Source organism: Rhopalosiphum padi, chromosome 2, assembly GCF_020882245.1.
Source record: "Rhopalosiphum padi isolate XX-2018 chromosome 2, ASM2088224v1, whole genome shotgun sequence".
NCBI classification, from domain to species: domain Eukaryota; kingdom Metazoa; phylum Arthropoda; class Insecta; order Hemiptera; family Aphididae; genus Rhopalosiphum; species Rhopalosiphum padi.
The window spans coordinates 80124856-80269034 of NC_083598.1; the positions used below are offsets into that span (position 1 = coordinate 80124856).

General features: G+C 26.6%; 20 protein-coding genes across 29 annotated transcripts in view; 9 read left to right on the plus strand and 11 right to left on the minus strand.

The window, feature by feature from the left end:
• Nucleotides 1-1197: 1197 nt before the first annotated feature.
• LOC132920559 (gamma-tubulin complex component 6-like) lies at nt 1198-10659 on the minus strand. Of its 3 annotated transcripts, XM_060983040.1 has the most exons (18): nt 10375-10659; nt 9722-9870; nt 8238-8300; nt 8104-8181; nt 7942-8025; nt 7808-7885; nt 7651-7731; nt 6970-7044; nt 6844-6901; nt 6464-6709; nt 5603-5767; nt 5229-5530; nt 4946-5171; nt 4686-4869; nt 3129-3679; nt 2875-3066; nt 2454-2626; nt 1198-1791 (listed from the first exon to the last, which is right to left on the minus strand). In XM_060983040.1, the coding sequence occupies exons 3-18, from the start codon at nt 8285-8287 to the stop codon at nt 1500-1502; spliced, it is 2835 nt and encodes a 944-aa protein (XP_060839023.1). In that variant the 5' UTR covers nt 8288-8300; nt 9722-9870; nt 10375-10659; the 3' UTR covers nt 1198-1499. The 3 variants fall into 3 exon arrangements, with proteins under 3 accessions (XP_060839023.1, XP_060839024.1, XP_060839025.1); XM_060983041.1 differs by lacking the exon at nt 9722-9870; XM_060983042.1 differs by lacking the exon at nt 6970-7044.
• A 137-nt stretch (nt 10660-10796) lies between these two features.
• Nucleotides 10797-11952, plus strand: LOC132920561 (replication protein A 14 kDa subunit-like). Its single transcript, XM_060983044.1, has 3 exons — nt 10797-11050; nt 11124-11310; nt 11584-11952. The coding sequence occupies exons 1-3, from the start codon at nt 10952-10954 to the stop codon at nt 11643-11645; spliced, it is 348 nt and encodes a 115-aa protein (XP_060839027.1). The 5' UTR covers nt 10797-10951; the 3' UTR covers nt 11646-11952.
• Nucleotides 11953-12384: 432 nt separating this feature from the next.
• Nucleotides 12385-14552, minus strand: LOC132920560 (vesicle transport protein SEC20). Its single transcript, XM_060983043.1, has 5 exons — nt 14149-14552; nt 13896-14080; nt 13168-13275; nt 12860-12981; nt 12385-12789 (listed from the first exon to the last, which is right to left on the minus strand). Exons 1-5 carry the CDS (start codon nt 14218-14220, stop codon nt 12602-12604), a joined length of 675 nt encoding a protein of 224 aa, XP_060839026.1. The 5' UTR covers nt 14221-14552; the 3' UTR covers nt 12385-12601.
• Nucleotides 14553-16692: 2140 nt separating this feature from the next.
• On the minus strand, nt 16693-32394 carry LOC132920724 (casein kinase I-like). 2 transcript variants are annotated; one of them, XM_060983357.1, is made up of 8 exons: nt 31978-32394; nt 28965-29071; nt 19542-19767; nt 19338-19477; nt 19183-19261; nt 19008-19082; nt 18235-18511; nt 16693-17689 (listed from the first exon to the last, which is right to left on the minus strand). In XM_060983357.1, exons 1-8 carry the CDS (start codon nt 32101-32103, stop codon nt 17679-17681), a joined length of 1041 nt encoding a protein of 346 aa, XP_060839340.1. In that variant the 5' UTR covers nt 32104-32394; the 3' UTR covers nt 16693-17678. The 2 variants fall into 2 exon arrangements, with proteins under 2 accessions (XP_060839340.1, XP_060839339.1); XM_060983356.1 differs by lacking the exon at nt 16693-17689 and adding an exon at nt 17825-17946.
• A 4027-nt stretch (nt 32395-36421) lies between these two features.
• LOC132920663 (NADPH-dependent diflavin oxidoreductase 1) lies at nt 36422-44871 on the minus strand. Of its 3 annotated transcripts, XM_060983221.1 has the most exons (10): nt 44738-44871; nt 44530-44663; nt 44163-44345; nt 39671-39922; nt 39460-39598; nt 38304-38561; nt 37990-38244; nt 37460-37624; nt 37137-37363; nt 36422-37072 (listed from the first exon to the last, which is right to left on the minus strand). In XM_060983221.1, exons 2-10 carry the CDS (start codon nt 44619-44621, stop codon nt 36862-36864), a joined length of 1782 nt encoding a protein of 593 aa, XP_060839204.1. In that variant the 5' UTR covers nt 44622-44663; nt 44738-44871; the 3' UTR covers nt 36422-36861. The 3 variants fall into 3 exon arrangements, with proteins under 3 accessions (XP_060839204.1, XP_060839203.1, XP_060839206.1); XM_060983220.1 differs by having other exon boundaries at nt 44530-44857; XM_060983223.1 differs by lacking the exons at nt 44530-44663; nt 44738-44871 and having other exon boundaries at nt 39671-39836; nt 44163-44294.
• A 101-nt stretch (nt 44872-44972) lies between these two features.
• LOC132920664 (isocitrate dehydrogenase [NAD] subunit beta, mitochondrial-like) lies at nt 44973-47709 on the plus strand. The gene is made up of 9 exons (XM_060983224.1): nt 44973-45162; nt 45316-45366; nt 45433-45501; nt 45562-45780; nt 45863-46069; nt 46130-46294; nt 46405-46614; nt 46673-46828; nt 46954-47709. Exons 1-9 carry the CDS (start codon nt 45121-45123, stop codon nt 47026-47028), a joined length of 1194 nt encoding a protein of 397 aa, XP_060839207.1. The 5' UTR covers nt 44973-45120; the 3' UTR covers nt 47029-47709.
• A 1302-nt stretch (nt 47710-49011) lies between these two features.
• On the plus strand, nt 49012-52877 carry LOC132923108 (WD repeat-containing protein 91). Its single transcript, XM_060986931.1, has 13 exons — nt 49012-49326; nt 49519-49642; nt 49700-49840; nt 49912-50027; nt 50431-50618; nt 50689-50855; nt 50921-51020; nt 51160-51301; nt 51378-51499; nt 51566-51845; nt 51929-52150; nt 52215-52388; nt 52543-52877. Exons 1-13 carry the CDS (start codon nt 49207-49209, stop codon nt 52693-52695), a joined length of 2049 nt encoding a protein of 682 aa, XP_060842914.1. The 5' UTR covers nt 49012-49206; the 3' UTR covers nt 52696-52877.
• LOC132923109 (kanadaptin) lies at nt 52794-57314 on the minus strand. Its single transcript, XM_060986933.1, has 10 exons — nt 56751-57314; nt 56419-56673; nt 56098-56314; nt 55689-55866; nt 55485-55627; nt 55260-55420; nt 54986-55165; nt 54591-54918; nt 53653-53720; nt 52794-52985 (listed from the first exon to the last, which is right to left on the minus strand). The coding sequence occupies exons 1-10, from the start codon at nt 57015-57017 to the stop codon at nt 52866-52868; spliced, it is 1917 nt and encodes a 638-aa protein (XP_060842916.1). The 5' UTR covers nt 57018-57314; the 3' UTR covers nt 52794-52865.
• Nucleotides 57315-57458: 144 nt separating this feature from the next.
• LOC132923112 (E3 ubiquitin-protein ligase RNF113A) lies at nt 57459-60913 on the plus strand. Its single transcript, XM_060986938.1, has 2 exons — nt 57459-58502; nt 58687-60913. The coding sequence occupies exon 1, from the start codon at nt 57542-57544 to the stop codon at nt 58475-58477; it is 936 nt and encodes a 311-aa protein (XP_060842921.1). The 5' UTR covers nt 57459-57541; the 3' UTR covers nt 58478-58502; nt 58687-60913.
• On the plus strand, nt 60778-61400 carry LOC132923113 (small integral membrane protein 8). Its single transcript, XM_060986939.1, has 2 exons — nt 60778-60913; nt 61242-61400. The coding sequence occupies exons 1-2, from the start codon at nt 60818-60820 to the stop codon at nt 61398-61400; spliced, it is 255 nt and encodes an 84-aa protein (XP_060842922.1). The 5' UTR covers nt 60778-60817.
• Nucleotides 61401-61468: 68 nt separating this feature from the next.
• Nucleotides 61469-63314, plus strand: LOC132923111 (E3 ubiquitin-protein ligase RMND5A-like). The gene has a single exon (XM_060986937.1). The coding sequence runs from the start codon at nt 61469-61471 to the stop codon at nt 62567-62569; it is 1101 nt and encodes a 366-aa protein (XP_060842920.1). The 3' UTR covers nt 62570-63314.
• A 206-nt stretch (nt 63315-63520) lies between these two features.
• Nucleotides 63521-68231, minus strand: LOC132923110 (aspartate aminotransferase, cytoplasmic-like). Of its 3 annotated transcripts, none has more exons than XM_060986934.1 (9): nt 67868-68087; nt 67676-67802; nt 66692-66870; nt 66395-66503; nt 64644-64861; nt 64400-64550; nt 64127-64292; nt 63917-64059; nt 63521-63813 (listed from the first exon to the last, which is right to left on the minus strand). In XM_060986934.1, exons 2-9 carry the CDS (start codon nt 67782-67784, stop codon nt 63674-63676), a joined length of 1215 nt encoding a protein of 404 aa, XP_060842917.1. In that variant the 5' UTR covers nt 67785-67802; nt 67868-68087; the 3' UTR covers nt 63521-63673. The 3 variants fall into 3 exon arrangements, with proteins under 3 accessions (XP_060842917.1, XP_060842918.1, XP_060842919.1); XM_060986935.1 differs by having other exon boundaries at nt 67676-67786; nt 67868-68086; XM_060986936.1 differs by lacking the exons at nt 67676-67802; nt 67868-68087 and adding an exon at nt 68213-68231.
• Nucleotides 68232-70376: 2145 nt separating this feature from the next.
• LOC132920870 (aspartate aminotransferase, cytoplasmic-like) lies at nt 70377-74356 on the minus strand. Its single transcript, XM_060983592.1, has 8 exons — nt 74233-74356; nt 73233-73411; nt 72923-73031; nt 71501-71718; nt 71257-71407; nt 70982-71147; nt 70772-70914; nt 70377-70684 (listed from the first exon to the last, which is right to left on the minus strand). The coding sequence occupies exons 1-8, from the start codon at nt 74339-74341 to the stop codon at nt 70545-70547; spliced, it is 1215 nt and encodes a 404-aa protein (XP_060839575.1). The 5' UTR covers nt 74342-74356; the 3' UTR covers nt 70377-70544.
• A 21358-nt stretch (nt 74357-95714) lies between these two features.
• On the plus strand, nt 95715-104133 carry LOC132919196 (uncharacterized). The gene is made up of 3 exons (XM_060980579.1): nt 95715-95997; nt 100122-102900; nt 102993-104133. The coding sequence occupies exons 2-3, from the start codon at nt 100128-100130 to the stop codon at nt 103973-103975; spliced, it is 3756 nt and encodes a 1251-aa protein (XP_060836562.1). The 5' UTR covers nt 95715-95997; nt 100122-100127; the 3' UTR covers nt 103976-104133.
• A 1877-nt stretch (nt 104134-106010) lies between these two features.
• Nucleotides 106011-110068, minus strand: LOC132919197 (protein TRC8 homolog). Its single transcript, XM_060980580.1, has 9 exons — nt 109518-110068; nt 109172-109433; nt 108777-109105; nt 108520-108710; nt 108107-108362; nt 107816-108045; nt 107512-107758; nt 107123-107446; nt 106011-106320 (listed from the first exon to the last, which is right to left on the minus strand). Exons 2-9 carry the CDS (start codon nt 109383-109385, stop codon nt 106201-106203), a joined length of 1911 nt encoding a protein of 636 aa, XP_060836563.1. The 5' UTR covers nt 109386-109433; nt 109518-110068; the 3' UTR covers nt 106011-106200.
• A 4207-nt stretch (nt 110069-114275) lies between these two features.
• Nucleotides 114276-116727, minus strand: LOC132922730 (uncharacterized). Its single transcript, XM_060986393.1, has 5 exons — nt 116618-116727; nt 115883-116523; nt 115252-115346; nt 115111-115184; nt 114276-114706 (listed from the first exon to the last, which is right to left on the minus strand). Exons 1-5 carry the CDS (start codon nt 116632-116634, stop codon nt 114634-114636), a joined length of 900 nt encoding a protein of 299 aa, XP_060842376.1. The 5' UTR covers nt 116635-116727; the 3' UTR covers nt 114276-114633.
• A 1142-nt stretch (nt 116728-117869) lies between these two features.
• Nucleotides 117870-120749, minus strand: LOC132922154 (beta-1,4-galactosyltransferase 7). Of its 2 annotated transcripts, none has more exons than XM_060985508.1 (6): nt 120530-120749; nt 120289-120394; nt 119977-120161; nt 119671-119906; nt 119455-119601; nt 117870-119376 (listed from the first exon to the last, which is right to left on the minus strand). In XM_060985508.1, exons 1-6 carry the CDS (start codon nt 120530-120532, stop codon nt 119118-119120), a joined length of 936 nt encoding a protein of 311 aa, XP_060841491.1. In that variant the 5' UTR covers nt 120533-120749; the 3' UTR covers nt 117870-119117. The 2 variants fall into 2 exon arrangements, with proteins under 2 accessions (XP_060841491.1, XP_060841492.1); XM_060985509.1 differs by having other exon boundaries at nt 117871-119376; nt 120289-120458; nt 120530-120748.
• Nucleotides 120750-120873: 124 nt separating this feature from the next.
• Nucleotides 120874-122730, plus strand: LOC132922155 (uncharacterized). Of its 2 annotated transcripts, none has more exons than XM_060985511.1 (5): nt 120874-121138; nt 121369-121437; nt 121691-121766; nt 122083-122194; nt 122258-122730. In XM_060985511.1, the coding sequence occupies exons 1-5, from the start codon at nt 121124-121126 to the stop codon at nt 122439-122441; spliced, it is 456 nt and encodes a 151-aa protein (XP_060841494.1). In that variant the 5' UTR covers nt 120874-121123; the 3' UTR covers nt 122442-122730. The 2 variants fall into 2 exon arrangements, with proteins under 2 accessions (XP_060841494.1, XP_060841495.1); XM_060985512.1 differs by having other exon boundaries at nt 120874-121045.
• Nucleotides 122731-131971: 9241 nt separating this feature from the next.
• On the plus strand, nt 131972-141801 carry LOC132921046 (uncharacterized). The gene is made up of 3 exons (XM_060983865.1): nt 131972-133242; nt 139781-140174; nt 141430-141801. Exons 1-3 carry the CDS (start codon nt 133074-133076, stop codon nt 141626-141628), a joined length of 762 nt encoding a protein of 253 aa, XP_060839848.1. The 5' UTR covers nt 131972-133073; the 3' UTR covers nt 141629-141801.
• A 954-nt stretch (nt 141802-142755) lies between these two features.
• The window catches only part of LOC132921045 (drebrin-like protein B), a 2702-nt gene continuing 1278 nt past the window's right edge, over nt 142756-144179 (minus strand). Inside the window, exons 6-7 of the mRNA XM_060983863.1 lie at nt 143899-144121; nt 142756-143839 (exon numbers count right to left, since the gene is read on the minus strand). Of these exons, the coding sequence (XP_060839846.1) occupies nt 143700-143839; nt 143899-144121 (363 nt within the window). The 3' untranslated portion in view covers nt 142756-143699. The remainder of the gene's footprint in view (nt 143840-143898; nt 144122-144179) is intronic.

Consider the following 144179-nt stretch of genomic DNA (forward strand, 5'->3'; position numbering starts at 1 on the left):
TCATTGCTGAGTTTGTAGACTACTTAGTTCTTATTGTCCTTTTAAATCTAACTATTAATCTTGATAACAAACCAATTTATATTTTGTTTCAATATATTAAAAAATACAGCAAAATATTTAATATGATTCATACAAATTGCTGTAAATAGTAAAAACGTATAAAATGAGATGTTTTCAAAATATAATTTATAAACCAATAGGTATTAGCCGGTATAGGTATTATTATTGTTTTACATCCTTCATGCAAACATTAAGTGTTGGCCGGCGTATTGTATAGGCAAAATAGGTACATTACTGCAGTGTTATAAACCACGAATTAAGGTATATCAGTCGGTTTTACTATCCAGTAATTTACCACCCAAACTTATGCAATAAAAATTGATTGATCACCCGTACACTTTAGTTGTTAATCTTGTCATGTTATTGCTGACTTATTAAGTACACAATATTACTATGATACATATATATTTAAAACAGAAATACCTATAGAATATTAATTTTAAATTGAATATTATGAGAATAAATTTGGAGATGTGTGGATTTTAAGATCACAGAGTTATACAACTAGCACTTAGATATACACTTTTTTTAGAATAGTTCTATTGTTAAATAATATTGATACGTAAATAAAATGACCTTTTAAACAGCCGATGCAACATACGATGTGTAACCCAAAAATTAAATGATGCACAACTGTCTTACAAAAAACTTCAAAATTAACAAGTGATAAGCAAACGAAAACCAGCATACCCTATTGTTATGTTTTTTAATAATAGGGGAAGTACCAAGTTTCAATATAGCTTAGTAGTTAATAGTAAATAGTACTAAAGTTATTTTATTTACTATCACATACAAAAAAAGATAAAAAACATAAAAAGGACATCATACCCATGTGCTGTCTCCGTCTTACTAACATACATCATAGCAAATTTGTGTAGAGCAGAACCCATTTTGTGTTGTTAACTTAATATTGGAGTGAATTTATCAAACTTAAAGATAATAATATTATCTAGGGAATCACATAGGCTTTTAATAATATTTTTATTTTAAAATGAGTTATGAGTATAATTTTAATATTTTTATATAGACTATATAGCTATAATTCACTTTAAAATGAAAACATCAATAAATTCCTACGTGAAATAGATAGAATACGACTCTAATACTCTAAATTACAATAAATAAATTAAAATAACATAATCAATACATTGATATTTAATCATATAAGTTAATAATTAATATATTTCTTTTAAATCTATTACACAGTATAAAACAAAAAAACTAGTACTAAAAGAACAATAAAATATAACATAGTAGTAGTGATAATCTTTAGTATAACATTTGTGCATGCAGTAACATAATATGTTAACTGCAGTTATAGGAATTCTTTGCCAAAAAACCATGGGTACATTAACTGTATCAAGAAAATAACAACATAACATTTAATATGGGTAATAATTTAAAAATATACTAAAATATTGTATATTAACAAATATTTCTCATGTAAAATTATTAGATAATGGCCCAAGTATAGTTACTAAACTTTCCAACTGTACTGCATGATGATTTCCCTGGGTTTGCACAGTTTTCAATATACTTGTGTAAAACATTTCTCTTAGCTTTAAAAACCGAGAAAAAGATTGTTCCATACTGATAAACTCTGAATGTAACCTTTCAGAATTTTTCATATAAAATTGACCACTCGCTAATGCTTGATAATAAGCTAATATTTCTATGTATATTTTATTCAACAGAATAAGTTTATCTTTAAAACCAACAACCATCAAACACCTTTAAACAAACAAATTCATTACAAATTAAAAATATAGTAGTGATAATGAATAATGATAAAAAAATGTCAAAATAATAACAATTGATTATTTATAGGGCTGGGATTTTAATGACCTTAAAAAAAGGTTGAAATGACTTAAAAAACTATAAAAATGCATTTAAATTTATAAAAATTGGAAAAAAATTAAAAAATGATTCTTTTGCATCAAAATCCCAGCCCTAATTATTCATATATATATATATATATATATATATATATATATATACATAAAATTTAAGTATGGTATTTTTGGTGGGGTATTTGTTTTCCTTAAAATAAAACTGACATATTATTTCAGTAACTGCATAAATTAATATCGAGAGACTAGAGGTCTCTAGATACTACAAATCTAGTAGATTCTACTCAAAATATTGACAATAGTATTTTGCATTATTAATCAATTTAAATAAAATAGGCATTTTCTAAGATTTTTAGTATACAATTGATAAACCATTTATTATATATTCTAAATTTGTAAATTTTAAATTCTCTAACAGTTTGCCATGATGTGACTTGTGTTAACACAATATACTTACTAGTTAATATTAACAATAAAATATTTTTATTTTAATAGACTATTTAATCAAAAATTGTTATTCAAATCACAGTTTATTATACTAACCGTTTTAACATTGTATGCATGTATTGTTTGTGACACGCAAATAAATCATCATAATTTTTTACATTTTCAAAGTTTTCGTTTAATTCGGACCAACATGTGCTGATTACCACTTGCTTATAATACTGCTGAATAGATGAAACAAACTGATTCATCCAATGTTTAAAAAGATTAATCTATAAACATAATTTGCCAAATAACATAAAATTATGTATGAATATTGTTAAAGCAACAGATATAATAATTAGCTAATGAGTCTTATAATATAGTATTGATAAAAACCATGATTTATATTCAATAATACTATTTTAATACATTTAAAAATGCATACTATTCACTGGAAAGCACTTATTAATAAATTATAAATGAAAAATGAAAATGTCTACATACATAATATGTTAGATAATACAATGTCTAAAATTACCTTTCTAAATTGTAATCCTGTATCATTTTTATACACATTTAATATTTCTCTGGCTTTTAATAAACTCCATGAAACAAATTCTAATTTATTTGCAAACAAGAACATTCTTCTATATTTCAATAATATTTTGTTTGACAAAATCATATTCATTGGCCACTTTGGTGAATAATTTAATTCAATACATTCTACGTCCTTAATAAAATTTAAAAAAATTAATTTGGAAAAAAAATAAGATTATTGATTATTTTACTTACTGAAATGTCAATAATTCCATTTGAACTTGGGATAAAAGTCATCTCCAATGTCAAATCATGTAGTTCATAGTTTGTAAAACTATCTTGAATAGCATCATCTACAATTGATTTTAACTTGACTGGATTGAAAATGTTTGAAGGTTGTCGTCTGTTCGTCACAATACCATCAAATAATGTTGTACATAGTTTAGATGAAAACGACCAATTCATCAAAAAGAAGCACTGGGATAAGTAATATAGGTGTCCCATTAAATTTTCTTGAACAAAATACATGTCCAATATTTGCTTATCACAAACACTCTTTTGTATACGAGCAGGTATTAGTATTGAATGTGGTATATAGTCTATCATGTTAACAACATCAAAACAATTGCCATTATATGTTAATGGATCGTTATTATCCGAAAAAAATCCATAAGGCTTATTAAATTCATAAATATTATTAACTGAAGTCCAATCAGGCATTTGAAACAATTCATAATTCTCACTGTCTGAATATATTTTATCGTCTGTAACATTGGTTATGATTACATTCTCATTAAAATGACTATCTGTAATAAAAAATATATATTACTTACATTAATTAATAGGTATTTCATATTATATAGATTAAAATAGTCTTAATAAGTAAATTACAGGGAAATTATTCTACTGTATATTAGGTTACGAGTGTACCTCTTTATTAAGTATACCACTTACACTATTAATGGAAGTGTTAAACATAATTAAATAAATTCAATGATAAATCATTATATAAAAAAAATTATTCTGAGCAGAAACAATGTTTCAGCTTCTATTTTGAAGAATGTTTTATAATTTTTGTATATTATTATAAGTACTTTATTTTTCTACTTGTAATATAGTATTTTGGCCAAAAACATTGAATATATAATACTATAATTTTATTTTAATTTCACATTATATTATTGTTTTCTTGTTTTGTTTTTCCAAAACATTTTGGTAAGTATTGGGAATTTTTTTAACAACCCCCCCCCCCTAAAATATCAACAAGATCCAATTTTTACTATGAAAACCACCTTCATAGTTGAACATTAAAGCAATTTTACTGATCCAAAAGATTAAATCCAAAAAAAAAAAAATATATATTTTAATATTTAAAAAAACACTCATTATTAAACCAATATATTTATAGTAGTATAGTATCACTCAACATCTAAAACTTTAAATATTTTATTATTAGGAGTAAAAATAATAATTAATAATTATTAAACAAGAATAATAAAAACAAAATTAAATAATTGTACAATATTTATACATTAATTATACATTTATATGGAATTAAAATAAAATAATACCTAATACAAACTGATTATTTTAGATATACCTCATCTATTTAAATACTAAGTTTGTTTAATAATTATATTTCTTTTTATTTAACACAAATATCATTAAATACTATAATAAGAGTTAAATTAATAATATATTCACTATTCATATATACTAAATACTTATATACCTATATAAAGTACAATAAATAATGATATTGAATTATTTATTTATTCACTATAATGGTCAAAGACAAATTCTATTAATTACCAGTATTTTCTTTCAAATAATTAGGCCCAACAGTTGATTCATATAAATAACAGTTTGACATTCTTTTTACACAATTTAGAACTTTTAAACCAGGGTCATATTTGAAATAAGTAGAAAATTTTTCATATGCCTTCTGGGTATCAATAGCATCGAAGCAACAAATTAAATTTGGTAAAAACACATTCTAGAAAAAAAGAAATATTATTATTTACTATAAATATTAACAAATTAAGATAATTTCAATTTTTTTTTTTACTTACTAAATCGTTAAAATTTTTGAAGAAATTAATAGTTTTTCCACAATTCAAAATATCGCTTTTGTATTTATTTAAAAATATTGGAACTTCTATACTCTCATCTATAGTAAAACGATCCCAATTTCTTCGGCTACTGGTATCTTCATCCTCAATATCTGGTTTTACTTGAATGAACATGCCAGTTACTTCATTATTTAACACTCCTTTTAATGCCCAATTTGATAAAAATCTAATAACATTTTTTATTAAAAAAAAAACAAAAACAAACAAATTCAAAGCAATTTACTTGAAATAAGCTAAACAGCATGATTCAAAAATGTATATTAACATCTTCAGAAATAAATCATTCGAGAATCGATATTCAAACAAATAACTATGAATTTTATTCAACAGTTTTATACCACATGGTATATTCTCTGGAATGACAATACAATCCTGTGTTTTTAAACAACATATATTTGCTAACAATTGTAAGCGAGGAGTTATAAGAGATATACGATCAACAAGTGATAACAAAGATTCATTTGATACAGCATAAATTGATCGTTCATAATCATCCAATATATTAGATGCAGAAAATATGAATGCCTGAAAATAATAAATAATTTATTGAAACTTATAAAACCACTAATAATTTTAAAATTGTATTTATATTTATACTTTAATTATACTATTGTCACACATGTCCTTCCATTTGTTTATTGTGTTACTAATAATTTTGTATAAATTAGAACATTTCAAAATTGGATCTGTAGCAGACTCAAACATTTCTGGTGTTAAACCACTAATACTAATGTTTCCATTCCGTTTGTACATAAGTGTTTCCTATAAATATGTCATATAGTTATAAACCTTGAAGTCTTGACCAAATTATAATTTTCATATAACTTATAAAAAAAAATTAATAGTAGTTAGGTAATTAGATTATAATTATATTATTTGGTACAATAGTGACTGAGAAAATGCTTAAGTAAAATAATGGGATAATGGTCTAAATATATTAATAAAAAAAAACTATTTTATACTCTAGCTATACTCTATTCAAAAAAAAAGAAAGACAGTCGACAATGATCAGTTTTCATCAGGCAGAGTTCAAGCAATACTTCTTTGTCCTCCCTACAGAGTCAATCATTCATATGCTTGCCGTGTAGTTTAGCCCCCACAAACTAGCCAGCTGCCATATGTTTTTTTTATTTTGAATAGAATATATAAAAGAGTACCTCGTAGCAGTAAGTTTCTACATCAGAAGGCGATATTGGATTTGAATTCACATGTCAAATGCAGCGCGTTCAGGAGCTTAAATTTATTATTCCAATAACTGCTAAGCTTAAATTTTGCTCAGATTAACATGGTAAAGTATTATTAAGGTTGCAACCGGTAGTCAGAAACAAAAACTAATAATGAAAAGTGAAAACCGACTTAATGGGGATTTGATCTAATCGAACCGGAAATAAATCAGTCACTGTTTGAGGTTACTTTTATATGAAACAAAGTATAGATATACAAAAATATGATACTAACTTGATCTACAAGAAAATAAGTTGTGCCCATATTGATCAACATTAGTTTGATATCTTGCATGATACATAAACTACTAATTTCTCTTTGAGGGAAATATGTTTTTATGTTATGATCCCTGACATTTATGCCCGTGGAAATATACCAAAAACATAGAGCAGAACTTATCTTTTCTTCTTCTTCAATAGAATGTTTATCAGTTTTATTTGATTCATTTTTTTCCAAATTATTGGTTTCAACATAAATCTCCTAAAAAAATGAACTGTGTGTATTATACATAAAAACATTTTATTTCTTTTAAAAGTTATATTATTGTTTATTGTTTTCAGTATTTTGTGGACAAAATTTATTTAATCAAGACATTTAAAATGCATTTTTATTACCTTGGATTCATGTGAAAATTTATCATCTGAAATTAGTTGTTCTTTTTTTGCATCATCACTACAACATACCATAAACAACTTCAATAAAATAATGCGCAATGCATAACAGAAACATGAGTTAATTACCTATTATTTATCTCTAAATGTTGTGCACAATCAGTGTGCTGAAAATCTGATAGACTAAATACACTTGTATAATTACTATAAAACAAAATCATAAAATATAAAAACAAATAAAAATAAAAATCATACATAAAACTAGTGCATTAATAATAAAATTATAAATTTAAATAATATAGATGACTAATGAGATAAAATGAGTGCATAAAACTTTTCCCAACATTCTTAAAAGTTACAATGATAGTGCCCCAAACTATCTTTTAATGACCTACAAATCTAAGCATAATCTTTGAAAACTTCCTGATTTGAGTTTCCATATTAAAATATACTTACTTCACAATCTATTATTCAAGTCTTCAAAACTCAGTATTTATACAAAATTAAATATTTACAAATATAATTTTAAAAAAAAATCATAAACACAAGAAAAATTAAACTTATCAAAAATTCAAATTTTTCTATCCAAAACTCACATATTATACTAATGCTCTTTACTTGTATATAATTTATGAATAATAATGATTTACACAAAAACACAAACATGCACTTTAGTTATATAACACGGTAAAACAAAATAAATATCTAATATAAAATAATAAATTAATGTTCTAAATTTTAAGATAATAATATGACTGAAAATAATCTAAAGATGATGCATTTTTTTCAGAGTACAAATTAAATATTTACCAATATTTTTCCCAGATATCACTTTTGCAACCATGTGGTTTGGGACATGTCTTGTATAAGGTAAATAAGTTAGGATAATCACTATAATAAAAAATAAAAACATGCATATTAAAATAAATATAAAAATGTAAGGTTAGTATAATATTAAGTGAATTACAAAAAATTATCTGTATAGTTGAAAGTATTTGTAGAGTCAGCTTGAAACGAATTAAAGTTGAAAATATTTGGAATGTCTCTGTAAAAAAATTAAATAAATAACAAATTTAAACAAACTTAATTAAAGCTTAATACCTTTCTCTTTTTATTATGCTTGATGGATACAAAACATCATCCAAACAATTAAAGCCTGGTGTATCAAATATGTTTGGAATATTTCTAAAAACAAAATTGCATTTAGTTAACTAAAATTATTTGATACATTCAAATATTTAAACATTTTCAACAATACATTACTTTTCTCTGTCCACGACATCTGATCGGTTATAAACATTATCCACAGAGTTTCTTTTTTCAAATAAACTTGGATTGTCTCTATAATTATAATTATGTTAAAATCATTTATTATAAATAGAATAAACTTATATTACTTGTCTTCATTTGAAATATTTTGAACTCTAAAACTGCATATAGTAGACATTGTTTGATTTTTTCTAGATGTATAAAAAAATATATAAATTTTAACTATTTATCTTAATCACATTACTCATAAGAATTTACACATATCAAACAAAATAATTACTGTCTCCAAAACGCTTTTAATAACCTAATGATCCTTATATTACCCTAATTATACAAATAAACAAAGCCAGATAATGATACCAGTGAGATAGAAATTAAATTCAAGTGTTTAAAAAAACGGAACTCGCGTCGTATGCTATCTACCTGAACTTTGATCACGTTATATGTTATCTACCTTTCGGTTGATATCTACTTAATACTTTGTACGGAGACTAATATTGCAGGTGTAACCGTATAATTATAAACATCAATAATACACTCTACAGTCTACACTTTACACATATCATAGCTAGTAGACATATGACTTTTGTAAAAGTGGTGTATGCTTAAATTATTTTCAAATTAAATTATTTATGTAATTATTTTTTGTTAAATCAAAATGGAACATTTTATTGACTTTTATAGACATGTTATTTACAATGATGAATCTTGCACCAATTTTTAAAACAATGTGGTGTCTTACCCACTGCTAAAGTATGCCAAAAAGTTAATTCAAAATAAAATATGGCATAAAAACACGTGGTGCCACTAACTTATTGGAACGGCAGTTGATGGAAGAGTGGTGACGTTCACTCAATGCATCAAAGAATCTTTTTGACCAGTTTTTTGAAGACATGAAAAAGAGTTCTTTAATGTAATTACTAATTAATGTCTAGATGCACAGACGACACCAACAATCTACAAATTGCGGGGTGGAAAATTGTAGATAACATACAACGCCAACACACAATTTTGGTAGATACATTTTTCATGTAGATAGCATACGACGCGAGTTCCAAAAAAACTAAATTTTCATTATCAATTATGTTTAAATAATATTTATACAATATTAATTTTGATTAAAAGTAAAATAAAATTGTTTATTTTTTATACTTCTTGCTTTCTATTTATTAATGAGGGCTCATTCTAATCGATTATATACCATAATAACCATATATGAACTACATTTTACAATTAGAAAACCCTGCTGACTCCTGAAACTTGTTGTAGCCAATTTTCACTTTATTTAAAAATGATTTTTTCAATATCGATCTTTAGGTAATGTATGCCCTTAAATTTAAACTGTAATAGATTACTGTTGAAAAAATTGCATTTAAGTATGTTAATGTTATAGAGATAATGAGGTTAATACAAGGCTTTTGGGAAGTACTGAAGAGAAAAAATAAAAAATTACATAAAATTTACTGATCAACAATAATCAATAATTAAATGGAAATCTATAGAAAATAAATACATCATATTATTAGAAAAAGATATTTTCACTATTTTAATATAAGTATGAAATATATATATTTAAAAACTTTTAGATCATATTTTAGTTTTTTACTCTTACATTTTATTTTTGACGATTAATTATTTTTGAATAATTCCCAGCCTAACCATGCCCAAAGTTGAAAAAAATAATAGACTGGAACAATTAAGATACACAAAATAATATAATATTCAACAGTAGAGAAATCCATAAGACAGCTTGCTTTAAATCTGCAAAAATCAAAATTGAATATTATGAAAACATTTGACTCATTATTAAAATTTAATAATTTCAAACTTTAAGTTATTAGTAGGTATAATATACCTAAAAAAAATATGAAATAATATTTTTTTATTCATAGAAAATTTATCTTAATATGTAAGTATATGAAATACATAAATTAATTTTAACTAAAGTAAATGCATCTATTTCCTTTCCTTTTTTTTTTTTATAATATTCAGAAATTTCAAAAGTTGTATTCATAAGCAAAACAAATGTCTTTAATATGATATGGGAATTAAATAAATATACTATAAATAATCCATTCAACTTTTCCATAAATTATAATTAAGTCATAGGACTTGGGTTGATTTGATACAACTTGATAAATTTGTCAATGTAAAATAATTGTAAAATGTTCTAAAATATTATTGAGAAATATGTCTCGATAAGTTTAAATTGTCATACCTGAGATTATACTAGTTGCACTAGTAAAATTAAAGACAAATACTCACCTTGATATACAAATTCAGTTAATATCTACACTTGGTGCATTAGAATCTAGGAGAAATTAAATTAAACAATGTACTTTATGCAGCAACTAAATACTACAGTAAAGAAAAGTAAATCACTTATAACTCGTTTAGTTATTACTGAGTTTTTACACTTTAACTAGGGCACTATAAAATGTATAATACCTTACTTTAATTATTATGCGCCATTATCTATACGCATATTCAAAATTTCAAAAGTTTTGTTTGACTACTGTCTACTTTACATGACGTCCATAACAGACGCTTTTGTACGTTATCAATTGTGGTCGGTTTCGTATCACAGAATATTCCGTGTTCCTATCACAGAGCCGTGAATCGTGATAAGAAGGTAAAAAACCGGGAAAACATTGTAAACATAAAGCAAATAGCAAATAGCAATAACGCTTTAACGCCAGTCGCCAAAAGCGTTGTTATTTGTTTCACTTCATCACTTGTCAGTTGTCTGTCGTCACGTACTCACGTGTCAATAGTCTTTCGCAGTCCACCATCACTATTAAACATTTTTAAATTTAATAGCCACAGCCAACAACATAATAATATGGAATCCGTAACCATACCCACACGAGCGTTTGTTAACGGTTCATTCTTGCAGAAATTCGCAAACAAGCCTGTAACATTGATCGGTAACGTGTTGAAGGTATAATATTTATCTACATATATATATACACGCCAATAAAACGACTGTTGATTGCAAATGTTTGTTTTCGTAGGTGAATCCCGACGGTAAATCTATAACTATGCAAACAACAGACGACCAAGTGGTGACTGTTAATTTTCATGAACCAGTTGAAAGCTCTCTAGACGGTTGGGTCGAAGTGCATGGTTTGGCCAAAGATAAAGGAACTGTAGCTGGAGAAAGTTATTACAATTTACCATCATCAATAACTGATGATTTTGGTAAGTACATGAACATTGAACGGGTTTCTATTCGTTTGCTTGATAGAAATATTTTTCTTGGTAATCTTATTAATTTCTAATCAATATTATAACCTTAAAACAAAATCTATGTACAACTTATAAAAGTTATTCTGATTTCAAGTTACTATTTTATTTTTGACTAATTTAAATTATATTAGCAGTTATTGAACATCAAAAATAAACTTTTGAAATCAACTATTGGCTATTATTAATGATAAATTAATATGGTTTTTTTTATTTCTGTTTGTTTAGAGAAACCACAATTTAATGAAACAGTTTCACTAATATACAGTCTATCAAACCCCTTGAAGTAATGAAGATAAGTGAATTGTTGATTCAAATTTTAATTTAATTATCTTATTTTATTTTTTTGTATTTTTTTTTTTTTTTTTATAATAACACTTAATTATCTTATTAAATATTTTCTAAATAATTAAACTTTGGTATTAAAATAATTATTTTTACACTTAAAAATATGTTATGTCATCTATATTTTGTTTTGTAAAATGACATGGTACAAAACAACACAATTTTAGTTATGTTAAGTATAAAATTGTTTCAACTGTTACTATTCTTTCATTCATTTAATTAAAAACCTCATACAATCGTTTACAAAAGATACCATAGTCTTGTTTTATAATGTACAAATCGTTAACCTATCCAAGGACACATACATATAAAAATGGTTTTTTTTATAAGATATGTACATATTATATCAAATAGTTTAGTGTCTACTAGTAGACTTAGTTCTCAATTGAGACAAAATAAATATATTAAAAAAATTCCCAACGCCATTACTCGATTAAGAGAGACAGTCCCTTTATAAAAATATATTTACATCCCCTTTCTAAGTATGTCCTAATGAATGAAAACAAATTTAATATTCAGAAATACATTTTTTTTTTATTGCATTCTCCTAATTTGTTCCCAATTGCAATGCCAATATTTCATATAAATTTCTTATCTATAGTGGTAAAACACGTGGTACATATAAGTGTATACTTTTTTTCTACATTACTACATTAGTATTTAGTACTTAAAAACAATAAAACCTTGGGTATAACCATTATAATTTTATTAAACATAATAATTATAAAACCAAAATCTTGTAATTTAACTTAATATTATACAATTTTTAGATTTAATCATTACAGAAAAATAAATATATAACATTTTGGTAAATTATAAAACAAATACACCATATCCATTTAAATATATATACATATTTTACATAACCAAATTTCATTACAGTTTTTTAACCAATGTAACATTAAAAAAGACGTTTTTGAACGATATAAGCAATAACACATAAAAAAAATGCAAAAGCAAACATAATAAGAATTTTGTCAGTAGTTTCACGTTGTCCATATTTGTTTAAAAGTTTTTCAGACTGAGTTAATGCTCCTTTGGCATTTTTAATCTCACTGCTTATATTAGATACAGTTGAAGAGGACTTTACTGAAAATTAATAATTAAAATAAATTAAAATTCTAATTAATAAATAAAATATAAGATTTTATGATCTAACAAAGAGTTTCAAGAGTATCCAAGCTTTGTTGAGATGTGCTTGCAAGTTGTCTACTGACTGATAAAAGTTGATTGGTAACAGTTGATGACTGTTTTAATAAATTTTCTTTATCCATTTTCAACCTTAAACAAAAAATTATTTAGCAACAGACAATATTGTTAATGAGTAATAACATAAAACTGAATTCTAACCATAATAATAGTAGGTAAGTATTAAAATATGATATGTATTAAATTATCTAAAAATAAGTAGGATACTAATAATAAAATTAATAGTTTCATTTATTCTAATCTAAAAGAACTACTTACTTATGTCGAACTTGTTCTTCTTTGCTTGTACCCAACAACTGTTCACTAGATTTTTTGTGAATCCTCGCCATACATTCCACATTGGCCTTTCTGAACGAAGCAATGTTACTATACAATTTCAATAATCAGTAATGAATAATAAATATTAATTATAAAATTATGTTTTTAAAAATAAAACTTTACATTTTATATTAAGTACAATACAATCAATATTTATGGAAATCTTTCAATAACAGAAGCAGAATAATACAATTCCAGTCATTTATCATTTAAATATATTTATTAAGGTAACCTCAGGCTAAGTTGCTAATAGGCAATACTACTCTTAATATTCTTGTAGAATTAATTAATAACCATAATTATTTTAACTTTATTCATAAGTAAAAAACAAAATTTTGTTTTCATTACTTTTCAATTTTAAAACTAATATTCCATTAAATATTTAGTCAAAGAAAAAATATCACTATATCCGTAATCTCTGTATGTCCTAAGAAAAAAACTTTATACTTTTAAAATGTCAAGTATGAATAATTATGAAATATATATAAAATTATAAATAAATTACTCGTACTAGAATTAATTATAATAGAAATATAAGACCTAATGAATTATACATAATAAATAACTTAAAAAAGTTGAAATTCTATGTAATTTTATGATTTTACTCATATTGGTAGTTTTTATATTTAAAATACTTAGTCAAGTTTTTAAGCTTCATTATGAATTACCTAGTTAAATATTCTCTCTGATTGCGGGCTTCTTCTACAACTTCTGACCGTTCTTGTTGACTTTCTGCTTCTCGTGCATACAACTCTAAATTTTCTATTAAATTTCTAAATACATTAATTTGATTTCTACCGTCTGCATTTAACTGTGTTAAAGATTCAATAGGTCCATCACACGAATATATGTCCTATATTTTAAATCATATAAACGGGTAAGAATATATTTTAAAATTATTGAGTAACATTGACAATTTACCTGTATTATAGACTTTAATGTCACATTTGTGTTTACAATGCATTCTCTGACTGTGCTTAATTCTTTTATCATTTTGAAATATAAGTAGAATATCTAACACACTAATTACAATCAACACAAGGATTAAATAAATAAATGTACAGATAAACCAATAAAATTTACTAAAATAACAATATATTTCTATAAATCTAAATTTATATTAAACTACCTATCAAGATTATCACTAAATAATAAATTCTCTTTAATGTTTTAAAAAACTATAATATTCCATTTCAAATTAAGACATATCAACATAATATAATCTCTAATAATCATGTAGAAATGTATATAGAATATGAAATACTAAAAACTGAACTTAGTTTTGAATTTTTGATGTCATCATAAAACATGATATTTTGATTTGTTGTATTATTATATATAATCAACAGAATTATCACAGAACAATTATTATCATCAGTGTTTAAAACATAGACCACGATTAAAGATAGTACTATCTTAAATCGTGAATAGAATATATATATATGTCTATGGTTTAAAATCGTATTTAGATAATAATAGATAAGACATATTTTGGCTCCAAATCACGATTTCTATGCTTGACTAATAATGACCACGGATATAGATACTATGGTTGCACGACAGCCTATATTGGATCACGGCGTTGAGCGGCGCAGAATGTTCTTATCAAATCCGACAAAAAGTCGCGTACTACTAGTGCTCTCTACAGTCATTATTATAGAAATCTTGTACCATGTTACCACAGACTACATTTAGTTTGTGATGTTACCATAACTAATAACAATAATAGAGGCTATAGAGAGCGCTAGTATGACGCGACTTTCTATTCATTCTTGATAGGAACATTCTGAGCCGTCATATCCGTGCTCGTTGTGCAACCATAGTATCTATATCCGTGATAATGACTAGAGACCACGATTAAAGATAATTAGATAATATATTACATTTTTATGAATTTTGTTAAAATTCCAACTTTATACGCTTATAGAAATTAACTACGTATAAACCCTGTATTAAATTTCAAGCTTTTCATTAATTTCAAATAATTTTTAATCGACATTTATGAAAAAAATTGAAAATTTCATCATAAATAAAAATAATAATTTAAACATTTGATGAATTTGCATCGAAAAAACGAAACCAATGTTATCGAAAATTGGATTTGCGTAAAAATTCATATTTAATTTTTTATAAAAATAAGTTAGTACTGAGAATTTTTGAGTTTGAAGTTAGGTCTAATTTGATATCCAACGCCACCTCCAAGGTGAAAAATGTTATCAACTACTATTACAGTATCACGTAAAATAAATTCATTGCCGATTTCAGAATTCAAAATTTAAAATAATAGAAAAACAGAAATGTTTAAACAAAATCAATTTTTGACAAAAATATATTTTTTTTTTGTTAAAATTCAAAAACGAATAATCAAAAAATTTTTACTAATTATTTAAGTTATAATTTTCCATATACAAATAAATAAATAAATAACGTATAATTTAAAAACTTTATATACAAATAAAATTTAATTACCAATAAGAACAATTTTAAAGCTTTAGTTCACAAAAAAATTTAAAGTGTTTGAAGTTTGAATTTTAACAAATTTTGTAAAAATTAAGAAAATTAGCATATCATTTTGTGGTTAGAAGTTTATAACATTTTTAATAATCAAACTTAAAATTTTAAAATTTAAAACAACTTTAGTTTTGCAACTTTAATGTACTTCTAAGCAAAAACTAATCTAACACTTAAAAAAATTCTATTAATTTATATTTTTTAATAAACATCATCGATCATTGCCACAAATGACTGTATTGTTTATTTATCTTTAACCATATTTTCATTTAATTTATGCTTTATGTTATTTTATTAATAGCATAATTTGAATTTAAATATACAAAACAGTAAAACAGTACAGTACTTACTTATTTCATAATTTTTTCATGTTATGAAAGTATCATTTAAAATTTAAATAATTGTTAACATTTTTTGTATACTGTGTTAACTTGGTCAAATAGTAACTTTTAATACAAGGTAAAAATATTTTTAAAAAATATGCTAAATTGGGTATTAAGTACTATTATAGTGACATCATGCTATAACTAAATACTACCATAGTCCATAGATACAACTTGGCATTAGAAAAAGGGTTTGGTGCTAGTGATATGCTTTTGTAACCTTACCTTTAGATATTATCACAATTGAAGAAGCTTTTGACTATCTTAAACTACGGGTATAAGTTAATATTAACAGTCTTAACATAAACTATGGACTTAATATAAACAATTTTTTGTCTGCGCCTAAAAACTTATACTAAAATAATTGAATGATGAAGCTTCCAGTACACTTCAAAATATTTTCTTAAAACAGAAGTATAAATTAGTATTGTGATATATCTCAACTTTTGAATAAATGCGACACAACAGATGATAATATAGTTATGAAACCAAATATAATTCAGCAATATATTCAGGTTTATTTAAATTGAGATACTAAATTCAGACGATGGTGAGGTTTGAAGAAAATGTCAATTAGTCAATTTCGAGTATATTTCAATTATTTAAATCTCCAATTTGTTATTAATATTCTTAATATTTCACCAGATATTTTCATACATTGGAGCCCCTTTCAAATATAATATAGGATCTAGAAAACATTTTGGTAATCGTACAATAACGTACATACATATATATATATACAGGTAAGACACTAAAATACAAACAAAATTAAATCCTTAAACATTTACACGGAAGAAAACAATATTACTCAAGAATAAAATAAATATATATCGCCCTAGTAAATGCAATTAAATAAAGCAATAAAAACATTATTCATTAATACTTATTAAGTTTTATGAACATAATAATTGGCATAAATTAGTTCAATAATGCTGAACATAATATCTCTTACAAAATTCTGAAATTATTTTACTTTTTTATTTTATTATGCATCTATGTATGAATAATTCAAAAACAATAAAGTAGGAAACAAAGTAAAAAAATAACATTAAATGCAACTTAAAGTAATAATAAAAATGAGTTATAGTTTTTTATTTTATTTAATACATAAACGACATTTATTTATATATAATTATTTTAATTTAAAAGTAAGTTTCTGTATCACCTAATACTTAACTTTGAAAAAAACATATATATATATTTATATTTATATGTATGCATATAATAAAATATAAATACATATATATTATATGAAGTACGACTTATTTGAATTGACAATACATACAAGAGCGTGTATTTTCAAAATAGTTGGTTTCCATTATAATAAAAGTCAATGAGAGGAATTAATAATAATAATAATAATAATAAAAAAGAGAGATGGGAGTATATCAGTTTTGGCCACTCCACTCCACAAAATAGAGGAAGGCGCGATTTATATAATTTTTTTTTTTTATAATGCTATATAATGATGGCAAATAAAAAATAATACAAAATCGCATTTTAGATAGAGGGGCCAGGAGGGTTAAAGGATAAGGGATCCATTGTTTAGTTTTAATTTTAGCGATTACCTGAAACAAAAATTGTTGTACATTATGATGTAATACACTAAAAAAAAAATATATAAAATTATACACTTCGTGTGAGAGATTTTCTTTTAAATATTTGTGCACAATTTTGAAAATTGAAAAATAAAAAGATTTGAATTTCAGATTTGACATTGCTTTAATTAGTTGCTGAATTTCAAAATATTTATATCAATATATAAATTCAAAGCTAAAATTAAAGTACATGAAGGCTCAGTTCTTGCTCGCCTGGTTCGCAGTAGCTAGAAAAATATTAATACACATTTGTTTTTTGTTTTTCAAGTTTTTTGTTATTCTTATATTATGTTAGAATTATAAAAATAAAAAAAAATTACGATTGAAAAATTGAACAAACTGTGAAAGAGTTACTATATCAATAACCATTAAAAAGGACAACACATCTGGAAATACTGTCAGGTGTTTTTTTTTTGTTTTTTTAAATACAATTATTTTAAGAAATTTCAGTTTGTTTATTAAACAAAGATCATAATTTTTTTCCATTAACATTTAATTGGTTCATCATGGATTACCTAGGGTAGCTGACGTCTGGGGGGGAAATGGTTGTGGTCCTCCAGCTGCAGCCGCGCCGGACACAGGTGAGCCGCCTTGTGGTACAGCAGCATTTTGTCCATCATTATTGTATTCCTTTTGTTTCAACATAGTCCAATCAAATATGTAATCATATTGGTGATTTAACGTTCTAAATAGAATGCGGAATAATTGTCTCAAGTACATATAGTCTGGTGATTCTTCAAATCTTAAACCTCGGCTGTAGTTTAGGAACATGGCGAATTCTGCTGGCAATCCCTAAATTAAAAGTAATCCATTAAATATTTTTTTCTAGAGTTGTATGTAAGTCAATTATTAAACAGAAATGTTTAATATTAAAATATAACTTTATTACTAAGGAAATTAATTAAAATATTTTTATCTATTATTATGTAATATTTGAATATTAATATATCAAAACAAAATACAATGAGTAATAATACACAGTATGATTATTTTGAAAGTGAACATTCAAAAAGTATAACAATTTCAGAACAGGTAATTTTAATTTTCTAAAAATATTAAATTTTAATACTTTTAAAAGTTGTTAATTTTTAATGTTAAAAGAATCATCACCTAAAAAATAAAAGAAAGACTTCTGTATAAACATTTAATCTTTACTATTTACTAAGCTAAATATAATGCATAATGCATAATAATTAATAAACTAAATTTATACAATAACATTGCTAATAAATCATACATTTTATTATTCAACCTTATATTAACAAGTTTAATAGTTTTTTAATATTACCTTGCATAGGAATTCGACAGGTGTTGACATTTTTTTCTCACTAATTTTTTCATATTTTTGCCTTTTTGTTGCTGCCTAAAATAAGTAAATAATTATTTATAAACTAATTTAGAACACTATTATTATATAATTTATTTTTAAGTAAACATGCCCAATTCAAAAATTATTATTATACCTTTAATCCTTGCCATGGCAAACATCCTTTATTAAAATACATAAGTACATATCCCAAGGATTCAATATCATCCCGACGGCTAAAATAGAAAAAAAAAGTATTGAACATTTAAGGAGTATAAAATAAATATTTAATTATCAATGTGTAATAATAACCTCTGTTCAATTCCTAAATGAGCATTGATAGAAGCATAACGGGCTGTTCCTGTAAGATTTTTATCCTCACGGTATGAAATATGCGTTCTTGTACGCATATCTCTATATTTTTTAGCCAATCCAAAATCAATAAGAAACAACTAAAAATAAAGAATTGTATTTATTTATGTTTAATTTAATTCAAAACAAAATAATATGATTTACTTTATTGCAATGACGTCCAATTCCCATAAGAAAGTTGTCTGGTTTAATATCACGGTGAATAAAGCTTTTACAGTGTACATACTCAATACGACTGATCATTTGATCGGCAAGCATAAGAACTGTTTTAAGTGTAAACCGCCGTGAACAAAAATTGAATAGATCTTCCAATGATGGACCCAGTAAGTCCATCACTAAGATGTTGTAGTTTCTTTCTAATCCAAACCATCTATAACCAAAATATTAATTATAATTTTTTAACATTCAAGCTACATTATACAAAATATATATTTTTGAATTAAATTTTTTATTTTTCTATCTCTATTAGCAATCGTGTAATTGTATTCTTAAATTACTACATATCTTTCTTATCATTTAACTCCCTTATTAAAATTATTATTATGTTTTTCATTGTTCATCATTTTGTATGTTAAATTGTTCTTTTATTTTGAGCCCATTTTACTATAAAAATAAAATGAAGAAATAATGTATGTATTAGGACATCATATTTTCCATTTCCCTGGATTAGTATCAATAAATGGTCAAGAATTTGTTAAATACGGATGATACTTCTTAACATTTCATAAAAACTACTAAACAATTTTGAAAAATCACTTAAAGTAAACTAGACTTTCAATTTCTAATCTATTCAAGTGCTACATGAAGGTTTTTAAGATTTTTTAAGCTAATAACTGGTAAATACAATTTATAAGAATCTCATTAAATTATAAAGATTTTTATCAAGCATAACATTTTTTATTAAATTTATAGAAAAAAAAACCTAAAACAATATAAATATTTAAAATTCTATAGCACAAGGGTTAAAATATTTCAACAATTATATCATGTCTAGAAAATTCTAACATGAATTTCTAATGGAAAATTCCAAGTTTCTACTAATGCAGTAATTCATTTTTTAATTACAATAAAAAATTATATATATATGATCAATAACTGGTTTGTCGTAAAAATTATTGTTTTTCATATTATTATTTTTCGTACTGCAAATGTTTTATCCTCAAAGCACCAACTAGATCCAATTTGTACCAAAAAGTAGAAACCATAATTAAAGTTTATGATTGAATTATTTTACCTAAAGGTAGTCAGATATAAGAAAAAAATATATCTATAAAACCTGAATTAAATACATTTACATATAATATTTGGGTTATTCATTTATTAATTATAGATGATAATTATTTCTATATCTATATTTTATTTGCATGCAAATATACAAATTTTAATACGAAGGATACTTAATCAAACTCTATTATGGATAAGTACACCAATATTTTATATAATAAAATATTAAAATGAATTTGATAAATTCGAAAAATGATTTGGCGGAATATTTAAATCAATAGAGGTCATAGATGTTTTTTATAATGATAAAAGTCGAAAAAAGTAAAACCCGCCTGAAAATAGAAAACGAAACCAGCATTATAGGCGTGGTATGTTTTTCACGAGTCTCTTTATACGCAACTCCGCCCGGTGACCTATAAACCTAATTTCCTACTTGCATCATCAAAAAATAAGATGGACCCAAATAATCGTTCACCCTTAAAAATCTCTCGTGCCGATTAATTAAAAATCATATTTTACCAAGATACTATAATAATTAGACATAAGAATATGTTATTATATTATATTACACCGATAGTTGATGAAAATTATATAATTTAGATGACTAAAAATTAAACGAATTAATAATTATGATTATTACATTTTGACTATATATTTTTTATCCATTTCACTAATAGTAATTAGATATTGTGACAATTTATAATGTAAGGTTTTTTAAACATAATATATTTCTTTGTATATAAAAATGAAATAATTAATACTAATTAAACAACAATTACAACTTAAACTAAAAAAAATGATGATATCGAAAAGTAAAATGCAGAATTAAATTGCATACAAATAAAGAGCCAACGAAGAACATTTATACGTTTAACAACAACGTAGGCAAGGTTAATTATTACTCGTAAATATATTTATCTCGATTTTTTAACTTTAGGAATATCTTTTGTCTAAATAAGCCACAAAGAAAGGATTTATAGTTGGGGACTTATTTATATAACATAAATACCATTCGATATCATTTACCTTGTCTGGTTTATACATGTGAATATACTGTACATATACTATTGAATAAATAATATTTATTAGTTTTAAACATTTTACATTTACTTTTGAGGTTTCCATTATTTGGATCAAATATTACTATAGAAACACCGCAGTGCAACCGAAACGGATGACTGATTCGGCATGAAGGAGACGCCTACGATTTTAAATTATTTATACCCATAAGTATAACAAAATAAATACGTGTATCAAATTTGAGGAAAATCGGATCTTTTCAAAATCGTTATTAAAATAAAAATGAAAACTACTTTCGAAATGTATAGGTATAATGTATAATAAAGTAAACTACTTTAATAATCGACAAAAATGAATTGAATTTGATAAACTTATTAACTGACCAGTAATTAAATATATTATCCAGAATATCTCTAAAAATAGATTTATAGACAATTTATAATGAAATCTATATTAAAATAATCAATAAAACCTAATAACAATACATTTACTAACTAAAATGTAAATAATTTACATATAATTTATAAAGTTTATCAATTATAAAAAAACCCTGGGGAAGTTGCTCTTCTATTAGAAATAAATTTCAGATGCACCTTTTAATTAAGTAAATCGCTTTAATGGAAATGTTAAATTTAAATTCGATGATAAATCATTGCATAGGAACAAATAGCGGTATACGATTTTAAGAGAAGACGATGAGTTGCCCTCTATTTCTAGAGATATTTTATATAATTTATTTATATTACTACCCAATGGTAATTTATTTCTCTGTCAGTGGTCAGATATGTCAAACTAAATCGTGCTAAGAACATTAGATATATTATATTAATACATTATTAATTAAAAGTTCTAAGATTTATATGCATATGCATATTTTTACTGGTTGATTATATTATTTGCTAAATAAACATAAAATATGATGCATGAATAAAGCGTGATTTCTCGTTGAATTATTTTACTCTAAAATTTAGAACATATTTCAACATTTCGCCGATTTTAAAACATAGGTTACAATTTTAAGGTCATATTAAGACTTTTTATTCGACAAAAATACAATGTAAAATTAATCAAATCTAAAAATGCTAATATTTGGTGATAATTTCAAATCTCTACAATTATACGATTTTGAATTAGAATATAATTGGATTTTAAACGAAAACTGGGTTTTCGTAAATATTTCTGTTTTTTGATTTAACATTGAGTTAAACAATGTACCTACCTATTTAATTACAAGAGCGTTTTTTTTAAGTTTGATGGTCCTCAAAATCAGTAAAAATACATTAGATTTAAACTTTAAGGGATGAAAGGTAGTCGAAATTAAAACTAACAGTATTTTTTTCTAAAAATACAAATAAAACAACAAAAAAAATAGAAAAATGTAAATTGTTTTTTGTAGGTAATTAATTTCAATTTTTTTTTTTAAACATTTAATTAATATAATGATATAATTTTTTTAATATCTTGCTCTTTTTGTACTATTTATAGACATTTTAAAATTTCTACTTTTTTTCGATTTGTTTTATACAATTTTTATTTTTGAATAAAAAAAAATTGAAAATTGAATTAAAAGATAATTTATCAAAATCATAAAAATTTACTAAATATTTGTACATTTGTAAATTCATAACAAGTTTAATAACAGATTTTCTAATGAGTATACTTTAAAGCTATATAATTTTTTTATAGACGATTTAAGTTCAAACGTATAATTACGATTTATCCTATAACAATTTTATTTGTTTTCTTATTGTTCAAAAAATATTAATTAATACAATTTAAATTGCTTAAATTATCATTATATTTTCATTATTTATACCACATACCTATTTATATTGGTCTGGTGTGCGTCGATATTGACTTATACGTTTATAACAGCTGGTAATATTATCATATGAAATAACATTATACTAATAACTTTATTACTATATATAATATTATGATTTGATATTAATTATAGAAAAATAAACTAGTAGTAGTAAATTAAATAAATAATATCCTTAGGTGACGACCATTTCTGCCCAGAATCGTTTTTCGTATGCAACTCAATTTATTTTTATTATTTAATTTAATTATTATTTTTAATTTTTTTATCATTTAATTTAAATTAAACAAATCTACTACAGTAATCAACTAAATGACGAAGTACACTTGATCTTAACTATACATCTTTTACAAATGAATTTCCAAATTATTTTAAAATTACTGAAACGACCAAAGTACCAACTAAATCCAATTAACTACCCAGAAACTATCATTAAAATTAAAAAAGTATATATTTTTACTACAAATGGTGATGACAGATGACAAAAAAAAAAAATACATTCATTATTTGGCTAAGAATCTAATAACCTTTTTAGATTTTTTTTATTTTTGTTTATCCTCTGATAAAGGTATTATCAAAACAATTGTCTTGTAAGTTATAAAGAATTATATTAGAGTGCTAACCATTATATGTGTAGAGAGTATAGACAGTATAGTACTATAATGTAAACACATTAGTCAACATAGGTAAATGTAAAACAAAAACGAAAATACTAAATGTCACGTTCATAGACAAATAACATTAAAATCAAAACTGTTCGTAATTATTTGATAGCATAAAAATACCATATAATGCACATGAATCAACATCTTCAAGAAATTTAACGTTAAACAAATATTGTATGAATTATAATAAAAAAGAAAGGTAGTCAAGTGGGTATCGATCTGCTGCATATTAGGTGTCGAGCGGGTCACTATAATGGGTGTTGAATTTGAATTTGATAATATATCATTGTGAAAAAAAAATGTCGTCAAAATTCTAACTACAAATCCATAAAAAAAAAATTGTACCTATATAATTTAAATATTTTTATACGGGTATAAGAATAACTTATATGGGTTCTTACATTAAATTTTCAAGAATTTTGACCCAGTAAATATTTTTTTACTAACATTTTGAAAACTATACCATAAATATAAAATGATAATATCGTATACCTATACACTATATACCTATACACTTGATGAAAGTTTAAAATTGTTGTGGTTATTCGTTTTTCAAATTACGAGTATAACAAAATAAAATTATCATTTTTTTCAAAATCTAGATAGCGTAAAAATTCCTGTTTTCCTAAATTTTTGTTTTACCAAATTATAAAAAAATACTGTGCATTTTTAAAATAACCTCTCTAAAATACCAATTTTCTATCTAAAACTATCCTTGAAGTTGAAAATCAAAACATTTTATTGACATATGACAACTTATCTCATATAAACACACACATCATCGTAAAATCAATACATTTATTGCTACACTCAGAATCTAAAATATTATTTGTATTTTTAATTAATATCGTACTATAATAAACTAAAATTACAATATAAACAATAATACAAAATATAGCCCGAACCTTAACCCTAATGTGTATAATATAAAATTAAATATATTTTTTTCATAAAGAATATTTTATCTTAAAATATTGTTTGTAAATTGTATGGTTAAAGATAACATTTCAACCTTGCAGTGCAAAATAGACAAATATAACGACTGAGAATATAAATATAATATGGGCTTAATAGATCAATTATTTAGGGAATTAATTATAATGTTAAACTAACAGAATTCATGGTCATCGAAATTCTAATATAAATGTATATAGCCATATAGGTCATATTTTAAAACTAAAAATACAACCTTGACATTACAATAATTCGGAAATACGGAATATCTAGATGTCCGGGATAACTATTATCATATGAAGTCAAATCTAACCTAACCATAATAGGCAGTGCTTGCATTGAAGGGGAACATGGGGGGCGGAGTCCCTCTTATGTATTAAAAATGTGAATGAGTAACCCCCCCTTCTAGTTGTATCCTAATCAATAATACATTTAAATATTAAGACACGCGCATATTTTTTACACTTTATAATCTCCCTCCTAATTTTTTCCAATTCAAGTACTAGAATAAGGTTTTTGAAAGGATTAATAAGTCGACTTATTGTTACATAGAAAAATTATGTCAACATAATATATTTAAAAAAATTCTAAACAATTAGTAGGCTAAAAAAGAGTTGAATACATTTTCTCATGAAATTCGAAATGTGTGTAATAATTTACTTCCAAACGATAATAAACAAAACCACTTAATAACTTTTAACAAAATTAATAATTTTACAGCAGTAAATTTAATTATAAATACATAATATACACCACAATTTTTATCGGAAATGTCGGTCAATATTTAAAAATTATTAGCCAAGTTAACCTTACACTGGGATGCCTTGCGATTCTCAGCAATCCTATGGAGTTCAAATATTTTATGTAATTTTTTTTTACCTATAACAGTTATAGTCTTAATTGTGAAAACTTATATAGATATCCTAACACATTAGTACAAAGATAGGTAAAATATAAAAAGATCATTGATCTGATGATTGATTATTACTGAACCATGCGTAAAATGTCAATAAAACTATTTTTTAGTCATAATGTATAAACGGTAATATGAAGTACACTTATAGTACTATTAATTAACATTTTTTTTCACAGTACAGTATTCTGTTTTATTATCGTCTATAATTGCCCATTAGACGGTACAGATTTCGCACGTGTTACTGTTATTTGGAGGGGAGTAGGGATTAGAACGTTCCGACTAAAATTAAATTCGTTTCGATATACAGTTCGATACTTTTATTTTCTTGTTGATGACCAAATGCGATTATTAACAAAAATAAATAAATGTTTAAAGAAAAACACGGCCGTTGGTTTCACAGCAATACTACGCTGGAACTGTTGTATATTAGACACGGCTCGCGTTATGCGTACCGCATACGGCGGAGTGCGAGTGCCGGACTGGCAAGTGACGACTGCAGCTGACGGGCCCCAGACGAAGACAATGATGAGGTTTAATGGCCCTAGAGCGACGTTGCCAGCTGTTGACCAGAGACCCGGCGTAGTACACTAGTACCGTAGTACGAGCAACGTTGCCGTATCGTTCGTACGGAATAGAAAAGTTTCGTGATAGGTAATATTCCGTGGCAGTGGTACATAATAATGTTATATTGTATATTTGTGTGTATAGTTACATATTATATTACTTATTTTATAGTGACGTCGGTGTGCTCCAGGAGAAAGAGCCGCCGGGAAAACATTGTTACATAACGTCATATAACGATAATAACATAACTACGTAGGCACGACGACGTCTATGTTGCGAATTCAATCAAAACAAACGTCTAAGTAATAAACTATTTAATAATAGTCTGTATTATTGGGCGATGGGATGGATATTTTATAATATTATTTATCGACCAACATTATTTTGGACGGTGACAAAAACAAAAACGATTTTTTAAAATTTTATTATAGAACACGGACACCGTGATTAATATATTAGATAACCGTAGGTAATGCACATTAATATTAATTATCAAAAAAACCTGAATACGCAAACATCATAATATATTCAATTAATTATATACTACACATCTTAAAATAATAATTTGCATATTTTACATATAATTTTAAGTATTACTTGTAATAAACAAAAATCATAAAACGAGAACAATGAAGAAACAATATTCAAGATTGTACAATCTAGTACTCAGAAACTTAATACATATGATTGTTTGTAAACTTAAAACACGTTTACTTTTGTTTAATATAATGATGCCAGTTCTACCTACACTTTATTTTAAGGGAGGCTTGTTGCTTTATGTATATACATTTAGTAGGACTACCCTCCTCCCATTCACCAACTAACAAAAAGTGAAATACAATATATACACTAAAATATATTTTTTTTAAACATTATGCATATTATTAGTATTATAGATAGACGAAAGGTAGAAAATAGAAATAATCATTTAGTTTAACAAAGAAATTCATTGGGCAAACCAACAGTAAGGTCAATATTGTTACAACCAAAAATACGTTAAATATTTTAAAATGAGAATAATATGTACAAACTAAAATTAAAACAAAGGTTGTATGTATATTGTATGACGTCTTAATAATTAAGACAATGATTGTATAACAATACCAATACGCGTTTATAATAATGTTTCAATCAAAAAATAAAAATATTATTGTTTTATATTTATGGATAAAAAAACATGAAGCCATATTTTAAATTTTAATGCTATGTTTTTTTTCCAATATATAATCCAATAAATGTGTATATTGGGCACAGTATGGCACAATACACACAAAATTTATATAATATAAATAAAAACCCAATATTTTGTAGCATTTATACCATAAAAATAGCTTTTAAAATAAATTATTAGTTATAACATATACCAGCATATGTTGTAGCTTTGTCTCCAGTTATAAACATATAATATACCAAATTCAAACAAAACCAATTTTATCCATTAGCTTTAATATTAGAGTAAATTAAAGGGAACAACATTATCTGTACATGGTTTTTTACGATATTTCAATTTAAAAGTGAGAACCGAGTACTTACAATACTGCAATTTAAATATACTCATAATTTGCCTAAAAATTAATGAAAAAAAAAAATATTGTAATTCATATTATGTTCTGGTTGGTCTAATAATATGTTAACTCACTCTAATATTAAACCAAACAATACAAAATTGGTTTAGCTAAATGCAAATCAACTATTGTTCGTACATAAGACTGATACAAATCATGAGGGTTTTGTGATCTTTTGGTAAATTGTCTTTAAAGATTATAACAATGTTTAGCCAAACACAAATTAACATTTATGAAAAAATGTTTCACTCAAATGGTAAAAAATATATTATATATTATAATATACATAAGACTATAATTTAAACCTATATGATTTTACAAAATGATTGCAAGAAATTTTATAATCAGATTTAAACTAATAAATGACAATTATAGTAAAATAATAATCATTTTCATGGGATTAAAATTAAAGTAAATAAAAAAAAAACCATAATTTTCTTTTCTTAAAAGACACAAAACATTTTGAAATTAATTTTTTAATGTTTAAGAACATTATACTATTTCTACTTATATTTTACACTTAAGGTATAGTACTTAAAAATAAGTTAATTCCTTTATATTTCATAAATATTAATATCGGATTCACAATTAATAATCATCTCGTAAAGACATTGAATTAATAATTAATAACTATAAGTTTCTATAATTTTATATCTCATCATTTTTATTAAAATAACTGGTTGTTTTTCAAATTTGTTAATCCCTAGACAATTCTATACATGTCCCATGGTTTAATTTTAATATAATATATAAGTATATAAGTACCTTTGTGGTACAAATATATTAAGTTTTGAGTCTACAGATAATATTTTATAAAATAATGATAAATTAACTTACCTCATATGTGGTATTCCAACTCCTCCTTGTAATACTTTATACAGTCTGCTTTCATATTGCAGCTGGGGATGGCGAGCTTTTGCACTTTCAAATTTTATTGCCACCTCCTAAAAAAAAAAAATGATCTTTTATAATTGAATGTATTTACAAAAAAATCAATTGTATGTAAGTAAATACATTTTTAAAACATATTATCTAAAAAATGTACAAATTTTATAGTATTAAATTAAACACTTACACCATTTTATTTTAACCACCAATATAAAATTCTAGACTTTATACTTAATACAATATAAATAAATATGATGTTATAATATGTTTGGTAAATATTACCTTCACAGTTCTATAATTTTAAAATATTTTTATAGTTCATACAAATGGTAAAGAGAAATATTTAATGTTAAAAGTCTGTGAAATTAAGCAAAGTAGAATCTTTAGATATTTCATGTACTAAATTGGTTTTATGCATTAGACTGATACTAAGATCACCCCCAGTTCATGCATTAAAAAAAATGTATAATGTATAATTAAATAAAAATAGGTGCAATAGGCAATTTATTTTTAAATCTACAAAAGAAATTTACATATTTTATAGGTACTTATAAACGAATAGTAAATCATACATAAATAAGCATAGCATATTAGGAAATTATCACATAGATAGAATATATTTTAATTATTATATATTTGAGAAAGGATATGTTTTTTGTTGTATATTTAACACCTTGGACCTGAATACTATAACCAAGGCTTAAATTTCAAGGTTTGATATCAGAACTATAGGAAGGTGTATTAAAATCTATTGATATATCAAATTATTTTTTTTAAGTAGAACAGTGGGCAAAATTAAATTTATAATTACCTACAAGATGTTTTTTAATAAAATCATTAAAAACTCTAAAGTTAAATTAATCTTTTTTTTTTTTTTATTGATTTTAAAAAGGTATTAAAAATGTAATAAATATTTTAAATATGGTTTAAGCTCAGATTTAAGTAAATAGTAATTTAATTAATTACAGATAAATATTAGTTTTAAAACTAGGTACATTCAGTTTATTATTATAACTTTATAAAAAAAATGACTTTAACACCTGTTTGTGAATTTTTCTTGGATACAGTATCAACTTAAACATGTTGATCCAGTTAATGGTGAAATCGAACAGAATTCTTATTCAGGCTTGGATTTATAGCATTTGCTAATTATTATAGGATTCAGATAAAAATAGCATAGTAAGCTATAAATTTGTTTCAGGGACTCCAAATATAAAATTTTATAATGCTATTTTTTGCATATTTGAAGTATTTTAGGTTTTTAGCTATTTTTCAAGTTTTGGTGCTATTTTTTGCTAACGTTTTATTTTGAATTTTAAAATTTGACAAAACATTTAATCATACAGTATAACTCAGGTAAAATAATTTAATATATTATTTAATTTATAAATAATAATTGAATTTATTTTATTCTTATTTCCAGATAATTTTGAATAGTTCTATGCTTAATTCAAGTAATTTTAGTAATTAAAAAATGTAAACAAACATTAGTTTTTAATTAATTATAAATGTACCAATGAATTCATAAATAATCTTTAGTTGTGAACTGAATACATTTTTATTTTTGCTATTTTTCATGTTTTTAGGGCATATTATAGCTCATATTTAATTTATTTTTAATGCTATAAAATAGCCCTGGTAATAAGTAAATTTTAAAAAAAATAAAAAAAAATAATGTATATACATTCTTGAATAAAACATGAATTAGTTTTTTGTTTTAAAAGAAATATTTACAGATTACTATTTAATGTAGTTTTATTTTTTTCTAAAACTTTAAATATTATTTTATTTGTTTATGAACTAATTAATACCTACTTCATGACGTCAAACATTTTAAAAAGAAATGTGTTGATGGATTATCAAAAATAGTATCCAATTTATAAAATAATAATTTATATGAAAATTATTGAAGTAAGTAGTTTTTTGATACTCTTCTGCTTCAAAATTTATGATTCCATCCAATCAGGCAGTGATGGAAATAATAAAATTAAAATTATGATAAGGACAAAGTTGCGAGTGTTCCAATCCGAGATGATAGAATTTCCTATAATAAATTTATTTAAAAATGCAATATATGAAACATATAAATTTAGACCAGATACAATTAACTTACTTATCATATTAATTATTCTATTCACTGTAGACAACTACCAGATAGTAAAATATCCTAATATTTTTTTCACATTTAAAAAATGTCACAACATATTTCATAAACAACCAGTGATCTTCTTATGCATTTAATAATTTAATTTCATCTACAATAGTGATTTAAACTTTATTTTTAATTTTAGTTAAACCATACAATCTAAAAAATGTTCTTCATGATGTTCTTAATAAGTTGATTTCTACTTTTTAATAATATTAACTAACACAGAATTAATTTCTAATTTGTATTATTAATGCTACTTAATGATAACAGTATAGTAATAATATAATATAGGTAATATACATTTAACAAAATGATACAAACTATGATGCTTCAATATAAAAATTGTTATTACATTTATCTCATCTCAATGAGAACAAACGCTGTATATAGTACTAATGGACGTATGGTTTACCAGGTGTTGCCAAGTAAATTCTATATCTCGTACAATGCCCATTTACAGAGGAACAAATAAGTTGATAAATAATTTCAATAAAGTACCTTAAAGTACCTATGGAATAATCATAAGTAGCCCACAAAATCGAGAGTGGAAAGTTGCGTACGACGTCCCCAAGCCCTAAGTACTCGCTACATTTACGAGAGGGCCACATAACACGTTATATAAATACATACACGCATAAATATATATATATAAATTATAAATATCATATTTAATGTTAATTTTACATACAGACATTCAAGTATACACGCGCGCATATACACAAACACGGTGTCATGCCCACACGCAAGAATGGTACAGGAGTAAACGGGGCGAGAAAATGAGGATAACAAAAATTAAGCTTGACATATTCTTACCTCGCCGTTGATAACGTTGAGCCCCAGAAATATCTCGCCGAAAGACCCGCTGCCGAGCCTCCGGACGACACGGTACTTTCCACCGCCTATATAATCGTGTTTGAAGGTACTGGCGACACTCGACATTTTGCGTACGACTTCCCGGACGGTTCACAGCTCCCAAATTTGGTTATCGACGGACGCGTCGGATGTGCCTGGGGGGCGGGCGCGCGCGCAGCTCGTTACTTATATTGTGTCGAAGATAATATTATACAAACTAACAAACTATTCGGTTTGCCGATGACTTATTCTAATGTTCACATAACGATCGACGAGACTGGAGAAAATCGACGAAAACAAAAAAAAAACAAAAAAAATTATTCCGATTACGTCCGATCGCTTTGTTGTTGTTGGCTCGTCTGACATTAATTTCGCCGCGACTCTAGCGACACTGGCGGTGAATAAGGATGTCTGGGACGACAGATTTCAAAGAGATCGCGGAAAAAACGGTCCTGCGCCACACTGTGGCCACCAGTGACCACCACCACACTTCGGCGCGCCAATGTTTCAAAGAAAAAACTACGGTACTCGCCGAAAACTGAGAAGTAGTCAATCTGTTTATTGTTTAGCTAGTAGCTATCCTATAATTACCATTGGTAATCGTTAATAATATCAAATATTATGTACTTATAAATCATAATGTTATAACATAATTATACACGTATATATTTATAGATTATACATATACTCTTTCCAGAAATCGATAATCGTCACTGTATAACATTATTTATATACATATATATATAAATAAATTAAGGTATAAAACTACAAAAAAATGCGATAAACGATGTTATAATAATTGGTGCAACTAAGGAATACTATAAGACCCATAACCTATAGTGGCTAGTCGAGTATAACTGTTAAATCTGTTTTTAAGATGGTAAAAATTTAATTCATAAACTCAGCTTAAGCTTTTTTTAAATTATAGGTATTAATGTATTATTATACTTCTATGTTGTACAGTATACATATAATAAATGATTCCAAATCATTTTATTTTAAAGAATCCTTTAACATTATCCGTAGGGCGGTAAACATCACGATGAGTGAAGGTTCCCATTGATCATAACTCATTACATTCCAAAAATGTGTTTTTTTTTTTAATTGTATTAAATAATTTATAAAAATTCTTAGTTAGCTATAGGTGCCTACAGCCTACAAATTGCATGACCCTTTTTTACAATATGCACTGTGCAGTAGGCGTGACACACATAATGGTAGCAATATAAATTTAAACAATGTGTAACTTATCGTATTATACCTACTCTGGCTACTCTTATATAATTTATAAATGGGTTCAACTTCATATTTAAAGCTTTGCCCTTTCCACACCATAAGACATCGTATGTATAGACATACGATACTTCGTACATGCCTATTAAATATACACGAAAATGTATACACTACAATTAAAAAAATAATAATAATGGTTGATCCTGGACTCGCTGGACTACCTATAGGCTATAATGGCTATTAATATTATAGTAAATTATATGTAGGTACCTAGTAATATAGTACATAATATATCATCATTACAAAATATAATACTTAGTAAAAATTATTTTTTAAATAGTAATAAGCCGAGTTTTTTGCTGGTTTTTTCATTAATTTATATTTTTCTATTTCATTAACATAGACAACTTTTGTAAATTATTAATACTGGCTGTGTTTAACATTGATAGATTAGGTACCTTTGGAATTTTATACCTACGGATTGACATTTTGTATTACCCTACTATTATACCTAACCAAGTTTACATATTATTCTAGATCGAATTTCTATCAATTATCAAATGGTAAATTCTTACAAAATATTTATATATTTAATTATTAAAAATTTAAAAATTTAAATTTAAATCTCCTTATATTTTCAGAAATATTGCTCAAATCACTGTACCTATAGTATACGCGTATACAGTGATTCACCCAAATATGATTACCCCCATTTTTTTTATTCAAATTCTGATTCTTTGAAGTTTTAAATAAAGTAAAAATCTTATTTTCAAATCCTTGAACTTTTTGGTGACGGAAACTTCTGTTTTTCAAATGAAAACCGCCTTTTTATTGTATATTATTTAATTGATATATTTTATTATTTAATATTGATTAACCCAATTCGAAAATTCAAACAGCTGTTTTTTAATTTTTGAAACAATGATCTTAAGGATAAAAGTCCTTAAAAATAGTTTTACAAAAACATAAAATAGATACAATATCAAATCTTAAATTGATTATACGAATAAGAAAAAAAGCCCCTTGCCAACATAATTATACTCTATATTATTGATTTTGTTTATTATTTATTTTAACATAATGTATTGTCGTGCTTTAAATAAATTTAATATAATTATATTTTTGTACTTTTACATCATATTTATTTATTTATTGGAATCCGAATAATAATAACACGTAGGTTATAGGTACCTAGATCATATAAATCATAAAACAAAATATTCTATGAATATTGAATATATAAAAAGTCACTTAATAAAATAAGTAATATTTGAATAAATTTGATCAAATATCTAGATTTGTTGGAAAGTGAAATTTTTTTGGGAATATATCACGTTGTAGCGTTCAAAAAATATACATATTTAATTAGAATTGACTTACAAATTACTGTAGAGAAAAACAGCATGATTTGCTATGGTAGTAACTAGTATGGTTATAATAACAAGGGTCAAGGGAGATACCGGGGTTTTGGGATACACAGATTTTTTCCGAGGATTTTATTTTGGGGCTTTTTTTCTAAATAACGGTTTTACTCGGGCCATTTTTATAAATTATTAATATTGATAGAGTAATATAAATTATTCAAATGTTCAGATAACCATATCCCCTATATATCTTTCAAATTAATTATTAATTATTATGGACCTAAATACCAAATAGACTTATTATTCTTAGTTATAAATTATAATGCAATAACTACCATTCGTTTAAATTTTAATTTAGGCACCTACATTTAATAAACATCTACATTTTCAGAAAAAGTATCGGCAAAATAATTTACTGTTTAAAAAAGGAGGAGGTTTGTCATTTAAAAAATAGAAGTTTATTTCTTCACGTGATACTCCTTAAGTAGTAAAAAATTTCAAGAATTTTAAAATATGGTCTTCAAGTAAAGATATTTTAAAGAAGAAAAAGCCCAAAAGGGGCGGGGTGAGCATGTTTAACGGTGCTTTTGTATGAAGCCGTAAATATAATTTTTATATAGGTATTATAAAGTAACTAACTAACAACCCTATAGTGATCGTTATGCCACGATTTAATTATATAACCATAGATAATTTGATAAGGACACACGAGTTTAGGAAATGACTAACAACTATAACAAGTACGTATGATGCTTATATCTAAATACAATTGAGTTATAATCAAATAACTGTTCACTGTACTTATTTAATGTAAACACGTGAACATTGAATAAACATGCACCTCGAGTATTGACGTATTGTCTTATTGTTGTTTTTTATAATATAAATTATTATAATACATAATATACTGATATACTTATATATTATATTTATATAACCATATAGGTAATATAATATAACTATACTATTAATCTATTAATATTATAGCCAGTTTTTACAATATGGTGTTATAATTTATTATACTAAATCATTAAGTTTCAATTATATCTTTAGTAAAATATACTAAAAGATATTTAGAATTCCACATTTTTAAATCAATTGATTCAACTAAATATTTACACAATTTTAACAGTGTATGTAAATATAATACATACTAGCCATATGCCAATGTGGAACATTAAACTTTATCAATGTGTTAATTATTAATAGGTATCACTAATGACATTACTCATCAATTTAAAGTATTTTATATGTCTTAAAGGTATTCTCAGGCATGATATTAGCAAATATTGAAAGTAGGCTATGTATTTGTAGTAAACGGGTAAAACTTTAAGCACTTGATTTATTAATAAACTTCTTCTATTATCAAATAATTTAATTTATATATTCTTTATAATATGTCTATATATTTTTTCATTAAATTATTTGATAATGCTAATTTAGTAATTTCCCAATTTAGTATTAGTTTTAAAATATTTAATATGATTCAGTGTAATTATATAGATACCTGAAAACATAAATGAAACCAAATTAAACCACTTATATCAAACATTCAAAATAAAATGTATTAAACAACGTTCTCAAAGGGGAGGTTAGGGTCCAAAAATTCAATTGAAATTTGATCGTTAAAAAATATTTATACCATTAAAATTAAATTTAGTCTAATAAATAATAATAGAAATTTAAAATTATATTGAAATGATTACATAAGTAACTAGTTTTACAAAACTTAAAAAATAAATAGTAGATCCTAGATAATATTCTTATCTAAATGTTATGTTATGCATTAGTAAGTTGATCACAATACACACAGGTATCTTTATAATATATTTTTTTTAAATATACAATATCATATATCATGGATATACACGAAAAAAACAGCTACCTAAAAGTAACTCTTTATAAAATGTTTAAATTGGATAGATTTTTGTTTTTTTAACAATACAATCTAAACATTAGTCTTAACATAAAATAAAAAAATACATAACCACAAAAATATGATTATTTAGATTAATATTTAAAGTTTACATTGTCATATGATCAGTATTCATTATTCGACAATAATTAGTAATTAATAATAAATTAACCATCTAGTCCAATAAAATATTGTATTCAGTAAATTAATGAATCTTTATTAAATTGTATATTATTGTATACAATATATATTATTTATTTTAATTAATATAATAATAAATAATACATTGTACTTATATTATGTTTGATATATGTATGGTGTAAAATAAAAATATCAACTCCAGGTTTCAGTTTGATAAAATCCTTTAGTTTCCATCATATCTATAGTATTTAAATGTTTGTTTTTTGTAAGTATATTTATAAATACATTTTTAACTGCAGTTGGCATGTCTTTTGCATTTCCAGCAACAAATACATAACATTCTTTACTAGAAAGTAATTTAAATAATTCTGCTTCATTTTGTTCTAAAATGTGCTGTACATAACTGCAAAAACAAATAAATGTATTTATTTGATAATATAAAAATAAAAAAATATTTGAAAAATTACATTTTATGATCTTGATCTCTTGAAAATGCAGTATACAATGACAGTTTTTCATCTGACACTAATTTTTCCCAATCATTAACACAATGGAAATCACCCAATCTATTTCTAGCACCAAAATATAAATGTAACGTTTTTGCATCGCCACATTTCTTAGCTACTGCTTCATGCACAAAACTTCGAAACGGTGCTACACCAGTACCAGGTCCAATCATTATAACATTACATGACTAAAAATAAAAAATTTAGAAATAACAAGATATTACTTAATTTTTTCTAAAGTATATATTATAAAATAATTTATATTTTATTAGTTAAATATTTACTTGACTATATGGAAACTGAAAAGTTCCTTTCTGAATCCAAACTGGGATTTTATCACCAATGTTCAAACTAGCAAGCCATGTAGAACACAAGCCAATTCGTTTAGCCAGCAATTTTGTCTTATATTTAACAACAGCAACAAGTAAATGTATTTCATTTATATGTACCTAAAAGAAAAACAATTAGTAAATAATTAAAACTAAATAATTTTATAAAATGTATATTTAAAATCAACTAAATATTATAATAAATTGAACCATGGTTTTAGAATATAAAGGAATGCAACTAATAGTTTAATTACAAATTATATTGTTGTCTACTGTATGTCTGTATTATATATAGTATATTTTAATATGTATGTTTTCTTTTGGAATGGAGCATAATCTGTATTTTTAAATAAAACAAAACTATTTCATAGTAAAAATAATATCAGGAAGCATATAGTTGAGTTGATCATAAATTCAATCTTATTTATATTTAAGTTTATCATAATGCTATGTATTTACTAATTTATTAGTAAATAAAAACTCACAGATGGTGCTGATGCAATTGAAAAGGCTCTTGGGCGTATTGGAGAAAAAATTTCAAAAAGGTATTCTAAAGTTAAATTAGCTGTTGCATGAGGAAAATCAGCCAATACTTCTAGGATAGTTCTTCTTGGGCGATTACAATAACTATATAGTTCTTCTTGTCCTTCAGGGGTGGTGAATTCCTTCAGCTTTTCTTTTTCTAATTCACTGTCCGTGAAGTATGACAACAATTGAAATGTATACCTATTTGGTATAATCTACATAATTGTATTTATCATCAAAAATATATAAATCATAAGAACTGAATAATATTTACATTTAAATCCCAATAGTATTTAGCACATTGATATAACGTAAATTGTTTGCTCAAATTATAAGGTATAGGCATATCATCACTGCATTGTGTTATATTCAGTATTGTGGCAGGATTTAGTTTTATATTCTTGTTATCATTAAGCAATTGAAAAAACCTGTTCACCGATGTTTCGAAGTTAACTGGACGAACCATTAAAACATCTCCAGGCGAATAGTTAATGCTGTTTTCTGAATACTCAAATTTTAACAGTCGTACATCCTAAAAAAATGATTAAATAAATTTAATAATTATTATTTGTTTTTGTTGAAAAATTAATTATAATTAGTAAGCCTGTGTTGAGAAGAGTGATACATATTGATTTACCTAAATATATAATTTTGGTCAGATATCAATTAAGATGTACTGTAAAACTACAATTGATTATAAATTTAATAGTATTTATAATCAATGGTACTATACTACTATATAGAATAAATAAGTAGTAAGCTACAGCCTAAAAGGCTGACACCAGAAAACACGAATAATTTAGTTTGAACTTTAAACTTTAAATAACTATTATAATTTATAAAGTATCAATAAAAATCAAGTAAATATATTATAATTGTCACATTGATATTTTATAATAAGGGTTAATATTTATGGTAGTGTTTCTCATTCAGCGTGTTGGCGATAAATTCAAATGTGTTATAAAGTATAATATATAAATGACACAAAATGTATAAAAATGTTGAAATAATTAACAAAAATTAATAGGTATTTGATATAATTTCTATGATGATAAAAAATAAGTTATCTGTATCAACATTTATCATTATTTTTATGTTTTATTTTTTAATTTTACACTACCAACTAAAATTAAATATTACGCATTTACTCTAATTTTTTATTGTGTTTAGTAAAATATAAAATATGTTAATAGTGTGTTGCAATAATACAAAGGTTGAGAAACACTAATCTATAGGGCTACTCATATATTTAAAAAGGCACAAATAATATTTTTAAATAAAAATAATTTACGATTATGACAAAATGTATCTTAATTTATAGAAATATTCAAAAATCAATTATTTTTAATTAAAATGTCAAATACTCCCAATAAATATTATTTTCAAGTATACTACTTATTTTTATGTATAATGCATAAAAAACAAATTACTTGAAAATGATTCTCAGCTGTTGTTTTTGTGTTTGATAAACAAGTGACTATTGTTGAATTTGGTTTTAACTGGTCGTTATTGGGCAACTTGTCATTTGTATGGATAGAAGTATTTGAATTTAAACATTGTACATTCCACCTAAATATAATTGTTTGTTAGTTGCAAACGTTGAAAGTTTAAAATATGCTATTGACTCATTTTATAATTTACTTTGGTGGTGGTAATGAATTGCGGTCAATAGGTGTTAATCCATCTGTAAGCGGATGTTTTTCAATTAATACATTCCACAAATTATCTATCCATGGATCAATAACAGCAAATGCTCCAATATCATGTTGGTCATCAGCTAACCCAATATCACATAATGGTCTTCCTCCTAATTGTAAAAGCCTTCTATATAGTTTTTTAGCAACATGATTGAATTTTATATATGAGCTATCTCCCAAACCCAAAACAGCAAACCTACAGTATTTGTAAAATGATAATCAATAAAATATAATAGTAAATTGTTTATAAAGTAATACTTTTATTTAACACATTAACTGCACCCAAACGCCAGTGGCCAGTTGGTATTTTATATACAATATACATTACAGTAGGCCAAAATAATATTCTCTTAAGAGGATGCTGACACAGGCACTGTATTGTGATAAGTCAGGTCATGATCCATTTCTGATGTTCATGGTTTAAATGTTATGTTATTATGTTAAATCCCAACACAAGTTAATTTACGGTCTTTTTATAAAGTTGGTTGTGATTTTGAAGTTCTGCCAAGCTAACAAAAAACACTTGATATAAGCGGTAAAAGAATATGGAGCAGCACTTGGACTTCTGGATGGTGATTAAAATACAGCGTCAGACGGTGTAGGTATTTGTATTATAATTTTAAAGCTAGTTACAATAATTTAAAATTAAAAAAAAAAAATTTTAAAATTTTCATAACTTGTTTCATAATTAAAATATCTATGAAATTTAAAAAATAATAAGCCTACGAGATGCCTTCTTGGCGTTGGGAAAGTGGCGCGCCCATCGCCCAGCACACCAAAAAGTGTGCTGCAATAGCCCCACGCTGACTTTAATTAGTTGGTGTGGTCTGGCCCTCCAGGTTGGGGGTTGAGCGTAGGGCTGACAACCCTACCTCATAAAAAAAATAGATGTTAAGAATCAACAACATAATAAGCCTCGGAACAAAGATTTAACGGACATCAACATTGGAACCTGGAACGTGCGATCTCTGTATAGGGCTGGAGCTTTGACAACATCCCTATCGTGTCTTGAGCGATATGAGATGGATATAACTGCGATTCAAGAAGTGAGATGGACAAACTCAGGTACCTTGAAATCTCAAGGAAATACAATATTATACAGTGGTGGAGATAAACATGAACACGGAGTAGGTTTCGTAATAAGTGATAACGTTGCGACAAATATAGTGAGGTTCCAACCAATAAGCGATCGGATATGCTACATAGAACTCAAATGTAAATGGTACAACATGTTCCTAATAAACTGTTATGCACCGACAGAAGATAAGAGTGACGACATAAAAAACAAATTTTATGAAGACTTAGACCTGGTGTGTGACACCCTACCGATTGATAAACCGAAAATAATACTAGGGGACTTCAATGCGAAGATTGGAAAAGAAAACATATACAAACCTACAATTGGATCCGAAAGCCTTCACGAAATTACGAACGACAATGGAAACAAACTAATCACTTTTGCCACAGCCAAAAATATGATAATAAGTAACACGTACTTCCCTCATAAGAATATACACAAACAAACATGGATCTCCCCATGTGGGTTAGTAAGAAATCAAATAGATCACATGTTAGTGGACAACCGGATAAAATCATGTGTCAAAGATATAAGAAGTATGCGAGGGAGTAGTGCAATGTCGGACCATTTCCTTGTGAAAGCGAAAATCAAACTCAGAATATCAACAAAATGGAAAATAAAGAATAAGCACAAAGAAAAAATTAATAAGGATATACTGAAGACAATAACAGCTAAAGTGTACCAAGAAAAAATATCGATAGAATTACGAGACATACAAGAAATGGTGAACCTGAATGAAGCCTGGGGAAAGGTAGAGCAAGCAATCAAAATAACAGCAAAGGAAGTACTTGGATATGTATCAAAAAAGACAAAGAAAAGATGGTTTAACGAGGAATGTAAAGCAGCTCAAGAGGAAAAAGACAAAGCAAGAACAAAAGTTTTGCAGAACCCTAGTGAAGACAATAAAAGGCTACTAGCACAAAAACAAAAGGATGCAAAAAAGGTCATCAGAAGGAATAAGAGATTATGGGAAAAAGAACGGATACACACCATAGAAAACAACAGGAATAACAACTCCAGAATATTTTTCGAAAAAGTAAATGAAGTTAAACGTGGATATCAAACTAGGCCAACAGCTATGAAGAAGCATGATGGATCCTTACTAACAGAGAGTAAAGAAATTGCGTGTGAATTTAAAGATATGTTCGAAAAATTGCTAAACCAACCAAATGAAAATAACACAATAATTCAATACTCTACTGTAGAACAGCAGCTTGAAAAACCATCAGAAGACGAAGTGAAGATGGGACTAGATATGCTAAAAACGGGAAAGCACCGGGAGATGATGAAATAGTAGCTGAATGCCTAAAAAAGGGAGGCCAAGGTTTACTGAACCAGCTACACAAACTTATGAACACAATCTGGGAACAAGAGGAGATACCCGAAGCATGGCGTATATCCATCATATGCCCTATACACAAAAAAGGAGACATCATGGAGTGTGAAAACTATAGAGGGATCTCACTACTCAATACTTCATATAAACTATTGTCCAACATACTACTGACTAGAATTAACCCATATATCAAGGAAATAATTGGAGAATACCAAGCTGGTTTTATGCTAGGAAAATCAACAACAGATCAAATACACATCGTAAAACAAGTTGTTGAAAAGAGTCACGAATACAATAAAGACACATATTTGCTATTTGTTGACTTCAAAGCAGCGTATGACTCAATCAACAGAGACAAACTATGGGAAGTCATGGAATCGTTAGGAATACCAGCCAAGTTAACCAGATTAATAAAATCGTGTACATATAACTCAAAAAGTAAAATTAGTTTTGGAGGAGAATTATCAGAGGAGTTTCAGGTAACGACTGGCCTTAGACAAGGTGACGCTTTATCACCTGCACTGTTCAACATCGCCCTAGAATCAGTTATGAGGACAGTTATATCCCAATCTAAGGGCATAGAAATAAAAGACAATCGACATCTAACGGCAGTCGCTTACGCGGATGATATAGTACTATTAGCCGAAACAGTTGACGACCTAAAGTACACAACAGATATATTGCTGAAGGAGGGGAAAAAAATTGGCCTGAAAATTAATGAGACAAAGACAAAATACATGATAGTATCTAGACAAAACCACAGATCGGATTCCTTGAAAGTAAATGAGTACACATTTGAAAGGGTAGGAAATTTTAAATACTTAGGTGCAGATATTAATGAGGATGCTAATAGCCACGAAGAAGTGAAAAGACGGCTCATTGCAGCAAACAGATGCTACTATGGACTATTACCATTGTTCAAATCAAAACTATTATCAAGGAAATCCAAAGTAACATTATATAAAGTTCTAGTCAGACCAATAGCTTTGTATGCAAGCAGTACTTGGGCGACGACAAAGTCAGATGAAAAAAAGTTAGAAGTATTTGAGAGAAAGATATTGAGAAAGATATTTGGCCCAAACAAAAACAGTGAAGGAGAATATGAAATACGTAGCAATAAAAATTTAGAGGAATTATATAACGAACCCAATATTACTGGGATCTTGAAAAGCGCACGAATAGGATGGGCTGGGCATGTATGGAGATCAAAAGGACTAATCGGACAAATAACCGCATGGAAACCAAACGCAAAGAGGCCCAGAGGACGTCCTAGACAGAGATGGGTTGATAGAATAAAAGAAGACCTAAAGATGTTGGGAGTAAGGAATGCTGAAGAAACGGCACAAAACAGAGAAGAATGGAGACAGTATGTTGTTGCGGCAATGGACCTAAAAGGCCTGTAAAAAGCCAAAGAAGAAGAAGAAGAAGACGAGATGCCTTAGAAAATAATCTTATTTTTAAGTTTTATAATGGGTAAATTTATTTTAATTTTAAAAATAATAAGAGTAAAATCGAATATTGTGAACAAAAAATTGTCATGCACATTTACAAAACAAAGAAAACAAACGTGTGTGGCATCCTCTAAAGTTCTTAGATCTATAATGTTATTATGTCATTAAAAATAAGTAATTCATTTTCTTAAAACATAAGATATATTAAGTAAGAAACAACTTTATTCTAAAAATTTGTATTTTTATACACCTAAAATATTTACTCTTGAATTAAATATAATATGAATCATAATCATCTTACTGCCGAATAGTAAGTAAATACTTTTATGGAATCATAAAAATATATGTGAAATCACAAAAATTCCTATCTCTATATATTATCAGTAAATTAGCCCTTATTTGATATACATTGCTTGCTTACTGAAATTCAATTTCTAACTATATAAACTCATTAGGTACTATTTTAAAATACATAAAATTAACATGATCATTAGGACTGCAGTATACCTTAAAAACAGGAGTGCATTTAACGTGTTAACTTTAATCTTCAGTAACGGGAAAGTTTACTTACTCAACATTAGTTAAAGAATTAGAAGGTAAATTTTTTCTTAATAGGAATTTCCAAGTAGTTTTCATATTATCTGGTTGATCACCTTGTCCAGTAGTTGAACAAACAAAAATGATTTTTTTTTCAAAAATTAATTTATCAATGGGATAGTCATCAATTGCAATAACAGGTCCACTATAATGCAACCTAAACACAAAATAAAATATATAATTAAATTTTAAAACATATATTATTTTGATAGATGGATATCAAAAGTACAAATAAAGTAAGAATATAGTTCGTTTTATTAATTTATTTTCTATATTAATTTAATTATTAAAGGCTTATTTTTTTTTTCTGAATTATTTGAATTAGTATAAAGTTTAGATACCATTTTGATTCTCTCCAGATCCTTTCAGCAACTTCCTGGGCACATCCAGTTTGACTACCATACAATATGAGAATTCGACGACCGTTGTCCATTATGTGTAATTTTTATAGTCACAATACTGCGTCTTTTTCTTACTGCGAAATCACTGAACTATTTAAGTATCGAATAGTACTATAGTATAAATGTAAAATAGTCAAAAATTATGTACCTACTAACTACCGAACTAAAGTCAAAATAAATGTTAAATATTGACTACGTTCACAGATTCATGGTACATGCCTTATAAATGTTTAATGTTTTCATACTTTCCTGTAAGTATAACAGTAATTGTACAGTATTATTATTCTGTGATAATACAAATCTTATCTACAGCTGTTACCCTCTAAAGGGCTGTACATACGGTACAATTACAGCGGACACCAATATGATGATTATTAAAATCCGTGATTTCATTGGACGCAGCGATCACCGATTCTTTTTCTTTGATACTGCGAACTATAAATCCTAGGTCCGAAGGTGTACGTTTTTTACTCTTCGAAATTGTAGAAATAAATTTTTTTGTGTAAACTGTAAGTAATTGACTTTATCAAAATGTCAATTCTTAAAAATGGAATGAAACTACTGATGAACAGAGTAAGTACGATAATACGTAAATTATAATAGGTAGTAATGGTAATGTATATTTATATTTTTGTTTTGTACTGTAACTTATTCGTAGTACTTTTCCAACACATATTATTATATGAAGTATTATATTTTATTAATGTATGTATATTTGTTGTACAGTCAGCTCAAAATGCATTGGGAAATAAATGTCTCCACACTCCGTCATCATTGGTACAATTAATCCCTTATATTTGAATAACTACAGCTTTTATTAAATCATTTTGCACTCATTTCTAGGATGCCGCTAAAACTGTTGGTATCAAGTCACCGATTGCTAGGGCATTTGCTTCTGGTGAACCAAATGAAGTAAATAAATAAATTGTTTATCTGTATTTTGTTTTTTTACATAAATTATTTATTTTACAGGATAAGTTTTCTAACATCCCAGCTGAACGAATTACATGCACATTAATTCCTGGTGATGGAGTCTATCCTGAATTGATGAATTCTGTTCAAACTGTACTGAAAGCAATTGGAGCCCCTATTGATTTTGAAACCATATTATTTTCAGAAGTACAACATTCTAGCAGTGCTCAAGTTGAAGACGTTATCAAATCAATCAATCGCAATAGAATTTGTTTGATGGTAATTAATATGTTGTCATTTTTGTTTTGATTGTTTTTTTTTTTAAATAGTCAATGTTATACAAGTTAAATTTATTATATAGGGTGCATTAATGAGTCCTGATGTTAGTTATTCTGGAGAACTTCAAAATTTACATATGAAACTCAGGAAAGGTTTAGATTTATATTCTAATGTTGTTCATGTAGTTTCGTGGCCAGGAGTTGCTTCTAGACATAAAAATATAGACATGGTAATTATTCGTGAACTTACGGAAGGAGAATATTCAGCCCTTGAACATGAATCAGTTGATGTAAGTAATACATTTTTTGTTCATTTATTATTTATATATTAAATATTTTATTATTTCTAGGGTGTAGTTGAGTGTTTAAAAATTGTTACTGCTTCAAAATCTCAAAGAATAGCAAAATTTGCTTTTGATTATGCCATTAGAAATAATCGTGAACGTGTTACATGTGTTCATAAAGCTAACATAATGAAACTTGGAGATGGTTTGTTTTTAAAAAGTTGTTCAGAGGTGAGTTGATAACCAATTAAGTGTAAAAATTATTTAAATACTAAAAAGTAAAAAATAATACATTTTTTAAATTAAGTATTGTTTAGTTAACTGTGTTTTCTTGTTTTAAGATCAAACGACTATATCCCAGTGTCAACTTTGAAGCTATGATTGTTGATAACTGTACTATGCAGATGGTATCCAATCCTCAACAGTTTGATATTCTAGTCATGCCCAATTTATATGGAAACATATTAGATAACTTGGCGGCTGGTTTAGTTGGTGGAGCAGGTGTTGTTGCTAGCTCATCTTTCAGTCCTGAATGTGCTGTGTTTGAACCAGTAAATATCATGTTTAATTAGTAAATGCATTTTTATTAACTTTTAATAATGCTCTTAGGGTGCAAGACACGTATTCCAAACTGCTGTTGGTAAAAATATTGCTAATCCGACCGCAATGCTGATGTGTGCATCTAAGATGTTAAGACATGTTAATCTACAACATTATAGTGAATCTATACGAACTGCCATTAGAGAAGTACTTGCTGCTGGAAAAGTGAGTAACGTTAAATACTCTATTCGTAGTTTTAATTTAAAATGCAATTATTGTATTAATTATATAAATTTTAATTTTAATCACATTTTAATTAAAAGTTTAAAAACAATTTTAACAATTTTTAGGTAAGAACGAGAGATTTAGGTGGTTCAAGCAGTACTCATGAATTTACTGATGCAGTTATAAAAGCTATTGTTTAAATTATTATTATTACCTTATTTTTGCGAGTTCAACATTAAATTTTCTTGTAATAATAATTTGATTTCTCATTTTAGCTTAATTTGATCAGTTATACACAGTATTATTGATATAGATTACATACTTTAAAAAATGTATTGTAAATCTAGATAACAATTTTATCGAAAACTTAAATACTTCCTTTAATGTTGTAATTTCATTAACTATTATTTATTAAAGTTAATATTTAAAAACATATTTATATAAAATGTTGTAATTAGACTAACGCATATTAAAATACTATTTGAAATGTTTTTTATGAACCATTAAAAGTACCTACATTTAAAAGTTACACTACAATTTTGTGTTTTTAATACTTTTAAGACAATTTTATAAAATATATTTTAGATATATGAAAAATTTCAGTTAATAATTGTACTTAAAATAATATTAAATTATTATATTATTGTATTGAAACCTAATTGCTTAACTTTAAGAATACTGAATAGTTTCATTTAAATAAATAAATAATAAATCACAATTTATTACACTGTAATTATTAGTTTTAGTTAATCTGTTTTTATTATAAGAATTGATCAGCAAAATACCAATTATACTTTATTATCATAAATTATTTAACATATTGTTATAATGTATACAGAATGATGTATTTTAGTATTAAATAAAATCTTATTTAACTATCACTTTTAAATGTTTTCATTATTTAATTACTATTATAGGTCTTTGAAAATGAATAAGTACACTACAGATTCTATACCTCTTCTCCACAAAAAAATAAAATATAAGTTAAATAAATTGTTTATATTTTTGGATAATTTACAATACTTTAGCTAGTTTTAATAAATGTTTTTAAAGGTTGTCTTATGTTATTTTTGAGACAATTTTTTATAATTATATTGGTCGAATAATTATTTTAGATAGTTTCATTACAAAAATGTAATCATACAGTGAAAATGATAATATTAATATATAGTGAACATTGCAAGTATCTAAGGTAATTTGTTTAGACTGTTTAGAGTTAAACTAAAAATAACAAAATCAATTTTGTCAAATATTGGAGTGACGTAAAAATTCTTATTTATCTAAATTATAAAAAAAGGTGCAGCAACTTTTAATTTCGACCTAAAAGTTCTAAATCCAATTTTCTATCCAAAACCACCCTCAAAGTTGATAATTAAGGCAATTTAAGGACTACTTTTGTGTACATATACACTAAAAAACATACATAATTGTAAAATCAATATTTTGATTACACCGCTCAGAATCTAAAAAACTTAAAATTCATAATATTACATTGGACTATTGAAATAGGGTAATATCAAAAATTAGGGTTCTTACGGTTCTAGATAAAATTCTCCTCCAAATGTTTATAATATGTGTAAGGTGTTTTTACTGTTAACAATAAACCCCATCCAGTAGAGTAATCTGTATTACTAGAAATACGAAAGCTTAAAAATACACAATCACGTTCCAAATTTATTTTTATTTATTAGTAGTCGTCAGTCGACACGTATTTTGTATAATATTATACAAAACATCTTAAATTTTTATCGAAGAATTTGTTGCTTACCCTATTAATTTTAAATTAAATCTAAATTTTGTTGAAAAACCTATTAATAGTTTATTGTTTCAACGCTTTCAACTGGGGTTAAACTAAAACAAAAGTATTCATACGTCTTTGCACTTTGGTACAATGTTTTGTAATTTATTGAGAAAAATACAATGTTTATATCATTGACCTATTATAATAAATTATTATAGGTCAATGGTATATTAACAATTAAAATTATAAACATATATTTGAAAATTATTCATTCCAAAACTATTCCTTGGATTGAGTAACCCAAACCCAAGGCGGCAAGGCACCTCATTAAAGATTGACCCTGTTTTTTTTTTTTATTACGTACATTTATTATATACCTACTCTGCACAATGTTATCAATGATTTTTTTTTTTTTTGCAATAACTAGTGAATAGTGATAACATTTAAGATAATATTAAACAAATTCAAAAACATAACATTTTGGCAATGCATTTTAATTTTTTTGCAAAAAATATCAATTAGCAAATATTTTTATTAACCTTTTACAGTTTATATTCCTTCTGTTCCTGTTTAAATAATGATTGACACGAAACTAACAATTCGATAGATACTAAGTAGTTTTACAAGTCACACAACAATGCCTCACATGCAACACATTGATGAATTGATCAGAGAATACTTTTTATTTCGAGGATTTACAAACGCATTAAAATGGTTTGATTTCGATGTGAAATTTGATAAAGATAAAGGATTTCGAGTAAGTGATACACCGATGTATTTGTGTATACACCAATTTTTATATTTGTCAATAGTAATTAATAATTATTAATTATGCTGCTCATAAGATAATGTATTTAGTATAATGATACATCAATACATCATAAGCATTCTAAAGATGTTATTCTATCTTAAACATTAATAATTAAAACAATTATTAATTTTTTTTAAGGTGGATAAACTAGTTGAACAAATATTGCAGTTAGTATATTCCTATGATTTGTCTACAATTAAAGAACTCTGGACACATTTTGAAAATAAATTATTTTCGAAACTAGATCAAGACATATCTTATGGTTTGTATTTTTTTCAACTTTTATTGAGATTTTTAATAAGAATATCTTTGTTTTCAGCTGTAAAAAAGTTGGAAAATAGTTTGCTCAAATTTTACCTTATTCATGCATTAACTAATAACCGTTCAGACAAAGTAAACGAGTTCCTTACAAAAATGACCAACGATCTACAGTTACAAAGTGAATGGAAAGATTGGTTTAGTGAGTTAATTTTTTTTATTTAGTTATGTAATTAATGATTTTAAAATAATGATTTATATTGTATATGTTAGTGTTGCCATACTTGAAAAATATTGAAGATAATCCATTGTTTGCTATTTACTTCACCAAGCAGTGGCAAGATTCATTTTTTATCTCTTTACATAATTTTCTCTCCATTGTCTATCAAGTAAGTAAATACACTACTCAGTATATTATTTATGTAAGAAAAAACTATCGCTATAATGTATTAACTTTTTGAATAATTACATTGAATATATTGTATAATGCAGTAGATAATGTCAAATTGAATATTCTATTAATTTATTGATTCACTTAAATTCTTCTTGTTTACTATAGTGCTATCCTAATTAAAAAAATGTATAATATTTTTATTGTTCAATGAATATTTAGTATATTATATGAACTACTTGTATTGTTTAATTTATTTGTTTATACTTAATTGTAAATTTTAAAATTTTGAATTACTAAATTTAGAACGCTGGATTAGAACTTTATTGTATTATTACTTAAAATCAACCAATTTATTATTTATCCAAAAATAACAAATAATTAATTTTTTTTTTATTTAGATAATTCCTCGGCCTAGTTTATGTAATTATGAAGATGATGCAAACAAAATTCGCAGACTTCAAGATGAAATTGATACCCTTAAACAAAAACTTACTGATGGAGTTACTCAACCTAAATACAACACAGTCAGTGGATCACTTCATACTCAACCGCTAGATATAATTGATGATTTCTACACAGTGTCTCAGTAATAAAATATTAAAATTTTATTACACTTGGTTAGTTATATTATATATTAAAATACTATTCTTTTCTAGGGAAACATTGAAGAATACTAATACTGATACATCCATGAAATCTTTGAGATCTCTTATCAGAACTATCGGTGGATTGCCTACAAGCCCAATTCTTGGTAAACAAGTAAACATGAAGCGTATATCTCAACCAATTCCTACTGCTACTGCTACTGCTACTATTTCTACTGGTGATTGAATTAAAGCATATTAAGTTAACAATCTAGATGTTACATTAATTATAAATTAATTTTAGATATGAGTTATAAGAAACACGTAGGAACTAATTCAAAACTCAGTACAAGCTTATCAACATCTCCCTCATCTTACATAATGATTAAGCCTGGAAATACTAGGTGAGGATATTTATTTGTGAACAGTCATTTGGATAATAATCAATTTTAAATATAATACTTATATTTGATCAAATCTTGAAAACCATGATTAATATGTTTTTTAAAAGTAATTATAAAAATTGAATTATTTATTATGCAGTGAAAGTAGCCGTAGAACTGTATCAAAGCGATCAATATCTTTAGAACGTGATTCTACTAGAAGTAGAGGTCCTCGGGATGCCAGCTTAGATAATTTAGACAAAAGACAACACAAAGTCCCACCATTCCTTTTGCTTAGCCAGGTAAGTTAAAATTTAAAAAAAATAATATTTTTAGTTATATTATGTACATATTAAACAGTTTTTTTATTATTGACAGGAATCTTTTAATGAACATAAAACAAAGATTACTCAATGTTGGTTTAACATGTCTGGTTCACTTATATCTAGCACAGATGCTGATGGTTTTTTGAAGATTTGGTCAGCTGCCCCATCACCAAAGTAATTCAACTTATTCAATATATTATCCAATTTTAATATAATAATCTTAATTATATTAATTTATAGAGTAATCGGATCAACTAACTTGAAAAAAGTTGTATACAGCTTGGATTGGTTCAAAACTAATGATCGTTATACATTGCTAGGGTGTGACGATTGTTCAATAATTTTATACGATGCTAAAGAAATGAAAAGCTCTTGGGAACTAAATCCATTTAAACAATCGACAAATTTGAAAATACAATGTGTTAAATGTGGTCCTTCAGATTCTACATTTGTTTGTTCACTTATTTCTAAAGACAACAATAAATTACTTTTATATGACGTCAAAACCAAAAAAATTGAAGTACGGCCTTGTGTATTCAATATTTTTATTCATTATTTTGAGATATATTTATGATAAGTATGGTCTAATGACTATTTCTATAGAGACAACTTATACTGGGAAACGATGATGTAGCTGTTACATGTTGTGCCTATAATCATAATGGTCAATTGTTGTATGCGGGATGTGCCGATGGATCAGTACGTACAGTTGATCTCAGACATAGCGAAATTGTTGATCGTTGGACCCCACATACCGATCGTTTGATGCGTCTTCAATTATCACCTGATCATAATGATTGTTACACATTAGGAGCTGATAACAAAGTAATTTATATTTGTAATATTAACATTACTTTATTATTACAATAAATTGTATTTTGCCCTTTAGATTTGTCGCACTAGTATGAATGGTAATAAGCAGTCATGTGTATGGGAAGTGAATATTAAGAAAGACAATCCACTCCAGCCCAATGCATTTATGAGTCAAGCATTTACATTAGATCAGTCTGGTGGTTATATGCTACTATGCCATAGTCAAAATAATGGCGGAAATATATATAAAGTAATAATATACTTACATTTTACATAACATATTGAAACATTTTTAATTTCTTTCTAGTCTTTCAGCTATATAATGTGTTTTTGTGTGATTGTGTATATAATATTTTAGGAAAGTCAGTGTATAATGTTACTTATAATTGTAATTTATTTAATAGATAACAAGTACTGGATTAAATGTTGTCTTGTCTCTGAAAGAGCATCAAAGCATTCCGGTTGTTTGTGACTGGTCATCTCTAAATCAATGCGGTACTTGTGTAACTGGTTCAGATGATGGAACCTTATGTATATCTACACTTCTGACTCCATAATTAAAATTTGGACGCGTGCATTATTATCATTATAATATTTATGATGTAAAAACTATCTCAATATAATTTATTATAAAATTATTTATATACATAAGAAATAATTTTAAATTTGTATTTATTCATAAGCAATATTTACATGTAATTAATCTTTGAACAATTAAAATATAATATCAATAACCATATTTTTCATTTAGACTAGTTCGTCCATCTCCAGTTTGATCAGCTGGTGGTTTCCAAATCATGTTTCCAAAATCTTCCAATTTGTCTTTCTCCAAAGTTTTAGCTATTATCTAAATATATAAAAGTATGATTAATAATAGATTAAATATTTTAATGGTTATAACTTATAAGCGACCAAATTATTAAGCAGGCCAAATTTGTCCACCATCAGAACACAGTAAAAATAGTGAAATTTATTTTTTTTGCTTTCAAATTACCAACCAATGACAATATTTAAAACAATTGTGATATTCTGGTGATATACTAATAAGCTATTTGTTATATTCTTATTTGTGCGCTATCATTTGTTTAATTAACTAATGGGCAATAACTATTAAAAATTAACTTTATCAGTATGCTGTAAGCCCATAATTTAAAATAATAATAATTTATATATAAATTTAGAATATCCCTTGCCATTTTCTCAGAATCAACATTGAGAATTTGAACATTAATTATTATTATTATTATTATTTCATATTTAATATTAATTATCAACAAAATGTGACTAATTATAACAGACTTGTGTTTTTTCTGCATAATAAAAATATCCATCTACTTGTATGAATAAATATTTTCTTGGAGAGCAAAAAAATATTTAAAATAAAGGAAATTCCTATATCCCCTCTTGGTAAAAAAAATATGTCAGCAAATTTTTGTGAATATTTTGATAACAAAGCATAACATATTTTAAATTTAGAAATTAATAACATTTTTAAGTAATTAAATCTTACATACTTTTTTATCTTTTTTCTCTAACTGTTTTTGTCTCTTCTCTGCTTCTTTCAATTCTTTCAACACTTTTTCTAAAAAAAAGGATTATCAAATATATTTTACTAGAGACTGAAAAGTGTGTAAACAATTTATATAGTTAATACATAGAGAAAAATACCATTCTATCTGAATACTAATTACACAGGAGAATGTTCATAAATATGATGAAATTCATTCATTTCTATTTACAAATTATTACAATTCTTTAACATGATTATGAGTAGGGCCCAGATTTCAATGCAAAGTACATATTTTTTGGATTGATCTACACAATGCTTTCTAAGTACATAACTCATTTCATGTAATGAGGGTTTTAAAGCTACAAATTGTATTCTGCATTTTTTTGCATATTTCGACGTTTTTTCATTTTTAGCATTATTGGGTCATTTTATTGGTTTTTAATGTATATTTGATCAATATACAATAAAATTTAGCCTATTCAAAATATTATCTAAAAATTAATTATTTTCTTGATATTTAAGTAGGTTTATTGGGTTTTTCCGTACATGCATTTTGTACAATATTATTAATGTTGAAAGCAATGCTCAAAATTTAGTAAGTACAATAGGCTTACTTATAATTTTAATTTTACATACATTTTAATATATATTTTGGTATGTTTAGAATGAATAATATTTCTCCAAAACGGCCAAAATATGTGTCAACATAAAGTCATCATTATTCATTTCAAATTTCCAGTTTTTTTGTTTTAATAAAATAATAAATAATAATTATAGCTTATTAATAAATTACAAATTAAATTTTAAAAAAATAAGCGGCATTTTAAGGTCATTTTTGGCTATTTTTTAGAGCATATTTGTATGGTTTTAAGTGCATTTAAATCCAGGCCCTAATTATGAGTATTTATGACTGGTTATTATTTTTTAATTCAATAATAATACCTTCTGCTTCATTTAAGTCACTTTTTTCTTTATTTATGCCTTCTACTTTTTCTTTATTAATGACTTCTACTTTTTCTTTATTAATGACTTCTACTTTTTCTTCAACATTGGGTTTTATTTTTGTATCAATTTTTTTTACTTCTTTTGGTATTGTTGAAGTTATAGGCGATGGACCATTATTAAGTTTTGGATTTACTTTAACCGCTTCTTCTACTTTGGGTGTATATTCTATCTGAGGTTTTGTTAGTTCTGGTAAAGTAGTTGGTCGTACAATATTAATAATTTTTCTTAATTTCTCTTCTTCTATTTGTAGTTCGGTAATTTTAATCTGTAAGTACACAAAAAACAAAATAAAATATAAATTATTAAACAACAAATAACTATGAATACTGTACTTTCAATCTTTTGATCTCAATTTTATCAACAGTTTTATAATTTCTGAGATCAGACATATAAGACTCTAAAGAGTCTTCGTCATTAGTTTCACCATACTCTTTAGTAACATTTTTATTTAATCTGTTTAATTTATTTTTGTTGTGTTTAAGATCAGCAATTAGAAGTTTATGTTTCTCCATCTAAAAAAAAGTAGTAATACAATCTAAATTAAATATTAATTTTATAATATCACAATTGTCAACTTAAATTCATTTAATTATACAATTTACTTACCAATGTTTCATAAGTATCGACGGTTTCAGCAGTTTTACCAAATTTTTTCATTCTTTTTTTGCGCTTTGCATCAATATCTCCTGTACGATCTAAGAAATTATCATCATCGCTGTCGTAAAAGTCTTCCTCTTCCCAATTTTTTTCTTTGCGCTTTCTACTTTCTATAATACAAAAAGGTAGTTGTAAAATTAAAAAAATATATATTTTTAAAGCAAATATATTTACCATGTGTAGATTGTCTTAAAAGTCCATACATATCTAAAATTTTACATGCTTCCAATGCACAATGTGCAATTGCTTCTTTTTTTTTACCACTTATTGTAGCTTCAGCAATTTGTGGCCTTCCTGTAATGTTTGCTATTGGTAATCTAAAATAGATTTATTACAAAATATTTAAAAAAAAAAATTATTATTAATATTATTACTTACTCTATACGACATGTAAATGTTCCAAATCCTTTTTCTGATACATCATACTCCAATTCTTGCCCTTCTCGTTCAAACCAACCTTTCAATGTTTTTTTAGGATCATCCAAATATAATTGCTCATTTTCTTTAGGAGCAAAAGGATTTTCTTTGGTATCTTCTTCTTCATTTGCATCTTCTCCTAAAATATAAATAAAATATTACATTAAAATAGGTAATTAGATCATTCTAATTTCAAGATTTTTAACCTAAGTAAAATAAAAATAAAAACTAGAACAAAGTAATAAAAATAATAATTGTTGATGAAAAATTATTTATATTTTGTATAATGAAAACGTGTAACCTTTGAAAGAAAAAAATATGTTTCATTTATAACCAAATGGAATAATCAATATATTTATAATATACAAACCCATTCCCCAATCAACACCCTGTTCCATTTTTTTTCTCTCTTCTTCTTCCCTTTTTAGTCTTTGCAACTCTTGTTCTCTTTCTCTTTGTTCAAGTTCTGCTTGTCGTTTAGCTTTTAATTCAGTAACAGTTAATTCAGATTCTTTTTCTTCGTCGTCTGTGGGGCCTTGCAACAAATACATTCTAGTACTACCACCAAAACTAATCAAATGACCGACCTAAAAATAACATAATTGAAAATAAATATATATTGTATAATAAACAGTTAATCTGTATAGTATTAATAAACATAACATATGTATAAATACATTTTAAAACTTACATGAACTTTTACATAAGTTTTAGGCTTAATTCTTAAACGATTTAAGAATGTTCCATGTGTACTGTCCAAGTCATATAAATAAAATCCTCTATTTTCATCGCTGGTAGAAAAAGTTGAACGATACTGTAGGACTGCATGAAAACGTGAGATTGTTGGATGTGCCATTGTGACATGGCAATTATTTAAACGTCCAAAGCAATGAAATGATCGGCTTTCTAGTTGTATTGTACTTAACATTACACCAGATTTTAACTCCTAAATTAAAACTAAATATTAAACAACAATAAAAGTTTTAAATAAAATCCTAAATGCTAAACTATCAATTTTCAAACCTCTAAAAAATATTTATCTCCAGGTTTTCCACCCCATGATGGTTCTTCATACGGAATAGGAATTTGAGAAGTTGCCTTGGGTACTTTTTTTGGTTGTTCTATTTTTTGTTCAACACTAACTTGAGTATTTATCGCCACATTTGTTGTCGAAGCCACATCACTGTCGTTGCTTATGTTGTCCTCACATATTACTGGTTTTTTGGTGCCAGGTCTGGGACCAAATAATTTTGGCACTTTGAACACAGGTCCTTCTTTTTCGTTGTCCATGGTACTACACAAGTTTACTTGAGGTATATGTGTGTTAGTCTGAGGAGTTATGTTTATTAAAACGTAAATAGCGTATAAAAAAATCTAATAGCTACTGGTTACAAATATATATGATTCTTCAGTTAATGAGATCCACAAATCAAACAGAATGAGTTAAAGAGAGCAATGAATGGATGATTATTATGGAATATGAATTAAGATATATCAACACTATTAACTATTATTCAGCATTAAGTATTTAATATTTCAATTCATGTAGTGTACTGTGTAGTAAACTGAACGTTTTCGAATATTTTTATTATCTATTATTATCAGTTTTCATGAATCAACAATACTGTGTAAGATTTAGATATTATGCTTAAACCATGGTCACGGACTATATGATATATCTTTCATTAATTCATGATAGGTAATATCAATTGACAATTTGTTATCATTAGACAAAATAGTTCTATGAATGCTTAGGTCTATATAACAGGTCTATTGTATATTGCTAGTGAAAACAGTTAAGAAAAAAGGTAAATATGTCAATAGAATTTAAAAAACGTAAAGTTATTCAAAACCGACGTAGACGAACTGCATCTGATAGTGAAAATAGTGATGATGAAAGTGCTGTTGTTCAAAATGAAAAACGTCATAGAAAATCAAATCCATTTATCCAAAGTACCTCAAACAAAAAGCTTAAAGCAGCTGAATTAATACATGATTCTTCAGAGAGTGATAATGAAGCTGTTGGTGTTTCATATCGTTCCAAAATGGACACTGACATGAGTGGGCCTAAAGATATGGGTGCTACAGCAACAATTGAAATTGATACTGAACTTGACAAAGATGCTCAAGCTATTTATGAACGTTCTTTACAAGTAAATAAAGAACTTAAAGGTAAAGAAGATGACAAGGTTTATAGAGGTTTAGCGAATTATACTCAATATTATGAGAAAAAAGATACAGCTTTAGGTAATGCATCTAGTGGAATGGTACGCAAAGGACCTATTAGAGCACCAGCAAATTTACGTTCCACTGTTCGTTGGGATTATCAACCTGACATTTGTAAAGATTACAAAGAAACTGGTTTTTGTGGTTTTGGTGACAGTTGTAAATTTTTACATGATCGTTCAGACTATAAATTTGGGTGGCAATTAGAAATGGAATCTTCTCAGCAATGTGATTCAGATGATGATGATCCCTCAAAGTATGAAATCAAAGAAAATGATGATGATTTCCTGCCCTTTAAATGTTTGATTTGTCGAGGATCTTATGTCAATCCTGTAATGACAAAATGTAAACATTATTTCTGTGAAAAATGTGCTTTAGCTCATTTCAAAAAGAGCACTAAATGTTTTGTTTGTGAGAAACAAACTGGAGGATTTTTTGATCCAGCTACAGCTATTATTGAAAGACTTAATGCTGCTAATACAGACATAATACATCAATGTAATTCAGATGAAGAATCGGATTAATCATGTAATCGGATTATATTATAATGTATGTAAAATGAACTAATAATATTATAAATATTAAATGCTTAAAAAAAAATGTATTTAGTTGAGTAATTTTAATTTAAGATTTATTTTTCAAACCTTTAAAAGTGAATAATTTTTAATGAAAAAAAGTTCTTAGAGCTCTAATTTTTATAACACAAAAGTATAAAATAATTTTTTTATTTTAGATTTGTAAATTATCTGGAGTTCAATATGAAAACTGTGGTTGATCCATGTCAATCCTTACAAATTGAGACAATTGCTGTATTTAAACATATATATATTAATTTGATAAATCGATGTACAAAATAATTATAATTAAATTTTAGAACTTTATAAAAAATGTCTATGTAATTATTTTAATAATTAAATAAACTATTATTTATTTTTATTTTTTTTAAATCAATAATCAACATTAATTATTCTTAAAATAATTTGTTTTTTTTCCATTTAATTCCGTAATAAATGTTATTGACAGAATATTTAAAAGATTAGTCTTTCATTATTGTAATTGTATTATGTATCTACAGCGTCGATGTAAGAAAAATCCTCTCTTGCAATTATATATACAAAATATTTAAGTTATTGCGCTCAAAATGTTTCCCTTAGAAAGTAATTTGGTATATTTAAGTGAATATTTTAATTATTATTTTTAATATAATTTAAGATCAACATTTCTAAAATCAATACATATATACATACATTTGTTAGATTATAACTGATAATTATCCAACCTATCTGCCTATCCCTAGCTACTGGGAATTTATCTTTATCACGGTAAGCTAGGACATATCTGAATAGACCATAATATTATGTTATAAATTTATTTTTATATTTTTTTTTTTATTATTTCAAAATACTAATAAATTATAAATATCAAAATTAAATATTTCAAATAATTTTACATTTATCTGTGATTGGTAAAAAAAAAGTGTACAAGTTATCTATAACTTGTAATTTATTAGTTGTAAAAGTAAAGTAAATGAAATATAATTGTATATTTATATATATGCATGTTCATTAGTTATTACTTATTAATAATAACTAAACTATATATTGTAAAATCTTGATTAGTTATTCATGTGCATTGTACAATGAAACCAAAAAATGAAAACTAAATTAGACAAGTAAAAATAACTTATACATAGACACTGTAGGGGGTGCACTTGCACTCCCCTGGTATTTCAAAAAAAAAAAATTTTTAAAAAATTTAGTGGTATTGAAAATATTTTATTTTACATTAAAATAAAATAAAAACCTATTTTTTTAATTGTAGACGCCTGGGTTTTTTTCAAAATTACTCAATTGCATTTTCAATAAATTTGGTATCTTCTCGTCAAAAAATATTCCGATGTATTTAACTTAAATAATTTAATTATTTAGAAATCAGTGTATACTATGCACGATACATCCCCTAACAAAATCCCTATCGGCGCCTATGCTTTTATATATTTTCATTGATTATAAATACAATATTGTATTTATAATCAATGATATTTTACAATTAATAATGAACCTAAAATGTTGGGTGATATATAACAGAAGTTGACAAATAATCAAGGTTTTACTGATTTTTAATAACATACAAAATACTTAGTATCTACCTAATTTAAAAAAAAATCAAAATATTTTATATTAATACTAAACCAATATCATCATTTTAGTTTTTACTTTAAACAGTTTAAAAATTGATAGTTGCATATTATACACTATACAGTACGGTCAGTACGACTTAGGGACAACTAAAAAAATTAACATTTTTTAAATAACGTCCTGTAATTTTATTTCTGAATTATTAGAACAAAATTTGTATTAAATAATTAAAAAAATTAATCTTGGCAGCCAGTGATATATTTAATACGTTGGTCGTTGGTCGTTGTTACTTGTTAGCATAACAATTTTGACATTTAGTGAGCATCGATCGAGCTGCATCACAGACCACTTATTTTACACTTTTACAGATATACATATAGATATAGACTGTATGATTTTACAAGTATAATATTTCTATTCCATGATATTGATAAAAACCATTTGTTATCTTAAATGATTTTTTTTAATTGTTCCACAGTCCATACTCCGTAGCTCATTGGCCTCCTGCCCTCATTGTCCATTGTCTGTCTTGGCGGCAGGCGCTGATAAAAAATTGTTTTTACTACGACGTCGTTTTGTATTCTGTTGTTGTTCGACGATCAACGAAAAGTCAAAAACTGAACAAGAACCTCACAACGCCAAGCGATTACCGGACAATTTTACTTCTGGACCTATTGTGAATACGTACGATTCCATCTCGAGGTGGTGAACAATCCGTTCCAAGTAATGAAAGATCGGCAAACCGCACCAGGAGATGGTATTAGATCTCTAAAAACTTCCAGAGTGTTTCGGATCATCAACTTTGAACTCTATTCAAAACCGGTAATATAATATGACATAATATATGATTAAGTTATTCCTAGCATTTGGTGGATAAATCTTTTTAATAGAATTAATTTCATAGGTATTAAAAAAAAATGTTTTAAGTGTCTATATACTATTATTCTTACCATAAAACTATTATATTATAATTAAAAGTTAGATAGATTCTATATAGAGTTTTTGGTAGGTCATTACTCATTTTCTCAAATATATGTCTACACCTACCTATTATTTAATTTAATATATGTATTAGAAGTTGCATGAAAAATTGAATAAAAATTTATATTACTATTAAGATTTAGTATAATATGATAGTAATTTTTTTCAGAATAAAGTGATCATGGCATTAGGACTTGTATCAATATCATTCACTTTTGGATATCTGGTATATATGAGACACCAATATGAAAAAATGGGATATTACCCAGCTGTTGCTGAAGATGGCCGTCATGAAGTATATAAACAAAGACAATCCAAATGGGATTGAAATTGTATTGTTTTAGTATTACAACCTTTTAGTGCTTTTTCATTCACCCGTTATCAATCTACTAAAAAATGGAATCTTGCCAAGCCGTTGAGGCTGATATTGACAAATTAATTGCTAAATATAATAAATATGGCCCAAAATGGCAATTCCAGTTACACAGATTTATTTCAACATTAGAACGGTACAAACGAGAAATTGAAAGTCAAAGTTCTGAAATAGATAAATGTGGACTTTCTTCAACAATTTTACAAATGAAGCTCGCCATTAAGGATATTTCAAATGAACATAGAAGATGGCATAGTGATGTCTCAAGAGTAGGCAAAACTATAGACAAAAATTTTATTTCCGACTATACAGAAGCCAGTAATAAAAAAGCGTTTAAAACCGATCACGAAAAAGAAATCCTAAACAAAATAATTTGTATGCATTTGTACAGGGATTCAAAATGGGAAGTTGCTGAAGAATTTTTAAAAGAAGCTGGTATCACAGTTGACGACAAACAAAAACAACGTTATTTAAATTTAAATCATATTGTTGATAGTTTGAGACAAAAAGATCCTATGCCGGCATTTGAATGGGTACATCAAAATAAAATTGAATTAGATTCCAAAAAATCAGATCTAGAATTTAAACTGCACCAAATTGTGTTTTTGGATATTCTTAATCGTGGTGATCAGTATGAAGCAGTAGTTTATGCTCGCACAAACTTTAGTCGTTTTATTGATAAACAAAAGGAAATCCAATCCACAATGGGTATGTTATTATATCCTCCTAATGTTGCACAAATGCGTACTGAAGTTATTGACTTGTTTATAAAAGATTCTTGTCTTAGTGATGACGATATGTTGAGTGTTTGTGTGAACGTGGGTTGCTCAGCTTTACCAGCTTTGTTGGATATTAAACAAGCAATTTGTCGAGATGTTGGAGGTGTTTGGAATGAAAATGACGAATTACCAATTAAAATTGACACTGGTTTTGCTTATCATTCAGTATTTGCTTGTCCAATATTAAGAACGAGAAGTGGAACATCTAATCCACCTATGATGTTAGTATGTGGTCATGTAATATCCAAAGATGCGCTTAATAAATTAGAACGTTCAGGTAGATTAAAGTGTCCATATTGTCCTAAAGAACAACTTCCATCAGAAGCTAGAACTATACATTTCTAAATGGTTTAGTAATGTTTTAAATTTTCTCATCATATACAATGTAAATAATTTGTGTTTAAAAATGTTTAATTAATTCATATACCTAAGTAATATGTACCTATACATTGGTTGTAATGTATGCACATTTTTAAATTCTAACAGTTACATCATGTATTGTATTGTATCAATTGAAGGTTAAATAATTGTATTGTAAGAAATCAATTTGGCAAATCTTCATGTTAACTATAAGTAATTTTGACGGTGACTATTCTGTTTATGTAACTAGATTTCTTATTTAAAATTAAAACTGGCAATTTTCCAAGTTTATATAAATCCATAATCTATTGCGACAAATTTTAATTCAAAAAGTTAAAATAACATACTTTTAATTTTGTTGTAAAAATAATTTGATTAAATTTTTTTTTGTAAATGGTGGTAATTTTTTAATTAAACATTATTTATGTTTAAATATGGTATGTTTATATTTTAGTCAAATTATTAGTTAAAATGTGAAAAAGAAATGTTAAATTATATACATTAAGTTATATAAATATATTTTAAATAATACTTATGTTTATGAATTTGTGTATATATTATGTGTTTAATTGATAGAAATGAGGTTTAAATTTCAAAACAGTAAGAAATGTATAAGTTTAATTTCAATGAGTAATTCTTATTCTTTTTTATGAATTTAAGTATGTTTTTATTTTATGAATCATGATTTAATTGCATCTAAATTAAAGAAATAAATTATATTATTGTTTTATTTCTCTTTGAGTTAAATATTATTAAAAAGGAAAATTGTATGTGGTTCATAGACTATAAGTATAGATACATTATACAATCCAGTGGCAGATTTAAGGGGTGGGTTCCGGGGGCTGGATACAAGGTATGTCTAAAGCATCTATGTAACATTTATCCATTAGAACTTCATAATATATAGATTCAAAAAATAAAAAAACAGAATACACATATAATGAGATTTCTGTATAATCCGAGTCATAAATATTCTACATGTATATTATATAAAATATTAAGATTTTATCAATCAAAAGAAGTTAAAAGACAGGTAGATTATAGTAGTAGCTTGTGAATTAGGTGAATGGCATACTACATAGTGGAAGATTATATGTTTTTCCTTAATGTATCATTAATTGCTTTAGCAACATAACTAATGTTTGTGAAATTCAGTCCAGTAACATTTATCCGCCCATAATCTATCAGATAAATGTGATGAAAATGTCTTAAATATTCCACTTGACTATCTGAAATTGAACACTTAAATTAGTATGCACTGTGAGATTGTTTATGATAAAAATTATCTTAGATTTCATTATTTAATTTATAAATTATATTCAAAATATATACTTGTCAAATGTAACATTATAAACATGCCCTTTTGATCTGTTACATGGTTCCATTTTCTAGGAGCGCATTCTTCCTCGAGAGCTTTTCGGAAAGCTTTTCTTATTTCTATACTTCGATTAACCATAGCTTTGAAACTGCTTGACCTTTTTAAACAATAGTATTTACATTTTTAATCAACTAATTTATATAGAATGATGTACAATAATTTACCATTCGTCGTATAGTTCAGGATCGGATAATATTTTTAAAACGGTCCTGGCACCATGGTTTGGAGGATTTGAATAGATACTTCTAACGATTTTTTCGAAGTGGACTTTAAGACTATCAATGTTATGACCAGATTTTAGTACAACCATCAAATTACCAACTCGTTCGTCTAATACAAAATTATTATTAATACTAGACAGATGCAGATAATATAATATATTATACACACATCTATGTTTAAAGTTGTAGTAATTTAATTAATAGTTTGTAACTTACTGTACATAGTAAACATCTTGGAAAATGATTGTGCGCAGAGAAATTCAAACCCTTCTTTATGGAAATGACGAATAGCCCAGGTGTCTTCTTCAATATCTCCAGACGCCATTCCTTGATACGCGATGTCAAAGAATGGTATCAATTGACGTTCCTGAAGAATTTTAATAATCATAATACAGTAATTATTTAAAAATACTAGAGAACCTAGATGATCAATATGTATAAAAAATTTCGCATTAATTACTTTCATTATTTCAGCAATAATTTTCCATTGTTCTTTAGTAAGGTCTAAACCAGTTGGATTATGACCACATGCATGCAATATTATGACCGAGTCGATCGGAGCATTAGAAATGTCCTCACAAAATCCTTCAAAATCAATTAATTTAGTTTCCCTATTCAGATAACGGTATTGGAGTATGTTTTGAAATCCACTAAACGAGAACACAGTTCCATGCATTTCTAAAAGAAATTATTAATATTTAATGTTTATAAAACTAAAAAGATGCAAGTAATTATCTAATACCTTGAAATCTGGTATTTTCCCCATAAGTTATTAATTATAATAATTAATATTACAATTATTACTAGCGAATTGTCATATGTAAATTAAAGTAGGAGAGGTATAATAATAATTACATCTGGGATCTACTTATATGCTAAGTATAAAGTAGGTAATCTATTATAGGTACCTAGATATGTAGGTAAATTACCTTTAATAAAAGGATTTAATATTCATAGGTTACCTGTTAAGTAAGTATGTGTGGGCGTAACGCGTTTCGCCCAGGCTAGTTAAGATAAATTTAAAAGTAAGTTGGTAAAGATTCAATCATATAATGTTCTCCAAAAAGTTATTTTCAATTCACAAAAATGGTACAATTATAACAAATTTAGTCCATAATAAATAAAAATGGTAGTACCTACACAAGTTAGGTATATGTTTATCTACTAATTTTAGAATTATATTTAGGTACACTTTAAATGTTCTATATCAAAAATGTACCTAATTTTTTATTTTTAAACAGTTTTATAATAAGCACCTATTTAATTGATAATTTTGACAAAATGTTATATTTTTATAATTATCGATGAAACCAGGGGAAGCTTTGCTTCTTAAAAGGTTTTTTTCGGTTTTTTTGTCTTTAATTCATCCAGCTCAAAATCCAATTTTTGCTTAGAAAAAAACTGATGGATATTAAGAATGTACCTACTTATATGTTAAATAATAAAATAACTAACCAATAATTTTATAGATACCTATTACTATTATATGTCATGTATTATAATATTATATGCTTATTAATATTGTGTACTATGCATACATGAGTTTATGTATGATAGTATTTATTATAAAGTACCTAATCAAGACATTCATACAGATACGAGTGATGTAAATATGAGTAATATGACTCAAAACAGATTCAGTGATTAATAATAAATATAGAAAGAGAATTATTGATAATAATATTTTATAAATATAGGCGTATGCACTATGCACTATATAGTATAGGTACTTACTTTATTTATAATGACAAGCTTCCGACCCCCGATTTTATTCTATTATTTATTTTCAACTTTGATTTTGAAAATGTTTACTTAATATGTACCTAGTTAACTTCGGTGACGGCGTGACGCTCATGAGGGAGGTTTTATTTTGATCTTTAGTTTCCAAAGATTAGCCTCTCTTGGCAAAGGAGACTATTTAATCAATGAACTACATATTTTGGGTAACTTTTCGGGAGGTATCCACACTCCACAATATAATTGAAAATATGTTATTGGATCTAATAAATTTAATTTAACTTTCACAGATTCGATAAAATTATTTTGGTAAGCACGAGGAAAATACCATAGGTAACGGGTTTAATAAATATTTTATACACTATTTAATAATATAATCTAAATTTTTTAACTTCGATCATTTTCTCCGACGACCATTTATCATTTATAAAATACCTAATGCAGTTAATATTTCCAATTTTTTAAATTACTTACCCCATGATGGATTAGGATAATAAAGAGTTGTGCAATTCATATGCCGCGATAAAAATTCAGCACCTATTTTTATAGCACCTGTTCCACCAACACATTGAACACCAAATATCTACATAAAATTAATATTCGAAATTATGCTTTGTAAATTTATGAATAAATATTGAAATTGTTCATAGTGTGGTTGTTTGGTTCATATAGATTTAAATAATATAGTTGTACAATAATAATACGGTAATGACGGTAATGTTACAATAACGTTTTAATATAATAATGAATAATAACAATTTACGTCTTTACCATTCCGTCTTTCCACTGTTTTTCAATATCTCCTAACAATAGCTTGCATGCTAATTTTGTAAAACCTTCAATTCCTGTAGGTGATAAGTAATTGTGACTCGAAGTATCATTTACAACCATGTTTTCTGCTTTCTTAACCACAGGTAACATATATAGACTACCATCTTCCGATCTGAAAGCTATATCAATAGGTAATAATATTATTACGAGAATATTACAATTATTAATTGGTTATTAAAAAAAAAAACACTTGATGGCCATCACTCCATCAGTGATCGGTCTACTATTTTCTTAAGTTTCTAAAATATATACAATTATTATGAATTATATTAATTATTAGAAAACTAAAACTAAAACAAAAATACAATAAAGTATTATTAATATAGATAGCTAATGTTATTTTTACAACATTAATGGAAGAATTAGATTTAAAATGATCGACTAAGTAATTTTACTATACTAGAAACTTAATTTAATTTATTTTAAATTTGAGTGTATAGTGCAGATGTACCTACTGGAATTACTTACTCTCTGCTGTTAAATGATTTTGATATAATAAGCAATAATTATACATAAGCACAGTTTTATTTAAACAATAATTGTCATTATGACATGATAAATATCATGAAACACCTGCGCACAAGAATAGTAACAATAAACTAATACAACTCAAAAATCTAATTTTTCAGGACATTATTTCAAAATTTAAAACTATATTATTTATTTATAAACTGTTTTATTCTGAACATAATATAATAGCTATATAGGTAGGTACACGAAAGCTTTGAATGTTATTTAAACATGGAACATATTATATTTTCTATAACAATTCATATGTAATATTAATGTAGGTATATAATACATTAACTATATATCATTTCTGAAATTAAATAAGATTTATTTTTTTTGAGAAATGTACATATTTTTGTGCATAAGCGAATAATGTGATTGGTTTATATTGTTAACTGTAGTAAAATTACTTACTTCCATAGATAAGATCTACTTTTAGAGGAGATATATCGTTTTGAAATGCAGTATTGACTTCTATATATCCAACCTGGTTCACTAATGGAACATTATTGAATTGAACCATAACTGTTGCAATAGAATACTAAAATTGACTACTTAAGTATTTACTGTGTACCTACTATAATAACTATATATCGTATATACTACCTATATGTATTGTGTAATTTCACTTAATAAATGCCGTTTAGACGTTTAGTTTAGTAGAAAATGTGTCACTAAGTTACTGACATACAGAAACGTTCAGAACAATTCGTGAATTCAGCTGCAGTATTATAAGAAATACTCGGATCTAATAATGACTATTGGAATTACTAGTAGGTACCTACCTATTAAAGAATATTTGTTTAACGACGACTAAGGTGGTTTATATAGGTGAACCACAATCGATGATCCTACGTGCACCAATATAGTGCTTATACCTACCCATAAGGCCATAAATGTTCTAACATGGATTTGACAATTAAATTATATTATTATATCACGTATACGTACTTAGCACTCATCGATTTCCACACCGGCTTACTCTTTTTGGTAAGCCATAAATACGAATGTGTCATGTGATCTGTGTAAAGTGTTATTAATGTTGAAGAGAGCATGATGATATATTATATCCTGGCCGGGCTTGAACTCGGGGTGCCGAGAATCTATTTTTTAATTATCCGTTTAAAATAATAGGTTAAGTAACTTTCAAGTACCTACTTATAATCGATACACATAGTATCGTGTTCATACAACTATCGGACTATAATTATTACATAATGTGTCTGTTCGATAAACACCATTAAACAATTACCTATGTATTTGATACTTTACCTTAAGACGAACTTGGCGAACTCTATTCTGGAATGGTATGCGAGTCTTGCCGTGAGCCCGCGGCAACCCCTGAACACTCATCAAATATTGTATTATTTTCAATTACTTATGAGTTAACTATTAGCTATTACAGTTACCTATTACTTATTAGGCATACAATACATACTAAACACTCGACATGGCAAACAATTGTCACACGGAATTGTACAAATATGATGCAATTATACGTAAGTGATAAATTAACAAGTACATACTTGTATAGAAATTAAGTGATTTTTTTTTCATGTTAAATAATTGTGTTTATTAAAAAAAAATATTATGTTTATCAAAAAAAAAAAAAAATGATAATCAAAATATCAGCGAATATCTGTTAAACAAAAATTATAGCTTTTATACAATGCCATGTATGTTCTACAGTCTTACAAATACAACCAATAGGTATAGTACATTGGTACCTATACAATAATTATAATATTCACAAAACGATTAACAAGTACATTAACTTTAGCCGGTTCTATTTAATGTTATGTATGGGCAGTGGCGTAGCCAGGATTTTATTTCGGGAAGGGCTGATCAATTTTTGTAAAGTACAATTTAAGATTTTTGTAGCGATTATTTTCATAGACCATTAAAAATTAAAATATATTTTTAATTTTCTTGATATTTCAGGGGGGGGCTACAGCCCCCTCAGCCCTCCCCCTGGCTACGCCACTGTGTATGGGCTATGTGCCTATATGTTAAAATTGCTTAAGTCGAAATCGAAATCATGAAATCAACAATTAGACTATATCATGGCACTGTAAGTCGGTAAAATTTGATTGATGATTTCATAAATTAGGCAGACATTTTTCGGCATCACGTTCGATGACGATTTGATACTATAAATATAGGTATACTGGTTACTAGTATAGACAGCTAGTACAGGCGAAAACCTAAAACTATGTATAAAAAAATAAGATCCGCAGCCAAGGTATGTTTTACATAAAATATAAATCAATAATTTTTTTCCTCTTTTTTCTCTTATTTTTTATAATGTTGCAATTCAACATTTTAATGTCTATACCTAATTTAAATATCAATTGTACTCATCCTTGTAAACAAGATTCAAAATGTGTAAATATATAAGAATAAAAAATAAATTAAAAAGATAATTTTTCCCTACGAGGTAAAAACTTATAACATTTGCATACTGCATAGGCACATTATTTTAGCTATGTTTAACTTGTTAAAGGCATATACCGATATGTTTATTTATTTATAGATATCTGTAATATTTTTAAATTAACAAATTGTATGATCTGAACTAAACAATTCTTTTTATATACTTTAAAGTTTAAATGCTAGAGGCAGAGTCAGCGTGAGCACGCGCGAGAGTGTATAGTTGGTTCATTCGTGTCGACTTGTGGATCTCGTCTCGCCTCGCCTCGTATTCGATCCACTCGAAGTTGATACTTTAATCACGAATCAAAGGACACGAAGCATGAGGTACCAACTAAACTCTCCCGAAACTCATTCAAATCACGACTCACGACAAGGTGACCACGCAAGAGTTTGGAAATAGCATAATAGATGATGCTACACAAATGTATTTATAAAACAATAAGCTGCAATAGCAATTATTGGGACGCTGTGCCGCGGTAATACGTGAAAACAACGATTTTTTAAAAATACTCAGATATCCATAGGTATCTAGTATCCACATAAGATAATGTTCGACTGTATTATTTAATATTTATAATCAGAATTATATGAAATAATATTATTACAAGAGCATTTCAAAATGTAAGCCGTTTATTTTATCACGATGGACAATATATACTATACCAAAGTAAAATACGATTAATTCAAATAGGTACAATATATTTTAATTTTCCGTTATTATTAACTAAAAATAAAAATATCATAATAATAATAATAATACATATCATGAGAAATTAATACTTCCTAAAAATTTTCGGTGAGGGTTGTCTTCAAAACCCCATCCAATAGTACGCTACTGCATAGTATAATTTTATATATTTTTCCTTAATGTATCATTAATTGCTTTAGCAACATAACTAATATTTTTCGTATTCAGTCCAGTAGCATTTATACGGCCACAATTAACCATATAAATGTGATGAAAATACCTCAAGTATTCCACTTGACTGTCTGCAATTAAATGCATAGATTAGTATTTATTATACACTATAGCTATAAGATTATTTCGATTATAATTATAATTTAAGCATTTTATACCGGTTAAGCTTAACAATATAAACATTCCCTTTTGATCTGTTACGTGGTTCCATTTTCCAGGGGCGCCTTCTTCCTCGAGTGCTTTTCGAAAAGTTTTTCTTATTTCAATAATTCGATTAACCATAGCTTTGAAACTGTTTGACCTTTTCAAACAATAATATTTACATTTTTAATCATATAATTTATATAGAACGATTTACAATAATTTACCATTCGTCGTATAGTTCGGGGTCGGATAATATTTTGGAAACGGTCCTGGCACCATGGTTTGGAGGATTTGAATAGATACTTCTAACGATTCTTTCGAAGTGGACTTTAAGACTCTCAATATTAAAACCAGATTTTAGTACAACCATCAAATTACCAACTCGTTCGTCTAATATACAAAATTATTATTAATATTAGACAGATGCAGATAATATAATATATTATACACACATATATGTTTAAAGTTGTAGTAATTTAATTAATAGTTTATAACTTACTGTACATAGTAAACATCTTGGAAAATGATTGTGCGCAGAGAAATTCAAACCCTTCTTTATGGAAATGACGAATAGCCCAGGTGTCTTCTTCAATATCTCCAGACGCCATTCCTTGATACGCGATGTCAAAGAATGGTATCAATTGACGTTCCTGAAGAATTTTAATAATCATAATACAGTAATTATTTAAAAATACTAGAGAACCTAGATGATCAATATGTATAAAAAATTTCGCATTAATTACTTTCATTATTTCAGCAATAATTTTCCATTGTTCTTTAGTAAGGTCTAAACCAGTTGGATTATGACCACATGCATGCAATATTATGACCGAGTCGATCGGAGCATTAGAAATGTCCTCACAAAATCCTTCAAAATCAATTAATTTAGTTTCCCTATTCAGATAACGGTATTGGAGTATGTTTTGAAATCCACTAAACGAGAATACGGTTCCATGTATTTCTGAAAATATAACAATGGCTATAACCACTAAAAATTTCTAATTATTACCTAACATCTTGATATCTGGCAATATCCGCATAAGTTAATAAATTATGTTTAATAAGTACCTATGTACTTATTGGATATATAAAGGTAAATTACCTTTAATAAAATGATTTAATATTTATACTTATTAAGTAAGTACACGTACCTCATATAAGTTATACGTATATCTAGAATAATAATTAGATACACTTCAAATGTTCAATATTAAAAATGTAGGAACCTACTTTTTTATATTTAAACAATTTTATAATAAACACCTATCTAATTGATACAAATATATTATTTATTTTTATGATGAATATACTTGGCCTGAGCCCTTTTGTACAATTAACGAGTAAAACACTTATGAAAATCATCTTGAAAATATGTTATAATTTTATAACCATTGGGTAAACTGGAGGGACTTTGCTCTTTAAAACGTTTTTACTCTTTAAATTATCCAGATTAAAATCCAAATAATTCAATTGTTTGCATAAAAAAGATTGTAATGGGTAGAATATGTAAAAGAATTAATAACTATGTAGATATACCTATGTAGGTATTATTATGTTATATGTCATGTATTAATATTATATTTGGTCCCTTGTAGGATTTTTGGATACTTTTATTTTAAAACAAGTTATGAGCGTTTTAAAATAATAAATATTCTCATATTCAGATTTTGTAATGGATCCTTTCACTATGATATTAAAAATAAAAAAAATATAATACATTTTTCTGAACATTAAATTTGCAAATTATATGCAAAATGTGTACATACATTTTAAATAAATTGTTTATTCGCGGTGGGGGGAGGCAATTTTACGTACTTTATTTAGATGGTTAATTAACAAATGGAACAATATCTATATGGATAGACAATTTAACCACATATTAAGACAACAAATAAATATAACAAAATCTATTAACAAATTATTAAAATGTAACCATTTAACTTATCGTTAGTTATTGTTATGTATCTATATGGGCTAAATGTATTAATCATTTATACACAGTTTTATTTATAACTTATAATGTAATCAGAAACAGTTCAGTTACAGAAAAATTAACTATAAAAAAATTAAGATTCTTTTTTAAAAGCTACAAGTAATTGGTAAGTAGAGGAAGGTGACTTTATAGCTCATATTTACGATGTTTTTAAATGTTAAAAAATACCAACCATATGATGGATCAGGATAATAAACAGTTGTGCAATTCATATGTCGCGATAGAAATTCTGCACCTATTTTTAGGGCTCCAGCTCCACCAACACACTGAACACCAAATATCTACATAAAATTAACATTCGAATTAAGTCTTGTAAATTTATGAATAATTATTGAAATTGTATATTGTCTGGTTAATAGTAGTTTAATACAGATTTAAATAATATAGTTGTACAAATGTACAATAATTACCTAGTAATGACTACAGTAACGTTACAATAACGTTTAAATATAATAATAAATAATAAAAATATACGTCTTTACCATTCCGTCTTTCCACTGTTTTTCAATATCATCTAACAATAACCTGCATGCTGATTTTGTAAAACCTTCAATTCCTGTAGGGGATAAGTAATCGTGACTTGAAGTATCATTTACAACCATGTTTTCTGCTTTCTTAACCACAGGTAACAAATATAGACTACCATCTTCCGATCTGAAAGCTATATAAATAGATAATAATATTATTACGAGAATCTTATAATTATTAATCGGTTATTAAAAAAAAACACATGGCCATTAGTGATCGTTCAACAATTTCCTTAGGTTTCTAAAATATATGCGATTATTATAAACATATTATAAATTATTATTTATAGGTTAGTAAAACAGTTTAGTCGGTTCAGTGTCACAGTCTTCTATTTTCTTCCAGCTAAGTTACTATTGTATGAATTATATATTAATATATATATATTAATAAAATATAATTTATGCAAATATAGTCAAAAACAATTTTTAAGCTCTGAAATAATAAATAAAGTTTAATTTATAATTAAATAATGAATTTCTGTTAAATACTCAGGTAGTTTAAATAAAAATTAAAGTTATATATACATTTAGGTATACATCACTTACTTATAGAATACCTAGTTTATACATTATTGTATAATATGAAACAATTATACGTAAGGATAGTAATAATCATCATAACATTATAAATATGACAAAACAGTAATTCATAAAAAGTACCTATAATTTTTCAGGAAAATGAATTAAACATTTTTATTTATAAATTGGTTTATTCTATATCTACATAAAATATACAATTTTAAACATTAAATTTAGCATTATAAAGACTTAGGTATCGATTATATATTATTCTTGTTATTATAAATGTACACATTTATACATTTAATATTATCATTTTTTAAATGAATTATAAATTACATTTTTTGAGTAGATTGAATATTAGTGTGATGCTCAGACAAATTAATATGTGGTTGCGGTTTATAAAGTTAAATATAATATGTTATACATTACTTACTTCCAAAGACAAGATCTACTTTTAGAGGAGAAGTGTCATTATGGAAAGCAGTATCAACTTCAATATATCCATTCTGACCCACTACCGGGACATCGTTGAATTGAACCATGATTTTTGTAGTATAATATTAATATTAATATAGACTGCTTATTTACTATTTACCAATATTATATGTGTATACACTATGTATTATTTAACGTATATAAATAAATGCAATATTATTGATTTGTTATTCAGTAGGAATAATAATATTTTATTATATATTAAATTACTTAAATCAAATAATAACTATATGTAACCTATATAGGTATCGAATCGATTAAAGAATGGTCGTTTGACGACAACTATTTGGGGTTTATATAGACGAATAATAATCATTGATCCTATACTATGTCACTATAAGCTTAGATAAAAAAATAAATATGTACCGATATAGTAGGCCAATATGTACCAATAAATATTATATCATACACCGGGCAATTAATTAATATTATATCACGTAGGTACCTATACGTAATTAGCGCATAATTATATGTAGGTAATTACTCTTTTTTTATACCTAAGCTATTATTATGAACGTGGCATGTGATCTTTGTGAAGTGTCATAGTTGAAGAGAGCGTGATGACTACCAATACGATATACATTCATATCGAGCTTGAACTCGGGGTGCCAAGATCATAATAATATTATTGTTATATTTACATATTTTATTAATATTTTAATTTTCAATTATTTATCACTCGTTACACATAATATCATACTCGTACGCCTATATGCTGTGGTAGTAAAAAAGGGTTCTAGGTTTGACACAGACTGCATTAAATATTAAGGGGTGGTGGGTAATTAATAATTAATAGTTTTATTAGTCATACGGCTAAAAATTAAAAAAATTACAAGTTGTGAATTTTAAGGTAGGTAATTGATCAAAAAGTCTAGACTCGTGCAAGCACAAGTTCAAAAATAAATTAATCAATTTATCTAACTAAAATTTTCTCGTACAATAATTTTATTTGAATTTTACTTTTTATGCTTAACATTAGTATATATTACCTATTATTCCATAGAAAAATATGTGGATTATGACAACATTATTATCACAACATTTTGAAAAAATTTTGACTCTTCTTAACTATTCATAGACATTGTAGTTTTATTTTATAAATACAATTAAAAATGTTGGAAATTTTAATAGGAGATTACTCGTAAATTATCAATTTATCAATCAAAAAATTTCGAAAATTTATGGTCACGAAATAAATTTTCAAATTATTTAGTAGTTAAAAATTCGTAAAAAATGTATATTTCTTTCTAATCTTTGAGAATTTAATACAAGATTTTTTGTTTGTTTTTTTACTTATAACTGGAAAGGAATTAATTTTTATGACCCTTCGAATTTCAAATTTTGATGAAATCGGATATTCACCTGTATATTAACTATTTTTCCTTCAACAATTTTTATTTTTGTTTTTATTCAAAAACAAACAACCTTAGATACTTGAAATATTCAACAAAATTTATGTTTGTATTTGCTATTTGTACTATATAGTATAAGTTTCTAAATATTTTGACTCTTATTAAGATATTTATAGATACTTGACATTTGAATTATTTTTTTTTAATGACAAAAAAAATTTATTACCTAGATTCAGTTTTTGAAAATATAATATAAGATCCCATTTAAGTTGTTTTCAAATTTGTATGTATATAAATATTAAAAATACGTAGTCACAACACACAAATTGTTTATTGTTTTTATTATTTTAATGTTTACAAAATTTGGTAAAATCACAAAAATGCGCAAACTACAATATTATTTGTATTAAAAAATTTATATAATCGTACATTTTTATATCTAAAGTTTAAAAATTGAATACAGTGTAGTATTGTACCTACAGATAATAAAATTTTATATCTTTGATAAATGGCACTATTGAATTATAAGGTCTTACTCAATAATCAACTGTTTTTATTTATTGTTTGCTCATGCAATTATTTTCATTTAAAGTTTACTTTGATACATACCCAGGTGATCCTATACACGAGGAATACACATCATTATTATTTAATATTTACTATAAGTTATTATAGGTAAAAGGTATGTATTTATTTCATATTTAAACATTGTGTTTCTTTTAGATTGTTTGTGTTTTATATTATGAATAATTATATTATACATCTTATTTGGTAAGACTCTGCAGGGAGTGTTTTAGATATTTTTTAGACATAATATTCTTAGTTATATAGTATGTGTAAAAGTGTAATGTATACAATTTCAAATTAAACAGGTAATAAACTTTTTTTTTTATTTATTAATAATATCTCTTTCAATCTTTGTATTATTTGTCTAACAACACTGTATAAAAAAAAAATTAAAAGTAAGAAATATACTTAAACTTCTTACTAGTAAATAGGTTAAGAGGTAGAATTTCAAATTAATTTATAATGTAGTTTAATTATTGTGTGCTTTTATTAAGTGGGTTTACGAAAATTTTTGTTAATTATGTAAAAATGTTAAAAACGTATTTTTTACACAAATCAAAGTTTACATTTATAATTTGTAAGTAGTTCTTTGTTTATTATAATTATTTACATTTTTTTTTTTAGTTATATGTAGGTACTCTTAAATAAACTTTGATCTATTTCATTAAATGAAAATAAAAGTGTTTCTTTTAATATAAATCCCCCGAGTCCTAAAAATTATGTTCTTAAAAATCAGATTGAATTCAAACAAATAATTTTAAAAGTCCCATTTCCGCCTATACTATAAATTCTCTCAAGAAACATAATGTTTAGTAAAGCACTATACATAGTTTCCAAAAGTCATAATATACCGTATACCAACTATACCACCAATTTATTTAGTTAGAGACGTTAGAGTATAGCCTGAAAGAAAATTTATTAGCGTTTTATTTCCTTTGTATAGAATGTTTAGCATATCCATAGGACTTAATGTTGACTAATCTGATTAGTGTCTATACTCAAAAGTTGGATATAAAAATTGGAAAGCCGCTACCTCCAAATTTCAGTTTACATCATGAAAAAACCGAAAATCATTTAAATAGTTTCACATATTTGATGCATTTTTTAAATTCCGAACATATTGGTCGTTGGTGTAATTTTACTATTTTAAAAGACAATAATAGTCACAGTCAGAAGAAATTAATACGATAAAAAAAAATAGAAAGATAATGAAACGATTGATTGATATAATTACTATATATTACTCTGGGGTAAATACATATTGTGCAAACGGTTCACCCCATGAAGTAATACCACAAGAAAAAAATATTACTCTATGTCTGGGTATTGGTGGTAAATCTATCCATGGACATACAGAATGTAAAGTAGTAAATAATTGTATGTCTCCTACAGTCCTACATAAACATAAGTATGATTAAATTTTCAATGAATATGTGAAGTGCTAATATTCATACTGGGGAGGGGATGTCCAAGCCCCCCACCTAAATACGCTAATGGTATTGACTATATTGGCTATGGTGAGAACTTATCCCTTGTATTAATTACTTCAACAAACATAAAAAAATGTTCAGTAGAACAATTTATTTGTATGAAATAAATAAAATCAGTAGATGCACAGATTATTTTCACTTTTTAGTTCATCGATGAGTAGGTTATATTATTCACGAATATAATATTAAATGGGAAAATATAATTTCTGTCTGTTTTGATGGGGCGGTAACTATAGGTGTACAATAGGAATTCAATTAAAATACAAAGAAAAAATAAAAATAAATTTTTCGCTCATTGCTATAGACATTGTTTGAATCTTGTTATTATTGATCCTGTTGGGAGATAAAATCTAATAACATTTGATTTTTTTGGAAAGGTTCAGCTAATTTATAATTTTACTGAAGGCAACTGCGTAAGACACGCAATCATAAAGAAAATTTCGAATACAATAAACTTAAAATTTAAAACATTGAAATCTGTTTCTATTATAGATGGTTTCGCCGCAACAAAGCTATTAGTGCAGAGAAATAAAATTACTCAACTCTATTTATGATAATATGTATAATTATAGTGCACTATGAAATTTGTATTGCTAGACACCATAAGCATTGTAGTCGCGCTACTGTGGAGTATGACATCCCCTGAACACACATTAAACATTTTATTGTTATACGAGCTATAATAAGTGGCCTATTATTAATAGTTATTAAAATCGCATAAACAGTACATACAAATAAACACTCGATACCAGGTAATGATTGCGTGGTAGGTATTACGTAATTGTACGAAAAAAGTGATAAATTAATACTTTTATTGTTATTACTGATTTTTATAATTGTTTTCATGTTAAATACAAATAAGTATTAAATAATGTTTATTTATAAAAAAAATATCTAAAAATATTAGCGAACACTTAACCAACTACTGGTTATGCGCCTGCTGCATATATGTATATACGACCGATTTGTTACCTAATAAAATAAACGAATCGTAACCATAGATACTTCAATTGATTTTTTTTTTAATATTCTATTCACAAATTTCTAACATTTAATATGTTCCTACATTGTTATATACTATTTGTGTTACCAAATTGTTGATTAATTCGTATACAATTTAAATCAATTATTACTGATGAAGCCGCAATTATAACAAAAATGTTACTAAGTATCCAAGAGTACCATTTACTATTTAGGGTCGGATGTCTGGGTGTACTGGGTGTACTTTGGCACCACTTTGTTTTTTTTGTATCTTATTGGCCATCAATTATCTACAAACGCTCCGACAACCGTTGCATACAATTTAAAATATATTATTATAAAAACCTTAATGCGTATAATTATATAATATATACCTATATAGATAATGTATATGACTGTAGGTATACCATATACATGACAAAAGCTGTTTCCAACTTCCAACTTTCAAATTTTTTTCATTTATTAAATATGTATAGCACTCTTAGCCCATACGTACGTACTAAATATACACAATAAACTACATATATTTACTAAAATAAATAAAAATTTATCTGCTTTAATTTTATTAACACAAAATTACAAAATAAAATGTGTATTTAACTCTAAATGTACCACTTGAATAACGCTGTAAGTCTCGCTTGAGAGAAAAAATAAGAATTAATAAATATTTCTCAAATAAGGCTAGTTTTAAATTTTCAATGATATAGGTAATAAATATAGTATAATAATACTAATATTATCACAATTGATATTTTATCATTGTACTAATATGATTTTATAGTTTTACCTGTTTGTTCACCTGTTTATAATACAATTATAAATTTTACGTTGAAGTTTCAATAAATTTTTCATAATATTAAACGCATTTATAGATTGTAAATCGCACAATCAAATTCCCCTTTTTTATCTTATTTGAACTAAATAGAAAAATACTATAAATTAAACAAATATATAAATATAACTATATCTAAAGAAGAAACTAGAAAGTAAAGAATTCGAATATACTTGTATTTTGTATTAGCATTATGTTTTCGAATTATTCAAATAATTTTTTATCTGCATAATTTAAAAAAAAATCATTCGAATAATTTTTTATTCTAATAGGTACAATGTACATACTTATTTGAATAATTATCTAGGTAATATTTTGCCCAGCTCTCGCAGGACATTCTGTATTGAATTTGTGTTGATATATTCACTATTATTCGTAATAATATATTTTATGATATCATTGTTTTCTATACATTCACATAACATATATATAAGAATAAAGGAGTTTTACTTTTCGGGCTACAATCCATGTATAATTTGATATAGAACGATTAGACCTCCCAGCATAATTAATAATTATTAATATTATTATTATTTATTGAATAATATATAAAATGTGTATATTCTACATGTTGTGAATTGCCTGTAGTAGTTAATAATCTATAAATCGGAACAATATGTGACTGTAATTTTGGTGTCGTTAGTTAACTTAGATGTATATATAATATGTTTGTGAAACACTGAGACATGTGTATTAAATTAATACTACTGATACGACTGTCGTTTTGAGAATTAAGTAGCTATTGTAATTTGTAGAGCCAGGCACGTACACAGGGGATGTTTTGAGTGTTCAAACATCCCCCGAAATACTTGGATTTTTGTATGGTTATTTACTTATTCAATTTTAATGTTAATTTTGTCATATCAATGTTTATATAAAAAAAAAAGTATTTTAAGTATACCTAATTTTCATAAAAAGATTTTGTACATTTATTAGAAAAATTCTATTTTTAAATAACTGATTTTCAAAACACCGCCCAAAACTTTATTTCTGTATACGTTCCTGCGTAGAGCCAAAAAACATCAATAAACTTTTTTTTATTTTCGTTTTTGAGTGATTTTACACATCAACATTTTTTTTTATATACAAGTACCCATAAAAATCGGTTTTGAATACTTTTTAAAATTATTTTTAAGCTAAAATTAGCTAGATTGAAGAAGATTTCGAATAACTGGTCCATAATCTAAAATAGAACAAATTAGACAAACATACCTACAAAAATTTTGAGCAATAGAAACCTAAAACTTTTCTTTATAAATCTGAAGCAAATATAGGTACTATTTTATGACGTGAACTAAAAAAAAGTTGTAAAGAATTCGATAATTTTACCTAGATAATTTTAGTATATAAATATAAGTTTCAATATATTTTTTAATACATTTATAGCATTCAATAAAAATATAATACAACTTGTACAGCTGTATATATAGTCTTATTAGTCTTATAGGTACCTATTTGGATTTTGGACAATTTTTTTAATGGCGTGAAGTAAAAAAAACAATAAGTATGTATACTTGTGTAAATAATTTTTCTTATTTATACAATAATATCTAGGTACCGGATTTACAGTAAGTATTATATAATTTGATGTATCCTAATCTATTTAAAGTCGAAAGATCAAATGTTCTGCTTGTCACGTGATCATGATTTGTAATTGTATACAATAACACTTGACAAAATTCACCCCACCAGGTGACGTCAAAGTATAGATAGGTATATAAATATGTTCGTTATTATGTAAAACGAATGTCACACATCTTAATACATCTATACAATTATTAGTAATTATTATTATTTTCATCGTTTATCTAACCTAAGTACCACATAACATTCGAACCCTCCAAGTAGATATCATAGAATATAAAAGATGTTAAAACATAAACTAAACATATGGAATAAAATTATATGTATAATCTTGCGGTTAGATTAACCTATTCTATACTAAGAAATTATGAGAATCGAATCCGGTCATTTTGTAGTGATTTGTAAAAAATATTATAAGAGACTTAAAACTTTAGAGGGACTTTTAATAACATATTATCACTACTAGACTCCATGTAGGTACGTTTAGACCCTGCTGCAGCCAGTTTTTTTCGGTGACGTTTAGTTCACATACATAGCTGTTTCCCTTAGTTAAGTAATCTAGTTAATCAACCACCAGTAATTAAAACAGAACGATATCACGCTCGTGTGGAAAATTCGGCCGCCTGTGTCGCTTCTGAACGTGAATGGAGTTTAGTATAGCTGCTATAGTAGTTATCTACCTCATGGGAAACATTTTGGTGACTTTGGAAAATCCAGATTCGTGTGTTTTTAATTTAAATATAAGATATTCAGATTAATCATATTATGAATTTATTTCAACTTACTTTAAAAGTTAACACTTATATACAACTTTACCTGTATCTATTTATAGTTACCTACCTAATATCATGTAAATAATAAATAAATTAAAAATAAATTATCATAATTTGAATGTGAACATGCATCACATCACTATGGTAAATAGTGTAAATACACATAACATTATTTTGACTTAATGGTTACTGTTTATAAATATTAATTCATTATATTATGAAGATATAATCAATACAACTAATACAAGATTAAACGATTAACCAAAAACTTAACTAACTCATGCATAATGAAACTGTATGTGTTACAGCCTCTAGGGAAATAATAAATGATTTTCTACGTAATAAAGCATATTATAAAATCTCGTTATAAGATTAAGTACATCCAAGAATTCGAAGATAATATTATGGGATCTATCATATTTAAAAAAAACTAAGAATTCCAATTAGTTAGAAATTGTTACTTTAAACTATTTCGTTGAGAAATCATAACATTCATAACTATCATCAATCTTGCATTTGTTTCATTTGTTTGGTAAACATAATATTAAATTAACTATTAATTATTATTATAATTTATGATAGTATAATGGTAATAATAAATATGGAATAATTATAAAGTTATATTTACTGTTGCTTCACAATTTTCACTGTATAGTTATAAAAAAATACAATATATCATATATTCATATCTAATACAAGCCTAGTTAGATAAGTATTATATCTTAATTAAAAAACTAAAATAATATTTTTGTAGTTACTAAACTGATCCATGAAAGGGCGAGGCTCCATTTAGTATATAATGTTGTTTATCTGTTAACTTGTATAATATAGGTACCTATAATAAAAAAAGAAAAATGATAATTTATTATTTAATAATCTAGGTATAATGAATGAATGTAGAAATAATTATTGAATAGGTATCTTATAAATTTTAAGTACCATCTGGCATCTTCACAATTGTTATTAATGTAATGAATCAAAAATTATCAGAAAATAGATAGGTACCTAGTTAAAATTTCTACGCTGCAGTTTAGAACTTTATTAGATTTTAGACAGTTCAAAGGTATACAAATGGTAACCTCAATTATCAAAGTATCTAACTGTATATTATTATGGTATATTTTACAAATTATTTCATCATATTGAATAATAAGGATTAATAAATTTGCTTGGTGAATAATATACCATAAATAATCATGGTTTGAAAGTTAATACATTGTCGTGTTTTTGTTGAATAATTAATTACCAATCAACAAAACTTTATTCATTATAGAGAACCTAACTCAGTAGCAATTAAATTTCAAACGCAATGATTCGCCAGAGACGCCACCAAACCTCAATATGATCCTGCTTATATTAATAGGTCGCAACACCCGCATGTGTCTTACGATAATTAAGTTTTTAAGTGAGTTATGAGCATTTTTGATTTACGCTATGTTATATACGCATAACTTGCTAAATTGAACTATCGTAAAAAACCAACATACAAACACAGATAATTTTCTTACCATCAAGTTTCATGATAGGTCGATTCACTCTAATTTTTAAACTGACGGAGCTAAACGTGATCTGCTTAACGTAAATTTGCTATGTTACGTACTTGTAAGACATAGACAACACATGCGGGTGTGACACCCTCTTAATAGATTTTATTGCCGATGATTTTGAATAGAAAATGATTTTAGAGGAATATTGTAGCCTATGTTTAATAAAATCCAAATGTGTACAAATGCACGCAAACATTTGTATTTTAATTTAGGTATAGAATATAGATGTTAAGGTGTATGACCGCATGGCAGTGAATGTTGATAGTCACCGGTATATGTTAACATTTACCGATAATTTTAGTGAATGTTATCAATTTTTACAAATATCTCAGAATGTAGACTTTTACCAGTGTTTGTTGTTAACGCAATAGTTATTTACTGAATGTTTACATGCCTGACAACATAATCAAATATATAGCCATATAGGTAATAAATTCATAAATAAATATACTCGTAGTTTAACAAATTAATTTTTTAACTTATAGATTAAGTAGTATTAATTTTTTAAGTTACATTTATTACAACACGGTTAACTATCGTGGCATTTACTGTTACAAAGTATTCCCCCATTCTTATACAGTTACATTTGTTCGTATTATATTTTTTTACAATATATTTTTGAATTGGTTCCGCAATTCGTTCATCATTCTGGTTCGCCCTCTATGACCAATTTTTATATGAGCTTCGAGTACTTCTTCGTTCTTTGCATGATGAATAGTTTTAGTTTCAACGGGACCATTAGTTTATCCATAATATCATTCGGATTATCTCATGCCAATCATGCCATAACATTACTAAAACGTCTCCAACGAGTCCAACGCATATTGTGACTGGACAATAACGTCTTAATTCTATAAAATAATAAGAAAATACGTTTTAGTATAGTGATTTACATCGTGCTTCATGTGTGGTCACTGGTTAACATTTGCCAACACTAATTGTAAATTTGAACAATCACCGGTGTAAGAACGCGTTAAGACCATTTGTCAACATTCACTACGATTTTTGGTAAATGTCGACATACACCAGTGATTGTCAACATTCGCCTACTGCGGTCATACTCCCTTAACATAGACATAACTTAACCAACGTAACCAATGATTCAGTAAATGAGTAAAATATGAACTATGAAGTTATAAATTTACATGGAATAAAAATAAAAGCATTAATACAATACATTAGTATTAGTATATCATAATTTATTAATAAATAATATATAATATATGTTATAAGCATTGAATTATAATTCAATGTTTTAATTACCATACAATATTTCTGGCTATATTAAATTTGACTCGGTTTCATTTGTCTTTGTTGGTAAAATAAGGACTACTCGGAGTCTTTTATAACAAGTTAAAGAATTTTTTTTTTTCAAAACTATTGTATTGTAATACTTTATAAAACTTCAATATTTCTCGTTTCTTCATATACATACTGTTTTAATTGGTAATTCACGCGTATAAACTTTATAAAACATACTATAAGATAATAATAACAGTGTTGTGCAATTTTCCTCACCACCTTTATTGTTAAACGACATACAATAATATCGTCCGTATATTGTTTAAGACTTTATGAGGTATTACACAAGGCGCGTTTTTTTTATTGTGGTGTCCCCAGTAGGCCTAATCCACATCGTAAGCGAGAACGCGCGAATACCGATAGACTATAATAATTGATAAATATATAGATAGGTAGCCAGATTAGTAACTGAAATTTCTCGCGTGTAAAAAGCGTCTTAAACACCAATATTAGTAATACGTAATATATAGATAATATAAACAAATAAATATCGAATTATACATTAAATAAGGTGTGATAATTGGTTTAAATTTATAATTTTAGTTTTGTCGTAGTACGGTATTCGCCCATTTCCAGATTACTAGTGTTGAGTTTAAATGCGTGTCTTAACTTCTAAAGAAATAAGTGAGGCTAAATGTGCTGAGGGATTATTAATCACATCGTATTCAGGGAGTGAAAAAGGGTTAAAAAATGTTGGGTACCTATTTATCGGATTTTATATTTAAATCCGGGTAAAATTGTTTATGATTTTCTCATCTGAAACCGGATAAGATTTAAGTGTAGCGTGATCGCTGTGTAAGTGGGTTTTTTTTACATAAAATATTATGATTCCCTTCCTCCGATTACTATTATTTAAATTCAACACTTTTCTAATTTTAGAACTTAACTTGATATATAAATATTATTATATAATAAAAGATATACCTTTATATAACGTTACCGAATCTCCAAGTTTTATTACATCAACAACTTATAACCGTGTACTATGGTCGGCGCAAGTCCAACATTTTTAGTCTCCATTTCTTCAACTTTTAACACTTAGGTAATATATTTTTGGTCAGCGGCTCCTCATCGTGACTTGAACGGCCCCAAATTATGAGCGGCCCATCGAGTTTACTCGATAACTAGTCCAACCAATCCGATCCTGCCAAGACTTATATAATAGTAAAATAAACTTTCTTACCTTCACATGGACTCGCAATAATTTTTCTACGGTGTACGTTTAACTGTTACGTAACATTGAGGTAGGTACATCAAACTATTCCAGTACTGTGTTTTGAAGAATAGAAACCGTTGTTAATTTAAAATTGCATTCATTGTTTATGTGTGCATCTATGAAACTAAAACGATTTAATAATTTATATTTAAAATAAAAAAAAATTAATTCTACTTCAACAAAAAGAATCAAGGAAAGTTAAAAAGAGTTGCAGAAACTTTTAGAAATTACAAATAAGAACAATAATCGAAGAGACATAAATATTCTTTATGAAAATAAAAATTTATGTATATTATTTAAATGTTTTTTTAACTAAATCAAAAAAATTAAAACAATACTAAGAAATAAACAGTTTAATAGGTTTATTAGTTTATATATTTATTAAAATAAAATTAATAACAAACATTATTTAGCCAGTGTATTATTTTATATTTCTATTAGCATTTATTATTATAAATTATAAAATAAAATTTGAATAAATATTTTATGTTTTATATTAAAATGTCTATAGCCAACATTATACTAACCACTAAAGTACTATTATATAAGTATTAAATAGGTATAGCCAGTAGCGTAGCAAGGGTTATGGCGAAGTATGCCTACGTAAGAAGTATTTATATTCTACCTTAAAAACGAAATTTTTTTCAGTATACATTTTGAAATGTGTGTATGCATTTGTTTAATTATATATACTAGGTGTGAATATTAGATATTATAAAAAGTATACCAGTACATTTTAGATTCTGAACGGAGTGATGAATATATTGATTTTATAATAATGTATGTTTTATTTTTGTGTCCGTTATCACATATTGGAGTAGTAATAGTGCGTTGTTTTTTTACTTCAGCCCATCTTTGAAAATGAAAATGAATCTATAGTAGGTACTTTAGGAGGTCAAAAGTAAAAAAATTCCAGTATTTTTCAAAAGCGTCAGGAAGAACTCTAGAAAAGTAACGGAAAACGGGAATTTTTACACATAACCACTTTTCAGCAAAATCGATTTTTTATTTATTATTATTATTTAGCTTATAATATTATTATATTATTTAGTTAATAATAATTAATAATGTTTATAGTATCTATGTATATTACATAAGCCATAAGGTAATAATACGAGACAGACAGTTAATACCTCTATTAAACGTGAAGGTGGCGTAGGTACTACTATACTAGCGTAACCCTCTATAAAATTAGTAGTGGATTCAAAATTTAACTTATAACCTCTACCTTTCAAATGCTATTGACAATAGCCTCGTCTCCAAAAAAATTCTAGGTAATCCACCCAGACGCCTAGAAAGAGATTGGTAACTGGTTTAATTATTATAATAAATAATACACACTATCAACAATGGCGTAGAAAGCTGAAAGGGTATAGCGGAGTGTACCTATGCCATGGTATAATCGGTAAAAAACGATAAGGTGAAAAACGTTAATTTTGGTTAAAAATCATTAAAATAATTGTCGTCATAAATAAAATTATTTTTAAATATAATATGTAGAAATTCGAAAGCAAGCTTGTTGAAATAAACTTTACGTTTATATTAATTTTTTCACTTTAGGTTTTGATTTAGTGATGTTAACACAATAATACCTATATTAAATAAGTAATAGATATATGTAAGTTATATTTGGTATATACAATGATACCTGTGGGTCGTAATAAACCACATTTTATCGTTTAAAATGCAATCGTATTTTATACCTATAGGTAGTTTTGATGATCGAAGTCGCAACGATAATAATAATAATAATAATAGAGAACAAAGATCTCTCCTTTTGTACCTACGTAAAAACCTATTACCTATTAAGTATAATAAAAGTTTGCCGTGTCATATACTATTCGATATTATGATGATATTTATGATTTATTATTATTATTAATTACTTATTTAATTTAACAATTGACTTATAATATATTTATATTTATACTAATATTTGGAATTTTAAAGTTAAATGGATTTGACGTTTTTTACTCTTGTCGTTTTTTCCCTAGATTCACTAGTCACAAATTGTAAAAGGGTGCTAATTTTGTTTTGAAAGTAGTATTAGTATTCTTCTTTCAAAACCACATTTTTTTCATTATACAATTTGAAATTTGTATGATTTTGTTTATTTATACACACTACATGTAAATTTAATTCTACAATTATGATAATAGCATAATGAAAATCCCAAATTATTCCATCAGTGTTTCATTAATTATTGTTATTAAGAGGACGTTATACCCGCATGTGCTGTCTCTGTCTAACTAATGTAGATCATAGCAAATTTTCGTTCAGCAGAACACATTTTGTGATGTTAGCTTTAATATTAGAGTAAATTTATCTATTATCAAATTTAAAGGTAAGAATATTATCTAGGGCATCTCATAGGATTTTATTGATATCTTAATTTTTAAGTGAATTGTGGTTATGTAAAATATTAAAACATTAAAATGCTCGTAACTCGCTTAAAAATTAAAATACCAATAAAAGCCTATGAGATGCCCTAGATAACATTATTACCTTTAAGTTTTATAATAGGTAAATTGACTCTAATATTAAAGCTAACATTACAAAATGTGTTCTGCTGAACGAAAATTTGGTATGATCTACATTAGTAAGACAGAGTCAACACATGCGGGTATAACGTCATCCTAACACGTACATTGCGTACATTTATAATTTTTTTTTAATTGATAAAAAGGCGCTTTTTTCTAATATTTCCAGGGGCGCTAACAAGGATTCCTATGCTACTGACTATCAATATACTTCTATACCGACTAAACCTCAATATTATTTTGTTTCAGAATACCGGTTTTAAACTTTTGTACCAACGATTATGTTACAGACACTAAACACATTTATATTTATTTATGTAGGTATTGGAAATTCAAACTAAATATGAACTTTGTACAGTAGGTATAATTATTAGGTACCTACAAGCCCATAATGCATTATTATATGTTCTGATAGTACTTTAAATAGATAAACCAATTTAGGATTACCTGCCTACATATTTTGTAATATATTATATAGGTAGGTACTTACTGTACCGTCTGTTGTCTGTACCTAATTTTTGTGTTCATGTAACTACATATTTAATGCATTTGTGTAACACCACGTATATTCCACAAACATATTTATTTATATAATGATAGCAATACTGCAACATAATTTGCATTAAACATTTTAATCGTTAAAAATTGAAATACATAGATAATATTATGGACATATTTTTACATAACATACTATACACATTGACACATGTCAGTCGATCGCAGAATATTATAAAATTAGATAAGAATATTATAAAGGGGCAAACTTTGCATATTGACATTGAATTCAAATTAAATAATTTAAATTCAAACACAATAAAAAAAAAGTATCCATTTCTTAATTAATAATTATTGCAATAAAGCTAATATATCCTATCCGTATTATTTAGGGTTGCCATCCGTGCCGATATATCGGAACTGTCACCGATATCGAGTTCTCTGTCCCGACAATAAATACCAAAAGGTCCCGATTGAAACTGTGCATTGAAATTTTCAGTTTAATGCATACAAATATGCATGACTATAGAGTATAGAATGACCATTCGTCTTGATTTTAACGGCATATCCCGGTGTCCCCCAGTCGATCATTAAGTTTGTCCCCGGTTAATGTAAGTGGAAGCTGAGAGAAAATAACTTTAATATTGTATTATTTAAAGGTTTATCTAAAAAAAAGGTTATTTAATATCATGATATTCTGGTTTGGTGATTTCAAAATCTGGCAACCCTAATCATATTAAAAAAAGTTAAATTGTATTGTTTAACATATTATTCTTAAAGACATAAAGTACATTAGAATATTAAGCTAGAAATTTAGAGAGAAAAAAGCAAGTAATACAGTTTAAATAATTTAAATCTAGTGGGTTAGAGACTTAAAGAACAGTATAGTCTCCAAATGTAATATGTATTGAGTCTCTCACTATACATATAGAGAGGTAATGGGCTTCATAATAAAATTATTTTGTCATTTTTTAACCTAAAAATGTTAAATTATCTAATTAATTACTTATTATACATAATTACATAAAATTGAATACACTGTTATTATTTTTAATGGGAAAAAAGTTATCTTATCGGTCACTAAATAATATGTTGTGTAGGTAATATAGGTAGGTAGGTATCTACTACAAATTTCCCTTACAAATTTATGAGGTATAGAAACCCACTTTGGTATTTCCTCTAGAATCTAAATCTTAATATAAAACATATCACATTATAGTCATTTAACTGATTTCACTTTGATAAATAATGTAGATATATTATTCAGATATTATAAAAAGACAAAATCATAATTGTGTTTTTGTTAAATGTGTCCGTTTATTACACATATTATTAAGTTATTTTAATAATACATTAATACGTTATTAGTGTATTACGGTTGTATACTATTATGAGTTATGTATTAAATAATTATCAACTCTAATAATCAAATACCTTTATAAGTGTACCTATACAATAATTTATAATACAAATTATAAGTTATAATTCGTTTAGTCGTGAACTATGAGAACAACTATTGTACAATAAAAAATCGTATAAGATCACATCGATAAGAGTGATATCAATTTGATTGGCAATTCCCATTAAATATAATATCGTTCTTACAAAACTATCATGACCTACCTCTTTATCAAGATTAGCATTACTTTAGTGTTACTTTATATTATATGCCTCCAATCAATTATATTTTATGTTTCAGGTTTAATCAATTAGGACTATTAGTATCTACTAATACGTTGTATGTAGTACTAAAAATTAGACTTAAAATTAATATTTTAGGTTTCCATACATTTCCGTTGGAAAATTTAAAACTAATACCTACATAGTAATTAACATTGATAAAATATACTGTAAATATTAAGTAAAATATATTTATCTAATGGTACTTCAATTTTAAGTTTTAACTATTTGCAAATTTAATAAGGGGCTGGATACACGTTTATAATAAAATATAGTAGTCTATGTGATTTTATTATTCTCTAGGTGGAAGTGTAGAACAGTACTGTATTAAGTTTTACTTGGGACAAATTAGATTATTTATTTTTAAATACAATTCAGCCTCCTAAGAATTTACCTCAAGTTAGTAGTTACGCTAATGCCTATCTATTGGTTATACTCAAAATTAAAATAAACACATAATTGAGAACTTAATAAGATAAAAACCAATAATTCATTCTTGTTTCATAATCATATTTAGCTACCACATCTTAATTTTAAACGATTACGAACAAAAATTATTAGATATAGGTACCTATTACCTATTAGATAATTAACGAAAATAATTGACAATAGTTTTACATTAATATTATTGATATATAATCTTTTTTATAAATTCTATAATAATAATCAAAACATTTTTATAAACAAAAGCAAAGTACTATTTTTACGTTTTACCTTCGTAAATACATCATGTATTTATGTAAGACGGAGACAACACGGATGTGGCGTCCTCATAAAGCACAAAAAATATAATGCTATATTGTACATGTCAACCAATACATTTGCTCAGCTTAGCATTTTAAAAGAGTGTTATTTAGCTTATTCGACGCAATATACTTTTTATATACCAAACTATTTATAAGAGTTTAAAATTTAAAATTATAAAATTATAATAATTGTAATCCAATATTAGATTTATATAATATACCTATTAACTTGTAGGTAAAATATTTTATCTACAAGTTGATATGGATGTTTGAATAATACTATAATGATTTTATTTTATCAATCGTAAAATTTTGCAGAAAATACTTTTTCTCTTTCGAGATTTCAAGAAGACCGGATTATTATTAATTAGGTATTATAAACAATTATAAAAAGTAATTACACGTATATGATAGTACAGTAAACGCTTATAAGACTCACGGATGTAAGGTTCAGTCACTTAAAAAATTCTCAAAATTGGACGTAATTAAATACATTAAAAGAATTCGATTACAAGACTTGGATTTCGTAAAACAAGGTAGAAAATATAGATGTGATAACATGAAAACTTTAGTAAGTTATAAGCCAATTTAAATTATATTTCACAATCATTATGAGATTTAAAATTATTGTCTCGATAATTTATTCGAAGAATAAACTTAATGTACCTATCTATAATCTATAACATTATAATACCTTAGTAGTAATTTTCTTGTTTATTTACAAAAGGTATCTGCTTTCATATTTTTATTTTTGTTTGTATACAAATTAAATAATTAACAAATTATATAACCAGTATATTATTATTATAATTTTTCATATCAGAATAACTAATTAGGTATTTTATAATTCTATATTAATTAATATAATTGAATTAGGTAGTACCATTGATTATAGTATACACGTATGTTTTAAAACCAATGGTAGTACTTACCATAATATTATTAATTATTTAATAATATAATGTATCGATAATTATTCTTAAACAGCAAAAATATTTTATATTTTATTTTTTTTTTGAATCAATGGGTAAAAAAATCTACAGAGATCAATTGAAATTAATAATATTTTAAAATAGAAATAATTTACGTATTCATGTGTAGTATAATAGCCTACAGTATAGGTAGGAATATTAAAGAAATAACAATCGTCAATCATGTAGACTATACATTGTAAAATCTAAAGAAAATTCTCAACATTTAAGCATAATGTTATCGCTGTGTATTAAATTAATATATATATTATATTATTTTTAAGCAAAGCTTTAATAAAATATATCTAGTTAAAACCATTAAAATATTTGATATAAATGTGAATAATAAATATAAACATTTATATTATAAACCAATGTTTAACGTAATCGAGAATGTAATTTTTATACTTCAACCGACCACCCTCAAGTACATTACTACATTAGATAGGTAATGCAAAATCTTACATAGTTCAATGATATATTTTACTAAAAATATTTATATTTTGTTAAAAATTAAATTATGAATGACAAATATTTTTATAAATAAATATTTGTCATAACTAAATTGTAATGCAATTTAATAATTATGAAGGTATAATTTTTAATTATTATATACATCTACGTGGTATAATAAATAAAACCCAATTCTCGACTGCCGACACTTTATATTATATTTATCTTTAATTAATTTCATAAAAAAAGGGGATAAGTGGATACTGTTCTGCTGTACGGTAGGTGAAAAGTGAGTCAATTAATGAATCATGGATGTGTAAAATTTGAATTCAATGATATGTTATGTCATGTATATTATCACTATTATTTACGAAAATGATTCTTAGCGGATACAGTATATCAGCTCATTGCCTATAAGTACTAAATATATTCTATATGTTTTTCGATATTGCTATGAAAGTAATTGTATTATTATAGTTATACAGTAGATAAAGTTATTTTTTTTCCGAGAACATTGTGTTAAAAAATATTATTAGGTATATGCGAATAATATAGAATAATATACATAGAAGTTTCATATCGCAACAAATGTTTCTAAACTATAAAATAATTAATATATTTCATAATTTAAATATGAAATTTTGTCCAAAATTGAACTTAAAAATATCTATAAAAAAATTTATTTACCTAATAAATAACCCCAGAAAAAATAACCCCATATGTGATTTAGTAATATTTTAAATGATAATAATTGTATAATATTCAAAACTATAATGTATATTCTAATAAATACGTGTAAGTGTAATATTTTAATTTTTAAGTGAATTATGAGCATTTTCAAATATTGATATTTTTCATACTCATAACTCATCTAAAAATTAAAATATCGTAAAAAACCAACAAGAAAACACAGATTGTGTTCTTACCTAAAAATTTTACAATAGGTCAATTCACTCTAATATCAAAACTAAAAGCAAACTAGGTATATTGTGGGTGCGACTTATATGGAACCTATATCTTAATATCTATAAGTCCTATATTTATACTTATATTGTTAAAATATAGACTTCCTAATCTTCCCATGTTACTTAGTAAATTAGTTTGAAATATCAATAATATATAAATAAATAAATAATATAATAATTTTAAACAAATAGTCAATTTTTTCATTTACGGTCAATAATATATAAATAAAAAACGTATATAATATTAATAATATTAAATGTAAATTATAATGCATAAAAAATATATATATATTAATACCTATATTGATATTAGAGTGAATTGACCTGTTATCAAACTTTTAGATAAGAATATAACCTGTGTTTTTTCGTTAGTTTTTTATGATATTTTAATTTTTAGGTGAGTTATGAGTATGAAAAATATTAAATATTTGAAAATGCTCATAATTCACTTAAAAATAAAAATATATTATAAAATATCCACAAATACGTATTTATTAGAATATACATTTTAGTTTTGAATATTATATAATTATCATTTAAAATTTTACAAAATCTCATATGGGGTTATTTTTTTATTTTCTGTGGCTATTTTTTCGGGGACTAAATTTCCGGGGTTATTTTTTTGCGGTACCAAAAACATTATATAGCATAATTTTTAGATTTTTTTGGTTATTCAGTAGGATTAAGACCTATAAGGCCTATACGATCCTATTGAACATTGAGACAACATAATATATTAATATGTTTCGTATATTATATATAAATGTGTGAAAGATACTACTTTGGAGCAAAAGCTGTTTTTGTAACTATATCAGTCTGGCCCTGGAACTACTCATGAAGAAATTTGTAATACATTTTCAAACTTTACCTATGAAAATTGCATATTTTATACATTTTGTAAACAAAAAAAAAATCCTCCGCTGACTAAAATTCTACATAAATGTATGCAGAGTTGAATTATAAATATGCCAAGTGTTGGTGAATTATAAGTTACAACCTTACAACTTACTATTATATTTCTGTAAAAAGTAAAAGTTTGAATGTTTGTCAATTTTACATTAAATTTATTCAATAATTTGAATATTTAAATTTTTGTATTATAATCTATATAATTAAAGTAGAAAATACTGATTTATAAAAGTTTAAATAATGATAAAATAGCGTTTCAAGATTACTATCAATAACCAATAGTGAATAAATGCCTAATGAATTCAGATTTCAGAGTACTATAACAAGTGGTATAAATAACAAAAATTAAATGGTAGGTACAATTTAAAATTGATAATATTTCTTAGTATTAAACATAAAATCTTACCTAATTCCAAGACTTGTCCATTTACAATACACACGAAGATTCGGTCTTATTTTCCTATTATATTAATTATTCTATTTTCAAGAGATTTATTTCTATCCATAAGTATAGACAGTATAGTATTGTTGTTTTAGGTATCGAGATACTTCATTCCTAGGAAAAAGGTTCATGTCCTGACACGGGGATGGGGATAACCAATATTAAATGAGTTAGATTTAACGAGTTGAAAAAATGTAAATTTTAAAACATGACAATTTTTAAATTATTTTACAGTCGTTATGTACGGCTATACGTATTTATCCTAAGTACCTAACTCATAATATTTTATGATCTTAAAAATTTGAACAAATTATATTACACATATTATGATGTTTAATGGTAAATTATTTTTCTCTTATAGAATATTCAGAAATTATTTTTGCAGCTACAATTACAAAGTTCATTAAGTTGGTTATCGATTTTTTTTCCACGATATTTTATCTAATCAATAGTTACTCGATATAATCACGAAAATATATACGACTGGAAGTTTCACGCAGGGAATACCACCTGTATAGATAAATTTAGGAATAATATTTGATATCATACTGTTACAACGATTAAATTCCAAATCACCCATCGGCCGTGTACTGTATCGTCTGTATCCACTCAACACTTCTCAGTTGTGTTTCTGCCTTCTGGCTCTTTCTTCTTCTTTGCTTTTCTCTTCAAATTTACCATTTGAACAAAACTAAAGAACATTGCTCAAGCACTTTTTTTCAATTTTTATTTTATTTAATAATAAAAAAAAATCTTTCTGCGATTTTACGCGTGTTAAGTCATAGGCTTTAGCCCTAAGGCTTTTTCTACCAGTAAAACACATTTTATTTTCCCGACTTTTATACAACATATCAACAGGTCAGTAAATTATTTTACATTATTAAAAAAAAAAATAATAATAATAATAGTAAAGAAAAAATAATACAGGGTATTAATAGTATTATATATATTATTGTTCATTTGATTTAAGAAAATTATTTTTTGTGTATTAATATTTTATGCAAGACATATAACATGTTTGCAATGTCATAAAAGTTGAATTTATAGTAGATCTAATTTTAATTCAGGACCTGTTTTGATTATAATTACTAAAATAATTAATTTTAATTTAATATATATTGGGTTTTTTTAAGCATAGTTTTTAGTCTAAATTGTTTATAATTTCATTAATAAAGAATTGCTGCCAATAGGTAAAAACGAAAAACAGATTATATATTTTGACTAAATTAAAAAAAAAACTTATATGGAATTTTGGTCTTAACTACCTATAACAATAATTAATAATTATAAACCATTTAAAGAAAGTATAAATAATTTATTAAAATCAATTACATTAATTAGTTAATCTTATAGATTGTTGTATTTACCTAGAAAAATAAAATTATGTTACATAATACTTTTAGGCTGTATATTTGTTTTATTTTTAGTTGATGTTAACAAAAAAATATAAATTAATTTTCATTTTAAGCAAGTTATGAGTGTTTTTAAATTGCTATATAAACCAACATATTATTAAAGACAGATAAGTGAAATACTCATTACTAGGACAATTTACTCTGATATTAAAGCTAAATACACAAAATTGGTTCTGCTAAAAACAAATTTTCTGGTATTTTTGAATTGTGTCTTTATAACTAAAAGTCATGTAAATGTAATACAGTAAAACTTGTCTATAATGGACTGTTACTAGACTTGTCCGTTATAGGCAAGTTTCACTATATTTAAACTCAGTATTTGGGACCTTATTATTTTGTCAAGCGAGGTATCTATTATAACATGTTCCACTGTATGTTTATACCTAAAATACCTATAAATTGTACAAATTGAAGAAAATATTAATTTTGAATAAATTAAAATTTTATTCTTATATCTATGTCCTAAAATACTAACTTATCCCAGTAATTAATTATTGATTATTAATTGACTATTTATACAAACATGTTTTTATTTATATTATTGAGATTAATTCTCATATAAAATACATTAATGACACTGTTGTGTAAAAAAATAAAAATGACAAATTTAGTATTTTTCAGTTATCGTTACTACCTACACAATTTCCTGGTAAACTAAATTCTTTTACTATTATAATCACTGTGTTATATTATTTTTAAACAATTTTGTAATCTAGATAAAATATAAACAGATTTGTTCATTACAACATTAGCGTAAAAAATTGAAGTGATGTATGACTACCAACAAACCATTTAAAATCTAGGGATTTTTCATGAAAAAATATAATTATTACTATTATTTATCATAAAGACAAGTATATCTATGAGTTATGAATTCAGATTATACTTAAGAAAATATTTTGGAAATTTAATATAAAATATAATATTAATAGATATATTATTTTTTGTAGATTGTAAAATAATGATACAATACAACAATTAACTGAAAGTAATTTTGACAGTCGTGATAACCATTAAGTAGTACCTACATAATTAAAAAAAATGAAACATTTTTTCTTAAATAATGTTCAAATCTTTAAATATGGACAATTTGCCTAACTTAACCTGTATACATGTCATGTATATACAAACTGATTCACAAAGTATGATCATCCTTATTATTTTTTTTTTTTATTAATGAATTTACTCATGTCTGATTTTTTAAATTCTTAATTAAATTTTGGTCCATATTTTTAAATAGGTACTTAGATTTTTTCATACCATTTAAGGAGTTGTTTGCAAAAAATCAAACTTTTATTTTCAAATAAGAATCACCCTTTTTATTGCAAATTACTTTTTTGAAAATGTTTAATGTTTATGTATCTATAGTTTTTTGATTGTATATCTCTGGGGTGGCCAACTTTATTAGACTTGCGATCGACCTTTAAGTTTTTCTATGTTGTTGCGATCGACCAAAAAAAAAAAAAGGTTGACAATAATCAAAAAATATATTATATTGTGTAATATTGTGTATATTGTATTGTTACACTTCTTTTATTCGGTATCAGTGTATAATCTCGTTTTTCATAGTTATTTATTGCCTTTTTCTAAATGTAATTTTTATATTCGTGGGGATATACAAAGATACACAAATTTACAAAAAAAAGTATATTTTATTTGTTTTCTGAAAAAAATGCGAAAGGGTGTCGCGATCGACTGGTTGGCCACCACTGGTATATTTCTTCTCTTTGTGTTCTAAAGATAATAGGATGTCATACCCCCGCATGCGTTGTCTTTGTCTTACAAACATGGCAAATTTTCGTTCAGTAGGATCAATTTTGTGTGATTAGCTTTAATATTAGAGTGAAATGACTTATTAACAAACTTAAAGGTGAGAACTTTACCTGTGTTCTCTTATTGGCTTTGTACGATATTTTAATTTTTAAGTTAATTATGAGTAATTTTTAAGTATAAATGTCTTACATACTCGCAGTTAATTTAAAAATCATGTTCTCAGTTTCACATCTTTAAGTTTAATAATAGGTCATTTCACTTTAATATTAAAGCTAATCACACAAAATTGATCCTATTGAACAAAAATTTGCCATGTTATACGTTTGTAAGACGAAGACAATGATCGTTAAGTTTGTGATGTTAGGTATGAAGTCTATAGTGAATTGAAATTTATAGTAATTAGGTACTAATTAATAATTTATAAAATATCCGTGTAAAAATAAGGATTAAATTAAATATTAAATATATTTAATATTTTTGCAAAACTTTAAGATCTATTATCTTTATTATAATATACATTTTAATTACTACTTGTTACAATTTTGATTAAGATACATAAATATTTTTATTAAAATCATCTGATTATTAAATTAAAATTAGAAAGGTTGGTTCCCATGTAACTTAGATACACTTGTAATTTTTTTAAATTATAAGATTAAAAACTAATTATAATAATAAAAAAAATAGAACAAATTTATTCCAACAATAAAAAAATTATTTTTTTATTTTATTTGTTTATATAAAAAAACAGTTGTAAATTTAAGTCTTAAAATTAAATGGTATAAATATTTTTTTCTCACAATTTACAAATAATACCATGATATGCTAAAGAAAGTAAATATTCCCTGGCCCTTAATATTACTATTATTAAGGGGCCGCTACACCAGCATTTGTTTTCTTTGTCTATCTCCCACATAATATAGGAAGAAAGATACTCCGTATTTTCACGATTATGACTCTTTTGTTCAGTTTAGGGCAAAAGCACTTATTATATATTTTATAAAAAAGAGTATTTCCTATGTATTGACCGGATAGATTTCTAATATTAACATTTTTTATAAATAAGTATGTTTTAATTTAAAATAATTTCGATTATTTTTAACCATTAATAATTTATTCAAAATTGTAAATATTAAAAATCTATCAGGTTAATGCACAGGAAATACTCTTTATAAAATATATTATAAGTGCTTTTGCCCTAAACTGAACAAAAGAATCATAATCATGAAAATACGGGGTATCTTTCTTCCTATGTTATGTGGGAGATAGACAAAGAAAACAAATGCTGGTGTAGCCCTTAAAAGGAAATTAAATGCTATTCACATTTTCATGCTTTTTTTCCTAATTAACCGACAGGCTCTATGAACAATATTACTTTCCTACCACTATTGATTATTAAATGATAGAATCGGGTTATAATATTGTTTACGCTTAAAACAACATATGTTCAGTACTGATGTGTAAAACTTTAAAAACTCAGACCTTATTAATCACTAATAAGGTTATCTAATATACCTACTATATTATACATAATGCAATGTGTTATTTTATTGTTATTAAGTAGGTACCTACTTCATTAGTATGTTTATGTTATATTTTACCTTTTTACTGTAAATGCTTATTACATTACCGAATCTCATAACTCAAAAGTTTAATAATATGTACATATAATTTAGCATTTAAAAAAAATAAGATGAGTTACTTTTATAAAAGATTTTAACTTGCATTGAAATTATTTTTAATTATTCAATAAAATTAAATTTAAATAATTTTTACAAAATATTTTTGTTACAGAACATCATGACATTCCCTACTGCTGTGAAAAAATCTGGACCTCTTACAATCTCCAAAACTGGATCAGGATCAAAAACTTTAGCACCAGGATCTCCTAAATCACCTGGTTCTCCTCAGATATTACCTGGATCTTCTAAAGCACCGTTGGCTAGTAAAGCTCCTGAAAAGATCAATGCTGGGTCTTCTGTGAAAAAACCATCTGTTCCTTTGAAAAGTTCAACTATTAAGAATGTTACTAAACCTGTTGTTAATGCTAAATTAGAAGCTGAAAAAACTTTACCTTCTGCTGCCAAAGGAGTGATAAAATCAGTGACTAAACCTCCTCCACTTAATATCAAAGTAACAGATGCTAAAGGATTGCCATCACCTAAAACTCCAACAAAATCATCAATAAAATCTCAAGTGTTGACTAAATCTCCTTTGACAACTAAGCCTGCATTAGTTTCTAAATCAACTTCAGTTTCAACTGGAATTGTTAGATCACCATCGATTACTAAATCATCTCAAGTATCTGTTACATCACCAATGACTAAATCTTCTCAAGTGACCACTGGAGTTAAGTCTTCAACTACATCTCCTCTCCCAGGTAAATCAACTTTAACACCAAAATCAGTTGCTGTGTCTTCTCCAGTAACAAAATCTCCTCCGGTAGTATCTAAAACTTCATTAACAAATTCTACAGTTCCAAAATCACCAACAGGGATCACTAATCCTTCAACGCTTACTCTTAAGTCTGTAGCATCTACAAAAAATAAAGAGAACTTAACATCATTAAAATCAAAAGATCAAGCTACTGTTGCAAAACCTACCACTCCAGTTAAAAAAGCAGCTATACTACCTGTGAAGGGTTCTGTAGGTGTTAAAAGTCCAACTATACCAACAAACAAACCACCAGTAATATCAAAAAGCTTATCTACAGCTTCTAGTCTAAAATCAAGTTCTTTGAAGACACCTACTTCTCCATTAAAATTATTAACCAAAGAACCACCTAGCACTGCGAAGATATCTGCTTTAAAGTCAACTAACAAATCCAGTGTGGTTTCTAAATCTAATCCAACATCTTCAAAAGCAATTGTTAATAAAGAATCTAGTTCTTTATCATTAATATCTGTAAAGTCCTCTTCGACAATTAAGTCAACTACTTCAGCAGTATCCAAAACTTCAACTTTGAAAGCTAATGTTACTCCATTGTCATCATCATCTGTTACTAAGAATTTGGTTCCTAAGTCACCAGTAGCAAAAACTAAGCCATTAACAGCTGTAAAAATTCCATCGTCACCTACAGTAAAAACTCCGGTATCATCAATTGTAAAAACTCCATCGTCGCCAATTGTTAAAACATCATTGTCGATAGCTGCAAAAATTAAAACTCCATCGCCATCAGTGAAAGCTAGAACTTCTTCCCTATCCTTGGTGAAACCACCTTTGTCTCCTGCAGTAAAAAAAATGGTACCAACCAAATTGATATTAAGCCCTGGACCATCTAAAAGCAAGTCTCTTTCATCTTCTAGACTCAATTCAGTTTCCACTGAAAGTTTGGCTTCAAGGACATCTTTGAAATCTCCCATGACTCCTAGATCCACCAAAGTGGTTACAAAAAGTCCTTCAAAAATAATTAAGAAAACTGAGGAACCAAAAGCCAAAGGTATTCGTGGTGGACAACCAATTAAGAAGACCATAGAAATTCCAGGAATAACTGAATTACCTTCTAATCTAGTTTCAAACCAACAAGAAACTCTTCAGTTTGATTTTGTATTAGAAAATGTTGAAAGTGTTTTGAAAGAAGAAAATGATTCTACAATCCCTCAAACACCAGATCAGGATACAACATTAGACCTTGAGAAATTAGAAACTGACAAAATTGTTGAAAATATTAATGATGACCAAGAAATACCTAACGATTTTGTCAATGAAGAAAGTGCACTTTCAAATATAACAAATGCTCAAAATGTTAGTTTATCACCAGAGATTAATGAACATAATTTAGAAACTATTGAAGAAGACTCAATAGAACCTTCAATACCATCGCTTAATGAACAGAAACAAGAAGACATTTGTATTTTATCAGACTTTGAAGTTGTGAAAAAGGATGAATGTGTACCGAGTTTAAATAGTATTTCTCAATCTGTTAATAATTGTAGTATTGCTTTTGATGATAATTATTTCAATACCAAAAATGAAAATGTTTTTATAAAACAGTTGGACGAAACACAATCGTGCATTATAGACATAGATGATCACTTTGAACCTATGAATGACAAATTAGTTTTAGGAGACGTGCCATTTGAAACCGATTCTAGTCAAGAAGATATTTCTGATAATGAACAAACTGTTCTAAAAGAAGTAGTCGAAATTGAAAACTGTGATGCAGAGCGAAATGACTGTGTTGATGATGTATTTATATTCACAGACGATTTATTAATTAATAATTATGATAGTGTTGATAGTACTGAAAGTTTCATTCATCAATTTATGCCAAAGTCAATCAAACGCTCTGAAGGTTCATCATCGATTAGTACAGATGATGGAAGTCTTCTAAGTCGTAAATCTTATTCAGAAGCTGTTTCAGGATCACCTAAAGATGGAGAATATTATTTTGATTATGATTTTGAAATTGTTGATGATTGTTTGGACTATGATGACGAGGGACGATCAGTATTTGTTGAAGTGACAGAAAAAGAATTTCCAGAACTAAAACCAAAAGATTTATCTGGTAAAAGAAGAAGAAACAAAAAACAAAAGAAAAGGAATTATAGTAACAGAACAGAATCTCAATCTGGTAAATATTAATTTTGTAATATAATTGTTTATTTATTTTATATTAATAATTCATGATTTTTAATTTTTGTTGCTTTATTATTTACTTTTTAGATTCAAACACTGAAATTAATTACAACCCAGAAGATTTTGATGGAAATGAATTTTGTCGTTATATCAAAATGATGAAAGATTGTTCGTTTTATCCAAACGGATTATTTTCATCAGATTCAGTCAAATTATCTACTTCATCATCCCTATCATGGTTAGATATATCTATCCGTACAACTGATGATGACTTAGCGCCTTCTACAGAAAACTTAAGTACCTATGAAGTTTTCCAAGCAAGTAATTTGAATAAAGAATTCTTAACGTCAATAATTGGTTCCAATGAATCAACTCCCACAAATGAAACTACCTGGTTTTGGAAATCTATTGAGGGTAAACATCAACCCCACAATAAAGCCAATATAACGCTTAGTCTTCAACCAAGACCTAAACATTTAACTACACCTCGTTTCATGATTCTTTTGGCACTCATCAGTGAGGCTAAAGGTTATGAAATTAAACCATCATTGTCTGAAAACTTTGTCACAAAAGATTGTATGTCCAGATTTGATGAAAAAATTGGACGGCTGATGGTTCAAGGATTTTGGCTTATAGGCCGTTTAATAAAAGAAAGTTTGTCCGAGGACGAAGAAGTGAATTGTGAAAATCCATTTGAGTTTGTAGATGGTGACATTGGTTTATGGTGGGCAGGAATTAATATGTTGGATTGGCAAGAACACTTAAAAGAATGCGGTACTCAAAATAAAGACTTGCCAAACTGCTACCAGTTTGTTGTTGAAAACATGGGTATGAGTGGTATGACTAGACGCAATACAGCTGAAGCCCAATTAGTCATGAATGCTATACCCGATGATTTTATGAGCGAACTTGACATGGAAAATTTCATTCACACTGTGCGTAATGTCAAGTATTATAGTGGCAATTGTTTTGTGGACAGTCAAGAGAATTTAGAAGTACAAAATGAAGTCTTTGAAGAGGATGATGAAGATCTTATAGAATGGGAAAAAAACTCTGTTGAAAAAATTTAAATAGGTACTTGGTATTTTTATCTATTGTTAAGATTTAAAATATTTATATAAATTCAGTATTAAATTTAAAATATTTAGCAAGATAAATAACAATATAAATATAATGACTAGAAATATTAAATTTTTATGTTTTAACATAAATTCAATAATTTAACATATATTATGTATTTTCTAAATTTAAGTTTCTAAAATGGAACTATAGACTAAGTTTAATTTAATAATTATTGTGTTATATTAATATAGATAATTAATAAGGATTAATAGTATAGTAATATTTGCATGTTAAACATTTACCTAACAGATAAAAAGTTGTAATATTTTGACTTCATATTGAAACACCAAAATATTAAATTGTAATAACTCAATCTGTGTATAAAATAAACTATTTATTATGTTTAAAATATTTTGTTGAAATTTGTTAATCAATCAAAAGCATAATAATATATTTATAAGAGAAAAAAACAACGAACAGTTAACAAACAATTGCATTACTATCAGAATAAAAAAAAAATATATATAATATTTAAATGCATTTAAAATATTTTATAAGTATTAAATAAAATAATACATAGGTAACAGTGTAATAAGTAATTAAATAACATTCTGTAGGATATAAAATATCTTCAGTGATTACAATGATAGTTTTCATGTAGTATTTTCTGTAAAAAAATAGGAAACATTGATTTTTGTATAACCTAATAACTTATAATTGGTATTATACTTAAGCACAAACAAAGATTTCAATATTAATTCATTATTGATTACAAAATTAAGTATCACAAAACAATTATTACAGTCTGATTTGTAGAAATAATATTAAACAACAATTTAACTTTGATATGATTACCTTTAACAAATGTTCTCCATTTGTTAATTTTTACTCTGCCACAACACTAGTTAGTAAATGGTAAAATAAAATAAAAATTTTAAATAAGATTAATGTTAACAATATGCATACTTGTATTATTTAAGTACCAATACAAATTAAGTACAAATTAATAAAAAAAAAAATAACCTATACAATTCAAATTTTGATAAAAACTAAAAATATGTACAAAAAGGAATATTTTTTCACTTATCTAAAGTATATTATTAACCTATTAAAAACCACCTTTGCTTATCCAACACCATGTTATTTGAATATTGCTTTACTTTAAGAAACAATACTATTATATTGCCAAAATTATTAGGTGAAACTACAATTTAAAAAATCTTGTATTGTGTGAACCGTTTGGTTCACATTTTAACATGATATAATTTAAAATAAATGCTTTAAAATTTTAGTTAGAAAAATATTGATCTAAAAATATAAATAAAATATTAGTATCATGTGTATAGCTATAAGACTATATTATTTTATAATGTAAAATGTGATGAATATTAAAAATATTTACTTTAATTTAAATAGTGGTATACAAATAGATAAAAATGTTTCACAACTAATTCCACTGTTATAAAATAAAAATATATATTTTTGTTAACTAAAATACAAATATGAAGCATGTCGAAGATTAAAATTAAAAATTAAAATACATTTCTTCTATTAAGCGAGTATAAGTACGAGTGGGTAGCTTTTTATCATTGTGATACATATTTGTTAATATTTACTAATTAATACTGAAGTTTTTAAGTTTAAGTAAAATAATATTAAACATTTACAATCTGGTTTTGTCTGAAGGTTAATTTTTAATGAATTATTTTTAAAAGCAAAATTTTAAAATCTAAAATTAAAAAAAAAATTCATATTATGTTTTTAAGAGATATTTTAATCAAATTTATTACTAATTATAGTTGTATCTTTTAAAATATTAATTTTGTTAAATACAATTATAAAACATATATATGTGATGTTTTAAAATAAATATTGTAAATAAATCACTAAAGTTAATAAGCTTTACATTAAACAAGTGGGGATATACAATTTACAAATATTTGAAATATATACAGCAAACATAACATTTGTATAACATACTATACTCAATTGAGTAATCATAAAATACTTTGACCCTCATTTTCAATTTAAAATTCTAAAAGGTTGAATATTAATCAAATTGTTTATTATTGATAATTATATAAAACTTAGAACCACATAGTATTACAGTATAAACGTGCAAAGTACAAAATTAAAATTTTTTAAATCAAATAATTTAGTTATTATTATAGTCGTCAATATATATTATATATTGAATAAAAGTTTATAATAAAATCTAATCAGTAAAAAAAAACTATGAATTATCAGCATCAATAACATTTTGAAGATCTTGAAATTGGTTTGTATCTTGTGTCTGGACATTTGTTGACATTTCAGCTTTGTATAAAATATCATGACATAATGGACATCGATCCTAAGCCACCAAATAATTTAAAATTACATAAAAACAAGATAAATGTATGTACAAATTGTTATTTATAAAACAATTGCTATATGAATTAAATTTGTAATTGATAGACTAGATCTTTGTATTAGGGAGTCTAGTAAGTTATGTGAGTCAAAAAATTCAAGTACTAGGCAAATAACTAGGCGATTCTTTTATGAAACAACTCATTATTAACATTATTTAATAATTGTTTTCACATAATTTCCAGTTGAAATAAAACAACATTTTTTATCATTATAATTTTTTACTTTTTTGAATGGCAATATACATTTTTAATTTTATACTCTATAGTAGAATATATATATATAAGTATATAAAGTTTAGATAAGTGTAGATCAACATTTTACAGGATATTCCCATACTACTCCACTCCGTTTAACTAGACTTTAAATACTTATAAGTAATAACACTAATAACTCATAAATTATTTGTCCAATTTTTGATTTTAATGTATTGGAATACTCAAAAAATTTCTATTTTATTTTGATTGGAAATTATGTAAAATAAATATTTTCAAAAACGTTCATACATTTTGAAATAATGAGTATTCTTTAATAAAATAATAGCCTTATGCCCTTATATATATATATTTAACTTTGCCATACAGTTTCTGTACTTAAAACTAAGTACTAATATTGTGTGGCATCATTTTATTTTTTAAACCACATAAGGTTTTTTTTTACAGTCAGCATTTGTCAAATTTAAGTAATAATCTAAGATCAATTTATTTTATAGAATTAGTTTCTATAAAAAAATTTTAATAATTTACCTGCACATAGAGCCATTTACGCAAACATACACCATGGAAATAATGATTGCATTTAGTAATTTTGGCTGATCCCATATTTTGATAACATATGGCACAAACATCATCTAATTCAGACAATTGAACACTAGTCGCTTCTGGTAATGATTCAATTTTTTTTACAGCTGTACGGCGTTTAATGAATACTCTCCATCCATCCCTAGCATCACACCATATGTTGAAATATGCATGTATACACATCATAGATGCACGTACTGCACCACCAGATACAAAAACCATAATATAAACACCATTTAGAAAAAGAAAGATGCCAAAACAGAATTCCACCTAAAATAAAAATATGACCATAATATTAAGAAATAAATGTAAAATAAAAGTATTTTTCAAATTACCGTATTGCCAAATGATTTGATATAATACACATAATCATCTAATTTCTCCCAAAATGTAGTACGATAAGCATCAATTAAAAATAATGAATAGACAGCTAATGATACCAATACTTTTATAATAATTTCAATATTGAAAGAAGAAACTGCTAGTAGCCAAGTGCTAACTGAATGGTGAGACCACAAGTATGTTAACATAGTGATTGGAAACACTATAAGAAATCCACAAACTAAAAGAGCTCTTAAATGTCTAAAAAATTAAAATAAATTAATTTTAAATCATTTATAAAAACAATTAATATAGTACCTATTAAGTGATGGATTATGAGAAGCACTCAAAGACATTAATAATGGATTAACAACATTATGGATATAATGCAGTAAGGCAGCGCAAAGTAAACAAACATTACGATAGAGTCTTATAAAGCGCTTTTCTGGATCTAAGCCAGTTAGTCCAGTTTGCAAAGCTAGTATATAAAATAATACTGCAGAAATTGTTCCAATGCTTTTATCATCTACGTCCTCAGTTAACAGCACCTAAAAAAAAAAAAAATTATTAAGAACATCTAAAAATATAAATCCATATCCAGTATCTTACCCATTGGAAAAATACTCCGATATAATGACAAAAGTATGATACAAAGCTTGTCATTCCTAAAACTGCTGTAAATGTGTCGCATCCTTTAATTAACAAATATTTCACGGCTCCAAATAAAGTTTCATTTTGTATTTCCATATCAGTTAATAGGTATAAAATTTGTTCCAGTACTCGTATGGCCCAAAATATTCGTAGAACACTAGGGATTTTGAGACGAAGCCATTCCACTTCAACCATGGCAGATATTCCATAATTACTAGAACATTATACTTAATGTCATAATATATTAAATAGTAGATATACATATTATATATCAAATATTAAAATAATACCTATTAGTTGATTATTGAAATAATAATAATCATAATACCAAAAATTAATAATACTAATAATAATGCACAAAATGGCTTTACTTGATGGTCTCTCTTGCATGACTATATCCATCACGAATTAAATTTGTTATTGTAAATATATTTAGCCATAATGTTTTCAGCATAATAAACAATGGCAACAATGTTGATAACACTGTTACTGTATTCAAAATTCCATGTGTACCAGGTATTAATGAGATAAAAGTAGGAATCACAAAGCTAAAGCTGAAAACCTGAAATATTAAATACATTATTATTAATTCAAGATAAAATGCAATTAAATTGTATTAGGTATTTACTTTGCTGATTGAATGATTTGTAGTAAAGACTTGTAAAAAGTCAAATACTAATGATAGACAACACTGTAGAATTATATTGCGGATTAACAGATACAAGAAATTTATGATTTGTAATTGTGTAAAAAGATGTAAAATTCCGTCTACATCCCATGTTATGACTTCATGTATTGTGTCAGTTTGAAAGTTTTCATATTTGCCTGATAGAACTTTAAGTGTTTGTATGTTTGACCAGTAAGAAAGAAGTACAATACAAACAGAAACTACATGAAAGTACACTAGATATAAGTATCTGGCAGGTAGAACAAATAAACATGACGAGGAACAAAATACTAGAAAAAAAAAAAGGAAAATTGAATTAACTGATATATTTTTATTTAATAATTTATTTAACTTACTTAAACAAGATACTATTATTTTGATGAAGGATAAAAATATGGCCTTGTAATATTGTGTGGACTCTCCGATCTCAGCTTGATTGAGAGTGCTATTTACAAAAGCATTATTTACTGGAAATATTATGTCAGCCAAATCTGGAAATCCAAAACTACTTTTGAAGAGTTCGTCCATAATGAATATGGGTGGAACCCTCAACAAATCACAGAGACTCATGTTAGCTATAGTTTTAAATGTTGAATGTGTAACTATAGGTAATACAACCTGAAAATAATTACAAGCATTATGTCCATAATATTGGTAAACAAAGTCATATAAAATGAGACATAATTATAAGTAAATACATACTTGGAGGACACCGAGGACAGATCAACAACCACAGGTATAGTCAACAACGAGACGAAATTATTTGACAAAAACATGTGAATAATTTATAATATCATGTTGATGATAAATTTTGATTTATCAAGATGACTTTTTTTCTTGTTGACAAATACATGTTATTTAATAAAAAAAACATACTATTAAGTAAAAAAAAAAAAGAAGAGAGGACAATCAGAACGTTAAGTATTATCGGTTGATGGGTATCGGTTTTAAAGTACGGAACGCGATTTTCTCGGTAATACACGCTGCGGAAGTCAAACGTATTCAAAGTAACACATCGATACGAAAGAGATTGTGTAACTTGTGATTACTGATTTGCGATGATATCTGGACATATTTGTTATCTAACGTTTTCACCACAGATCACACCAGCGACGGGATAGCGCGAGTAAGCAGCTGATTATAATGATAATAATAAATAATAATGCACCTTGTGAATATTAATGAGGACGGCGTATTATCACTAAACAAGAATGATAACATAAACGTATATTTATAACTCGGCTATATATAGATAGGTACTACGAACTATATAGTCTGTTCGCCGAGAGATCAAGACTGCGTCGCAGACGAAAAGTCGAAAACCCATCGTTCTCCCCCACTACACGTCTACAACAGTCCTACTTATCACCTGTTGCTCTATAGTGGGGCTGGCCGGCTGGGGCAAGTTATACAGTGTCATATTATTTTTATTGTGATTTGTAGTGATTTCGATTTGCGATCCATAATATAATGACTTTATGATGTATTCGATCACATTCGGCCAGAGGCGTATTCACAATTTTGGCGCCTTTTTTCCCTCTATAAAAAACTTAAACCCTAAAAGTAAAATTTAACTTTTAGCACGACGCCCTTTTAAGATACTTACAATTTGACGCCCTGGGACACTCCCCCCTCCCCAAATACGCCTTTGCATTCAGCGTTGCACAATGATTTTTTTATTCACTAATCAGTATTCACTATTCTTTACGTTCAAAGGTTCAAACGGAGGTCAAAAATATTTTGCTTTTTTTAAAAATTCTCTATAATAATAATGTTATCATGAGAAAAAATATTTTTGAATCTATTGACTTTGATGAGTATATCAAAAATTAGCTTAAAATTAAGGAAAAAAGTTTTTTAATACCTATATAACTTAATGTAATAATGTAATATAAGATAGATGAAAACTAATAAATTAAAGGAAATGTTGTTTTATTTTTATTTTGGTTGTAATAAAAAAAATATCGATTTTTATAATAAACAACTTTTTAGTTTGAATTCTTGAAAGGCTTAAAAATATGTGTACATAGTACATACTGTTATTTATTTCTACGGTTTATATTTTGTATTATTTTTTTAAATAAAATATAATAATTTGTTGTTTTTATGTTAAATTTTATTAATTTATCAAAATGCTTTAAACTTAATATTTATTTTAATATATTAGGCATTTTTCAAAATAATCAATTGTTTTTTACAGTCTACACATACAAGTCAATTTACACGTTATCTTAACAGCATTAGAGCCTTTAAAGTATATTTTTTGTAGCTTAAGTCGTTTTTATTAGATTCTATAACAAATAAACATAATATAAATTATATTTTATACGATTGATTTAATTATATTGTATGTAATCGATTATATAGGTATCTATACATAAATGCTAAATATAAGTACTAAATACCTGCATGTGCCCAACGCCATAATTTTGGCCAAAAAGTTATAATGTGACAAAGTATCTTTACTGTATTCATTTAATCAGTATATTATACCAGTTTTTTTAATAATTGGTTTTACGGGGTGAGGGGAGGAGTATGAGGCGGCAAAATATGTATGCCCCCGGTGGTATTAAACCTTAACACGGCACTGCCAGGGCCACAAACAAATATAATCCGTGCCTGCTTCCGGGTTATCGCGACTATTCAAATATTTCTAATACCTATAACACAATATTATAATTATCCGGGTTATCTGGAGTCTGGACGCTAGACTTAGCTTAGAAAACCTCCGTATACAGGGATCTATTTATTTAACAGCTCGCAATCATCTAGAATTCGGCCCGCCCTGCTATTGAATAGGATACACTTTAAATTTTAGAACGTCGACATCTTTTTTATACATTTTAATGTTTTAGATAGTTTTTTTGTCATAGTAAATAATTTGATAATATAACATTTTTATTTTTGTTCAGCCCGCGAACTCTTTTTGATTCGTGAATGTGACCCGAGAGTCCAAAAAGATTGCCGGCCACTGATCTAGTATCTAGATTACCTACTATTTCACTGAATTTGTTTGCAAGCGACAAAACTTGGCAAACGATCCATTTTCTAGAATTTTAATGGATTAAAACGTAGCCACGTAGGTACTTTCCTCTGCAAAAAAAATTATTAACTGAATTTTTTTTAAGTTTTAAAATGTTTTTTTTAAGTTTATATATAATACATAATATTTTTTGTATAATATTTTTACTACCTAATAAATGTAATAACTAAATGTAATTATATGTCAACAATATATACGTAATACGTTATACCAATTTACCTATACTTTTTTATATAATAAATTGCGGTAGTCGAGATAACCCGGATATGCACCTAAGGTAGTTGAGTTAACACGGAAGTATCAAAAACTGAATTTAAAATATATGTTAAGTTTAAGTTACTCGATCTAAGAATATTTCGAACATTCCTCTGCTATGGAATCGTAAATACAGAATATTTTGATTCATGCGTAATCTGGCCCTTTCCCTCAGCTTTGCAGAGTTGTAAAAATCAGGCGGACCCGATATTCATATACCTATCTATTTCCAGATATCATTGCATTGTTTCGTACTTTTAGCTTTCATACCTCACTAAAATATTTAATCTAACGAGTAACGACCCAAAAAGTGCTGATATAAAATGGATTGTTTTTTCTTGAACCGATGATTGAAATGTCTGAAATTATTACAGTAGGTAGGTACTACCTAGATATTTATTTTTTAAATTTATCAAATCTAGTTTTCACACTTTAAACAATTCCATTCTGATTTCTGATAACGAAAAAATACAATAATTTCACATAAAAAACACAATTATTTTAACAATCAAATGTTTAGAATTACAAAACAATTAGTTTTATTTTTCAATTTTCAAAATGTATATATAACAATTTTTTTTAATATACAAAATAAATAAGTATTGATTATTAATTATTTATATTAACATAAAATTAACTATTTAATTATACATTTCAGTAACAACAGTATATAATATTAACACCTAGTAAGTTATAAACTTATAAACAATAAAACTATCTGAATTACTAACAAAATACAAAATGATAAATGTTATAAAAAACATTAAATTAATTACATACTAATAACATTTAGTTTGCTACTACATATTTAATTATTTTAGTATATATTTATTGCATTTAATTTGTGCCCTGTATAACAATAAGCTCAAAGATTATTTTGATTTTATTTTAAAATCGATTAAATAGGAAATGTATCATTAACATTATCATCAAGTCTTATACAAAATAATATGATGTATATTTTCAAATTATGATATTAATAAAAATAGCTTAATAATTTCGGTTCATTATTTAGAAAGGTAAGTTAAATGTTAATAATACAATAAATTACAAATAAATTACTATAATAAATTCTGATTGATAGTATTTACTGAGTCATCAGGAAATGAAAAATAACTAAGAATATAAATCACATATAATTATGTTATAACTTAAAACTTATTATGTGGTGGTACATAAATGTGCGTAATGTAAGTTTATATTTTCTAATTATTTTATAAATAGCATCTTGGAATTTTATAATAATATTAGATATTTCAAAATAATACTAACTTAAATAATTCAATTCAGACTAAAAAATTATTACAATAGTAAAAGGATAAATGATATAGTAAATAAAAATAAATTTAAAAATAATTTTTTTATAGCAATATCATCAATGATAATATAATTAATTTGATGTAGTAAGCTAGTAGCCACTTGCAAGTCTTACCATAGATAAATTTTTATAATATCCACTAATTGTGTTAAAAATTAGTTAAAATTTAGCCATTAAATTCTTAAATAATATTTGATTTATTAAAACTAATGCTATAAATAGCACCACACAAAAATAATACACAAAGAAACATCTAAAATGTAATTACAAAATACTTATTATCTTTGGTTGAGAGGAGTATTGCTGATGGAACTAAGTAATATAAAATTGTATGTATTGTCTTTTTAATATAATTTTAATAATACACAAGAAATTGTTTCTTATCTATAAAGATGAAATTGAAGTTTTAAATTCAAATTGGAACTAAATAGATGTAAAAATAGTCTTATTGCTATATAGTAGGTATGAGTGACATTTCAATCAAATCAAATTATAGAAGTTCCTTTTGTTGAAACTCAAACAAAACATTAACCTTAAACTATGTTATATATAATGTTAAGTTGAGCAGTCTAAACAATAAACAGAAAAATTAAAGAATAATAAAAAAAGAATATTAGTTATAAATGACAAAATTTAAAGAAACATAATCAATGAATTTTACTGTGCTCATCTTACACACTGAACTTATTTAGAATATACAATTAGTTAGTAATACACCTACTTAATTTTATATAATTTAACCATTTATAAAATAAATTTTATTTATTATTATGGAAGGAATGTACATAAATAATCTTATTGTAATTAAAACGTAAAAGATAAATGGAATATATTTATGGAATATAGCACAATTCTTTATAAAAAAATTTGTGGTTAGTAGATAAATATTATTGAAAAGAATCTTTAAATATATTCTATTGGTAATATTTTAAATTCTATATATTAATAAACACAACCTCTTAAAAAATAATAAAAATAAAAATAAAATATACAAAATATATTATGCTACAAAATAGTCATCACTCTTTAATAATTTTTCATACAATATTAATTAATACATCATTCACAATATTTATAATTAAATATTTCTAATACAATATTGCTCATGACATTTTAATTAACATAATATTGAGTTAAATTATGTATGGCATTATTTGTTATTATGTTTGATTTTTAATTTGCATGTTTTTTTTTTACCTAATTCATAAAGCTGTTACAGCAGAGCTTTTTTTTGATGAGTTATTAATTTTAACTAATCTTTTATCTGAGTCCGATCTAAAATAAAAGAAAAAAGTACATTTTAAATAACATATTAAAAGTAGATTTTGCACAATATATCAATAAATTAGACCTATTAAAATATTGTTTAAATTAAAACTTTTTATTAAAAATGCATGATATATGATTAATTTGTAGCAATTACATTACTGACAGATAAATAATTTTTAAAGTATTAGAATTTGGAATGTTTTTGATATAAATAAGTATTTTTTTAAATTTATAAACACTAAATATTAAATTTCAACTTTTAAATTCATTAAAATGTATATAATAATTTAGAAGTCTATAATTTGTATATTATGACACTCACACTTATTCAATACAATTTCCTGCATGGTTACTTATAAGATTATAAAATAACTAATAGTATATAGTGATTATTGGTTTTATTATTTTACCTTTTTGATTTGTCACTCGATTTTTCTAATCTTTCTAGCCGCTCATTTATTAATGATAATTGAGAACTATCATTCTGTAAAAAGAATTGTAATTAGTTCAATTTGTTTATAGCAAAAAAAAATTTTGTAGAAATTTCTTACAGTAATTTCATTTTTATTAGCATTAAATGAATTTAATCTTGACTCTAATGTTTGTTCCATTAATTTATGTGCTGCTCTTATTTCTTGAACGATATCTAAAAAAAAAAAATCTATAATATTTATATATTATCCCACTGAAACTAAAATAAACCTGTGTTGTCTACATATGCCTACAAAATTGAATGAAGTAATAGAATTCAGTAAGGGGTGAAAAGTGTTTTTAGATGTCTAAAATGCATTATGAATTTATGATAGACATTTTAGAAGTGGGAAATATGGTATTAATGGTAGATCAGTAAATTTTAGGTACCAATAGTAGCTGTGATAAAGTAAAATATAACATAAACCTGCAATGAATCACTGTTGGGGTAAGAGAAAAATTGTGTGTATTAAAGTTTATAACTAATGTTCTTCACATCACAGATAAACTTAGAAACTCATTACAAACAAAGTCTAAATGGATAGAGTTGTATTCACAAGTATACATTATTTTCACAAACTTTAGTCAATAGTTTTGATTTATGTTTTTATCAAGGCATCAAGCAAGTGAAAACTGGGAAAATTAGCAATATTCAAAACTAAATTTAGAGCTGTTGCATATATACACATACTCAATATTTGAGAAAATTACTTGTAATAGATCCTGGGTCTGCACAACCACATCTGTCATTATTTTTACTTGATATATCCAATTTCAAATTTCTTAGTTCAATTTTCACTAATTCTAATTCATTAGCTAATCTCTGATTATCCTTTTTTAATTCAGCCACTTCATTAGCATAGTAGGTATCATAAGATCCTTGATCTGATTCACTACTAAGTAGTTCAAATTTATCATCTTGATTATTTAAACCGGGATCACTATGCGTACGTTTAATTTCAGATTCGTTGTCTGCAATATTAATAGGAGGTAAACTAGTAAATTGATCTCTGGATGACATATGTTGACTGGGTTCTAAATATTCTCTGCCAATACCAACTGACATGTATGGTTGATATATAGGATATAAGGTATGAAAGCGGGGGTCAACGGGTATATTAACTGGAACAGGATAACCACAAACAGCAGAATCAGACATGGTAGGATACAATCGTTGATTGGATTGATTCCACTGAAATGGAGAGAATTCAGATATTTGTTCATTACAACTTGGTGACCGATTATCAACCTTTGGATTTCTTGATTTTGATGGTTTAGGTTTTCTTGTAGTATTGTAATGGTTTCTATTATTAGCGGAAACTCTTTCAAGATTATGATCAGAAAAATTAGGTCTGAAATAAAAATAAAAACACAAAAATAATGTTATATAATATATACATTCATAAAATTAAATTTAAGTTAGTTTTATTGTAATATAATTATTACCTGTTAGAGTTGTACATTTTATAAAATATTAAAATCTAAGTTTGAAACAAATATCCAAAAATCTAAATAATAAATTCTAATTTATAATGAATCATTTTATTTTTATTATATATTTAATTAACTGATAGCACATGATAATAATAATTATGATAACACAGTTGATGGCCATGACGATTTACGAACAAAATATGTGGATAAATATATATATAAACATAAATATTAACTATGTAGCATTGTAACATAGTCCATAAGTCATTAGCCAATATTTATAAAGAACCTTCATAATATTAAACATAAAGTATAAGAATTATAAAGAACTTATAAAAATTGAGTATAAATAATTGGTGTATTATATATTATAATATATTAATATGCAATTATTTATGAACTAAAAAAATGCATTTATTTTTACTTTCTGGTGGATGAATAATTATTGGTGTAATAGGTCATTGAATTGATATTTTAATATTTAATAACATTTTAGTAAATTAAATAAATATTGATTTGATATGAGAAATAAAAGAATAATATATGATACTTGATAAATGATCACTATTTATAACACATTTAGAATTTATTAAATTCTCAATTTTTATTCAAACAAACAAGGTAGATACATATTTAGACATATTTCATAAGTTATAGACTATAGTTGATTATAAAGTGTACCTATTCTGTAAGAACCAGGGGGAAAACTTAAGGAATGATATACCTATATATTAAAAATATGTTTTTTTGTATCTATAGCAACATATCTTGCTCATGCCACAATCATTTTATATAAAACATTTTTTGTTTTTTTGTTTTAAAATATCTTCATTAACCTAATAACAAAAATCATAAGAATAGATTAATTAAGGATTTTTTGATAAATTGATTTATAAATGATAAAGCAAACAATATATTTCTAAGAAGTTGAATTAAGTATAAAAAAAAAACTTTGTAATCTTATTACATGTATAATAAATAATTTTATTATTTATTAAAGAATACATTAAATTAATATGTATTAAATATTTTTTTTTGAGCAACTATTATAATACTTAATACTGAATATAACTTTATATTGACTAAAAAAAAAAAAAACAATATTTCTGAAAAGTTTAAATAAACTTAAAATAAAGAAAAATATATTTATAATTTTTTTGGTAACAAAAACATTATGGCTAAACATGTTTGATGAGATCAAAAACCAATATAATTATAAAATTAAAAAACAATAATGACATTTTACAAATCTACAATTTCCTACAGTGTTTAAATTATTTTGATTTATAATATTACTATAGTATTATATATTATAATTATATTATTATAGTTCAGAAATTACCATAATTTAAACATCTTAGAATACACTGTATTGAAACATACAATACAATATACTGAATTATAACAAGCGAAAGTTAAGTCAACTTTTTAAGCTAATAACAGAATATTTATGTATTTTTTACAAATAATATAATAACAATTTTTAAAACAATAATAATAATAGTAAAGAGAATCAAATCAACAATGACATAATAAAATAATAATTAAAAAATTTATATTTTATAACTTATTACTAACTTATATGAACACAATTATAATAAGGCTTATTTTTATAGATGCTAAATTTTTACTAGATCAGGGACGGATTTATACCATTGCAGCCCCTAGTTAACTTTTTTTGTATTGTTTCAATTATATACCAACAAAAATAAACATGGTTTGACTTATAATTGTTTAGGTTTATACTTTTATATTTTATGAATCATCGTAATTTTGAAATGGGATATTATACAATAGGTATTTAGAGATTAATCAAGTTTTAGATAAACCTGCTATTAAACAAAATAATTGATATAAGAAATATATAAAATATAATTTTAATACAAATTTGCCGTCCCTCAAAAAAATTATATCCTAGGTTGATTATTTTGAGACATTAATCTGTAACCTTACTAGTTTTTTCTTAACAAATAATAATAATTAGTTATGTCAATTTTGTATTTATACATATTTATTTACTAATATTTAATTTGAACACAATTACTGTGTCACAATTTAATTGTTATGGGATATAGTAAATATATACAAGGGACCTTAATACACTCACTATTTTTTATTGAGATACTGAAGTATCTGTTTAGGTGTACTGTCTCATCACAAAATAGTAATGAAGTTCAGTGCATACTAAATGTGTTAAGTTAAAAGAAGCTAAATATATTTAACTTTGTCAAACAAATAATAAATATAGTAGGTAATTTCATTATGTGTTCCTTTATTTAAATTTGTCCTATATAATATGATAGATTTTATATTAAGCAAGTTTATACCTAACTCAGATTCAATTTTTTTTTTTTAAGGTTTTAGTGATAAATTTGTGATATTTGGTATTTAGTTATAAAATATAAATTTGTACTATCTGAGCAATATTAACATTATAATAAAATTCACAGCTATAAAATTTATTCTCACGAATAAACTCAACCTAAAAATCATTTTACTTTAAATATAATATTTACTTGCCTTTTTTAACATTTTTAGTATTTTTTATACCATACTCTGAACATAAGCACCAAGGAGTTAAAGTCTTATTACATTTTAATTCTATATCCAACACTAGTGTAGGTACACCATCTATGAGCAACTCATGTTTTTTTTTTACAAAATAATTAACATTATGTAATCCAGTGTGTCTGTCACGTTTTCTTGTTACTTCGCGTTGGTTATAGCATTTTGTCATATCACGTTTTCTAACAGTTCGATCATGATTGTGTCTGAAAAATAGGAATTAAACTTTAATTTTACGTTTTCTTGTTTAAAATATGTGTAATTATACAAATTTATTTTCTTACCTGAATGTATTTGATATGCCTGTTGTTAAATTTCCTGGTCTATGGATACCTATCTTGGCTTCTTTAAGACGTAAATAGAATTCATCATCTTCAAGACCCCAACCCCAATAATTATTGCTTAAGCCATCAATTTGTATAAAGTCTTCTCTAATAAAATAAAATAAATAGATAGAAATTAAAAAACAAATTTTTAAAAATAAAATATAAATTACATACTTGGTAATAAGTAGAATACCACCCACAAATGAAGCATAATGGTATCGTGGATGCAAATAAGGTGCAGCAATGTGGTTAACATGACCAGTTGGAGGATAATGATAATCAAGTGCGGGATTAAGAGGTAATAAATCAACATCATGCATAGCTATATAATCAATCATGCTATATGAGGACATTATTTCTTTAAACCCAGCATTAATCAATGAACCTCTGTTAAAACGATATTGATCAACCTGAATGTTGAATAAAAAAGAATATTTTTAAACTTATTACAATCATACTTAAATATGACAGTTTAATTACTTGGTTGATAACAAATATTTCATGGAGTACATCTTGTTTTTTTAGGAACGAATTAATATGTGGTACAAATTCTAAGAGCTCGTCAAACCTTTCTTTAAATGGTATTATAATGCCAAGTTTATTTCCCTTGAACACGGAAGAAGCCTGTTCTTTTGATCGTATATTACCGCCATTCTCAAGTTCTCCTAAAAAAAAAAAATAAATAAAAATTCAAGTATCTATAAAAACTAAAAATAAATGATAAATACTTAATATTTCATTCACATTTATCAGATAACAACAGAATAAGTAATACTGAATATAGGTACTTACGCACATACAACAGTGACAATAATAGAGTGATTACCAAAGTGAGTATGACTCCAATTAATAAAATTTTTGCTTTAAACATCATTTTCATCAAATTTGTGTTGATTTTCTAAAGATTATATTACAATGATCATAATTCAGTTAGAAGTAAGAACATTGCAATTGATGCACCACTAACAAGAAAATCTTTAAATGCTTGAAAAATATTTTACTTATTTAATTACAATTACTTTTATTTATATACCATTTATTTAAATTAGTCCAATTTCAATTCTGCTGAAAGTACATTTAATTCGATCGAAATGTTCGGAAATTAATCCTTCGATCATTGTAAATAATGTACATTAAAAATGTTTCCTATTTTTAACGTATTTAGGTAACCAATTTATTTATTTTATTTAGATCGAGTTAATCCAAGGCAAAAACCATTTAAACATCGGCACCAGTAAATTTTAATTATTATCAATGCAAAACATCTACCGAAATTCTGAAGTACCGACTATCGGACTATATTATATCAGAGAATTATTATCTTACGTTTCTATTGTGTTATCAAAAAAAATCTTTATTATCACTTCAAACCACGGTTGTAAATGACAAGATAAACAGGTATAGACTTGTTATGACTGAATAGTATGATTAATACGTAAATTCTAAATACTTAATAGTACGTGAGTACGTCCAGACGTCCTACCACCAAACTACCGCAGTACCGTCTCCAATACTACTAAACAAAAAAAATATTTAATATTTAATTAAGGTATCAGAAATTATTTAACTTTTAAAGTTTTTATTAATTAATGTGTGGTTAACAAGATTAGAAATTTAATTAATCATAATGTCGTCAATAATGGTAAGTGTTAAATTTTATATTTAATTCAAATTTCTATTGTCTATGACATTAATTCATATTTTTTAATTGTGGTTGTAACTGGGTACAAGTTTTTTATTATGAATGTGTGTATTAAAAGTAATCACGTATCCAGTTATTATAGCACTATTTTCAAATTTGTGTCAAACAGTAACACTATTTAGTGTTTTGTTTTCTGTACAAGTTATATTATAGTGAATTGTGTATTTTAGATGGACGATAGTGGAATAGACAGCGATACTACAAAACGTCATAAAACTACAACTGAAGAAAATGACAGAGTAACTATATATTCATGTTATATACTGATTTAATGTTATTGTGTATAAAATATTTATAACGCTAGAATAGTTTAAATTTAATCTTAAACTTTTAGATCATTCAGTTTAATTAACTGTTCTAGGTGTTGAATATTGTTTATTTTATAAATATTTAATTTTTTTAACACAATAATTATATTAAAATTATATAAATATATACAATGTGTAAAAAAACACAGTATACCATTAAATAAATGTTTTATTTTTATTATAGAACAGTGACGAAGACAGCAACACAAGTGATTGTTCTATGAGAGTTACAAAACCTTCATTTTTCCAGAAAAAATTGGGCAAGTCAATAAACCAGTTAACAATCAACATATTATTTTATTTATTATTGTATGGTTTTATTGTAGAAAAACATCCTATTTTATTTTTATTTTTGTATATTTTGTTTAGATTTAGCTTTATGTTTCTTTAACATTAACTGAATTTTCGAATTATTTTATCATGCACGAATGCACGATGAAAGAAAAACAGTGGTAAGATTTTTTTTTATCAATTTTAGTTTTCATTTCTTTATTGTTATTATTCCTGTAGAATTTGTTGTTTTACCATCTTATTTTTATTGGGTTATAATTAAATTATTTTTGTGATTTACAACAGAACAATATGCTAAACCAGGTTTGATGGAATATAACCAAATGGCTGTTCCGAACAGCAAATCATCCAAGATAGATAAATTACCAGTATTAGTAGATTGGGATTCATCTGACAGGTAATTTTTATTCATATATTCATCTAAAAGTTAAAAAATGTACATTTTAGTTTATTTTTATAGTGAAATGGAAATACGGTTTTTTCCTGGACCAAAGGCTAGGCAAACATTGAGTGATACTTTCAGTCTACAAGAATTTCACGGATCTATAGAATCTGAGGACTTAGACTTGATACCACCACAACATGCAACTAAAACTGATAATCAATGTTGCAGTTTGGTTTTGCAGAGGTGTACAATTCTTTGAGATCTTTTACTAATTTTAATTACTTAACATAACTTCCACAAAAATATATGACATACATTTTATATAAAATAAATCAAACATACCATAAATATTGTGTTGACCAGCTTTAGTAATATTGACTGATGTTAGAAGCTGAAATGATCAATGTTGGTATCTTTTATGAATGTTTAATTATTGTGTTTTTTTTTTGTTTTGTCAATAAATATTGTTATTAAATAAAATACTGTTGTTTATTTTATATTGTTTTAAAAATAAAAAATAAAAAGTTCAAACACATTTTTAGTTTAAAGATTTTCCATTAATTTGAAGTGTACATTCAATATCAATATTAAATGAATTAAACTCTAATTACATTATGACTACTAAACATTAATTTAAATAATTAGTTGATGCATTCAAAGTAAATAATAAATAAGTAACAACGTACAATTGAACATTAGTTGATAAATTAAGTGATTGGATATTTTAGTTGATTTAAATAATAATGTATAATACAAAAAAAATTTAGAGACTAAAAAACACATTTTTAAGTGTTTAAATTTTCAAATCAAAAACCTACTTTATTTTGAAAATTAGTATTTTCCAAAGTCAGTTAAATCAAACATATTTCTATCAATACATATTGTATAGAGCTACAAAGAAATATTATGTAGAAAGAAAATAATATTAAATAATATTATTAATCCATACGAATTGATTCTATAATTTTATTATTCTCCTGTAAGTACTTAAATTGCCTATTCAAAACGCCGCCTTAAAAACTAGCTATAATAATATCATGTCAATATCGTTTTTATAAATGATAAGTTAATTCATTATAAAATCGAAGTGGCATATAGAAAACCATAAATTATTCTCAGCGTAACACTTGAATTTTGGACAAAAATCAATATACATTTATAATACGTCATATAGTTTAAATCGTTAAAAAAAAGGTTATTATAATATTTTATTTGGAATAAATTTATCACGGAATAAAATATTTTATATTTGTTGTGTTTGAAGGTGGGTGGTTTGAAGTGCGGGGCTGCGTAATGCTTCATGTCTTTGTCAATTGCCAGTCATATAAAATTAATCCATTAATATTTCTTGACACAGCTTCATTGCATTTTTATCGAACGATATACAAATACACGTTTCCATCAATTATTGTTTATTTTATTATTAATTATTGTATATTAATCGATTCCCGTTTCACATAAATTCTAAGCCACACTACCACTAAATATATACGTGTACCATAACTTTTTTTAGTTTCAAATTATAAAGGATAGTTACTATTACAGTAGTGCATAAACAATTTTAAACTTTGTGTTTGTATTTACACAAAATAATTACACATCTATTCGAACTTAAAAATGTTAATCATATCATTTATATCATAATACATTTGAGTATTTGACTATTTGGTGCTTTTTTTTTTATAAAATATTTGGTTAAATATTGAACGAAACGATTTGCGTGCATTAGTCGTCTATTGACCTATTGTAATCCTTTTGTCATGGCTTCGCTGAACGCCGAAAGTTTAATTTTACAATCAATACCAGTTGAAGCGTTAAAAAATGATCCGTCCAGGAGACAGTAAAAGTATTTTTTTATTTTAAAGTTGTTGTTCAAATATCAGATTAATATACTTAAATATATCAATTAATTTCATCTAACATATTATAAGTTAAATATTAGGCGATATCTATAGATGTAGGATGATGCTACACATTGAGATGCGGGCTTATAGTGTTTATACTATATTTATATTATAATAAATGAAATTTAACGTGAACGTGTTCGGAAATTGATTATTGTTTAATATAATTCACAGTACTTACTTTTTTTAATTTAGTATATTTAATGTGTATTAAGTTAAAACTTATATTGAATAATTACTTACACAAGAAATTTTTAACTGATTATAAGACATTTTTGGCTGTTCTTCAAAAAGCTCCATACGTTCCTATGAGATAATCCGTTACCTACAACCTACATGAAATATGAAAATATACGCTGATTCATTAGGCTACATTATTATTATCTATCACTGTTTCGATATCTATTGGGAATATACTATAGTATAATATAGACCAGTGGTGCGCAACCTTTTTTGATCTAGGACCGACGATAATACGACCCCCCCCTTCCTACCAACACAATGTAAGTGTATAATATATATTTATTTAATAGTCATAGTATACATAGTATATAACTTTTTCATTTGGTGTAAAAATTATTGGCGACCCCCTAACAACATTTCGAGACCCCATCAGGGGTCGCGCGACTCCAGGTTGCGCACCACTGGTATAAACTGTATAGAGGGCAATTCACCATTATTGTCCACCCCTATTTTACCTTTAATAATTAATTTTTTCAATTTCTGATTTTTCGAAATTTTTAATAATAATAAAGATAAAATAAGGAAGACTCCTTATTCTTAGATAAATCGTCATGTGGCGATAGTTACTTATATTTTAAATTATTTTTCAAATATGAATCACCTTTTTTATTTGGTTAGACGACTAAATCGAGATTCAAACGATTTATTCAACTTCGTTCAACTTTTCGTTTGAAAGTTCCTTGAAACTAGTCAGGGATTTCGTCGCCGTTGTTACTGCCTGGGTGATTTCTTCATCTATTGTTTCTTCGCCCACGTCTCTGATCTCTAAGTTCTAACCAACAGTTGTCAAACAGTCTGGTGCAGTTAGTGCCACTTCCAACAGCATGGGTGATTGCTTTAGTCAAGACTCCTGCGTCAGTTGACTCCCGATCTAGTACTACACGCGGCACACGGAGATGGCCGCTTATGTTCTCATTTACTGCACTGATGAGATTGCCTAGTAATTGAACTTATTTATCAGCTTTAATCGTTTTAAGCATGTTTGAAGAAGTCAATAACTTAACGATGACACATTTGGTCTACGCATGGAGTTTTTTGCGTTCTTTCTTCGGTTGTTTCATCACTCTCTTCCATGGGACTTCTACGTTTTTTGGCTCTGGATCTGGGGGTCCCGCCCGGGGTAGCTTCCGGCGCTGCAGAAGACAAGGGCAGAGTGTCGCATTTGGCTACGGTATTATTTTTTGCTTCATGGTCCGGCTGTTGGTTTGTTAGATTAACCGTATTTGGCGTGCTTAAATACAAATATAATTTATTAAAAAATATGGCAATTAAATAAAAAATGATGGCAATCAACTAACACAATACTTTTTAATTTTTTTTTAAATTGAGTTTCGTAGTTAAACAATTTTATTCATTTAATACAATAAAGTAGGATTTAAAACCTAATAAGAAATGAATGATGATTAATGTTTATAGTGTGTGTGTGCAGTTATGCTATGCAGGTTATGTCGATAACGACGCGGCGTCGGCTGTCTGGCACCTGTAGTCTAAACCTCTTATTCTACACTTTTACAGTGCACAATATGTGCTATACAGCATGCCTGATGCAAGTTTGTCACTTAGAATATGAAGTCCAAAAACTGTTAATTATATTTGACGTATCACAGCTATCACGTAAGTAAGTAAGAAAAGTATGTTCTGTTTAAATGTTTAAAACCACCTATGTATGTAAGCAAGCCGTTGAAGCGGTTTCTAATCACCGCGGATCATAATCCAAAAACGCGCGTGGTCAAACCGTTCCGTGTGCAGCCAGCTTAATTTGGTTGATGAGTTGCATAGGTCTGGTGGAAACTTCGATTTGTGAATACGTATGAGAAACTAACTAATTTAAATTATAGTATAATAGTATGTAGTAATATAGTATATAAGAGTATAGGTCAAGTGGCCTGCGTTTGTCTGAATTGATACTCGGTACTTTACTTCAGATCTTATAAGAGCGTGTCATAACATTATTCATTAAATCGGATTATTGATTAATAACCATAACATAATATATAGTTGTATTAAATTGGAATGATAATGGATTAAGAAAGAAAACAGATGAATTAAAAGAAATTCTATAAGACAGCACAACATAGATGTTGCGTGCATAACTGAAACTCATTTAACAAATACCCACAATATTGATATATCCGATTACAAAATATATCGCGTAGATCGACTCGCAGAATTTTCCGTAAATGGAGTCAGTGGCGCACCCAAGGGGGGGGGGGATTGGGGCTTAAGCCCTCTCATCCTAAAAATTTTTTTTCATTACATTATACATTATTATAGCAAATATAGTATAACAATGATAAATGATAATGTTTTATTTTCAAATTGTATTATGTTAGATACACATTTATATACACAATAGTCCATTATTACGCAATAATGTATGTGACAATCGCCGATTTCTTATTTCGTTAAAAATTATTTTTAGATTTACAGATACTAGCGATTACGTAGGATCGACTTTGATTGGTAACTACGATAACAATGATAATTATGACTTTCGACTTTCTGTGGCAATTGAGGCATGAAAATCTCGTTTAGATAATTCAGTTTGTTCGATTTTTTTTTGTGATAGCTGTGTCGAATGTGCGTATGAGTAAAAAAAAGCCGAGTTAAAATGAGTCAAAAACGAAAAAAACCTGAAGTTGGTACAAGTAGTACTCTTCTTAAGTATATTAATATTAAACCAAAAATTTCATCAATCAATGAACCGCCCAGTTCTTAAAAACTTTTTGCTTTATCGTCGCCGTCAACATTTGATAAATTGGTAATTATGAAAAATGTTTTTCTTTCGATATATCATTATTTGTAACTAAAAAAACGACGACAAAAAAAAATTCAAGTTTTACAAAATGTGTGGGTCCCAGAAAATAATTATATTTTTCCTAATCAACAAATTGGCAATCAAAAAAGAAAATTTAATATACTATGGTTAACTAAATACAAATGGTTAACATATTAAAAAATTGAAGATAGTGCTTTTTGTAAAAAGTTTGCGTATTATTTTCACCTTCTGATAGGCTGGCTATAGTCCAACCAATCACTTCATACATTTCTTAAAAAGGGGTACAATAATTGGAAAAAAAGGCTTAGAAAAATTCGAAAAACACGGAAGTTTAAATTATTATAAAGAAGCTAATTTAAAAGCTGACCATTTTATGGATGTTATGTTAGGAAAAACATTATCGGTTGATAAACAAATTGACAAATTTCATCACCAACAGACTTTAGATAATCAAGAAAAACTTAAACCGATAATAAAAACAATTATTTTTTGAAGACGACAATATCTACCACTTAGAGCACATTGAGATTACGGAACGTTTAATATAGATCAAGAGCCCGAGTGCAACGAAAGTAATTTTCGAGCGTTGCTTAGGGCACGAATTGATTCAGGAGACACAGATTTAAAACAACATTTAATAACTTGCGGGAAAAATTCAACGTATATTAGTTTGGTTTTAGTTAAAACCAAATAATAAGTGCTTGCGAAATCTTCACATGTATCGAAAAATACAAATTAAAGAATCCGAAGTATTAACAGTTCTTTCTGAAAAGGGGCCCAGGAAACTTAAATTTTAAATTGATTTGTTATAGTATTTAATTATAAATATAATTATAAATATTAAATACATAATAATATAACATATTATATGGTAATAATAAATAAATGTGATTATTTAAAAATTAATTTTAATTGTTTATTTATATATGTAAGGAAAAATAAAAAAATATTAAGCCCCCTCCCAAATAAAAATTCTGGGTGCGCGCCTGAATGGAGTCACAAGACATCGTGGTGTGGGTGGCGTAGCCTTACTAGTTCGCGAGAATATTATTTCGCAGACACAAATACCTTTAGACGATCTTTCTTTAGAGTGTCTCGTATCTGGATGCCGTAGAAGTTTTGATAAACATTAATAATGAACCAATATATTGATGGTAAGTGCTTATCAACCACCTATAAAAATTAATATCGATGACTTCGTTAAATTAATGGGTCGAAATAAATCAGTTATCATTGTCGGAGACCTAAACTCTAAACACGGTAATTGGGGCTGTCGTGTCGACAACCAAAGTGGACGCAAACTTAATACTTGGATTGCCGAAAACCGTTACACAATACTTGTACCAAAAGATCCTACTCGTATTCCTACGGATAGTAATAAACGACCAGATATCTTAGACGCTGTAGTAACAAAAATCAATTCCGTTGAGATCTAAACAAGAAACACTTGCAGCACTCAGTTCTGACCACAAACCAGTAAAAATAACATTTTATTGGTAATTACTAATTACAATCACAGACATAACATCGGCATTTTACCTCAACATATGTTCCTTAATTCTAAGCAAACACAATGCTAGACGCATTTGACAAAACCAAAGAAAAACGGAAAAAAAAAAAAAAGTTAAATTCATTTAAGACGTAAAAACTTTTTCCAGAAGTTTTATCATGTCAGAGTCTCCATTAGACCTATGCAACTCATCAACCAATTTAAGCTGGCTGCACATGGAATGGTTTGACCACGCACGTTTTCGGATTATGATCCGCGGTGATTAGAAACCGTTTCCGAGACTTGCTTACATACATAGGTGGTTTTAAAATCGGTTTTTAAATATTTTTTACAAAACGGCCGCTAACAAACCTACGCAATCAAACCATTCCGTGCGTAGCCAGCTTTACACAAATCAGTTAGTGCTCTTATTCACAGAACAGATATGAAATAGAATCGACACTCGCCGTGTAAATATGTAAATATGTAATATAGAGTAAATATGAACAAAAGTAAAATAATTATATAAGTAAATGCATACAATATATTTTCACAATTTCACAAATACACAAAATATGAATGTGAATGCATCAAGATCAAGTTATATAATATGGTGCTTAGGAGGTGCTGTATACTGCGTGTTGCCTATACAAAAGTCGTATGAATTTACATGCAAATTTAAGGGGGAGGTGATCTAGATTCTAGAACATACTTTTCTTACTACTAACGTATATTGTATAAATGTTACGAAAAATCAGTGTATTATCGACAAACAAAATTGTACATTTCAGACTATATTTAATATTTATACAATCTAAAATATAACATGTTTTTCTATGTGTCTAGTAATAATCTAGGTAATAAAACAATTATATAAACTAATAAACTTGTTATTTTTATATAAAATATAATAATATGCGATGATTGTTATTTTATTAGATAGTCATTATCTACTTAATATATGCAGTACCGCTTGCTGTACATTTAATTTTAGTATCTACTGTCTAGTGAAAAGTGAGTTACTATAATGGATGTGTTAAATTTGAATTCAATAATATATCATTGTACACTAAAAACTATTTTGAGTGAAATGTTCTTTTACTTCGGCACTTTGCCACAAGATGCCATCATATTAGGTATTTATTTTTTGTTACCATAGTAAATTATTATTATTAGTTCAATAGTACTTAAAACTTTTAGAACTTCCCTCCGAAAGTCCGAAATAGAATTAATTAAGAAAATTGAATTTTTCAAACTTTTGCCTTTATTTACACAAATATGACCAATATATGTGCCAAATTTCGCATTTTAACTTTTACGGGAAGTGCTTATAATTGTGAAGTGACCTATAATTTTATCGATGATAAGTGAGTGATGAAATAAAAAAAATTTGAAAACCTCCCCCTTTGAAAAAGCTTAATATTATTTTAACTTTATGCTATAGGTTTAGGAAGCAGAGATATGCGGGTGAGAAAAACAGAGTGAATTAGCTCATGTAAAGGTACACAGCATGCAGCTTAAACCTGACACGGCACATTGTCGTGCGCTCAGATAAATAATAGTATATATTTTAAATTTGTGCAACAGCAATAATTTTTGGATTATTGCGGCCTAATAAATGTTCAGCCGAATACTCGATACTAATGTTAATAAAACATCCATGATAATATTCAATAATACGAATAATCATCATTTATCAAACAGGATTGCTATTGTACACTGGTTGTTATAATAACTGTAATTTATTTATTTATTTTAATAGCATTTTAGATGTGTTATTAAAACTTTGAAGTGAAACTATATAAATATTATTAATACCTCGTCGCTCGTCCCAAGCATGGCTTATTATTGTCAATTAACCTAAATGCAGTGCTGTAATTTTAATCTTTACACATGATTATAATCTATTTGGTTTAAGTAAATAAAAAAAATCGCGCAAAACTAATATTTTAACCATATAATGTCACACAGTCGCGTTATGTTATCATCATAACATTCATAACATTCATAACCTGCACCGGTCTGCACGCGCGACTAAAAACATAATAATTTATGCCACAGTTGCAAAACGTTTCGTTCATCACGAACACGGACTGAGATGGATCCATCAGACGGATTCGCGAGTACGGAGAATAATCTTATTTTATCGGAATGTTTTGCGGTGAGACACAACACGCCCACCACCCGCGCCACGTGCTCCACGCATCGTTGCGTGCACGCGCGTGCGAGTATTTTATAAAATTGAAAAATATTATATAGTCACAATAATAATAACTTTGGCGAAGTTCTCCGCGCGGGGCTTACGCATAAATACATTAGCGATAACAAAGATATAGTATTATGGATTCGGCCGATTCGGGCATTCTGCGGCGCTGCGCGTGTAATGATATTATCGCGCGCCGCTGCGAACGGGTCACGGGGTGTGCGCGGGCAAGTTAAAAACGCGATAATATTATATTAATATTGTTATAAAAACATACGGTGGATGGCGGGAGGAGGGGAGACGATCTCCGAAATCGGTAACGCGCGTGTACAGTTACATAATACTATAATAGTGTAACATCTAGTACGGTCGGACGACAATAATAATATATGTTCAATATATTATAATATTGGCATTATATTTTTGTAAATTTAAAAACAATCGCGATGGTGGGACGAGAAAATTACGTAGCTCAGGGGATGAAAAAATCACTTGGTTAAGACGGTAAAAAAAAAATCGAATTAGAACGGCCAAATAAATGGACGGATAAAAAGGAAATTTCAAATTTGGGACTTTGGCTTATTGACTGCGGCTCCTATAATGTAACTCTGTATATAACTATATAAAACTCCTATTCCTATATATAATAACGTAACTGTAAACTGTTGATCATAAGTTCCTTGAGAACCTAAAGGCCGATAAAAAAATATTAAAATGACTTGTGTGTGTTTTATGTTTGGAAAAATCGTTACAGGCGAGGTAAGTATTATTACAAGTCCGTATCACTCTCATCATCCCTCTCTCCTCGCTGTCACACTGCGTAAATTTCACCGCGAGTGAAACGTAACGAAAAATTACTACGGGCGCGCGCGCGCGTACATTATAAAATATAAATTATATTATTAAAGTCGAACACGCGCGCGTTCGAGAACGGAATGGGGTGGGGGTAGGGGGAGAAAGTTTTTCGGTTTTTTGTGTTGCCTACTCGAATATCGTTAAATTGTTGTATATAATATGCGACATGACGTTTTGCGCCGTACGATCACCCCCGTCGTCGCAGTGATGCTCTGTCGCGTCGCGTCATCCGGTCTACGCGCATAACATTATTACCTACACATCATATATATAATAACATGTCGGGCGCGCGCGTCCATCCACCGCAGTGTACGGCGTACACACTCCGTCGTCCGCCCGGGCCGCCGCCGGTCGCTATATATTAGCCCACCCACCGCCGGCTTCCGTGTTTCGCGTCCTGCACGCGCGGTGGCGTCGGTTTGTGTGTATAATAGCGACAACACACTACCGCCGCCGCCTCGGTCTGCACGCAATCGATTGCGCGTCGCGTTACGACGTCGCGCGCGCACACGCACACGCCGCGCGCGTATACACGATATACATGTATATACACGTACGTATATTATAACACGCCGATGGTATACTCTGCGTGGTGCACGTAATAACGCGAGCGCGCGCGCGCGCGCGGGTCCGCTCGACGGACGGGCGGGGATGTCGCCCGAGCCGCGTTCCGCGCGCGGCGCTTGTTTTATAACTCTGCCTCGCCGTGTGCGTGTGCGCGTGTGTATAATACGATATATATATATACAGTATACACGTATACACGCACATATATGATGCGTGCGTATACGTTTGCGCGTTATACGCGCGACGTCGACGCCTAGCAGCGATTCCCTCGGCCGCCGTCGCGCGTACCGCATTATAATATACCGCGCGCGCGGCGCATATAACGGCGGCGGCGACGGAAAATTTATTATTATTATCGTTGTATATTATTTTATAATCGCAGTCGCAGTCGCAGTCCGAGCGTCGCGTCAAAACCCGCGCACGTCGTCGCACAGTCGCGCATTCGCGTACGCGCGCATAATATATCATAATATAACGTCGCACAATAATAATCTTTGCATCGCCTACGACTGATGCCGCACGCGTTGTATGTACAGGCGTCGGTTTTAAGTATATTATTAATATTCTTATTACGTTTCCGCGACATCAAAAATAACGGCGCGCGCCCGAAGCGCATGTACTCACCCGCGTCATAATAATAACAATTATTATTATTATTATTTAGCACCTGTAAATATATTGTGATATATTATCATAAATCGCTTTGGCCGTGCGATGTACAATATTATATAAATATAATAATATTATGATATCGTTCTAATAACATATATATTATAATATTAATATTATACGCGCGCGGCCGTTGTGCGCGGTCAGAGTAGTCGCGCACCGTCCGATCTGCGGTTCCCGACATGAAAAAGGCGGCGAGCAAAGTGCGCGACGAAAAACTGTTGGCCGCGGTGCGCGATCGACCGGTGCTCTACGATCAGTCAATGCACGTGTTCAAGGACTACGGCGCCAAGAACGCCGCGTGGAAAGAAGTGGCCTCCGCCGTGGTCGGTTCTCAGGACAAACAGGCCGGTCAGTTATAATAGTTATATCTATCTTATATCTACATATATATATATATATATATATAAATTAATCTATTTTTAGGATTATAATTTATAATGTAATATATAATGTATTTATAATAATGTATTACGATAAACATACCTATTATAATAATTAATAACTATTAACTAGTAACGATTATACTTAACATGTATCATGGCTGTATATATAATGCAAATATTATATGAGTTTCAATGGCGTGTCATACTTGAATACTTCAAACTTCATTGGGTTAGTAGTAAATACTTTACAGTGGCTTATTGCTATGTCTGGGGGGAAGGTTGACTCCGGGATGAAGATTTAAATTTTAAACTAACGATTTCTTAGATCATAGTACTACGATGTATCCACGCGTATATATACAATATACTAAATGTAAAGTCTTTACCACGGTTTATGTTCGGATTTGTACAGCGGTTAAATTATAAGATGGGTAATTAAAGACTATCTCCGACTCGTCAGCCCTCTTAGCAACCTCTATATACCTACGACGTCCGATTATACCGCGGTTCGCGCGGACATGTTAGCGGCGACTGCCGTTGTTCGTATAAGTCGATCAACCGATGTTTTCCCGCCAAATTATTCATTAACCGCGTTTAGTGGTAAATAATAGGCAAACATTACAGTGAAACGACCCTTAACGAATATATACAAATAGTGCACACGTTATTTTGCAAACAAAATTTAAATTGCAGAACTGGCTTTTTCAATACCGGACACTCTCGGTCGCTGAACTTTTGTCCGTTATTTTGAGGTGTCCGTAAGGGAATGTCTAACTATATATATATATTATATACATACACATATTTTCGACGACGACTGGTGATGTATACAATATATTATATATAGATTAATTTATTATTCTATATAATAGGTGCAATACGCGGTCAAATACATATATACAGGGCGGGAAACGTCGTAATTATCGCGGATATGCTGCACAGAGTGGAAAAAAAAATAAAATATTATTATAATTTGCGCATGATAGGTAGGTACGTGCGTGCGATCACCTTGGATACGGCGTGTATACAGAGACCATCGTAATTGTTTCGATTTTTGCAGAAAAAACAAATCGCACAGTTGTTTTTTTTGTACGCGTTGGTTTTGCGATTCACGCCGTTATTCCTATTATTGCATCGCACTAAATTACATATACGTATACCCCACGAATTTTTACGGTATAATATGTTGTATTCAATTTATCGCGATTTGACGAAATATTACGTTTGAAATCAATGATATAGGTACAATGTATTTGAGGTCTAACCTAGCTACCATAACATTCAGTATATATATATATATATGTATGTTTACTCCTTATTTGTGGTTTATTGTTATATGTCATTATAATATATAGTGCTCAAAATAGGGGAGGTGTGCATGGGGCACGTAGCTTTTCAACTATACTATTTTTTTTTTTACTAGAACCCCCCATCTCCGGACGGGACAAGTTAAAACCTGAATTAATTTTCCATAAGTTAATACACTATAGATTTCAATTTTCGCTAATAATACTACATTGTTATTTTTGATAAATAAATTGAAAAATTATATCTTAATGAATTTTACAATGCTTAATATTTTTGATTTCAGTTTATAGTCTATAATATAAATATGTTTTTTTATTTGGTACGGCTTCTATATCGTTCTTATAGTGTCACGCCGGTTACGGCAGCCCAATTCATTCGTCCAACAATATATCTTTCCCTCACTTTACTACTAAATACAATAATGGTTCTATCATATTTATATTGCTTATGTAGTTATATTGTCAGATTTAGTTTTCACTGGTAGGTAGTTATTTTTGAATTTGCGTTTTTTCAAATGATAACTAAAAATTATGACGTAATTATAAAATTGTCTCATATTCATTTTCGCGTCATAGATAAACGATGAACCTATACTTATATAAAATAAACAACTTTATTGTAACGATTTATCGCCTTATCGGAAGGATAAATTATATATTAATACAATGATATTATCATAGCACCGTATAGTGTCCAATACCCATAGCGGTGTTTTAATGAAATGGGGCACACTTTTTTACGCTGGGATAATTCTCGTGCTCTTAAAATGAAACTACAGATTTAGGGATTTATTATAATATTCGAACGCTATACAGTACAAGTAAATTCGTTGCGGCCTAATAGTATAATTCTTATAGAAATTAAAAATAAAATAAAATAAATAAACATAAAAATATATTGTACTGAATATAATGTATATTATAACGGGAACTGTCTAGAATAATCCGCGATTATATCATCATACATAAATGAGTATATCCTCGTCCCACGAGCATTACAAACAATAATGTCGGGACGGAGTTTTAAAGTGCACTTACCGGACTATTTTCAATGATTCGAGCGCATCCTATTAATAATATATTCAAATCAGAACTCGACGGTCGACGGATAGACGTACGTCAGACATACGTCGCGTATTACTTTTTTTTGTTTTTTGTTAAGCGAATGGTTCATTTATGACTAATGAGTAATGGCTATAGGTACGTCAAAACTATGATGTTCGATTTCCTATTTCATTTTATTTGAAAGTCAAAATTACATTTTTCACAAACTCAGAATCTATCTATAAACAAATTTTAATAATTTTAGTTTTTATACTAAATATACAACTATATGGGTAAGACGGGTAGGTACACTAATTAATTAAAACTAATATAATAATAACTATTTTAATATTTTTTATACTTTTGTTTCTCCAAATTATTTAACCTGTACATTTTATTTTGTATGTTATTTAATACCTAGTTAAAAATAAAAACGATGTTTAGGTATATTATATGTATAATGTATTTACAGTTTACTTAATTACCTAATAGGATAGTTTATTTTTCGTTACCTTATAAATTAATATGGCAGCCTACGTGAACGTTTTGCGATGATTGAAGACATTAAAGTTAACGCAACAGCAAATCTCAGGGCCATTCCAATAGAGGGATACCAAAGATGTTTCCAGCAGTTACAAAGTCGTTGGAGTAAGTGTGTCTGTGCTGAAGGACGATACTTTGAAGGAGATTAAGTAGATTTATATTTAAATTGTATACATAAAAAAATAAAATGAAATTCCGGGAACTTTTTGATCCTACTACGTATATAGATTGATTTTAATAAAACTGAAATTTTTTCGAAAAGTTTTAACGGTTTTGGTATATTTTGTTTTAGATGATTATATTTTAGAAGTAATTTTTACAACTAAATATTTGAAAAGTTTCAAACGATTAGGTACAAATTGAGTACAAATTAAATTTACAAAATGATAAATATTTATACTATTTTGAGATGTACCGGTCTAAATCAAAATGTATGCAGTTTATAGTTGTATACATACATTATAACATTTGTGTAAAACTGTATAACGTTTGACACGTTTGTATTGAATTCGCATTAAATATTAGGATGTTAAATGTACTAGCTTACATTCCCAAACCTTATATCTAATTGACGCTTATAAAATGATGTTTGCACGGATTTTTACAATCAAAATGATACAATTAATAAATTTCTCAACTATTTCGAGGACGCATAGGTTGGTCATGATAGCCGATATAGAAAATGTAATCTAAAATGTCCTATAGGGTTAGGGTTATAGATTTAGCTAAAATACTATGTCCTGTGAGTGACATGAACTAACAACTTCATAGAAGGGTTTTACAATTTATGTATCTCAATATTAAATGCAATATATTCCTCTACATTGAATTTTATCGATGCTTTGAAAAATATACAAATTTGTGATGAGCAATGAAAAAATAAAATATTTATTCAGACTTCAATACTTATAGGTTAATAGAATCATATGTAAGACGCATCGTCCAAACTTTTTAACTTATCTATGTATTATATCAAATTATTTATGAACTTTTAAATGTATCTTAGACTATATAGTATATTAAATTGACATTTAAAAGGTTATCGCTCAAAATATGAGGATTATTTATGTATTATTTTTAATTATTTATGAACATTTAAATGTATTATAACTTATAACATATTATATTTACAGTAAAATATAAATTGCATTATTTTAAATTTAATTGTCTTAAAATCAACAACATTATAAAGAATAATTCCTCAACACGTATGAATTATTGTTTGCACGTTTACGCTTCCAATTTCTCGAGCCCAATTGATCGATGGTGAATTTTTCTGAGCCAATATCGTTTCTGGACCCATTACTAATAAAACTACCTATTCATTTGAAATTCGATTTTTAATATATGCAAATTCTCAAAAAAAAAATTTTTTTTTTCGAAGGGTGAAAAAATGTGTATTGTATTTTAAATATGTTGATTTTTAATTACTTTTATTTCAAATTAATTAAAAATTTAAAACCTTTAAAAGAATTTCCCGTTTATCAACATAATTTCATTGTCTAGGAAAAACTAAATTAAAATTAATAAATATTTTGTTAACAAAGATAATATTACTTATAACATTATAGTTTATATAATATAAACACCATAAAGTCAAGGGTGTAAACAAATTAGTATTATATGAAATATAAAATACACTATACAGTATACACACATACACATATATATACACAATAACTACCGTATAATATATCAATTAAAAAAAAACATTTTTACGACGAAAATTATAGTACTTTATATTATATTGTTATAATATTTTGTTGGAATAAGGATGGTTAAACGAGAATCTCTACTAGGCGGAATTATATATTCCTCTGAATTTGTATCAACTAGTTACGCCACGCTGGCTAGTATAATAGCAACTTTATTTGCTTATAATATTTGCTAAACTATATAAACTCCGTCGGATATTGATTTCGTCAGACACTGAAAATTATGGGTATATATGTATTATATACGATAATGTTTAATGTATAACTAATTTTTTTATATCTAAAATGATGAGAATATATTTTAGAAAATCAAAAAAAGAAATTACACGAGGAGTAATAATACACTTGATACGTTTATAAATATATAATTAAAATTTTGGTCATAAGATTTTTTGATTTATACATAGTTGTGAGTTTGTGACATACCAATATACCATGTTATACTGTATATAAAGTATAGAATAGCAGATTCAACGTATAGTATTATAATTGCACTGGCAACCGGGGAATAGTGTTCCCGTGCCAGGACAAAAAAATAAGCCATAGACTGTCGAAAAATTGTTCTTATTAGTTTTCAAGTTAACTGGTGATAACTTATTACAATGCATATTTTAAATCGAGCCTAAAGATTAAGGATGCATATACGTCTAAACCGTGCGGCACACGCACATCTACCCCCAAAATTGTGGTACCTACTCTAAATAATAAATATATAAATTTGGTTAACAAAATAGAAGATAAATATTTGAGTACTAGATATAAATCGTATTATACATTTACACAATCTATCGTTTTATTGTTGAGTTAAAAAATATTAGAATTGTCAAAATATTATAATTTTTATTGTTTAAATAAATTAAAATACCTTATTACGACTAGCATCACAAAAGTTATAACATATCTATTGTTCTTACGTGAATTGTTATAAATGTAATTTTAAATAATGAAATACCGAAATAGCCAAATAAGTTGTTAAATAGTATGACAAAAGAATGTAAAATGTTCTTCATTGACATGAAATAAAGTTTTTATTGGCTATACACTATTCAAAATGGATTTTATTTAATGATTCTATTCAAACGCCTCAATACATTTACCTTTTACCTTATAGTATAGTAAGATAAACTTAATGGCCCGTCATATCAGAAATACCATGTCGTAATATACAATAGATACCAACTGAAAAATTAATTTTATGATATAAATATAGGTACTGTGTGAAAACTGAAAACATTATCTATGAAACAACTGCGTTGAATTGTTGGTGCGGTAAAATATCCGGATACCGAATTATACACTTTTGCTTATAAATATGAATTTAACTCCGAACGGCATCACCCGTGTAATATTAAGACATCGAGAGAATGAATATGATACCAGTGATCACAAGTATTTTTCTACTACTTACTTGTTACTTATTTATAGGACTTATTTTTGAGTGTAAATTATATATTAAGATTTTCCGAAGAGGAAGCAAAACCAGATGTTTGGGATTATTTCGTCAGATTATTTATGTTAAATTGTAATTGAGTTTGGATTATTATTAAGCTTTTTTTACTACAATAAACAACATAGAAATTTTAATTAGGTAATATTCATTAAATTATAAATTCATATTATTTTTTCCAAAGAAGGGGGGAATGTTTTGTCTTGTTTCTCTCCCTCTGCTTATTTTATAAATCCAGTTTAAAATTAATGCAAAAGTTCATACCTTTATGGCTATACCCTATACCCTATACATTATATAATATATAAAATATTAATAATTTTTATAAATTAATAAACTATTGTAAATCAGTTATCACTCATCTGACAACGGTGTTGTAGCTTATCTACCTAAATAATTGTTCGACGACTGGTAAAATTAATTTCGTTAATATTTTTGTGATTTTAGTCGAACGGTTGAAAGTCCGTTGGAAAACGCTACGGGACGGTTTCGTCAGGCATTTGAAGAAGAAAAAGACGATGGAGATGTATACTGCGGCCGCAGCCATGCGCCCATACAAGCTAGAAAGACAAATTGCGTTCCTGTTGCCACACGTGTCCTTCCGTGACGAGGACGACAACGGCGGTAGCAACGACGACGAGGATACTTCTTCACTGCTGATGGCCACCGATATCAAGACCAACGAATGTGAATCATCGGCATACGATCAACAGTCAGCCGCCGAAATGCTTTACGAACAGTCCAACATGGACAAAACGTGCAGCGAACACGAAGCCTTGGACCGGTCCATACACTTCCTGTGCGACCAGCGGTACAAACAGGCGGCCGCCACAAATTACAAGTGAGTTACTCTGTGAGAGGGTAGTCGATGGTAAGGGCGGTACTCTTTTCGACCAAGTATGATAAAGTAGTTTTCTCCTTTCGTTTAAAAATAATTGTATTCTTTTCGCCTACGGTTTCACGTTCAACATTTTGGGAAGTTTGTCTCAAAATTAGTTTAATTAAGCTATTAAGCATAATTCAGAGAACTCCATGAGAAGCTTCAAGCTACTATTACTCTCCAAAAAATTATTGTTTATCTGTACATTCGAATAATTATTATATAGGTAATTTAAAAGTTGTGTTTTTGTAACCACTTGATTAATTACCAATTAATAATCACATAAAATACAAAACATAAATATTATTTTAATGACGTTTTAAGACAACTAATTATAAATACTTACCTACACTTTACAATAATTATTTTAATGTACCTACAAAAAAAAATATATTTTAGGAGAGTAGATAATAATAGAAGCTGCCTCCTCGTAGTGCACTCTGGGTTATGTTAAATGGCTTTATTAAAATAATTTTGAGACAGTGCTTCCCAAAATTATGAATGTGAAACCGTGGGCGTAAAGAATATAATTATTTTTAAGCGAAAGGAGTTGGCGCCTGATAATAACATTATTAGGTACTTACCTATTCTACAACATCACCTTTACGATTTACCTATTATATCATAGGTGACTTAACGGGTGCGAATTACGGGAAAGTTGCAGGGATCTATCAATTTTAAATTCTAATAGTAAATAGGGCTCCAGCTAATAAAACGTAGTGGGTGACTATGGTTTGCGATCGACATCCGTTTAATTAACTATTATGTTAAGAGAAATAAAACAATGATATACGTTTCAAACAATTTTATACTAATTTAGGATTCACAAAAAGCTTCTAAAATTTAGCTAGTGAAATAACGTTTGTCAAAAAAATAATATTTCAACTTTATCGTAATATTGTATCAGCCCGCCCAAAACTATGTACTTATTTATAAAATACAAGGAGGGATAAAATAATTGTTTGTTATGAGAGAAGAAGAGCATTGATAACTATGTCGTGAATCGGCTTAAGTTAATCGGCAATATCGAGCTATAAATTATAATAGCGGTCAATTAATTTTATTTTCATGGCTATGGAGAAGGGTGGTTAGTTTAGTATCAAAAAACTATAAAGTGATAGTCTTAACTAGGTTGATATGTACCTATATATTGTGGCGTTGTCCTAATGCTGATTGATACTATACAAATATAATATGACACTATTCTTGTATTCAGATTGGAAGATATGGACTCGGTGGACGCATTCTTCCATGCCATGGCACAAACAGTCAAACAGTTGAAACCTATCACTGTGGCAAAGATCAAAAGAGCAGTGTCAATCATTGTGTCAAATGCAGAAATCGAAGAGATGGAAACTGTCCCGTGCGGAAGGTTTCCTGTGACCGTTCCTATCACAAATGAATCTAAAAAATAAAATTTCAAGTGCTATGTTATGTTTGTATAAAAAATAAAATTATGTATTATACTATTATACACATTTATACTATAAGGATTAGATGTTAAATATAATATTTTAGTATATAATGTTCAACGTTAAACTTGATAAGAATAAAAACAATAAGAAGTACTACTTGTACTTGTGGAGAATACTGAAGATAATTTTGTTTTCAAAATAGAGAGAATAAGATGTAGGTACCTATTCTATGTTGCTAGAAATATGTGCATAAATTGTTACTTTATAACTACTGTTTTTATGCTAACGTTTAATCATGAACTCTTATAATATTAAAATCATATATTTTGTTTTTAGTTCGGACGACTAGTGACAGATTTAGAATTTTTTGAGAGGAGGGTGTATGACTAAAAGCTTTTTCTCCAAAAATAGTTTGTTTCCAATTTTCCATCCATATAGTGTGGTTTAATTTCAGTGTTATGTAGAAACAGAATCATAAAAAAAAGTAAATTATTATTTATACAATTTCGCACATTACAACAGTTTCGAGTTCTAAATTGCGTCTTAATATTAATATATTTTTAAAATTTCAAGTGTCCAAAATAATGTATAAATAGTCTTACATTAAATATTAATATATATATATATTCAAAATAGATTTCAATAATGCCAACTGAAAATTGCAATACTAAAACTATATTACCCATGTGGAATTCTTGAAAACAGTTCTACTACCTACGACATGACACATGTAAAATATTTTTAAGCAAAACAATTTTTTGGGTTAACGAAAATTGTATCTTTAAAGTCCTAGGATAGTTTGATGTGGTAATCAAAGTATATAATTATTATAATTATTATTTAATAATAAATAACTCCCTCTATAATAACTGCATATAAATCCGGAACAGATATTAGTGGGTCAAAGTTTTTGGCCCTATCATCACTGCCTTTTTTAGTGGTATTGTATGTTCCACAAGGTGTTCACTTGTCACCTATTTTTTCTCTCCATTTATTGGGGGTGCATACTGTATTCTCCAGCTATAGACAATATAGTTGTCTTCTCTGTTAGGATGACAATATGAAATTATTCATGAGTGTTGAGACTGATGGGGTTTGTATAATCTATACAGAATAATAAACTTAACTGCTTTTTTTGTTTGGTTTATAATAGATGTATATAGATATCTCTAAAATGTACATAAACTTTAAATTTTCATACAGCCCTAATAACAATTCTTTCTTCTTATACATGTTATATGCATAATATAATGAGTATAATGTATATAATATGTATACTAGATATTGTTTGCTAATAATAAAATTTAAAAATTACAAAAAAAATAAGACTTAAGGAGGAGATATATCAACTTAATTCTCCTTTCCCTGCGAATACGACATTGATCTGACAACCACTCATAGTGACATACAATGTATATAAACGACACAGATACAACTAGACATATTCATATAAAATGGTAATAATAGTATATTTAACAGTTAACACGTAAATAGAATAATTAGCAAGAAATACAAACATTGATTATGACTTATGAGTTAAAATTGTTTAAAATCTAACAATTATTTATAAATTGATAAAAAAATGATATTCACCAAAACAAATGTGTATATTTAATATTATTTCATTTTTGGAGTCTTGATCAATGATTCATGTTAGTAAAATATTCTTTTATTACAAATACTTAATCAGCAATTTTCTAAAATCAATTGTTGTTAACTAATAACTATGATTAAAGTTATACATGTAGATATACTATCTAATATTCATTATTTTATTTACTGTAAAATAAAAATACTTATTTTTTTTATTTATTTATTAAATGAGGTTGTTTATGGCAAATGAAAATAAAAATAGTTATTAAAATTTAATAGAAACATTAAATAAATAAATATTTTACTAGATTAACAATAATTGTAATTATTACCAAAACATTGGTTTTAAATATTTAAAACTTAAACATGACTTAAACATGTTTTCACAACCGATTACCTATTGAGATAAATTAATAATAAAATTGTAGATATAAATACTAATTAGTAATTATTATGGTATAAATGAGAGAATTCAATCTTAAGGAAGAAGTTGAACATAATTGGCTGGAAATAGACCAAATGTACCATCAGGGCTCAATCCCTGCCACCAACCTTGATCGATTTTATCAATATGACAAATTATATCACCAGGATCAAATGAAATTTCTGTATCATCAGCTAGACAATAACAAATTAAGTTAAATTTAATTTAAAAATAAAAATTTATTTTATGCTACCTGCTTGGTAATCATATAAGGCTTCAGCTTTAATTCCTAAATCATCTTCAACATTAATTAGTTCATTTTGATTTTCAATTTCTTCAGTGACTAATCCTGGTTTTGCTAATTCAATTTTAACATCTTTTGGTATTTCTGGTTCTGTTGTAGCAACAGAAGGTTTTGGTTCGGTTTTTTGAATTTCTTCAACTGTTATTGAATCTCTTCTTAGTCTATCAGCGTCCTATAAAAGTTTCAAATTTGGTTTTTATATGAATAATAAAATATTTATTGTATCTTAC

What these genes read in the sequence shown, in the direction of transcription:
- LOC132920559 (XM_060983041.1), bottom strand. Translation starts at nt 8,287, where the DNA reads ATGTCTACTATATGCAGTTTTAGAGTTCAAAATATTTCAAATGAAGAC. An exon ending in AGCATAATAAAAAGAGAAAG is followed by an intron (nt 7,886 to 7,941) that starts GTATTAAGCTTT and finishes ATTTTTTTACAG; the next exon opens with AGACATTCCAAATATTTTCA. An exon ending in ATGGAATTATTGACATTTCA is followed by an intron (nt 3,067 to 3,128) that starts GTAAGTAAAATA and finishes AATTTTATTAAG; the next exon opens with GACGTAGAATGTATTGAATT.
- LOC132920561 (XM_060983044.1), top strand. Translation starts at nt 10,952, where the DNA reads ATGGAATCCGTAACCATACCCACACGAGCGTTTGTTAACGGTTCATTC. An exon ending in TGATCGGTAACGTGTTGAAG is followed by an intron (nt 11,051 to 11,123) that starts GTATAATATTTA and finishes TTGTTTTCGTAG; the next exon opens with GTGAATCCCGACGGTAAATC. An exon ending in ATCAATAACTGATGATTTTG is followed by an intron (nt 11,311 to 11,583) that starts GTAAGTACATGA and finishes CTGTTTGTTTAG; the next exon opens with AGAAACCACAATTTAATGAA.
- LOC132920560 (XM_060983043.1), bottom strand. Translation starts at nt 14,220, where the DNA reads ATGATAAAAGAATTAAGCACAGTCAGAGAATGCATTGTAAACACAAAT. An exon ending in GAAGAACAAGTTCGACATAA is followed by an intron (nt 12,982 to 13,167) that starts GTAAGTAGTTCT and finishes TTTTTGTTTAAG; the next exon opens with GTTGAAAATGGATAAAGAAA. An exon ending in GGATACTCTTGAAACTCTTT is followed by an intron (nt 12,790 to 12,859) that starts GTTAGATCATAA and finishes ATTAATTTTCAG; the next exon opens with TAAAGTCCTCTTCAACTGTA.
- LOC132920724 (XM_060983356.1), bottom strand. Translation starts at nt 32,103, where the DNA reads ATGTCGAGTGTCGCCAGTACCTTCAAACACGATTATATAGGCGGTGGA. An exon ending in GTTGGAATACCACATATGAG is followed by an intron (nt 19,768 to 28,964) that starts GTAAGTTAATTT and finishes TTTTGGTTATAG; the next exon opens with ATGGTTTGGATTAGAAAGAA. An exon ending in TTGGACGTCATTGCAATAAA is followed by an intron (nt 19,478 to 19,541) that starts GTAAATCATATT and finishes CTTTATTTTTAG; the next exon opens with TTGTTTCTTATTGATTTTGG.
- LOC132920663 (XM_060983221.1), bottom strand. Translation starts at nt 44,621, where the DNA reads ATGGACAACGGTCGTCGAATTCTCATATTGTATGGTAGTCAAACTGGA. An exon ending in AATTCTTTAACTAATGTTGA is followed by an intron (nt 39,923 to 44,162) that starts GTAAGTAAACTT and finishes CAAATACTGTAG; the next exon opens with GTTTGCTGTTTTGGGTTTGG. An exon ending in AGAGATCAAGATCATAAAAT is followed by an intron (nt 37,073 to 37,136) that starts GTAATTTTTCAA and finishes TTGTTTTTGCAG; the next exon opens with TTATGTACAGCACATTTTAG.
- LOC132920664 (XM_060983224.1), top strand. Translation starts at nt 45,121, where the DNA reads ATGTCAATTCTTAAAAATGGAATGAAACTACTGATGAACAGA. An exon ending in TTGAACATGAATCAGTTGAT is followed by an intron (nt 46,070 to 46,129) that starts GTAAGTAATACA and finishes TATTATTTCTAG; the next exon opens with GGTGTAGTTGAGTGTTTAAA. An exon ending in AAGTACTTGCTGCTGGAAAA is followed by an intron (nt 46,829 to 46,953) that starts GTGAGTAACGTT and finishes AACAATTTTTAG; the next exon opens with GTAAGAACGAGAGATTTAGG.
- LOC132923108 (XM_060986931.1), top strand. Translation starts at nt 49,207, where the DNA reads ATGCCTCACATGCAACACATTGATGAATTGATCAGAGAATACTTTTTA. An exon ending in GATTTCTACACAGTGTCTCA is followed by an intron (nt 50,619 to 50,688) that starts GTAATAAAATAT and finishes ATTCTTTTCTAG; the next exon opens with GGAAACATTGAAGAATACTA. An exon ending in ATTAAGCCTGGAAATACTAG is followed by an intron (nt 51,021 to 51,159) that starts GTGAGGATATTT and finishes TTTATTATGCAG; the next exon opens with TGAAAGTAGCCGTAGAACTG.
- LOC132923109 (XM_060986933.1), bottom strand. Translation starts at nt 57,017, where the DNA reads ATGGACAACGAAAAAGAAGGACCTGTGTTCAAAGTGCCAAAATTATTT. An exon ending in GGGTGTTGATTGGGGAATGG is followed by an intron (nt 55,867 to 56,097) that starts GTTTGTATATTA and finishes TTTATATTTTAG; the next exon opens with GAGAAGATGCAAATGAAGAA. An exon ending in TGACTTAAATGAAGCAGAAG is followed by an intron (nt 53,721 to 54,590) that starts GTATTATTATTG and finishes CCTTTTTTTTAG; the next exon opens with AAAAAGTGTTGAAAGAATTG.
- LOC132923112 (XM_060986938.1), top strand. Translation starts at nt 57,542, where the DNA reads ATGTCAATAGAATTTAAAAAACGTAAAGTTATTCAAAACCGACGTAGA.
- LOC132923113 (XM_060986939.1), top strand. Translation starts at nt 60,818, where the DNA reads ATGAAAGATCGGCAAACCGCACCAGGAGATGGTATTAGATCTCTAAAA. An exon ending in TTGAACTCTATTCAAAACCG is followed by an intron (nt 60,914 to 61,241) that starts GTAATATAATAT and finishes AATTTTTTTCAG; the next exon opens with AATAAAGTGATCATGGCATT.
- LOC132923111 (XM_060986937.1), top strand. Translation starts at nt 61,469, where the DNA reads ATGGAATCTTGCCAAGCCGTTGAGGCTGATATTGACAAATTAATTGCT.
- LOC132923110 (XM_060986934.1), bottom strand. Translation starts at nt 67,784, where the DNA reads ATGGTTCAATTCAATAATGTTCCATTAGTGAACCAGGTTGGATATATA. An exon ending in AGTAGATCTTATCTATGGAA is followed by an intron (nt 66,871 to 67,675) that starts GTAAGTAATTTT and finishes CTATTGATATAG; the next exon opens with CTTTCAGATCGGAAGATGGT. An exon ending in CCTGAACTATACGACGAATG is followed by an intron (nt 64,060 to 64,126) that starts GTAAATTATTGT and finishes TTGTTTAAAAAG; the next exon opens with GTCAAGCAGTTTCAAAGCTA.
- LOC132920870 (XM_060983592.1), bottom strand. Translation starts at nt 74,341, where the DNA reads ATGGTTCAATTCAACGATGTCCCGGTAGTGGGTCAGAATGGATATATT. An exon ending in AACAGTGGAAAGACGGAATG is followed by an intron (nt 73,032 to 73,232) that starts GTAAAGACGTAT and finishes AATTTTATGTAG; the next exon opens with ATATTTGGTGTTCAGTGTGT. An exon ending in CAAGATGTTTACTATGTACA is followed by an intron (nt 71,148 to 71,256) that starts GTAAGTTATAAA and finishes TTTGTATATTAG; the next exon opens with ACGAACGAGTTGGTAATTTG.
- LOC132919196 (XM_060980579.1), top strand. Translation starts at nt 100,128, where the DNA reads ATGACATTCCCTACTGCTGTGAAAAAATCTGGACCTCTTACAATCTCC. An exon ending in CAGAACAGAATCTCAATCTG is followed by an intron (nt 102,901 to 102,992) that starts GTAAATATTAAT and finishes TTTACTTTTTAG; the next exon opens with ATTCAAACACTGAAATTAAT.
- LOC132919197 (XM_060980580.1), bottom strand. Translation starts at nt 109,385, where the DNA reads ATGAGTCTCTGTGATTTGTTGAGGGTTCCACCCATATTCATTATGGAC. An exon ending in CAAATCATTCAATCAGCAAA is followed by an intron (nt 108,711 to 108,776) that starts GTAAATACCTAA and finishes TTAATATTTCAG; the next exon opens with GTTTTCAGCTTTAGCTTTGT. An exon ending in TCGGAGTATTTTTCCAATGG is followed by an intron (nt 108,046 to 108,106) that starts GTAAGATACTGG and finishes TTTTTTTTTTAG; the next exon opens with GTGCTGTTAACTGAGGACGT.
- LOC132922730 (XM_060986393.1), bottom strand. An exon ending in AGACCCAGGATCTATTACAA is followed by an intron (nt 115,347 to 115,882) that starts GTAATTTTCTCA and finishes TTTTTTTTTTAG; the next exon opens with ATATCGTTCAAGAAATAAGA. An exon ending in TCGAGTGACAAATCAAAAAG is followed by an intron (nt 114,707 to 115,110) that starts GTAAAATAATAA and finishes CTTTTATTTTAG; the next exon opens with ATCGGACTCAGATAAAAGAT.
- LOC132922154 (XM_060985508.1), bottom strand. An exon ending in AAATATTTGTTATCAACCAA is followed by an intron (nt 119,907 to 119,976) that starts GTAATTAAACTG and finishes TTCAACATTCAG; the next exon opens with GTTGATCAATATCGTTTTAA. An exon ending in GGTATTCTACTTATTACCAA is followed by an intron (nt 119,602 to 119,670) that starts GTATGTAATTTA and finishes TTATTTTATTAG; the next exon opens with AGAAGACTTTATACAAATTG.
- LOC132922155 (XM_060985511.1), top strand. An exon ending in CAACTGAAGAAAATGACAGA is followed by an intron (nt 121,438 to 121,690) that starts GTAACTATATAT and finishes TTTTTATTATAG; the next exon opens with AACAGTGACGAAGACAGCAA. An exon ending in ATTTTTCCAGAAAAAATTGG is followed by an intron (nt 121,767 to 122,082) that starts GCAAGTCAATAA and finishes GATTTACAACAG; the next exon opens with AACAATATGCTAAACCAGGT.
- LOC132921046 (XM_060983865.1), top strand. Translation starts at nt 133,074, where the DNA reads ATGAAAAAGGCGGCGAGCAAAGTGCGCGACGAAAAACTGTTGGCCGCG. An exon ending in TTCTCAGGACAAACAGGCCG is followed by an intron (nt 133,243 to 139,780) that starts GTCAGTTATAAT and finishes TTGTGATTTTAG; the next exon opens with TCGAACGGTTGAAAGTCCGT. An exon ending in GCGGCCGCCACAAATTACAA is followed by an intron (nt 140,175 to 141,429) that starts GTGAGTTACTCT and finishes TCTTGTATTCAG; the next exon opens with ATTGGAAGATATGGACTCGG.